The sequence below is a fragment of the Leptosomus discolor genome, chromosome 17 (genome assembly GCF_034619465.1).
Source record: "Leptosomus discolor isolate bLepDis1 chromosome 17, bLepDis1.hap2, whole genome shotgun sequence".
Taxonomy (NCBI): domain Eukaryota; kingdom Metazoa; phylum Chordata; class Aves; order Leptosomiformes; family Leptosomidae; genus Leptosomus; species Leptosomus discolor.
Window position 1 is genome coordinate 6,876,561 of NC_141407.1, and position 140,127 is coordinate 7,016,687.

The 140,127-nt window shown below is 49.1% G+C and overlaps 3 protein-coding genes across 4 annotated transcripts; 2 read left to right on the forward strand and 1 right to left on the reverse strand.

Moving 5' to 3' along the window:
- Window positions 1–712: 712 nt before the first annotated feature.
- TOP1 (DNA topoisomerase I) lies at window positions 713–67,986 on the forward strand. The gene is made up of 21 exons (XM_009961147.2): window positions 713–816; window positions 1,467–1,491; window positions 29,671–29,773; window positions 40,975–41,101; window positions 41,684–41,742; window positions 44,495–44,590; window positions 45,840–45,915; window positions 46,901–46,998; window positions 51,435–51,550; window positions 54,880–55,001; window positions 55,670–55,792; window positions 57,266–57,453; window positions 58,107–58,251; window positions 59,299–59,442; window positions 60,604–60,789; window positions 62,366–62,434; window positions 63,070–63,184; window positions 63,919–64,046; window positions 65,154–65,248; window positions 66,035–66,184; window positions 66,582–67,986. The coding sequence occupies exons 1-21, from the start codon at window positions 784–786 to the stop codon at window positions 66,682–66,684; spliced, it is 2,301 nt and encodes a 766-aa protein (XP_009959449.1). The 5' UTR covers window positions 713–783; the 3' UTR covers window positions 66,685–67,986.
- Window positions 67,987–74,756: 6,770 nt separating this feature from the next.
- PLCG1 (phospholipase C gamma 1) lies at window positions 74,757–121,578 on the forward strand. Of its 2 annotated transcripts, none has more exons than XM_086474985.1 (32): window positions 74,757–74,958; window positions 96,718–96,870; window positions 97,998–98,091; window positions 98,657–98,704; window positions 102,662–102,746; window positions 103,582–103,665; window positions 103,982–104,004; window positions 105,128–105,200; window positions 106,261–106,362; window positions 107,128–107,249; window positions 108,051–108,136; window positions 108,464–108,584; window positions 109,011–109,179; window positions 109,633–109,755; window positions 110,680–110,781; window positions 111,015–111,202; window positions 111,501–111,701; window positions 112,165–112,284; window positions 112,571–112,751; window positions 113,082–113,159; window positions 113,621–113,724; window positions 113,963–114,059; window positions 114,211–114,280; window positions 115,093–115,250; window positions 115,807–115,903; window positions 116,351–116,575; window positions 117,431–117,579; window positions 119,433–119,547; window positions 119,741–119,902; window positions 120,199–120,287; window positions 120,949–121,133; window positions 121,505–121,578. In XM_086474985.1, the coding sequence occupies exons 1-32, from the start codon at window positions 74,757–74,759 to the stop codon at window positions 121,545–121,547; spliced, it is 3,849 nt and encodes a 1,282-aa protein (XP_086331111.1). In that variant the 3' UTR covers window positions 121,548–121,578. The 2 variants fall into 2 exon arrangements, with proteins under 2 accessions (XP_086331111.1, XP_086331110.1); XM_086474984.1 differs by having other exon boundaries at window positions 107,131–107,249; window positions 120,946–121,133.
- Window positions 121,579–128,623: 7,045 nt separating this feature from the next.
- ZHX3 (zinc fingers and homeoboxes 3) lies at window positions 128,624–132,734 on the reverse strand. Its single transcript, XM_009956550.2, has 3 exons — window positions 129,962–132,734; window positions 129,298–129,439; window positions 128,624–128,750 (listed from the first exon to the last, which is right to left on the reverse strand). Exons 1-3 carry the CDS (start codon window positions 132,732–132,734, stop codon window positions 128,624–128,626), a joined length of 3,042 nt encoding a protein of 1,013 aa, XP_009954852.2.
- Window positions 132,735–140,127: the final 7,393 nt, after the last annotated feature.

The window sequence follows — 140,127 nt, forward strand, 5'->3', positions numbered from 1 at the left end:
CCCAGGGAAACCCAGCGGCCTGTTCCTTTGGCAGGGGCCGTGGGGCCCCTCAGGGTGCTCACTGGCGGGTTATCACGAGGGTCCGGGAGGACACGCACCCCCCCCACGGCTGCTCGTCCCGCCGCCAGGGCGCCGCCATGCTCCCCCGACAGGGCGGGGGTGGGGCCTGCGGGGCGAGAGGCGGGGCTTGGTATGCAAAGACAGCCAGAGGCCTGCAGGGTGGGATGGGGCGCATGCGCACTGCGCGCACAGTGGGGCACGGCTTTTTACACAATGCACCACCGGGTTCCTACAGCGACGGGGAGGGGAGCGGTGAGGCGGGGTCAAGTATGTAAATGAGGCGGGCTTTTGCTGCGCGATTGGAGAAGACGGAGGAAGAGGCGGGACCGGATATTTAAAAAGCGAGCCGGTGCCGGGCGCACGGGAGGGGGCGGGTGGGTCGATTGCGTTAGGAGGGAGCGCAGGGGCGTGGGCGTGGCCGGTATGCAAATTTCGCCGGCTCGCGCGTGGGAGGGGTGTGGCTCGGATGCAAAGACACCAACTGCCGTTTCCCAAGCCCCGCCCCGACGTTCTGCTCAGCATCTCCCTGGCACCGCCCCGCCGGTAAAAGGCGTCGCGCCTGCGCAGTGCGCCGAAATGAGGACTTAGTCTGTTACACAACAGCGGTGGAGCCAGGGCTGCGCTCTCCGTCGCGTCCAGGCTCCGCGCGTCCCCGGCGGCGCGGCTCGGCTCTCCTCAGCTCTCCACTCCTCCTGCTCCGTTAGGCCTCCCGCACCCTCCGGCATGAGCGGGGACCAGCTGCACAACGATTCCCAGGTGAGCGCCCTTTCACCGCCCGCGCGGGCCCGCTCCCGGGGGACCCCGGCCCCTCGCCACCGAGGCCGCAGGGTCCTTACTTCCCCTTAGGGTCGGCCCTGGGGGCCCGGCTGACACCCCCCTTTAACCTCAGTGAAGTGAGACGTGCCCTGCTGCTGCCCCCTGCCTGCCCCTGCTGGGGGTAGCCCACGCGTCTCAGGAGAGCCCTGTCAACCCGGCCTGTCCCCCCACCCTTGTCGTGCTGGGGCGCCCCCATCCACCGAGACCTCTCGCCCCGGGACCCGTTTCTGCCCAGATTGGGGGGTGGTGGGAGAGAAGGGACTCGTGTGTGACCCCCTGCCTGGGAGAAGGGAAGGGGGGTGGCTGACCACCTTCCCCTGGCTCGTTCCCCTCTGGGGGAGGGGGGGTGTCACCCCAGGAGCTGTGCGGGTGCCGGGGGGACGGTTCACCCTGCCCCTCACCCGTCACGGAGGGCACCTTCTGCATCGCGCTGGCCCTTTCTCATTTGATATTTAATTTCCCTAAAAATGAGAATGAAGAAGGGGGTGAAAAATCCAGCGTCCACCACCACCAAAAAAAAAAAAAAAAAATTTAAATCCCCCGGCGGGACGGCGTTTTTCACGGTGTCTCCCTGTCTCCTCTCCCCGCAGATCGAGGCGGATTTCCGAGCGAACGGTGAGTGTGGCCCCGGCGCGCCCCTCGCCTCGCCGCGCCGGCCGCGCACAGACATGGCGTCCCAGAGACTAAGTCCCGGCTCCTCGCTCACCGGCCCCATTGTTCCCATCGAGCTGCCAAAAGCGCCCCTTTCCGGGCGGCCTCGTCCCCCCCCGACCCCCGTCTCCCCTAGTGGGGGCACCGGAGGCCCCCGATCCGAGCCCATCGGCTTTCCCGGGGTCCCCTTTGGGCCCCGATTCCTCCCTGGAAAGTCGCCTTGTCGACGGTCGGGACTTAGTCTCTGCGCCATTTTCTTTTTCTCCTCTCTTCTCTGTGGCTTTCTCTCCTTCTCCTCCTCCCCGAGCTGCCGGAGAGGAGCCTTCTACAGAGGCACCGGGCGGCGATCCCCGGCCTCCAGCCCCTTCTTAACGGAGGGGAAAGCAAAGTTTTTAACTGAAATAAATCCCCAAGCTGTTTTTTATCGCAGCCTCCCTCCCCCCACTGCTCCCCGTCTCTGTTTCTTTCAGGGAATCCCTCCCTTCCCCTAAAATGAAAGGTGATTGCAACATGTTGCTGTTTAAAAGAATCTGCTGCATCCATTTTAAGATCAGTCTTATTTCTTTCCTTGCTATTTTACTGATGTAACTTTACGTTGTTGGGTGGGGCTTTTTAATTAAAATAAAAGCCCACATTAAAAAAAAAAAAAAGAAAAACCTACAAATAAAAACAACAGCATAGACAATTCCAGAAAGGTAGGACAGCATCACTTCAGAAAGTTTGCAAGCTAACTGTTCATTTTGTTCAGAAACATTATAGGAGTCCTGTAATTTTATATATATGTGTATATTTATATATAAATACATACTCTTCTATGTCTCTCTATATATTTATATTCATAGATATGCACATATAATATTATCTTTTCTAATCAGCCTGATGGCTGCTAACTTTTCCTGATTGTTTATTCATTTTTCTAGGAAGCAAGCTAATTGCAGCCCCCTACCCCCAAGTTGGTAGGTGTCAAATTGAAGGGCTTGAGCAGGGCAGAGGGGAGTTGCGGACGTACAACCTCCCTTTGTGTGTATGTGTTATTGTCACTGTTCAGGATGTGTAAGGAACTCTGAGCTGTCTTCTGACTGGTGAGGTGGTAGAGGACAAAAAAAATGGTTGAAGATATCTGCTTGACTTGTACTGATTTTTAGCATGCTTTTCTGGATGATGTCCATGTGCCTGGTTGCTTTGTAGGCTACTGCGTGTAAATATTTACAAATCTACATTTGCATGCACCTTCCTTTCTGTCAGTTCATTGGAATGTGATTGTGTGTCTGCAGTAGGAGCAGGCAGTAGCAAATATGTGGGTTTTGAACTTTTATTTCCATTCTGAATCTATAGTAGGACTTCATGAAAAATTTTTGACAGAAAAAAGGGTGCAGTGGGTTTCCCAGGAAGTGCAGGAGTAGCTTTTGAAGCAGCTTAAATTTGTGTTTGAATACTTGTAGTTGTCTTATGCTGGGACGTATTTGCTTAAGGATCATCTTTATTTAGGGACAAGTACTCCCTGGTAAGCTTTAGTTATGTACTGATTTACATAGGGGAAATGATCCATATTTAACCTTTCTGCTCCAGCTGCCAGTGGACTTCTTAGTGGGATTTTTCTTCTCTGTTGTGACCATGTGCAGTTTTATTCTTTTAAGAGTTTCAGGCATACAGCACTTAAAACTGCTCCGGTTTTTATTTCTACCATATGTTGGAAGAATTCAATACAAAAATTCAAAGAAAGACACCTTGATGGAAAAACTGAATTCCTGGTAAAGCAAGCATACCCAACAAATTCATACCAGTGTAGGTTTCAGCACCCTTTTCCTCCTGTGGTAATTATTTTATGTCAGTCGTGTAACATCATTGTGACTGATCAGAGGCCCCTAAAATCCCAAATCCTTCTCAGCACTGAAAGGTGCGTGTAACTCTGTTAGTCTTGTTAAGGGAATAATGCTGAATAGACACTGTCGTCTCTGACCTTGTGACCACAACTGATCTTCCTGAAAACCTGTCACCTTTGCTTGCTCCGAGTCTTGTTTCCTCTGCAGAGGCGTTCTTTGCTCTTCTGGGTCGGGAGTTGTCACGCGTGGATCTGAGGACAGCGGTTCTCATTTAGGCAAAGCGTTGAGTCTCTAGCTCGTACATTCTTGATTTGCTCCTATTTGGTGGCAAAGATTAGGAGTGGGTGGTAGGAATCGCAAGTACTTTTTTCCCCCCCGGTGTCTAGAGTTGGTTTGTACTTCGATTATGGTTAGGCAGCGCTTGACAGTAGAGCCAAAGTCTCCTTTTAGGGTGCCTCTCCTCTTTACATTGGGGGAGGGGGAGTTGTTCTGGGGGCTGGTACGGACTCATTTGGGATGTTGAATGTACCAGCAGTAAACATTTTTTGTTAATAAAGAATGTTTTGGGCGACTCTGGATAGTGTATCAGTAGTAGAGCAGCTTAAGCACTTTGAAGCTTCCTGTTGTTACTGCTGTTCCTATCTGGGTCAGTGGACACCCTACCTCTGGTGGTGGTGGCACAAGTTGTTGCAGCTGAATTAAGGTGGGTGGGGGTGGATCTGCTGGCCCATTGCAGGTCACCAAGGAGCACCCTGGTTGTAGCTGAGAACTTGGGTCTGATTACACACCCGTTTCATTGATAGCAGGGTAGTGTTAAGTGTGAGAGAGGATGCCAGCAGTAAATATGTCTTCCTGGCTATTTCTTGTCGTTAAATAGCCAGATCACTCTAAGCGAGAGTGTCCTGGGCAAATTCCAACTTGGGTAATTGCATTCCATCTCAATATCCAGATTCTCCCTCCTGTTTAATTTGGCCATAGTGGGCATTTTTTTTTCACCTTAATTGTATTTTTAGTATCAGTACGCACTGCAAAGTATTTCCCATCTTCGGTCCTAGCAGTGGCTGTTTGCAAACCATCCTGAGAACAATACTGTGCTGAAACAGCGAGTCTTTTTGCGAGTAACATCCTCGCAGTCTTCAGCACTGTAGAAGGGAAATGGTAGCCTAAAACTGTCATTTCCAAGTACAGCTCGGTCACTGAAAATGACCCCTTCTTCACAGATGTGGATGTTGAGTCACAACTATGTATTCGGGGAGGGAATCATCCTGATTTTTTTCCCCTCACTTGGTAAAAATGCAGATCACTTCAGATGCAAAATCTGTTTGGATTCTATTGAGTTCTGCCTTTAAGAGCTTTGTTTAAGGTTGAACGTAACAACTTACTACTGAGGACAATGTTTAGACTAAAAGCAATTTATCTTGACTTTCAGTTCTCACATTATGTTTGCAGAGTGCAGTAGATAAAAATTACTTTTGTTTGCAAACTAATCAAATTGCATTCCAAAGCTACTAAATTCCGCTAACTGCTGTTAGTGTCTTGGCTGTTCATCAGCCGGTGATCAGAATTTGTGTGAAATCCAGAACTGTTCTGCGTAGAAAGTGAAGACATCAGCGTAGGCAGTGGGTTTTTTTTTTTCCTCTTATTGACTTGACCAATAATGTTAAGATGCAATTTGAGGACAGTATCACTGTAGTAACCATTACAGTATATTAACAGGAGTCAAGTGTGAATTCGGTTGTCCAGCATCATAGAGATGGCTTCTGGAAGTCAAACACGCTTGAAGGAGGGGCTTGCTTTAACGGTGAATTTTTTGGGGGGGGAAAAAGAAGCCCTTGCTGCTGCAGCATCTTATCAGAAACTGGCAGGTTTTTTATGTTGGCCTGAGCACTCAGATGGCACTTCTGTATATATCAGGACGACGATATGAGGGGGAATGAGCAAGAGGGAAATTTAAATTAAATAGCAAGAGTGCTGAACAAATGCCTTATAAGTTAAGGAGTTAGAGCCCGTTTTGTTTCACATTAAGTTTGTGTTTCATGTGTTTCATGTGTGACAGAGCTGCACATGTAAAAGGTGGGGGTGTTCTAAATGCTAACAAACGGAAAAGCAACACAACAGAGATCCTTAAGAGTCTTCAATGGTTGTGAAGCGGTCTGTTGGAGACCAGATTTGTTCTTCTCTGCTGCTGCTTTGTTGGCGCCTTCTGGATGGGTGAGAGTGTTTTGAAGGAGAGCAGGGCCACCTCTGACACAGGGCTCTGTGTACCTTAGCGCTGCTGTGAGAGCCACTGTACTAAACAGACTTCACGGCGTTAGGAAGCTTGAAGGCAAACCCTTGTGCTCTATCTGTGTCTGGGGCGAAACTGTCTTTTAAGTTCCCTGGGAGCCTGTCGTCACCAGCGCACTTAAATGTCAAATGTTTGGCAAGGGATCCACAATACAAAAGGTAGTTAATGGTATTTAGATGCAGATTGATATCTCCACTGAAAATTTCCTTAACCTTTTTTGTGATAAGTGGGGATGTGAATCCTGAAGAATGCAATTTGTTCCTACCAACACAAGCCTTGAGTCACTCCCTGCCTTCACTTCCAGACTGCGGTGCTGGGTGATGAGCCTGCATTGTAAGAAGTGCTGCCCACAGCCTCAGAACAATACTTGGGGTAGTTTTAAGTCTGAAACCACTTAGCTTTTTTGTTTTAGAAGTATTCAACGTCAGACGCCAGTCTCTGCAAAATGTCTTAATTTTGTTTTTACATTGATTTTCGATATGTTCACAGCAATCTGTTGCAGTGCTTGTAGAATATAACAGTGTAGCTTTACTTGCAGGAGTCTTCAGATTGTTACAAGTGAGAGTACTCTGAAGTAAACTGATCATTTATGACACTTCTCAGAAATGCAGACTCAGAAATGTAAATAAATGTGTTGTTGGTAAGCTGCTCTGAAATACCATGTACTACTTAAGTTGTTGGCATCTATTTTCCCAGCAGTAGCCTCAGAAGAGCTTTTCTAAAGACCTTGAGGTCTGTTGTGTTAATTGTTCTGACACATTCAGCATTCGGGTTAGAACTTAATGGGTGTCTGGTGGGAGTGGGGAGTTGAATGCATTTCTTTTAGCTGCAGCCAACTTTTGTTTTTGTTAAAACTCAGCAGAATTACCTAAATGTGCTGGAAGATGTGTTTCGGGGGTTAATGGCCTGTGTGCTTCCTACTTCTAGCAGATTTTCTTAAGGTGTTTTTCCTTTTACTACAGTGTTAAGCGATATCTGTTACTAACATGCTATCAGGGCTACTTTGTTTACTTTTTAAAACATGAACAATTTTTAACTGGGGGACCAATGTAAAAGGGGGGGGGGCTTATGTAGCTTCACATAAATTAGGCACACAGCTCATAAACATGATCAAACACAAATTCAGATTTAATTTCATTTACAACTGTGACTTCAAATATCTTTTGGATAGTTCATTGAATTCCAACCTCCTGAGTTGCTCTGTCAGCAGAAACTGCAATAATATGTAATTATAGCAAGTACTTAACATCTCATTGACTCAAATTCCTCTGTTAATGATTTCACTGGATTCCTGTTAAAGTAATACCTGCTGAAATAGCACAAGCCACTGCCCTATTAGAGAGAGGCTCCAGGTCAGATTGTTACTGGTGTTGTAAATTGCTGTAGTTCTGCTAAAATCAGCGGAGCTCTGACAGTGTATCTGCTGTGTTGTTATTGGACTGCAGAGATGGGCTTTAATGATACAGTGACTATTTAAGAAAAGGACAATTTAACATAAGAAATCGGTGCAGATTTTTTTTTTTCTGTGGCTTTTCAAGATGAGATAGTTTGTCTTTCAAGTCTGCTTGAGCTGGTTGTGCTAATATAATTTCTTATATCCTTATAAGACATGCAGTCATTCAGAAATATTTATTGGCTTATTAAATTGAATTGCCTTTGCGGCTGCTAGTTTTATAGGAACTGCCTCAAGTTTTACAGAAAACCTCACACTCCAAAACACGGGAGCAAAATGGTATTTAGCATTATGTATTCCATTCCTGCCTGTGGTTTTGAAGGACTATGTCTTAAGTTTCCAATTCTGAGGGAGAATATTCATTGTAGAAATCGTTGTTTATCACCTTGCTTTTCTGGGGCTGCTTCATTTGAGACAGCAGCACATGACAGATATGCCCAGCGGTACCTTCTCCCTGCGTGACTGTCCGTTCTGAGCTGTGTAGCACTGTCAGCGTTTAAATATGTATCATCATTAGATTTCAAAATGCTTCCTATCATTAAGAGAACAGGAGAAGGGTATGGACTTGCTGTTGTTTCAGCAGTGAGTTTGCTGCTGATGTGCTCTTCTGGAAGAACAGCTAGAAAATCAGTTTAAAACTCAGTTCTCAGCTATAGTAGGATTTAAACTTTTAAACAGTATTCCCAGTTACTGCTGTCATTACTCTGCTATTAACCGTCAGCTCTAGGGAGCTCCCACTGCATGTGCCTCTGGTGGCTTCCACTGTCCGTCACTGGTTGAACACTGGAATTAATACAGGGTTGAAGTGCTGTTTCTGGGCAGAGCAGAGAGCGCCTTTTCTGCTGCAGGCTCCTGCTATTTAGTGGTTCAGCTGAACACGTTGTAGTAGTGGTTTCCCAATGTGTATGAGACTACAGTATTTTTAATGCAGCATTTGTTCAAAATGACCTGGCTGACATAAATACTAAAGAGTTCCAGTGGATTTAATTAGGCTTATAGTTAGAAATATTTTCATCTCGAATGCTTGCTTTTTAAACTAATGGTCATAAAGAGTGAACTGCGCTGTCTTCTGGTGTCACCATAAGAGTTAGGACGTCTGGAAGGTGACATGAAAAGAAAGGGTGAAGTTAATTTTGTACCTTTGTGATCTGCGAGGTAGAAAGTGGTAGAAAGTTGCTGCTAGCTTTAGAAACATGAGCATACATGCGTGTTTTCAAGCTGAAATTTGGTTTCTAAATTTGACTTCTGTAGGTACTCAGCTGATGAACAAGTGAGAGCTCCAGAGTTGAGAAAGAAAGTGGAGAGTGTGGGGCTGCAGTCACTGTTCCTGAAACTTGTTCTTTTGCAGCACCTACTTAACGTCAATGATTCTTGGACGACTTTGAGATAAAAGTGGGCTTTTCTTAAACCTCAGTCTATGTCAGCAGGAGTGATGATATGAAATACACAGTTTTGTGCCAGTCCTTGCAACAGACAATGTCTTGGGAGATCTGCCAGCACAGCTGGTGGAGATCAGACTTGATGCTTTTGGGGAAGTGGGCACCTTGGCAATTAGTTCCCTATTAATAGCTAATGATAGAGATGGAGTCCTGTAAGGAGGAAGGATGAGTAGAAGAGGCACAGTGGTTCAAATAAGAATTGCCTCACAAATTTGCTGGAGTGTTATCACAAAGTTCTAGTGATGTTTTCCATCATCTCAAGGCCTGTTTGTGCGCTATAATATACTCTGCGTGAAAAAGAAGACATGGCCAGGCAGCTCTTGTGAATACTGCAGTTGTTACTGTTGCTTCACCCTGGGGAAGTTTCCTTTGTTCATAGCTGTTACTTCAATCTCAATAGCTTCACTTGAAGATGGTCGCAGTAGTAGTTCAGTTTAGACAATTAACTTGTGGTGACAGCTGCTGTGTGTTTTGAAACTGCCAGTTCCCAACATGAAGGAGTCACAGGGATGGACAGCATTGAGTGTGCTTTACTCGTGTCTTGGAAAGCTTTGGAGACGGGGGCTGGAAAATATCTGAAATGCGTATCTTGATGGGATGGGGGCAGTGCAGGCTCAAGTATGGGAAGCATAGCAGGAAAGTTAGTGTAGGTGCTTGTCATTCAGCCACAGCAGACAATACCTCATCAAGAAAAACAACCTGTGTCTCCACCTAAAGTACTTAAATCCCTTTTTAGGTTTGAAGAGGGTAACTCCTGAAATTGGGATGATTGCAGAGTAAAGGAGGACAGCATCAGGCCATTGGGAAATTGGTTTATTAGAAGGGTCCTGTCAGTGTTAGACAAAAGTTGCTTTCCACAAAGCCTCTGATGGGTGCATCTTTTTGGATTCCTTATTGGTATTTTTGACATGAATGTATTTGTTCATGTCACAAGCTTACCATATGCTTTGTGCAGTTGTGAGCTGTGTGGGTGTGCATGTATGTATTTTTATCTTACACCTTCGTCAGAGAAGGGGTTTTTTAGGGAGTGTTATAAAGACAATGGCTTCCTTCTCTAGCAGTATTGCAGAGTGCTGAGGCCCACCAAAAGATGAAGATTTGCTCCTTCATAATTCTGCCTGGCATAGATGGTTGCATGTTAAAGACAGATGGACATTCATGGAATTCAGTGCTGCAGCAGAGTGATTCTACAGCTGGCTGTATCTTTCCATGACTGAAGAGAGATTGATTTCTGCCTCAGGAAAGCTTGGAGTGTACTTGTAGCTTTGCTAAAATATTTTGATCAGTCTATGTAACTCATCTTTGGCTAGGTCCTATCTGTGTCCATTAAAGACATGCTCCATGGTGAGGATGTACTAGCTAAGTCCCTGTTACATCTCATCAGCTGCAGTATTCAGCTGAGATAGTCTCTTACAGACACACAGTGCTTGGCAGATAGTATGGCTTTATTGGGGGAATGAACACTGTTATGTTCTCAATGTAGGCATAGTTCTGATTCTCAGCATTGTCCCTTTTTCTCCTGTAACGCTATTTTTCCGTGATTTTCTAAAAATGAGACCCTGGTGACTTACTGCTTTCTGCTCACTTTGAAATCCAAATCATCAGTTTGCACAGTCTTACTAATTCTTGCAGCAAGCATCTGGGACCTCAGTAGTGGAGCATTTTGCTGTGTTAGGGAATAAATGATAGGAACAAGTGAAATATGAGGTCTCATGTTCAACCTGGATAAGACTGAATGCAGCTTGTCCTGACTGAAACCCACTGAGCTGATACATGAGCACCGTTTGTCTGACCTCTTTGGAATAAGTTTTACTGAATGTATTGTAATTTCTGAAGTGTTGAGCTCACTCCACTACTTACTGTATACTGCATGGGATTGGAACTTGTCTTGTTTCCATCCAAATGTCTTGTCAGTTTGGTACAGCTGGCAGATGTCTGGCAGTGTCTAAATGGAATAATTTTAAGAATTATTAAGAAGGTTGGTTTTTAGACATTGACCAGAGATGTGGCTTCATGGTAAAAAGCCAAGAAAATAATTAATAGGAATGGAGCAATACCCAAGTACAGATAGCTTTTTAATTTTTCCTGGCATTTGTCACTTACTCTGATCTATTGTCTAACACTGCTTCTGACACATGAAAATATGAACTTGTAGAGTGTTATCCAGAACCTTTTTTCTTCTTTTATTTGTCACTTTTCTTCTGTACACCTTTTCAGTTTGAACAACAATGTGGTAGTTTTTCTTTTGTTTGTAACATGGAATAGATGACCTGTGTTTCAGGGCCAGGGCAGCGTACTTTAAGTGAACTTTTTATTGATGGCAATGTGTTACTGCTCAAGGCTTTGTATTTGAACAAGGGCCAGACTTGGCAAAACAGCTGCTCATCTTTCTCTGAGGCTGCAATTTCTTGTTTTGGAGAGGTGGCCTAAAAAGACCTTCTAGGGGAGAGGCTGAGGAAGAAGTAGGCTCTTTTTCCATTTGAAATACAGTGTCTGTTGAAGATTTTTAAGTATCTGGAGGTAGAGTTGAGAAACATGTAGTGGTCTTCTGACTGAGATGCAGGGATTTCTGGAGTTAGTCTCACACAACTAAGAGGCTTCTATTTTTGTGGTCTGTAAGCAGAGTTTTAGGAGGAGAAAAGTACAGGTGGTGGCAGGGGACGCCCTGTTACATAGCTTGTGACATGGGATGGTTTGGAGACCTGATAACCAGGTAGGAGGGCTGTCTTCCTTCATCTGCTCTGCAGTGGATGGAGTTCTTTCTGTCCCTAGGGAGGTTAGTAGCTAAGTTGGCAGTTCTTATTCTGGTTTTGTGTGATGCTGTCTTGCCAGTTATCAGCATAGTCTGTGTTGTTTGGTGCTCTGGTCAGGCTACGTGAAGATGAAGAGAGACTTTTGAAGCTGAAGGCAGGAACCACTGCGGAGGAACATGCTGTTACACGAGGACGCTATGCCTGGGATTAAGGTCCTTTGTGCTATACATTGTTATCCTGTCCTAAGGCCCTATTGTTTAAATAGTGAGCGAGGAGGGAGTACTACGCTCTTCTCAGAGGTGGAGAAACAAGAACAGAGTGGGAGTGATTTCTTCCAGCACAGAAATAGATACAAAGTTGTCTGGCTAGGACTAAAAGTCAGTTCCAACTTGGACATTTGTTTTCAATTTTTAATCCTCTCTCCAGCTGAAGACTGAGGTGGTTAGCAAAGGGTAGTATGAAAAAAGGGAGCTTCTGCAGTTTTAGCGTATGTTGTGATTTTTTTCTTAAATGCAGAACTCCTCTCAGGAGCTAAAGCGTGCATATTTTTTTGGCTGGTACTAAATTATTTCATGAAAATACTAAGATGTTGTGTGCTGGGTTTTGCAGTTAGTGAAATCGCTGGATTTAGGGTCGAGAGTTCAGTGTTTTCCTGGTCTGTGTGCGGGGTTCTGGTATCAAGTACTTTAGAGGTTAGTCTCTTGCACCTTAAATGCCACCTTGGTATGAGTGTCAGTCCTAACTGTGCCTTGAGCAATAGGAAGAGCATATTATGTCTTGCCAGTTTGTGGATTAGTAAGTGTGTGAGTAAGATCAATTATTGAGAGATAAAACAGCTGGGATGGGCAGGTACCAGTTTTAACTTGCCTAAGAAAGTACACTTACAAGTTAGACGAGCACTCTTCATTTTAATCTAGCCTTTTGGGAAACTGGAAGCAGGAGCTCTCTGGAGATCCATGTGAGGCTATGATTCATTGAAACACAAGCAGTCTGCACAAAATGGAGGGATGGAGTAGTACTAGTGACGTACTTTGGGGTTTGTACTCTAGAGTTAATGACCACCAGATGGGGAATAAAAGGCTGCCTGCTCCTCTTTTGAGGACCAAGAATGTCATTGAGGCTGTTAAAATGTGCTCTATCTGTTCTTATGCGTCTTGTGCACAGGAAACCCCTTTATGTGTTGATCAGATTAAGCTTTCCTTACTGGTGTTTCCCCTCAACACTTAGTTTTTAGCATTGGTTTTGACTGCAGATTAGGTTCCTTCAGTTGGTAACGGTGCCCCTCAGGGATAAAAAGCCAAAAGTCTTGAGTGCTTTCTGGCAGTAGAAAAAGTAAGGTGCAAGTTGTGTTCCAGTATGCAAGTGTAAGTTGCCAGATCCAGAGGCGGTAGGTTCATGTGAACACTGATACAATCCAAGAGATGAACTCTTAACAGTGACCTCAGTTAACTTCTGCAGTGTTGCCCAGTCCTGTTGTAGGTGTCCTCTTGATGCATCTTTTTAGTAAACAAACACTGGCACAAACCAGAGTCAGGATATCAGTGCTGTTAACTCTGATATTTGCGAGTTGTTGTACTGGAGCTGTGCAGTGTTTGGGTTACTTTGTCTTGCTCCACCAGATTGGAACATCTCTCCAGCTGTCCAGGATACCTTTGGACGTGAATGTGGATAACAAGCATTTTTCAAGAGCCTTTTTCACTTTTGCTTTCTTATATCCTCCTGTGTTCTTCCTATTCCAAAACCAGGAGGCCTCTCAGAGGAGCTAGCATCTTGTCTGAGCCATAATACCATAGCGGCGTATGTCACCTGCACTTCATTAGAGAAGCTTAAGCAAGCTGTCCTTGAAATACCTGTTCTTATGAGTAGATAGTCTTCTAATTTAAAATACGCTGCTCTCTGGAGTTTAGTAGCTGTCATAAACAATGTTTTTCTTTTATCATCAGGTAGGCTTATTCAGCATCCCTTGTATGTAAAGGAAGCTTCTTTCTAGGTTTTAGACTGTTCTAGTCGTCTAGATAGAGAGGAAAGTACAGCTTGGCTCTTGATGCTCTACACTTGGCTTCTTTAGTTGTCAGCATGTGGTCCTGGGAGAGCCCAGCACAGTGTAGTTTTGTTTGCCCCAGTCCATAGCTTGTCTTGCAGTGGATGGAGACTGCAGCTAGCAATAAACTGGCTATCCCAGTAATTTAATTCTTAAACTGGATCTTGGGCAAAAGGCAGAAGCACTTGAATTGAGGAGTCCATCAGTTTCTTGTCTCATAAACGAAGGTGTAAAGCTATCATTCTTCAAGCACTGCTGTCTGTGTCTAACATGTTTGCCCCTTCCCTCATGCCCAGCCCTGTTGTCGAGACTCTTGCCCAGTGATGCGTAATCTTCAGTTTATGGTTTTGCTATCCATCACTGTCAAAGTGTGAGCTTGTCTGTGTAGAGAGGAAAGTGAATTTGTTGTTGAACCATAGCCTGAGTTAAAATATTCTGTCTTTCTCTGTGTTCATGAGCAGGCCTCTCTCTCAGCAGTCATCCAGTGCGATATTTGCCTCTTTCAGGAACCTGATAGATTTTTCTTCGAAGATGTTGGTGTTGTCTTTTGGACGCCAGCTGAATCTGTTCTGCGGGCAGTTTAGCAAACAGGTTACATTTGGTGTTGACAGCAGGGATAGCTAGTTTAGAAGGGGGATTGGATCTCCTAGGAACTAATCTGTGCTTGGGCTTTGCCCGTCGCTTGTCGTTGTACTTGGTTAGAATGACAAAAGATACTAATGCTGTGGCTGTGTTTCCGAAGGATCAGGAGGTTTACTAAGGCTTTGTGTACTGAAGTTAAAGTGTGTATTTTTAAATGGCTTCCTTTGTAGAGAATGAAGCTGTGGAGCATTGTTTTGTGAAATAAGTCCCCTGTAGCTGTATTTCACAAGAACATGAAACAGTGTTCAGAACAGATGTGAGCCTCATTTATTAATGGCAGAATTAATTTGGTTTTAATTTAAGTTCTTGTGTTTTTTCTCCCTTTTTGTAAATACCCCACCCATCCACCCAGGCACAGGAGCCTCATGCTCAGACTGTAATGCAGACTAAGAAACCTTAAATCCCAAAGGGAACTAGTTAGTGTGTAGTTCAAGGAGTCCTCTTGGCATAACATCAGTGTGTTTGTGTTTTGGGAGGGCCATTGAGCTAGGGAAAGGAACACTTCTTAGTTTCATTTTTATAGAGAAGTCCTAGGGAAGACGTCTACTGACTTGCAGATGGCAAATATTTACTTTTTGAATGGAGCTGAAATAAATAGGCTATTTGATCCCCCCCCCCCCCCCCGAAGATGAGGTTTTCAGAGTGTCTTTTTGTGTGTATTAACAGTTTAATCTCAGCAGAGCTCTGGAATTAGTCGTGTGCAATTAGCTCTAAAGAAGAACAGAGTCAAAGAAGCACTCACTTTAGTTATTTCTCCCCAGTGCTGAAAAAAGTATTTTAAAAAATTGTAGTACATGCACTACAAACAAGTATAATGGTGATTTTTATCATAGTTGCCTCAGAGACTGACTGGAAAGGTAAGTTTTCCACTAGTTTTCAGTTCAGGTTAAATGTATTCTGGGATTGCAGTTTCAGAAACCACTTGTGCTGCTGTGTTCTTTTGGGTAAAGCAGCACTCACTCTGAAGAGTGTCAGCATTGCTTTCTGCTGCTGGGTACCTGGATGGCACTTTTACTCCCAGACATGGTTTAGCCTAGCACAGGCTTGAAATCCTTGGAAGAGGAGGGCAGGAGGGAACAGTACAGCTGCTGCTCTGGGCTGTTTGCGTAGGAGCAAGCTACTAAATCATCTGGAGTGGCTACAGCTTTCAAGGTGGTATTAGTCCTTCATGTAAAATTCACAATAAACTTTTAACAGGTGTATTGAATTAGTTTTGACTCCAGTAAGTATCATAATAACCTTTTAAAATTTGTCTCAACATATATAAAACTGTCAGCCAAGAAACTTTTAAAACATTTTTTCCTAGCCTTACAGTTGAATCATTCAGACATTATCAGATTGTAAATAGTCTTAAATGTTCCTCTTGTGTCCTTTGTCTATTTCTGCTGTCAAATAATCAAGTGGCATGAAATATTTCTTAATTTTTCCTTTGGGATACTCCTGAAAATAAGCTAACTTGTTTTTCTCACTTTGGCTTATATTAAAGAACAAGTGTCTCTAATCCCTGTGGTTGCTTCTGTAGTGCTCAAAGTTTTGTTCTAAACCTCTCACCCAGCAACCTCTTAAAATATTTAAATAATATTAGTTTTCATGTTCAGAAAACTTAAAAAGTAGAGAATGTGATCATGTTGTAAAGCAGAACCTGTGGTATGGTGAAAGTCATTAGTTAAGCACTTGGAGATTGAAGTGCAGTGATGAACAAACTTTTGATGACTCTGCACCTGCAGCATATTTCCTTCAGTTTAAACAGGTCATTTAGCGACTGTGAAGATGGAAGCCATTTGAAAGCTGAAAAAAGCAAGCAAACTTTCCACACCTAGTTACTTCTGCATAGGTGAAGAAAGGACTACTCTTTAAATTGAGGAAGAAGGTAACCAGAAGCAATTGTTTCAGTTCAATTTCCAAGGATTATGCTTGCTTTCTTTTCATAGATTTTTAGATGTGAAACAAATTAAATAAATGTTTTTCTCCCCTTCGTGAGTCTCATTCAAGGCAGGTGTTGATTTTGCAGAAAGTGGAATCTGAAAATGTTGGCTGTGCATTTAATAAAATTATGGTTTCCATCCGAAGATGCAAGCCATGAGTTAAAAAAACCAAACCAAAACAAAAACCCCACAACAACAAAAAACCCACCAAACCCAAACCAACAAAACCCAAGAAAAGACCTCACCAAACTGGCAGTATATTGTGTGGAGTTTTTTAATTGAAAAAGTTATGAGTTTATTATGCATAATAAAGTAACCACAGCATGTTATCCTGCATCAAGAGGTTACACTTTATATTCAAGTATCTGTATCAGTGTGATTTAGCAGTTGCCAGCTAGTGAGACTTGACGTGGATTTAACAAAATAAAGAGATTACAGGTGCATAATGAGATTAAAATCGGTGATTTAAAGTAAGATTTCGTGTCCACTGGTGTAAATTGAAGACTTCCAGTGGAGTTTGGTGCACTATATCTAGCAGCTGTACTTACGGGTCGTTTAAGTGTCACAATCATAGCCTTATTTTAAAACGCACTTTTAAAGCCACTGTGACCTATGCTGCTGTGGTGATGCTTCTTTCTATGTCCGCTATCCCTTCCCTTCAGAAGACTCGGGAGTACAGCTGGAAATCTCAACTGTCATTAAACATTTACCTTTTGTTTACTTTCTTGTGTGTTTTAGCTGGAATCAGGTTTCTTCTTGTATGCTAATTGTGGTAATGTCCCCTTAAGGCAGGGGAATTGCATTCCCTCCCTTGCCTTCAGAGTGGGACTTGTGGTAAAGCAGACTCTGGTGATAAGATGCTTGCTGACAACCCTTGGAATTAGCCTGGTGTGAAGGAGTGATCACCTAACTCATCCACAATGGGAAGGGAGGTGAAATTGGGCTGTATCCATCCAGTCAGCCCTATACTGGAAAGAAATTATTGTAGATAGAAAAAAGAAAACAAAATCCACCAGCTGGAATCAGTGTGGGAGTTCCTCCTACAGTGAGGAACCAGCTTGAGTGTGATAAAATAAGTGTCTGGTCTTCTGAAACAAACTTTTTAGAAGACTTTGGCCATGCTTCCCCCATCAGTTTAGCTTAGTAGGCACGAGATTAATCAAGTAGTAGGAGATCATCTGACTCCAGCACGTAAAATGGTGGTACTGCTTGGCAGAGATGATAGAAAGCTTGTACCAACTGCTTTTCTGCAGACTCAATTTATAGTCTAACATTGAGGATTGCAGAGGCCTTTAGTTGTTCCCAAGGGTGCTGCCTCTTCAAGTCTTTCCTCCCTTCAGCAAGCAGGGGACCAGCACTGGCCAAAGCCACATCATGTTGTCAAGGGATCATTAATAAAAGGCTTTGAACAAATGCCATTAGAGCCTTGCCTCTGAGGACACTGAGCACAGCTTGTACCACTCCCATGTGTATAAACTGTGTGTGATCCTGACTGCTGACAGGAGGCTAGTCATTGACTGCCGCAAGAGAAGCGTTTCAATGCAACTGCTTTTTTTTTTTTTGATCTTCTGTAAAATTTTTGCTTGGGGGTAGCCCTTGTTCTGGGTCAGACCCAGGATAGTCAAACATGCCAGCCTTGTCCTGGTGTGTCATTGGTGCGAGTACCAGCTCTGTGAGAGCTACTGTTGAGACATCACTCTCTTACTGAGGAAGTGTCAGGATTTCAGGGAGTCTTTACAAACTACTTCTTTTTAGTGAATCCAAAAATGCTAGTGATTTACACAGCCAGCAAGTGAAAATATTTTTCTAGTTGACATCACTGCAGTGTAATTATTCCTGACAGCACAGCAGTTTTCCTGTTGGCTAGTGCAGTTTTTAGAACTGAAACTTTTCTTCTTATGCCTCAAAATAATATCAATGTCTTTTATTTTTTAATATAGATGAAGTTTATCCTCTTTAAGGACTAGGAATTATAGTTGTTTGTCCCTATTTTCTCCTGGTTCACCTGTCTTGAAAGTTTGCATGCAGTAAGCAGCTGTTGACTTTGCATCACAAATTGTGTTGTTTGCACCTTTCTAATGATGATATAAAGAGCAGTTGGAGGCGGAAAAACCTTCTGCTAGGGGCACTGACTCAGTCTACGGATGGAGTACAGTACATGAAGTTCTCTGTCTGCAGTGTGAATTTGTCACAGATTGCACCAAAAGATTTTCTTTGCTTTTGACCCAGTCTACTGAAGTAACTCTCAAAGCTGTTCCCTGCGCAGTTCTTTGTCAAAAATCTCTAGAAAAGGATTCAGCCCACCTACCTGACAGCAATGCAGGCACGAGCCCAGTCACTGCACTCCTTGCTTAAGGTCTAGGCTTGATTCTTACGCTACAGTTGAGCATAAGCTGGGGTTCTCCGAGCTATGAAGCAACCAAAGAGCAGAAGCATCTGTGGTGTTAAGTGCACTTGGTGGCTGAGCAGAAGTGAGTGTTTCAGTCCGTGCTGGCTTTGCACATCCTTCATGAGAGGGGATTGATGAAAACCAATGTGTTGTCCCAAAAATTCTGCAGCCCAGTTTGCTAGGCAAGAACTCCTTAAGGAAAAGGATTGCTGCAAAGCAGAGAAGTAAGGGTTAAGTGGACCATTTTGCTTTAGATGGTGTTGAAGTAAGGGATAGGTTATCTTCTGCGGTTCCTAATAGCTCCGAAGTCTAAACATGACTGTGAATGTTGCAATTGCTCCACAGTAGCAAGCACTTTGGAGAACCAGGGCAGAAGGCAAGCAGAGGCATGAGTGCCTCTGGTTCTTGCTCCTGAGTGACTCGCCAGTGGCCCTGGGCAGTTCTTTTTGTCTCCGGTGCGGCACCTAGGTCCCTCGGTGCGGTGTGTGCATCCCTCGGTGTGGCGGGCGCGTACATCCCTCCCTTTGTCTCTTCCTCAGAGAAGACTGTGTGCGACAGCACCGCGTGACAGTATCTGTGCTAAGCCTTGGATCTGTGCTAAAGGTTGGTTCCTTTCTAACTCTGAAAATAGGATTAGTCCCCCTTGCATTATCTATTTGAATGCCCTTAAGTTTTACTTTCTTTCATAACTTTACACTAGTTTTACACTCCTGGCTGCTAGACTGGTTTGTGAACGCTTGTCCAAGCTTTTGTGGTGACTCTGTCCTTCCTGCTGTGCCGGTTATGTTAACTGCATTTCACACAATGGGGAGGAAACAGGTGCGAATTTGGCAAAGCCGGAGATGAGACGCTGTCATAAAAATCGTTCAGTATTAGTGGATTTAAAAGAAATCCACAGGGAACCTACCTGTAACTACTTTTTAATGCAAAAATTTTTTTCCCTGAGCCAGTTGGTAGCAGCTGTTTCCCCTCAGCCACATTTACTTCAGGTACCTCTAAGTCCTCCAAGGTCTCAGTCCTGTAAATATGTGTGTTAGCAAACTGGAGTACAGATTGAGTTGCAATGAGTGTAAGGCTTTTGAAACCGGAGAGGTAACAAAGCTCAAGCTTGTTGCGGCTGCCCGTTGTTTGCTCTTGCCTTTTGCATTTTGAATCTGGTTGTGATACTCGGATACAGGCAGAGTTGGGTTTGGAAAGGGTCCTTGGCTGCTAGAGTTGCCTAGCCTTCCACTTTTCTATCTGTTTGGACCCTTTCACTGGCTGTGGAAAGTGATTCTGGGCTAGTTTGAGGTGGGAGGAGGAAAATAAGTGCTTACTGAAAGCAAGGCAGTTGTCGCACGTGACAGCAGCTATGAGTGAAGTGGGCATATACCATATAAACTTGCAAATGCTTCCAACACGGCTTTATTTCTAGAGAGTCTTGAAGCTTTCCTGAGTCCCACAGTCCTCACTGTGTGGATTTTTCCATAGATCCTGCTCTCGGCCTCATCCTGGCCTCCTGATGTGCAGAGATGTGATGGGCCATGCCTTTTGGAACTCAAGGCAAGAGTGTATCTTCAGTTTTACTGCTTCTTTAAAGATGTACATGCAGTGTAGAGCTTTGTTTAGTCATGTGAGTGTAGACTCAAAAAGCAACAAGAAAAAATTACTGAAACTGTTTCTACCCCAGTCAGGGAAGGGAAGAGTATTAGTATGCAAGGTATTCAAATTCTGAATGGAGGAGGCTATGGAAAGTAAGTACTTCTACTCATGAAAGTGTGGCCTTATAAGAGAACAGGGTTGCTCTTATCTTGTTTCCTTAAGAGACTGCTCTGGTCTTTCCTCTCTTCCATGCCAGCACAGCAGCATTTTAAGCTGTACGCTGGTGCTGGTCATTTCCCTGAAGTTTTAACTTGCTGTTCTGTTTTATTCTGCTTTGTTAGTGGAAACATACTAATGAGTTTCAGTCTCTGACTCTTATTTATACAATTACAGGAGAATGTTTTACATCTTGGGAATCCTGAAAACACATGTTTCTGTTCACATTGAAACTTTTTTGTTTTTGAATGCAAATAATGGATTGGAACTTCATTGTTGCCTCTCGGTTGGGAGCCCTTTGGCATGTGTAAGAAGCAGCTATTAATTTAGCCTTTCCGTACTGTGCAAACATGTATTTTCATGCTTTATAAGGCTTCCTCAGTCTTGTCCTTTGTGTAATATTGTCTACTGCAATTCTACTTGTGGTGATTTTATGCATTTGTGGTGATTTTATGCATTTGTTACACAGCATCTGAGATCTGCTGCAGAATAGGCGTATGTGAACATGCCATCCCTTTCAGAAGAGACCATGTAACAGGCACTGACAGGTCATTAAACTCGCTGCTGCTGTGTACACCATTAGTTGTTTTGCTGCAAAGTGCTTGCACTGTAGCAGTTTCTTAAGGTCAGCATCCCTTTATACCACATAGCTATCTCACTCACTTAAGCATTAATTACCCCACAGAGTATTAGGTACTTCCCCAGCAGGTGAAAAAATGTGGTGCACAGAAAATAAGCAATCGGTCCAGTGTGGCTGAAAAAAATTTGAAGAAGGGCTCAAAACATGCACTAAAGAGTATCTGTCCTCTTTCTGAACAGGCTCTCGCAGCACGTCTTGCTTACCTACCCAGCTTCTGCAGCTGGCTTAGATTGATGAGATGCCAGCAATGACATTGCTTCAGGTTGTCTTCATGTCCCAGAGACTTCGGTCACACAAGATAAAAGTGATCAGTCTGTGTTGTGGGTTGGTTTGTTGGTTTTTTTTTCTGGTCTCCTTAACCTATCCATAAGCTTTTAAAGTTTGGGATGGATAAATGAGTGTACAGCTTGGCTTGCAGACTTGGTCCTGTGCCTACCATGCTCTCTCACTGTTAGCAGTTCTGTCACATTGTTTACCTCTCTTCCTTAGATTGAAGTTGCCCCGGGGTTTTAGTGAAGCAGAAGGTGCATTGATCTTGTTTTGCAAACTTTGTGTTTTTAAAAAGCTGTGTAAGATCCTTGCTTGCATAATAAAACTTTGCTGGAGAGTAAGTGGAACTTCTCAAGAAGTTGGAAGGAGCTATTGTGAAGGGCAGAGAATGGCTGGAGACAATTCTTTTTCTCTATTTATCTACCTATTCCCCTGTCAAGATTTGTCACCGTGTCATTCCACAGGTTTCTTCCTTTCCCTCTGTTCAACGGAAAGGAATACAGAGCTTTCAAATTACCAGATTAATGAAGAATGCTGTAACTAAGGGGTCTATCTTGTTCTGAAGCCAAGTTTCCCAGCACAGTCCTTTTAAGGAAAAAGACATAATATCTGCCTGTCCCTGTAGTATCTTTTGCCTCAAGTAACTGCTGAAGTGTGGAGAGGGGTTGTAAGATCATCGGTTTTACTCCCTTTCTATCAAAAGTACTAAGTTTTCCACTTTGGCAGAATTTGATACTATGTGGCATGGTCAGTTCTGGCTCAGCCCAGGAGTTTTGTCTTGGGAGTAACTATAGCCTGGAAAATAGGTTGAGTTAAATCTATTCACCAATGATAAATTTCTTCATTTGAACACTTAGAAAAAGGAAGAATGCGCTCTGGAGTTTTGCTGTTAGTAATAAAATTCCTACCTTAGAAGCGATAGGCTGTTTGGTTATTTTGCTGTACTTTTACAGGCTCCTTTTTCATGAAGCTTTCAAGCTTTTTTTTTTTTTTCCTCCTATTTCTTCCCCTACATGATTGGAAAATGAATGACTGAGGATCTAAGCTTCATAACTAAGAGCTGCCTTATGTGTTCCCTTTGTGCTTAGTCAAAATAATTTAGTTGTTTTGCAGCAAACTATAAAACTCAGATTTTATTCTGATTTATGAAGGGAAATGGTGAGCATTGTTGAAGTGTCAGCCTCCCTGGACTGGTACACCTGACCCAGTCAGTGATGCACCTGAAGTGAAATAAGTTTGTGATAGCCCAGTAATTGTATTTCATTTGAATTTGACTTTGAGAAGGATTTTAAGGATTTATAAATAGCTTTTTGTAGCAATGTTGATTGTGGAGATGTCTTTCAGCATTGGTAAAGGGTTGCATGTGAAGTTGCTTATGAAGGGTGTATCTGTGCCTTTAACTATGGCACTCTGAATGAGGAAGCAGAAGCCCAGCAGCCTTTTTTCAGTATCATTGTAGCTTCTTTCCTTTCTTGACACCTGCTGAAAACCCAGCTCCCGCTTCTTGTATTGAATTTCATGCTTAGGTTATGGGGGACACAAATTATGGTCTCAGTGTTTCAGTCACTGTCATTTCAGGATTCCAAATGTTTTACAGTCAGCTATTGGTGAAATAAAACAGCACAGCACACAGACCTGCAATACCTTTCCAGGGTAAATGTTTTATGTGTATTCTGTAGTTGTGTAAATAGGGCCATTATGCCAGTAAGTGGTATATCCACTTTCACATGGGAAGTTTATTTTAGATTATGGTTTTCTGCTCCAGTGTATCATCCACAATACCGTTATGTCTCTCTGAACAGTGCCTTCTGGGTATGTCTTTCTGGTTTTGACACTTCTAGCTGCCTATAGATGTCTCCCAGTTTCTGTGTCTTTCATACCTACAGTTCTGTTTTTTGCTTGCCTTGCTTTATTGGGAAAGGTGCTACCTCAGATACCTGGATGTAGTTCTGTTTTCTGTCCAGTAGCCCCTTTTTTGGGCTACAGCATTGGCAATCCGTTTAAACAAACTCTAGAAACACTGTGTAATCAATTACTGGAACACTATGATCACACTGTGGCTTCCTTCAAATGGAGTACAAATATTTTAGGAAAGTTTAAACCTCTTCCAGACTGGTTAGGTGGGATTATTTTACATGCCTTTAAAATTCTTAAATCAAAACATGTAAAATCAGATGAATAGGCAAACTCATAACCTGCCTAACAGTGAGAATCCCAATCCCCTATGCCTCAGACCGTACTACTTGCTCTGTTTAGTTGCTCTTCTGAGCCATATGGGCTCTGCAGATGGGCTTTTGCATCTCTGCAAAGTAGTAGCTTTCTGAGGTGAACAGTTTATAAATTGTCCAGAACCTCACAGAGCAACCTTTACACGTGGGATTATCATTGCCTGTTTAGGTAATCTGCTAACCCCGTCACTATTCGTGTTAAAGACCTTGGATAATGACTAAATGTTACAGTCTTTCTACTCAGTGATATAATCTCTAGATTGTGAAAGTTAGTGCAACACTAAACCATTTTGATCAGATGCCTAAGGCAAAAGTACATGTTCTTTTTCAGGAATATGGAGAGTACTTTAGACACCTTGAACTACATTCACGTGTTTGAACATTCATAGCCCTTCTTGGCATCGTTTCAGCAACTGAACCTTGATCATTTTAATAGTATTCTTTTTATACCCAACATGTAAGTTAAAGCTCTAAAAGTAATATGATTTGGCAAAATAAATAGTAACAAATGATAATACTTGAGTAACTTAAAAGTAAGAGGCCTTTTTCTGATAATCTGCAGTTTTAAGATTACTACTTTTGAGGAGAGCCTGTGGGGGAGGAGAAAAAAATGGTAAAATTGTTTCATTTCGGTCATACAGAGTCTTTTTGCTTTGCTTACTTTTACATCACAACATGTGAAAGGAAATCAGCCTAAATAGTAAAAAGGCTGCAATGGTCTTACATGGAAGTGGTGTTTCAGCTAAGAAGGGAATAACCATTTCTCAAGTCACAGAAAGGCTCATGAGAAGTTTTTGAACTTGACCAGCTTTTTGAACCTAATCCAGTGTTACTGAGTTACCTCCCTTTTAGCTGCATAATTTAGCAGTGGAACTGGAGAAGTCTTTTTTTTTTAAGACTTTCTTCTACTTTCCAGAGGAGAGGCTGAAAACACCCTGCTAGTTTCATCATACATGTCCTCTGTGCTGGTAGGGAAGGGCTGCTTGCTCATGCTTCAGGTTCAGGATGGCTGAATGTACCAGTAATAGAGCGCCATGCTTGTACAGAGCAATGATCCTGAAAGTCTTGAGAGCTTGTGTGCTTCTCTTGTAACACATAACTAATATTGAGGCACTGGACTTAAAGTGGGACAGAAATTTCAGCCACTCATCTGAAGCAGAAGTGTTACTGGAGTAACAAGAAGTTAAACCCATTTTTCTTAGTTGGTGATGTGATCAATTTTTCATGCGGCGTATTCAGATTTGGGCACAGATTTCAGTCCCAAGAATCAAGTAAGCTTAAATCACCTTTCTGGACATCAGTGTAGAGAAGCTTTGAGGTGAGGCTTTGAACAGATAAAATACCAGCATACGTACCAGTTGAGGTATTTCTAGGCTGTCTAACCAGCACAGAGAGGAAAAGCAATTGCGATATTGCTGGAACCAGAAGGAAAATACAAAAAGTCCTTATCCCCGGAACCTAGTGAAACTTCTAAAAAGAACAAAGGCTGCTGGCAGAAACCTTTCTGTAAGATGGTTAATGAGGTATTCAAATTGTGCCCACAAAAACTTAGAAGGTGAACTAAAAGACAGCAAATATGGAAGGCTAATAGATTTATCTGGAAAAGATTTCTGTTGAACAGAAATTTGGGTTACCAGGTGTTAATTTGCCAGCTATCTCAATTTAGGAGAAATGAGGAGGTCCAGATTGTTGCTCACATCTTTTTTTTTTCCTCCGTTCTTAAGGGGAAAAAAAAAAAAAAAAGAGAGATTCTAATGCCAAGTGTTAAAAATGGAAGTGGAATAAAAGTAGGCAATGGGAGTAGGATAAAATGGTACCCATAGTGTCCTGTGTTGTGTGGCAGCGATACTCTCCCAGGTCATATTGATAGCTGTTCTGATTGGGCATACAAGAACTTGTGCCCCTCTCTGTGATTTCAGTATTTTCCTAGAAAAGTTGCTGTCAAAGCTGAAATATTAATGTAGGAAGTAGGCCTGCTTCCCTTAATTGTGGCACGTAAGTAAACTTTTGGAGGGGTGAGGTTGTGGAGAAGGGTGTTCAAAAGTGTTTTAAAAGCAAATGAAATAGTCTCATGAATGAAAGTAGTGTAGTCCCACATAATTGTTTTGTCACCGGACTAATCTGTTCAGCCAGGGTCGTTCTTGTGAAAGGAGTCTGCTCGCCTTCGCTGTCCCTTGGTGCTCTTCCTCCCCAGGTGGCATCTGCCTGCTGGAGGAGGGCTTGCTTCTCCTTCATCTCTGTTCTTGTCATGCTGTAGTTAGAGATGCCTGACCTTTTACAGCTCTGTTCGTGGATAAAGAGTAAAACTCCAGTGTTCCAGTAATACGTATATACAAGTATTGCAAATAGGGTTATGACTCAGGCTTTCCCCAGAGACTCAGCGGTGGAGTGAAGGCGGGGGGGGGGAGCAACAGAGACACAGACCAAAAGTGCTTAGAATTTCCCATCCTTAAATCAGGCATCCTGGTAATTAAACAGAGTTGAAAGATGAATCAGTGTGCAAAAATGCAAAGCTGCTCGTGATTATTGGAGGTGATTATTGGAGGTACAGGGGGAATGGCAGGAATAGTACGGGGACTGCGGTAATCTTTTGGAGACATACCAGGCTCAGCGTTAACAGACAGAGATCCAGTGCCAGAGACATCAAGCTTTCTAGAACAGAAGAAATACCAAAAGCTCTGTTTGGGTTAGAGGATACTGAAGGGAGAGCTTGAGGGGTAATGGATCTTTGCCCAGTGAGCATAACCCCTGTCCCCACTGTAACCTTGATGCTGAAGACTCTTCAATTTCTGAAATGTTTAAATATCACACGAGCTTTTGGGGCTTTGAACTTTGCTCACAGTCAACACAGTGGATTTTGCTAATGCTCTCAGAGAAGGAATAGTATTTATCTTCTTGTTTAGTGTTAGAAGGAGCAGACATACTTAGTGGAAGACATAAAAGGCAGGAAACATCTGAATGTGTGATGATGCCTGACCTCATTCTGTAGCTCATGTGGGGCAGGACCGAGTCAACTGCTAATCAGCTGCAAGCTGGGAGAGTTACTGGAGGCTGAAAGATTCTTCTAGGAATCATATACTAAATATATCAAAGAAGATATATTAGACAGGAGCACTTCTGTTGATTGCTTCTGTGTTGACGAGGTTTGGTGGGAGGTCGCCCACTGCGTCTTAAAGTTTTGCTCCCAATTCGGTCGTCTGTTGTCTGTGTAATTCAGTTGGAGGCGATGCTGTATTGGTTTCTGTGAAGTGTGTACACAAACTGGAGTGAAATGGCTAAACTTGTTTCACGTTAGCCACTGAATAGCCATCAACTTGGACTCCTGGATAAAGCCAGTCTGGAACAAAGCATGTTTGTGCAATATGCCAAAAAAAGAATTCTGTCCTTTTTAACGACCCAGTCTCCTGAACTTCACCCAGCTCAACTCTCACAAAAAAAAAAAAAAAACCACAATGAACTTTAATGCCTTCTGAAGACATATATATGTCAGCTCAAGACTCTTTAATAAACTGGTTCAAAGTCTTCATTCTTAACCTACCTCATGGCATCGTGTCAGAAAGCAACACCATTGAGTCTGAATACTAGGCAAATATTCCAGAACAATTAATTCTTGGGAGATGTCTGGGAGGTAGTACCCTTACCTCCATGGAAGTACCAAATTTAAAGTGTTGTCCAGTGTGAAAGGCCAAATACCTACCCAGCTTTGCCTACACTTGGGTGAAAGCTTTCCTGCCAGTTTTTCCCTTCACCTCCTGTTCCCCAGCTGCTTTGGTCTGTCCTTTAGCCAGAATACTTCTATGAAAGACCTTCCTGATAGAAATCCTTCGGTAGGCAGCAAAGGAAAACTGAGCAGTGACAAATACTAGCAAGCACAGCTAGTTTAACTGGTCAGGCACTTTTTTTGCTGCTGTACCAGGCTTTAATTGTCTGAAAATACCAAATCATTGTAAGCAGTGCAGAGGACTGAGGAAATAGATGTCTGACTCCAGTGTTTCCAGGGTATAGCCCTGGAACTACTTTTCAGGAGCAAAAATTAATTGCAGCTGGAAAGCACGAGTCAGCTGGAAGGGAATCTGGTGATGAAGGTAAAAGACTGTTCTGTTTTCTGCTTTTTGTGTGTGTGTGAAAAATAATCTTGTGGTTCTAAGCTCTAAAGAGAATAGCATTGAGCTCAGTTGCACATGTTTTCCATCAATTAGTTGGTAGAAAAAAATTGACTCTATCTTGGTGTATGCCTCCTTAAAAAGCAAGTATGTTATAAAATGAGTGTATGTAGTTCTATGTATAGCATCATGATGGTTTTTCTAGCAATTTACCTATTCATCAAGTGTAAGTAGATGGCTGTTCACTTCAACCGGTGCTTTAGGAATCAGTGAGTAAGCTCTCTGTGGAATAAAACCCAGGCAGTTTGCAAACAGCCTGAGCTTCCAGCTACTGGCTAAACTGAAGAATCTTAAGTGTGAAATGCACTGTGAAAACATTTTTGCCAGTGAAATGTGTGTTGTCCTGGTGGGAAGAAGGGTACTGAGAAATTGCTTCTTGGCAGTTCAGAGAGTGTAGGTGTCCGGTCCCCACACAGTTTGCCAGAGATGCCTGCAAAGCTCTGCGTGCTGTGAAATAGATTTTGCTGTTTAGGTACTTGAAAACTCTTAGGTGTTTTATGCTGTAACACCGAATGTTCCACATAACGTGCCACGTGCCTGTATATCAAAATACAGAAAATGACATCTTGTGCTTTAAATGTATGTACTGTATACACCAGAGCACTAGGAAGTGTTGCCAAGTTCAGAAGGATCAAGGAAAGATGCAGAAGGCAAGCTGGAAGCTTGAATGTCAGCATTCACCGTTGTCTTACTGCAGGTATCTGAGGACAATGCCTGAAGTTGTAGAAGGCAATAGATTGAAATCATATTCTGTGGAAATGTGACTCTGGGTATGTTTCCACCAAGACCAGTTGAATGTTTTGAGGTTATAAGAGCTGGTGTCAGTTAAGGAGAAAAATGAATTTGTGGTGAAAGACTTGGAGTCAGGGTGATGAGGCTTGTTCTTGGCTCTGCGATGCATTTCCCCATGTGACTGTGAAAGTCACAAAATCCTTGTGTTGCAGTTTCCTATTCTTAGTGTGGGGATAGTAGCCTTTTCAGAGGCATAGTAGCGTTGAGCATTAATACCTTACATCCAAGATCTCTGGTGGAAATTCTGGTGCTATGATCTGCTGTTGCCAAAGTCAGCAGAGCCTTTTAGGTGTCCTGAGGAGCTTGCTTAATTTTAGTTTTGGTTGCTTTGAGAAGCACGTTTAAAAAACAAACAAAACAAACCCAAACCAACAACCCAAAGCAACAAAACCAAACCAAAAAAACCCGCCCAAAACAGCGGGGGCAGTCTTTGGGCACGCAGACATTCTTCCCAACACTGCAGTGACCTTGACTGTAAATGATAGTGGCTTTTGAGGTGGGTTTGGGGTGCTAGTTCAGTCTTGGCTCCCTTTTGATCTACTTATAAAGAACATGTAAGGACCTAAAGATGCTTGTAAATGAGTTTGTTTACAATTCAACTGTGGTGTTCTTTTTCTGTCCTGGATCTATTCCCTTGGTGCTTTCAAGGACTTTATTGTACAGTGCAGTTGTCAGGGAGGATAGGAAATGTCACTTGGAGTAGAAATTGATACCAATAAAATTACTGTGTTCATCTAGATTTACTTAAGCGCCATCTCCCATTTCTGACCTGTCACTTAATTTGGACCAGTCCTAAGCTGTGTAGGTGGGTCACCGCCAGCACATACTCATTACAGCTGTCAGGTGGGTTTTCTTGGTGGGGCTGTTAGTGGAGGGAGGTAAGTGTCTCCTACAGAGGAAAAGCATGAGGAGAGAATTCCTAGTCCTCTTCTGGTTTCACCCTTTCTTTTCCTTTTCCCTCATTACTCCCCCTCTCCCTTGCTGTGTGCCTGTCATGTGTTGCAGTGTTGGGGATAAGAAGAATTGGGGGGGTGGCTGCTTTGTCTGGACGAGATACTTGTGGAAGTAGCAGTCTAAATTCTAGGATTCTGCAGGCCTAACATTTCAGCTTTATGCTCTGTTGCTGTATCCTTGTAATCTGTTTGACATGAAGTACTTACAGGCATAGGAAGCCAGGTTTCCCACCTGCCGAGTAAGATTGAACTTGCTATAGCCATACTTACCTATTTAGTAAAGGGTTGTACTTCTTCAGGGTCTGTAAAGCATTTAAAGGTCATTGAACTAAAGACCATGTAAATGCAGCTGTTGCCAAGATGAATTAACTTGTGCTGCAGGAACAATGGATCCATTTAGGACTTCTGAAACTAAGATTTTTGTTACAGATTTTGAATCACAGAAAATACTGGGACGGGGTGGGGGGGAAAATGCAGAGGTTCATGAGGGAGGCATGGAGTTTTCTCCCAACTTCATTTCTTAATATTTTTTGCCTCTCTGCTTGCAGATTCTCACAAACACAAAGATAAACACAAAGACCGAGAACACCGCCACAAAGAGCACAAGAAGGACAAGGAAAAAGACCGGGAAAAGTCCAAGCACAGTAATAGGTGAGGAAAAAGTCGATGAAGTCCTCATAGACTAAAACACCATTGCATGTGCAGTCTTACAAGAATTACTCTGATAATATATGAGGATGGAATCGCTACATTTTGAGTGTGGTTTATGTGAGTGTAGGTGCTTTAAGCCTAACTTCTGTCATTGCATGTGTTTCCATATAGGTAGCTGAAGTGGTGTATCTTGGAAACGTGAGCCAATACTAATGTATAAAAGATTATTGTAGCTTAGTGTTATTACAGGCGTTGAAAACTACTTTAACCCCACCTTTGTGAAGATTGATCAGTTTTGATCATAATCTTTTTTGCGTGCGGTTCCAACTGTTTGTTAGAAATGCAGAGCTGTCTTGAGTGTTGGTGTAAACGCCACGGTTTCAGCAAAGGTGAACCTGATGTGACTGCTAAGCCTCCTAATAATTAGAAGTGTCTGGAAAGATGGTCCCCCAGAATGATGGTGATTTGCTTGGCCTGCTATTACAATGGCTGAATATCACGACGCTGTGAGGCAGTGTTAAGAGTTTCTGCTGGGTTGGATGATGAATCGAAAGGATGCATGCTGTTTTGTCTGATGTGATTGACAGACTGCACTGCTGGGGAAGGTGTTTCATGCCGGTCACCTGCCATTATCATCCACACTGAACATAAACACTACCTTACGCTGTGATGACCTGTAGCTCTTGAGGTGGTGGTGAATTCCACGGTCCAGTTGATACCCTAGCCTAGGCTGTGAACTGCAGGATCTAGGATGTGCAGCTCTGTCCGTGGTGATTTGGTGCGATGGAGCACAGGGCAAGTATGTTGCACACATGATGTTACTCAGAGAAGCTTTCCTAGTTGTGACTCCCAAGTGGTGCCCAGAGCTGACATTGACAATTAAACTTGCAAAAACTGTCCCTGGAGGGTAACTTTCTGTTGCAATCCTTGGTGAATGGCAGATAGTGTTTATGCTCTGGCCAAGCAAGTGTTACTAATTGCTGTGTGACTGTGATAACACAATCTAAAAATGAATAAAATAAAAAAAACCCCTCATGTGAACAATGATTTCTATTAAAAAGAAGTGTGGAAAAAAGGAGGGAGTCTGTGCTGAGCAATGGGTTTGTTTTATTGGGGTCGCATTTTATTTGAGTTTTCTGTGACCTTTTGAGAAGTGACACGACCTTACTGTTCCATAATACTTTTTTTTTTTTTTTTTTTTTTTTTAAATAAATAAATGGTTGACAGGGGAAAGAAAATCTAGGCCAAATAACTTGCAGCAAAGATGAAATGCTTTGGACACATTGTTTGCACTCTTTTTTTGCTCACACATCTGTATTGCCTTGATTTCTGATTTTAATTTTTCTGCTCTTCAAGCACCAAATTCACTGTCTCGCGTTTCCAAAGGTTCATTGCTTCACTTGAAAAAACATTTTCCTGCAATCTTAGCAAAGTACGTCCTTTTGTAGGGAGTAATGTAAGCTACATTTCCAGAATTCATTAATGCTTTGACATTATTTGCGTAGGAGTTGGAAATGGTCAGTGTGTTTTTAACAGGAAGAACTAATTACGGCTTATAACTTGAAGCTGCACACTGCTGATTGTGTAAACAATAAATACCAAAACAGTGGAAAGGAGATAAGAATGGCTAATATGTTTTGTGAGGTGTATAGCTCATGAGATGATACGTAATCATGCTTTATCTTGAAGTAATTCCTTTCTCCTTACAGTGTTGCCTTGAAATTGCTGTGAGAAAGGCGTCATGCTTTCTAGGCACTGTGCCTAAAGCTTCCAGTCACTTTCATTTATCTATTCAGTATTCATTTGTCCTGTGAGCACAATATACTGCATTGTTGAGTCCCATAATAGGGTACACCTATGTGGATGGCGTGGGTTTTGTTTGAGGTGTGTTTTGGGGTGAGATTACGCTTTGTCCCTTGGGCCCCCGTGCAAGGTGGGACTGGACTTCCCCAGGCTGAGTGCCCAGCTTCTGAAGGTTTTCTGTAGTGTGTTTTCTGCCTTTCAAAACTGCCACCTTAAAAATGAATGTATTATAGTGCTGAGTCATGAGATCTGGTCTTGAAGGAGGTACTTAGGAAAGATAATGTACCACGGACACGTGTGTGGTGCTCCGGTTGGATTCCTCCTTCGGGGTGCTCTAAATCTTCACTGCCGATTCATGCTCAGTCATGCACAGGGTACATGGCTGCTTGCTGTGTAAAGCCGGCTGACTTCTAAGACAAACTTTTTAGAAATAACTGACCTTATAATTGAAATTTAAGCATTTCTTCCCCAAATCCTTTGATTCACCTGTCATCCACAAAATGTAAGTTGTGTCTGAGGGTTAGGTTTAGGTAACTTGTCTTGTGAAGGAGATAACCCAGCAGCTCACGATGTAGTGGGGGAGGTGGAGGAAGGTCTGTGGTGAGCAGGGAGTTGCTTAGAGGGGAGCCGCTGGAAGGACCGGAATGGAGGACGTGCTTGTGGCCAGGCGACTACCAAGTGTTCACATGAGTGTGAATCTCAGGGTGGCAGAGTTCAGGCTCCGTTACTACAGTCTCTGTACCAAAATACTTTCCTGGACAGAGCCAAGATGGACAGTGAAGTCTGAATTTTAGGATGGCCTTCATGATTGTCCAGTTGTCCATCACTACTGTACTGCTAAGCAGATGGGTTGCACTGGGGAGGGGGCATTTGATTACTTTGCCATTTTTAATAGCTTTTTTCATTTTTTTGATATATTTTTTTCCAGCAGTGTGAGGGGGAGAGGAACTTGCTTTTGGGGAAAATACGGGAGAATTGTGCTCTTTCAGAAGGGCTCTTAATTGTTATGTAAGAAGACCAAAAGCAAAATTGTTCTCGGGAGAAGAGTGAAGGCTCTGCAAATGCTTGTGCTTCATTAGTTTTTAAAATCTTGGCCTAGCCCTGTGTAATAGAGCCCGTTCAAAGGGCTGGTTCTAGGTCCAATTTACTTTGATACTTGGTTTTCATGGCTGTCACTACTGAAAAAGATTCCTCAAACAGAAGTGTAGATGCAGGTGGAAGAAGTGCATCATCAGTTGTGCTGACTAAACTGGGATACTCATTTTTCAACCCATCCACTGCTTAGGCAAAGGGTTTTCTTGGCACGGAGTTGGTAAATGTCCATCTTCCCCAGTGTCAGTCAGTTGTGCTTGCAAGCTAGCTGAAAGGTGTTGCATTTTTAGCAAATGGGTTCAAAACCCGTGGAAACTCTTTGCCTGAAAGGTTTTCTGACAGGTTAGAAAATTCTGTTTCCAAGTTTTTGAAGCGTACAGCTAGGAGAGTTTCTCTTGGTGGCACACTTGCATTGATTGTGGCAACAAAATCAGTTACTGGTGGATCTCTTTTATTGATGCTGTCTCCGTAGCACAAGTTTATTTCGGAAAGCAGTTACTTTCTCACCTGTTGTTCAAATGACACCTTCATCTTGAAGGGGCACCTTTAATGTGTTTATTTTTTGGCTAGTATCTGCTAGGTAACATACTACAGGCAGCAACTGTTCATCGGCAAGTTTGCAACACTTGTTTTTTTTGTAAAAGAAAACTCCTCTTTAGGTTTGACAGCTCTTTAAGCCCTTTGCTGCAAGATAAGCAGTGAGTCTGTGTGGTACTAGAGATTTTCACGGTTATTGCCCATCTCTTTACAACTTGCAAAGACTCTACTTTGTCAAAAGTCTTGTTTTTATAAGCAAAAGTGCCTTTTCCAAAACCCAGCCCCACAGCAGTGTCACCGTGTTACTGTCCCTCCACTGTGACCATCTAGCACCTCCTGTCTGCAAGCAAAAACATCAGCTGTACTGCAGGGGCCTGCAGCAGACCTCTGAGAGCCTCTGCCCTGCTGGGGATTGTGACAGGCATTTTGATAGGGGATAGTTCTTCACAGAAGAATTTTGAAGGGGAAAAAACCTGCTTGTTTGTACTAGTTCATCCTTTGACAATGAAAAGCAAGTGAAAAATAGCCATTACTTCATTAAAAATAAAACAAAAAATATCCAAGGTAACAAGAATGTGGGATTTTCTAATGGTTTTTACATGTATGGGGAATTTTTAAATTGATAAATTGATAAAAGCCTGTCACCTGTTGCTAAAATTGAAAATTAATCTTTTAGAAAAGTTTATCTTAGATTAATAGAATTGTGTGTAAATCTTCAGAAAATCCATTCTGTACTTCAGAAAAGCTGCTGTGTTATTGCAAAAGGTGTGTTGTATTTTGGCTGTTTCTCAAAGAGGTTGAACAGTGCTTTAGCAGAAATCCAAGCCATTGTTGTCGGTGAAACACTGGGTTTGTACCTCCATGGCATTTTGTACAGCGTGTGTGAAGAGTCCCCTAATTGCACTCTGAGAGGTACAGTACTGTATCGGACATTGTACACAGTTAAGAGCATTGTCTGGTGTGTTTGAAGCAGATAGTTTTTATGTCTGTCTGTAATGGTTTTGACAGTTTCATTTCCTGCACTGTACTTTAAAAAAAAAAAAAAAAAAAAAGGCTTTTAAAATAAAACCTGCATCAAGAAGGCAGAACTCCAATACAGGAGAATAAATGTTTCCTGTATCTAGACTTTGAAGGATCTAAACTGCCAAGACAAGTCTCAGAAATACCTAAAATAGATAATTTTGATTTCATATGGCAGAAGTGTGTGGAGTGGTATGTAGAACTTCTTAATTTTGCTTCTTGCTTTCCTCCCCTCCCACTCACAAGATGACACTTCTGTATCTTAACCACTCACTTACAGCTGTAGTAAACTGGGAGAGAACATTTGTATGCCTCAGATCTTCAGTCACCCCTCAAGGAAAGAAAATGCAAAGCCCACTTAAGAAAAATCTGTATCAAAGAATAGATATCAAGCAATCTCTATCAAGCAAAGTGTTTTCTTTTGCTCCTTTTCTCAGCCCTGTACTTCCTGATCCCCAAAAGAAAATATAATACACAGCCATTAAATATAAATGTCAGTGGTTAAAAAAATAAAATGAAGCAAATCTGATGTGGCAATAGGTTTCTGATCTGTGGGAGACAAGCATTTCAAACAAGTAGACCATGTAAAATAATGGGTCCTTTGAAAGCAAGACTTGTTAGAGATTGGTTTAGAAGTGTTTGCAGTAACAAGTGTCTTTCTGCCAGGTGTCTTGGGCTTTGTGGATGGAGTGTGGGCTGCCAGTAGACTGAGGAGTGCAGAAATGACTGTGACAGGGAATGGGAGTAAAGAGGCTGCTCTTGTAGCACTGATCCACATTGTCAATGTGACAAGCATCTGAGCTGCAGGAAGAAAAATCTTCTGTCAGATTGCATATTTCCTCCGTTTACTAGATCTCTTGTGATCACAGCTTGAGAGGAACAGAAGCATGGAACACATAAGGGATTTATAGACCTGATCTTCACTGGCATCTTCTGAGTTCTGCTAGCAAAAACACAGATTCCAGGCATTTGCTAGTCATGAATGAAGATAAATTTCAGTTCAGACTTCTTGCATACATCCTCTTTATTTATTCCGTGATTCTGAACTGCTAAGGGTTGTGTGCATTGGGGGCAGGAAGAGGCAAGGATGTCTGACGTAGGGGAAAAGGCAATTTAAAAAAAAAGGTTTCAGCACCGCCTGTTCCTTAGCATGGGTAGTTGTTTTTTTTTTTTCCCCATTTGAGTGCACAGTTCACCTTGATCAGCTTTCTAATGTGACATTGCATTCCAGTAGTAAAAAATTTTTGCTTTTCGTTTAGTAGTACACCTGGCTCACACATCCATAGAAAGTGCATGCTAAGCCTGGTCCTCGTCTCAATGTGCGAATATTGTTCTACTTTCTAATATTTTTGTCAGCTGTTGATTAGTCCAGCTTTTTATCTTGTTCCTCTTGCTGAAGGCTTCATCTATTATCTGTGAAAGCTGGTGAAAAGACTCCTTTCAACTCTGGCAAAAGCGGTTTCAGGTTTTGGGTGGGTTTTTTTTTTTTTTTTATTGTATTGCTGAAATCCCAGCAGAACCATGGGGGCTCACGTGTTCATTCCCTGCAATACCATATGATAACCGTCTAACAGCATAAAATACTGCAGGCCAGCTGAAAACTTGTCCTTTGCTGGTGTGTGTTCTGTTTCCGAAATGCTCCCCGCAGTCAGCCGTTCCTTGGTATGCGTTGGTCTGAACAGGATCACAGTTTTCCATTAATGCTGCGTTACGTCAAACGAGACACGAGCTGCGTAACCTATGCTCTGTCCCTATTGTGTTTTTAGATTTCACTAAAATCACAGCTCCCTGTTATTTTACGCTTCAGTTGCATTGTAGCAGCTCCCAAGTCGGCAACCAAAGCTCCGCTTGCAGCAGGCTCTGGTGCTTGCTAGTAGCAGATTCCCAGTCACGACCTAATTACAGATGAGGCTATGAGAGAGAGGAAATACAAGACACTTTAGATAAAGCATCCTTCCCAGCTTGTGATTTTGAAGCTGGAATGGAAAGGGCCTGGGAAGGGATTATTGACGTACATAAATGGCACCTGAAGAATGCGGTGTTAAATTACCGCAAAGCTGTTGTAGTTTGAAGAAGGAAGCTGTGATCTACACATCTGCTGTTCTTTGGAAACACTTTCCACTTGTGACTTTCCCATGTGATCGTAGCCTGAGCAGCTGCTGCCAGGTGCCTGTTCTCCCTTCCTCTCCCTCTCCTCCCTCCTGTCCTCCAGGCATCCTCACTGGGAAGTACAGCCCTGCTTTCAAGGGAAATGGCTTCTGTTGCGTTTACTGCTTCATGCGCTTCAGCCTGAGCTCTCCAGGGCCCTCAGATGTCCTTGTTCACACTGATACTCTAAATGAAAGACAGTAAGCAGGCTAGCAAAAAGGTTGTAGTGCTTTAGGAGATGCATTTCTACTCATCTGGCCTGTGTCTGAGCTAAGCCAGTACTACGACACGTTTCTAGATGATATAATGCCTGGTTCTGCCTGTGTTAATGTGGGGTCCTACTGTACTTTGTTAGCTTCAGAAAAAACAGCAGTGCGGGTTGTCAGCATTAAGCACCCTCAGAGGTATAAAACTCCCAAGTGCTGTTGCAGCAGTTCGACTGTAATGGTCTGGGTGAAAAGGAAGCTCTTATTTTGTCAGCATGGCTGGGTATTTCTAAACCAGATCGCTAGCAACCGTTTTATGATCCAGTTGTCCTCTTTTCAGGCTAACTTGCACTGAAGTTTCCCCTCTGTCTTATGGGGGTTTTGCTGTCCTACTTAAGTGGCTTCAAGCTGGCTTGTTGGCAGAGGGGTATGTGCAGGAAATGTAATGAGGGATCCGCAGTGCTCTGAGAAATGAATTCAGGATAAAATCATCTGGATGCATGTGATCTTGAGACCTTTTTGTTTGGTTGTGTGTGGTTTCTTTAAAGAAAAGTGATTTTTTTTTTTTTTTTCTTCAGTTTTGAATTGTCCAGGAAGACAGACTTCTGATCTTTAAATTGTTCCCAGTCCCTCCTAATAATAGCTTTGGGTTTGTCTGGAAATAGCTTTCTGATAGAAGGCTGAAACTCCTTCTTCAGGGTAAGGATGGCATCCTGTTGCCTTCTCTTTTCTTTCGAGATTAGTGTGGTGGTTAAATTGTGTTCCCCTGGAGGCTCGCATAAGTGTCTTAGCCAAATGAAAGACCAAAGCAGCTCAGCTTGCTGCCTGAAGTTAGTATCTGAGCAACTTGCTTTGCTTTTGGAGAAAAAAAAGTTACTTTTCTCAGGATTGTTGCTTGAGGCCTTTGTTACCGGCATGTTTCCAAATGACCTTTTCTGAGAGATGCAGATTTCAGGCCCTCTTAGGGAAGAGGGGCACATGCCTTCATCGTTACACATGTCAGAAAATTTTGGACTGAGTTATTCAAGTTAGAGCCGTGGTCCAGTGTCTAGAAACACATAGGGCTGATGTGCAGTCTACTTACAAATGAAGGAAAGAAATTTATGGTATTTTTTTAAATGGGAGCGACTAGCACATGAAATCAACATTTTTATCTGCAGAATTTCTTCCAGTCATGTACCAGGAGCAGCAGCAAGCAGGACCTCAGGGCCCAGCCACCAATACTGTTGTTTTGAAAATGAAGCCACAGGGTGAAACTGGAAACAGTTTCTTTGGGTTATCTGCTTTGGTGAGAAATTTACTGCTCGCTGTAGAGCAAAGGGGAAGGATAGTCTTGTGACTTTAAAAAAAAAAAAAAAACCCACACAAGTAAAACAACCTACTAAGACTGAGTCAGGAATCCAGACTTCTTGATTCTGACTCCGGTGCTGAAAAATCTTAGCTTTAGATTAGGTTGCATAACAGCTTTTCAGCGGTGACCACTTACTGTCTTTCAAGAGGGATGTCATTTGAGCTTCTACTTAAGCAAGTCTAAGGTTTTTAGCACGTTTTTATTCCAGCTGTAGTCTGTAAGCATTCAACACACACAAAAATTGTCACTGCTTCTCTAGGCCAATGGGATTTTCTGCTTTTTCTGGTATTAGCTTTACAGGTGTAGATTGTCATGTATTAATTTTCTTTTTGTCACCTTTTGTGTGCATCCCAGGGCTCTGCCAGTTACATACTGAAAGCTGGTGGTTTGGGCTGCTAGCGAGAATGAGCATGGTGCTTTTGAAAACTTAAAACGTAAAAACTTTTTTTTTTTCTGTGATTCCAAACTCCCTAGCAAGAGACACTGCAGTGAACTTTACCTTAGAAGAATTAACTCCATCAACTGCAGAGTGTATTATGCTTTGAAGATGCAAATTGTTGTCTGAGTAAAACATGTTATTTCAGGTGTGATTTAAATCAGTCAGAACACAGAAAGCAGCAGACTGGCAGAGAACAAAATGGGTCTAAGCCTTGTGTGTGTGTTCGTTACGGTTTTTCCTGTATGGTGATATACTTCTGTAATTGTAAAACTTAAATCTGTAGCAAATGAGGTACCTAGCATACAGATAACAGTACAAGATATCAAGTCCGAATTTCCAGACCTTCCTGTGGTTATTAATAATTTCTAAAATGTGTGCAGTTTGTGGTTTCAGACAGTCAATGAATCTAATTGGAGCACAGGAAAATGAAATAGGTGTCTTGAATCTGAGACAGTGATGAATAATCAGGCTACAGAAACTGGGATGTCAAATCTGAGCAAGAGTAGCACGCATCTCGTGGATTTCCGAGATCCAGCGTCACGATGTTCTGTGTATGTGCTTGCATGTCCTGATCACACAGTGTACATAACACGATCTGCTGGGTAAGAATAGTCTGCAGTTGTTGCATCTTCACTCATGGGCAACATGTGGTGCTGTGTGTCCGTCTACAAGAATTTCTGGAGTGCCAGTTGCCTTTTAATGTTTAGATACTCCTTTACAGTTTTATATGTAACATAAAGAGGCTGCTAGAGAGTTAAAATGAAACTGGTTTCTCTTCCTACTGATCTCAATGTGACACAGAACGTGAATATACTGATTTTCTTCAGAGGTGGATTTTCATGCTTTAGCTGCTTGGGTTTGGAAGACCGGTGTGTATTTATTGGGGTGCGTGCTACTCTGAGCTTGAATTATTTAGACCGCTGCAGGTTCAGGTCCGTTCGTGCTGGTGTTATGTGCGGCTCTGAAACTCTACACATTGGACTTTACTCTGCAGTTCTACAGCTGGGTGTGGGTTGGCATACTTGTGACTGTGGTTGCCTTCTTCTTAATCACATGCAAGCTTTATGGGAGCTGGTTAATCTGCTGCATGTTTTTCTGTAGCCATCAAACATCCACCCTTTTGCTATCTGTTTGTTAGGATAGAAAGAAGACTTGAAGTGTATATTGGTTTTGAAACTCGCGCTTTTACCTGGTGTTCCAGGCTTTTTGTTTTTCAGGGCTGTATTCCCCAAACTGGTTTAGGCTTGCACTTGAGTGTTCAAATAACTGAAATAAGGAAGTTGTCTGTTTCTAATACAGCTTTGCAGTGTGTTGTGTAGTCCTAAGGAGAGGCAGAGTATATCCCAGAGAGCAGTAGCGATGGGAGTCAAGTGCTGAGGAAGGAGGAGCATGAGCTGCCAGCATGAAGAAGGCAGCTTGCTTGGTGCTTATCTGTGCCCAGTAGAAGAAAGCTGGATTTCCACCATGCCTTTGGCTTGCTTAAGCCCAGGGTGACATCAGGGAGTCCATACAACTTAGAAGTGTGTATTGAAGGGCTGTCGAATTGACAGGCTTGCCGCTGCCTTTCCACAGCAGTGCTGCTGATCCTCGTACCCAGTTATTGCAGCTTCTGTCATGAGTCTCCTGAGAGCCTTTCCTCACTTTCTGGCTCCAAGGGTCAAGTCATTCCATGCGAAAACCCATTTTCATTTGAAAACAGCCATGTGTCTTTCTGGTTGGTTGATAAGAAAAACTTGAAAATGTGATCCAAATTTACCCAAATGTCTCAGAAATCAGAAGGGGGTAGAAATTGAATAGAAAAAGGTTGATTTTCTTCTCTTTGAGGGCATTTTTTCCCCTGTTGTGACTAAAGAATTTTGGGTATTTAAACTCTCAGTACTGTTACCTGTAGCACCAGACTCCAGTAGCAGACCAAGTCCTCACTTGGAAACACCTTTGGTGAGTTCTCTCCTGCGTGGCACAGTCGTCTCATTTGAGCAGAGCTGGGCTGGGCACGGTGGTGAGGCACAGTTGATGAAACAGCTCCAACTGAGGACTGCAGTATTATTCCTGCCTTTTCTGTTTGACTTTGCATAAACACAAGGACATTGCATGTCCTGTTTGCTCTGGTTTCCCCATCTGTTTGGGAATAATCGAGATCAGCGGTTTTCTCTTTAAGTTCCAGGGATGAGAACTGCTACAATGACAAACTGTTGTCTGAGCAAAAGCTGACATGGGCATAGACGGGACTGGCAGCTCTATTTCAGTGGCCTTTTATGTGGACTAGGAAAAAGAGGAAAAGCAGAGACAGTGGGAATTCAACTTAAAGTGTTGAGCCCTAAGTGTAGCAGCTGTGGATTTCCTCAGCAATCCAGGCTGACGTGGGTTTTCCTGAAGTGGAGCACTTGGCGGCTGTGGGTTTGTGGTATGTTCCCCTCCTGTTCCGCTTCCTCACGAGGAGAACGGATAAAATGAGACAGGAGACTGGCAGATCTTCCTGTTAAGGTGATGCCTTATTTCGTAGGGTTTGTAATCATCAAAACCTGTGACTTTACTGCTGGAAGTTGTCTGTATTAGTCAAATCTCCTTGTGTTCCCCTCTGCAAACATACTCTTTTGTCTTGCAGTGAGCACAAAGATTCCTCGGAAAAGAAACACAAAGACAAGGAGAAAACCAAACACAAAGATGGCAGCTCAGAGAAACACAAAGACAAACACAAAGATAAAGACAAGGAGAAGAGAAAGGAAGAGAAGGTAGGTGCCTCTTGAGGGAGAGACGAGGATGGTTCTGGTTTATACTACTGAATGGTACAAACTGAGTGGTTTAGCTGTAGCTGATACTACCAAGCTTTTATCAACCTGGAGAGAATTATCCCAGTGCTAATTCAGAGACTTGGTTTGTGGAATGCTAGGTGTGGACTTGTAAGGGCTTTATCTGCAGGTATTGTGAACGGAAGCAGTTCCACAGTGGAGCTGTGTCCACTGGTTTTGCATTTTTTCCACCGTTACTTTTCGCTTTGCTAAGCTTAGATTCAGAGACAAGGGAGAAAAATCTGTTAGATCACATTCATTTTGGGCAAGGGCTAACGATACACTTAACTCCAATCCAATGAAGAAATAGGAGGGCCAGAAAATACTGTATTTACTAAGACTTACAGAAAATGTTGCCTTTTTGATGTGTCCTGTTAGGTCACTAAGGGCTACAGGGGATGAAGATACAGTCACAATGCCCTTTGCTTCCTTCCGCAGGTTACATTTCCTGCCTGTGTTGCATGTTGGAAGAACATAAGGTGCTCTGGGCAGTGCTAAATCAGCTCTTCCTTTTTATGTTTTCAGATGAAATTGTCTTCTGGTGATATGAAAATAAAGAAGGAAAAGGAAAATGGTTTCTCCAGGTAAGAAATCAGGTCTATGATCTGAAAAAGTAGCAGTTTGGCTTTTCTTAGCTGCTCTGTGTTTGACTTCTCTCACTTGGTCCTGGGAAAAAATTGGAACACTGTTGACCCCTTCAGACGATATATTCTTCTCAATTACGGAAATTGGTAATTGATCTACTTACCCAGTAACTGGAGATGGGAGCTGTTGAATACCTGTTATCTGCCTGGACGTGCTGGGTTTGCCCGAGTATTAAATAGTCGAATTCTGCCAAGGACAGATTGAACTATGGAAACATTGGTCGCTGGAGTGGAAAGAACCTCTGTTGTACAGTTGGTACTTGAACCCTGCAGGCAATCTTCTAGAGACAGTCCAGATTGCCTCCAGGTGTCTCTTCTGTAAGTGACTACAGCTTAAAGCCTTTGCAGAGAAGTGATGAGTAAGGAGGGTGCTTGTGTAAAATCAGAAGTTCCTTCAGAAAATGCCTAGATGTCCTACACAACCAAATTCCTGCTAATAATAGAGCCTGCTGGACTTAGGTGTTTTATCAGTCATCACTAAGTCTTATTAAAAACCTGAAGTGAGCAATTGCAACTAAGATCTCTTGAGACTTGTTTAAATCCAGCCATTGGTTATTTTTAATGTAAATCCAGTCCGCTGCATGTCTGTGGTGTGGTGGATGCATGTGTTGATACCTGTTAGTCAGGAAAGGCTTTCATGTGTCCAGTTTTATGAATCCGCTTAAAAAAAAAAAATCACTACCAAAAAAACCTGGCTACAAACAAAATCCTTCTGGTCTCACCGTGTTCTGTGGATGCAGAGAGGCTGGGAGAAGACACCTGTCTACTCCATGCCTGTTAGTTATTCTTTGCATATTTTGAATGTGCCCTCTTGACATGAGTTCCTCCATCTGTTTCATTTTCTTACTCCTATTTAAAAATGCAAACTAAGTAGTTACGCTTGGCACAGGGAAGAGGCGCCCTCTCCAGGCCCTTTTGGGGATACTCTGGAAATAGAAAGCAGTGACATTTAGGTGTTTCATGGTGTAGGAGACGGTTAATAAGAACTCTTTCTAGCCTCTGCTATTCATCGGAATTGCATGCATGTGCTAACATCACCAGGGATGTGGGTGTTCTCATATCAAGGTAACTGGGTCCTCTTTAGGTCCAAGAGCACTTTTTTGTGTGTGTGAGGAAAGCCTGGAGGAGCCATCATAATTGTGCCACCTTCAGGAGCAAAAGCCAGCTAAGAGTAAAAGAATTATTTTCTTCTTTTCCTGCTGAAATGTTCTTTTGCAAGTTCACCAGAGAAGAATGTCCTCGCTCAGATGGTTTTAATTTTCTTCCTTAAGACTTGGTATGATGAGCAATGTTAGTGTCTTGGAAACAATGCAAGTCAAGGTTCAGCTTGGTCATACAGCTCCTTTCTTTTAATATAATTGTACTTTATTTCCCACTATTACAAAATGTTGCAAAATATTTCAGTGTTAAAATAGACTAAATAAAATTCCTGGCAACTTAATAAACAGTAGTTCTAGATTTCTGCCTGGAAGGTAGAATACATTAGATGGGACAAATACCTCTTTTTCTATAGATTTTTTTGCAGCTATCTACGTGCTGAAGACTTGTGTTTTAGTTAATCATAGGTGGTGCCACAGAAATGGCTTCTTACAGCAGCACATACCTGTTTCCCTGAGTTGCATCTGCCAGCACTGCAGCAGCTTCACAGCAGTGAAAGAGCAAACTGCCTTGTTCTGCTTCATGGACACATTACCGGCTAAAATAAGACTCCAGAATGCCTCTTGCTGACTGTGTTCTACAAAGCAGAATGCCACTTTTTTTTCTTCCATTCCATCCAATTACAATATCCGCACGTTGACTTGGAAACTGAGTCAATTTGATACAGGAATTGCTGACTGAATATGAATAGGAAAGCCCAAGACGGCACTATTACTTTTTCTACCTGAGTGGAGCAGCATTAGGTCCTTCAAAATGTAATTTTGGACGCTTTGAGACATCTTTTTCTTCATGAAGTGAAATTCTTCTGTGAGATCTAGAAATAATGAGTTTGTTTAAAGGGATAGTCTCTCTTGCACTCATACTCTTATTTTTTTTTCTTATTACTGATGTCTTGGGACATTACGGCTGAAAACATTGAGCCTAACAATATTTGCGGTCTGTTGATAGGGACAGGATTGTTTGCTTCCTGCAGTTTGGACAGTGAAAAGAGACTGATCAGTTTAACTTTGCCAAATCTTTGTTTCCTTTTCTGGTTTTCACATGCCTCAATGTTTAGTTGGCAAAAGACTCAAGGGAATAGCTTTGAAATCTTTGTTTAGTTTGTAATCTTTTTCTCTCTTATCAGGCTCAATAAGGATATTGAGCTGATACTAAATAAATGTCCTCTCTTTGACTGCGCACATGCATGCATTTCAGTTCTGGTTTAAGTATATTTGAAGGTACTGGAAGCTACAGTTGTTTTTACTCAAAACGTCAGAGAAACACAGTGAAATCTAAGTAGTTGAAGTTGATCTTGATGTTGCTTGGGAAATGGCAAATACTCAGACACTGAAGGACTCTCTCCTTACCCTGTCTGTCAGTATTCAGAGAATGACACACCTCAGGTCTTTGGGTTCTGAAGATGACGGCGTATTCCAGGACTGGAAAACATTCCCATTTTGCAGATGATCATTTCTTAAAACTGAGTTGTTGCTGGTTTCCAAGAAAATTCATCTTTGAAGTTAGAACCACCTTTCTTTGCTTCTTTTTGTAGTCCGCCACGTATTAAAGATGAACCCGATGATGATGGGTTTTATGCATCTCCTAAAGAGGACTCCAAACCCCTGAAGAGACCTCGAGAGGATGATGAGTAAGTGGTGTGGGTGCTGATGACTTGGATGTTTGCCTTTAGTTTTAAAAAGAGAACACTGAGGGAGCAGGTGGGATTCCAGGTCGTCCGCACAAACTTGTTCAGATGGGTGACAAGAGGTCTGAGACCGGACTCGTTATTCTGTTACAAGTTCTCCAAGCAGGGCAAGGAGAGTTTTGTGGTGTCCAAGGCAAAATACCGTTACCTGCTTCTGCAGATGGTGCTGTGAAATGTTGCAGAGCTAGTAAATAAAAAAGAAAAAAAACCAGAAGGTAGGCAAAGACGCCGATGAAGATTGTAAAACATAGAGCTGAGCAGGCGAGGTATTTGTGCTAGCGAAGTGGCTGCAGTGGTTTCTGTTGGGTGAGGAAATGACTGCACAAGAGGGAGAAAATGCATTGTCAGCCTGTTTGGGAGTTGGAGGGAGGTTTCCCTGCACTGCTTGGCATGATTTGCCTGGAGTCTAAATATGTCGTGGGTTATGCTGAGGATTTTTGTCTCTAAATCAAAAGAAAAACACACATCGTGTTTGTCTGATACAGTAACCTACCCAGTAAAATAAAAGCCCAGTTACATCACGCTGTGATCTGTCACCATCTGTGTGCATCCAGCTCTTTAGATAGTGTGACCTTGTTAGCAGTCCAGAATTAAAGGGTTTAACCATAGTGGCATTTGGTTCTTATGTGGTATTTCTCAGTTTCCAAGAGAGATGGGTGTGACATCTTTTCTTTTGTGTAATCATTTGCTGCCTTCAGATTTTTGTGACCTCCCGTGTCATGTCTGCAATGGAAAGATTAAGAATTTGCCAGTAGTCAATTTTGCTATTGTTTGAACTGATGGGGGATGCAAAAAGTGAGCCTTGTGGGCAGATCCCAGACAGATGACTGGAAAAGGAGTTGAGGGTAGAATATGCCACTAAGCTTTTGCCCGTTTATCCCATCCCGTGTAATCACTGGGTGGCTGCTAATGCTTTTGACTTAGTTCTTCCTCAAGGAAGATTTTTGCTTCAGCAAACTTGTGGAGAGGTATTCACAGTAACAGCTTAAGGGTTTTAGGGTTTTGTAGACTGAATCAGGGATCATTCAGTCTTCTGTGAGAGTAGAGCATAAAATTATATTCTTTAGAAATTAAACATGCCAGAAATACTGTGAACTTGTGCATACAAGCTTTGTATGTATATGACTTCTCTTTATTTTTTTTATACTGGAAAATTGATTGTTTTAATCAGTTAGTCTTTTTGTTCTTACAGTGCTGAGTACAAACCCAAGAAAATCAAAACAGAAGACATCAAGAAAGCAAAGAAAAGGAAACAAGAGGAAGAAGAGGTAATTTGAAAGATTGGTTTATTTCTATGATCAAGAAAAACAAGGCTGGCAATTTGGTGTTGAATTTTGCAGAGCAGGGGGGAATCTGATTCAAGAGTAGGGAGGCAAGGACCTGAATGTGGTAGATCCCCACCTATGTTGCAGGTTAACTTACCTGAGCCACAATTCATAAACGTTAGGAAAACTTTCTCTCCTACTTTTAAAACAACGGATGGAGAAGATGCCTCCAGGATGTGAATTTCCAGCCGGTTCCAGGCAATTCACAGTCCTTCTGTTAAGTAGCTCGCCGAGGGCGGAGGAACCTCACTAACAACATCTGGCAGTTGCACAGATGATGTAGCACAGCTCAGAAGCAGAAATGAAACGAAGGTTAGCTGCTAGAAAGACGCTTAAAGCTTTTAGCTGGAGCCTAGGGTGGAAATTTCTTTGGAGAGGGACTTGGCAAAGAGAGGTTAACCGTAATTCGAGACTAATGAACTACACTCCACATCTAACAAAGATACCCTTGTGAGGCCCATGTTGCAAGCACCCCCTGGCAACATGGTTGATTCTTCACTGCGATGGAAGTGTCTGTGTAGCGAGCATATACCAGTATGTTCCCAGAAGCCACCTCACAGTGGTGTAAGTGTGCTCTGTGGCATTTTCCAGACTAGATACACTAGTGCAGATCAAGGAGGGTGTTTCTGTAACTAAGCAATCATCTTAACTATGGCCCAGCCTTGCCACTTACCAGGTGAGGCAGGATAACGGGCTGTGTGCGCGCTTAGCGTGCCCCAAGCGTAAAGTAAAATAATTTGATGTAAAACATCAGCAGACTTTGACTTAACAGAGTGATCTAAGAGCACATTTATGTGGTGAGGCCACAGGAATTCAGTTGTTTGTGGTCACTTATATACCCCAAGAGGCAGTCTTTCAGTTTTAAAACATTTTTCTGGGAGTGGGGAAATAGAGTAGCTGTTCTGACAGATTCTTACTCATTTTGCAGGACAGCAAAGCAAAGAAAGCTAAGAGCAAAGATAAGAAAGTCCCCGAAGCAGACAAGAGAAAGAAGCCTAAAAAAGAGGAGGAGCAAAAATGGAAATGGTAACTATATATCAATGGTGTAGGCTACCCTCTGCACCTGGACTTTCCCCGCTACCACGCATGCTGACTGAATAAGCACGTCTGGCTTTCTCTTCCATTGATTCATGAGGATTTGTTCTGAATAATTGGCTTACTTTTTGGTAAGCTCTAAATAAATATCTCATTTGCTATGTTCATCCTGTGAAGTAGAAGTGAAATACCTTTTTGGTATACCTAAAACAAGAAATAAGTTTTTCGTGGGGTTGTTTTTTGTTGTGGGTTTTTTTTTTTTTTTGGGGGGGGGGGGGGGCGGGTCCTATCTATAGAATGTAGAGGCTACCTGTAATGGTCAGATATCGGTGTTCTTGTGCCCAGAACCTGCTCCTTGCTGACACTTTTCAAAGCAATATGAAAACTTGTAGGCTTGGTGGTATCAGCAGGAATACATAAATATGTGCAGATGTATTACCTAGTATTCCAGTAGATCTTATCTGTGTTATTTAGAGGGTACAACATGAGTGAATGTCCACCTTTTTATTCTGGCTAGATGTCAACTGTGTGCCTCTCAAAACTGCTCCTGCCTCTGGCACAACAATGAAAGCTGATCAAGTGACCAGTTAAGCTTTGGCTGTTTGGAAAATTAATTTTGTAAAGAAGTTTTGAATGGAAAGCACTTTCTGTCTTGCCCAGTATCCTAAAGTAAGATTGCTGAGCAACTGAAGTTGTGCTTTCTCTCGCTTTTAAATTTTTTTTTTAGAAAAATCCGAACTTTTTGGTTCATTTGGAAGACAGGCCTGTGCTGCATCAGTAGTGCTCTGTGTAAGAAACCTGCTGGATATTTTTTTAACTGTCAACAGTAACTTAAGCTATTGTTATTGCTAGATTTGAGGAGATATTACTTGTGTGTTTTGAAGTTTGGGCTTTAGTACTTCCCTCAGTTTAATGCATGTGTAGTTTTCAAAAGCATGTGCGTTTTCTGCCCTCCTGTAATGTATTTTTATGATGTTTTGGGGATGATGTTTCCATGAGCATTTTTTCTCAGATAGTTTGGCTATAGATCTGTAGTGCTGGGAATGCCTTTGCAGTCTTCTTCAATCCGTTCAGATTCAGTCTTTTAGCCCTTTATGGTTGCTCTTATTGATTCACCTTTAAAAAGAAAAATTCTTCTGCAGTGTTTATAGTCTTTGCACATTTTCTTTTTGGTTGTCACAGCTTCCTCAGAACATCAGCATTGACTTTTTTTTTTTTTTTTTTAAATACTTGTATACTGTCTTAGAAGTTTGGTTTTTCAGGCCCCTCCTCAAAACTGTCCTGGTGGGGTTTTTTTTTTCTGAGCCATACATTTTTTTTCTCAATCCCTTTGACAGCATCTTTTAATGTGCTTTGACCTTAACAAATTACAGGGACGTGAAGCAATAGGAAGCTACAGAAGGTCTTGTTAAGTCTGAATGATCTGTTGTCTTTTTGGCTTTGTCTCAGCTGCCCTTGCTGGTTCTGTTTAACTTAATATTCTGTTATCACAGCTCACTTTTATTGTAGTCTGTATCTTCAACAGCAAACCTTCACTGGGAAGCTGTACTGTTCTCCCCTCACCTGCCTTGGCAGCACAGTCCCAGGTAGCTGTCTTAAGCTCTGCGACTTGTGCTTACTGCTGAGGAAAACTGCCTTTGAAAGCATGGTTGGCAAAATTTGGCAGTAGGTAACTGCATCCTTCTGCTGATGTTCCTGTTGTCCATCTGCAGCGTTGTATAGCGTGTCTTTGCTGGACAGGGTTTCACCTGCACTTCAGTGGTGTCTCTTAAAGGCATTTTGTGTTCCATCTGAGTCAATTTTCTGGATGTCTGATATCTTTTTTTGACTACTTCTTCAAGTGCTTGCTGCCTTGAGCATTTTCCTCCTCACTTATGTGAATACTTGATGCTAGACATTTCCAAGGCATTGGCCTCGTTCATCACCGTGTGGAGCTCTTTTAGAGGTCATTTTCACACCCTGTCAGCGTGTGCAGAATATGTGATCCAGAAGTATACATTATGAGCACTTCTCCCACCTTGTGTTACAGCAAGTTCATTCCCTTGAAATAACATATCCCTGAGGTATATTCTATTTTGTGGTTTGTTTTTGTTTTTCCTAAAAATCTTGTCTATTTTCATTCTACTTGAAAACCCTCCCCCAACCGAGCCACCCTGGCATTCTTAGACGTGTTTGATATGGGATTTAATTGAGGAACCTGTATGACTGGTTAGCACAGTTTCTGCTGAAATCAGTAAAGCAGCTTTCCTAATAGGCAGCGTTCTCCTTGCTCCCACATAATCATGTGTAGAACGTTGCTTTAGGACCAGGAGCTACCTTGGGCAATGTTGCTCTAGTGCCCTTTTTGTTTAAAACCAGAGGAGGATGAAAAACTGGCTAACCTCAGGAGGCTCACTTTTACCTTTTGTCCTAATGCTTACGTACGAGGTTTAGGAAGGTGGAGGTGGGATTTGGAATGGTTTGTGAGCTTCTTGTGGCAAACTTTCTGGTAGCTTTGGGCTTAGAAACTACTCCATGGACCCCATGCTTCCTTGTAGCCCTCCCGAACAGCACAATGTGCTTCATCTATTTAGACTCCTACCTTTCTAGTACTCCTTTTGCATGCGTCCTTTATAAAAGAACAGGAATGGGTGGAGAATTTCTCATCAAGTAAATACCAGAGTGATAAATCTTAAAAGCCATGGCTGAAAAGCAAGAATGACAACGCTATCCTGTAAAGTAGTAGCTACTGTGAATGATCCCCTCATTTTTTCTTACCGGAATAAAATTACTCATTGGCAGAGAGGATAACCTTTTTCTGGCTGGGAGGAGAGGTGAATGGTGTAGATTGATTTTGCTGGCAAGAGCTTCTGGGTGGAAGATCCTAGATCTATGTTTGATAAAATATTTAGACTTCTAGCTTCTAATTAATTTAAAAAACAATCATTAGGAATGTAAATATTTGGGCCCTAGACTTCAAATGTCAATATTAGTTTTTTATATCAACATAGTTTACTCAGGTCTTCTTCCCAGCCAGGGACTGAAATCTGACATGCAAGTTCAGTACTGATAGCTGGGATTATGTGCTTCACTGTTAAAGGTGTTACTGTGCTTCTCAAGAAAAAGTCAGATTTAGTGCTGTAGTCAAAGGTGGTGCCTTTCTAGCTGTAGCAAAGCAGTGTGTCGTTGTTCCTAAATGGTTGTACAGGCACCAGTGAAGCATTTTGAGTGTCTTCTAGCAGAAGCTCTTTTTTTTTTTCCTCCACCCTGTTTTGCACAGTGACCCTGTTATCTCATTAGGGATGAAGTGATCGGTATTTGTGCATCACCATTCCTGAGATGCATGCAGTACATGAATGTCTTTTTTTCAGCTGCTGTTACATCCAGGATGGGACTGCTCCGTAGGGCTGACACTAAAGGGAAGCTTAAACTTTTTTTTTTTTCATCATGGCTGCTCAACAAAGTTGTCTTGGCAATTCAAAGACTGGGTGCTGTGACAGGTTAATGGTCTTTCAGTTGATTAATCGCTAAGGTAAAATAGCCTTTCTCAGCAGGGAATCCTATGCCAGCAGCATGTAGCGGTAGTGTTCTGGTAATCATGAAAGAAGTGTAGAGGGGAGGGGAGGAGTGTGGAATCAGTGGCTTGGGCACGGGATACTGGGAACTGGGGGGGAGGATACTGGCCTGGCGGGACCGCTTTTCTCTGTAGATGAATTGCTGACCCTGTGAGTTTGACCAGTTGGAATGTGGGATTGGTGGCGCCTACCTTGCTGTGTTGTGATCCCCAATGCATCATTTGCAAAACATTTTTAGAGAGGTGCTTTATTTAAGGCAAGCTTGCAATTTTTCTGTGCAACTCTGTTTTTCTTCAAGTATGCTTTTCTTACCCAAAGAATCGGAATGAATTTAAAATGACACAGCAGGTTTCAGTCTTTCTCATCTGAGCAGGTTAGTTCTCATTTAGGTCGTAAATGAACATCTGTTTCTTTATCTCTGCCCTTAATGGCATACTTGTCCATATCTGAAAGCAGCTGCATAATATGCTGCAATTGTTTGGCTTTGCTGAGCAGGCATCCTGGACCTGCTGTTAGATCGCAGCTGGCTCTAATTTGGCATGATCCTAGCTGCTTTACAAGGCTGCATTCTTTCTGAAGTTCTAAGCTTTTTCAGCTGTGTGATTTTGTGAAAAGAGCAGTAAGTGGGAGGTGAGGACTGCGGTGTCATCAGATAACCTGGGACCCGCGGTGTTCTGTTCATGGATGTGGCTGTGCTTTTTAAATAAATAAATAAAATAAATGGTGATAGTGCATTGAATATTTATACTTGGTCAGTGCCTGACAAAGCAATGATTGCTTGCTGATTTTCTTTAGCATACTCTTATACCCACATAGTAATAAAATGAAGATTAGGAGCTTAAAATTGTATTGGTTCATATTTCTGTCTTGAAGGTGGGAAGAAGAGCGCTACCCTGAAGGCATTAAATGGAAGTTCCTAGAGCATAAAGGTCCTGTATTTGCTCCACCATATGAACCTCTGCCTGAAAATGTCAAGTTTTATTATGATGGTGAGTTAACCTGTATTTTCACTTGCTGGGAAGAGAAATAAACATTGTCAGGGTATAGTGGCATTCTTCCGGGGACTGAAGAGATAAGGAGGTGGTTTGGTTTTAGTAGTTAGCTTAAAAGAAGTTCCTCAACAACTAAGTGAAGGAAAGATCTGTGGAAGTAGAGGAACAGCCTACTGAATTCTGCGAAGCAAGCTGACAGAGGTGAACTTGTTCTCGCTCTGTTACGGTGGTAGATCTCTTGGGTTACTTAACAGTGTGAGAGTGTCTTATGCCTGAGAGTAGCGAAGTATAACTGGTAGAGTACATAATTGTAGCTCCTTCATCACTGGTCACCTTTAGGCTTCCTCTGTTTTCTTTAACCTTATGAGTTGCAACTTCCATGATCTGTGATAAAATTCATGATCATTTGGTGGCATGAGCGGAGTAAAAGACAATTGAATTTTGATGTAGATGATTAGAATCTTGCAAGAATGCATGGGATGACCCTGACCTCAAGGACACAGACCTCTGGTGTAAGTCATGGTCCCACTCACCAGCCGTTGTGTGTAGTAGAAGTAATTGATGTGGGATTCTAATATACTGGGCTGACTAGTTGTTAGTGGCTCATGTGGAAGGGATTATATGATGTGATGTCTGCTGGAGACTGGACTTGATGACCCGTGTGTTTCCTTTTAGTCCTGTGATCATGTTAAATGAAGGATCAAATTAACTCAGGATTGAATTAAGTGGGAGGCATTTGAATGGATGAAAACACAATTTTTGGTGAAGGGGACATCTGTGCATGGAACTCCTCCAGGAGCAACATGCTGTTTTCATGTGACATGACAGTGTTTTTAAATACTGAGAAATAGGTGGCACTCATCTTCAGCAGCAACACAGTGAAATAAACCTATTGTGTCCCGTTAAAGGCAATCTCCAAGCAAGTAGCACAGTGATCAGGGTGATGTCTACAGACTTCTTTCTTATGGTTTGAGAAGAACTTAATACAAAGTTGGAAATTTTTTTCCTCTACTGAAGAATGTATGATATCTCTCCTGCTGTCTAGAGAGGGGGAGGGGCAAATTACACTGTAGCTATCCCTGTGGTGCAGGCAGCAATAAGCTGCTCTTCTATCTAGCCATCTATTTCATGAAACCTCTACGAATTGCGGGGATTTTTGCAATCTCTGTCATGGCAGAGATTCATCAATAGGCCCATCAGTTACGGGGTGGGCAGGGGACTCTGGCAAATAAAGCAATCACCTAAGCCTTCCTTGAGAAACCAGGCAAAAATTCAGATGTCTGATTTACACAGCAGCTGCTGAGAGCCACTGTCTGTGCTCACAAGGCATTGTCTAATTTCAAGATTATCCTGGGATGATTTGTAGAGTCCAATAATCATGCTATGGCTGGCCAGCCAGCTGCCAGGCCGCAGGCTCTCACCGGAGGAATCTGTCCCTTGCCTAGTGATTGCATTGCGGTGCGAGACTGCCTGTTTTCATCTAACACAATGACTGCTGGAGCTATTGTTAGTGCCTACAGTGGCAGATTCGGTAAAGGAGCTTGAAATGCCAAAGCCATCTTTTAGGGCTTGACTATGTGTTTGCATGACTGTGGGTTACAAGCTACTGCTCGTACCCCTGAGATGGCTCGAACTCACGTGCTTTCCGGTAGATGGGGCAAGGTAAGAGTGTAGGTGGTGGCAGCTGCTTTTCACTTGTGGCCACTCTTTTCCTTGTTATGTGCCCCGGTCACTCTCTCGTTTTCAGTTTTTAAGTCAGGTCACTGATATTCATGCCCCTGAAATAAATCTCTTTCTCTTAAATGTCCAGCCCTGTCACTGAGAGCCTTTTCAAACCTTTGTAAAAAAGAGGAAATTGAGTCCAATGAAATATATTCTAAAGTGTTAGATAAAGGTGACTGAGCCTTCAGCTATTTGGGAAAAATATCAGTCATTTTAGTCCTGTAAAATGTTACTGACTTGATAGCCTCTTTCAAGCTAGACTTGCAGCCTGGAAAAGCAGTTTCCCTTGATGTCTCTCCCTTCCCCCATTTCCTGTTATAAGCAAACAAATACTGTATTTTAGGTTGCAGCTTAAAAATTGGCAGTTACTGTTGGTTTAATTTAATTGTGGAGTATTCTCAGATCGTTGGGAGGACGTTTTGCTAAGTCCTGTTTTACGAGGGTTTATAGATCTTAAGGCTTTATAGCTGACTCCCATGCTTTAATTTTGGAGATGATGCAACTTTTTAAAACATGCAGTAAATCAAAAGGGTTTGTTTTGGTTTGTTTTTTTTCCCAAGAGCATGGAATCAACAGTAGTGTTTCTTGTATGCACTTTTGTGCCGTAAAATGGTCTTTAAAAAATCCACAGGTGTTGACTGTCTGCCAGACCATTGGGACTTTAAATATTTCTTGCAACTAGCTGGAGATGTGAGCTGCATGCAAAATCCTTCACAGGGATCACTGGTGCCTCATGTGTCACCAGGAATGCGATCTGGACCAAAAAGCCGCTCGATAGGAATGTTAGATGTTGAATCCACAGCTTCGATGTTGAAGCAGCCTCTTTTCCTTTGTGTTTTAAAGTCTTCCTTTGCAGCAATTTCCCTTTGTACCGCAGTCTTGCAGATAAGCTGAAGTGTGACTTCTCTATTCACTGAAAGCTCAGTCTTTCTTAAAAATGACTGGCTTTTGAGCCTGATTTGGAGGCACAGGAGTGTGTTCCCACAGCAAAGGGAACGATTAGCAGAATCCTGACACGTTTCCCTGCAACGGAGGGGAGTTAAATATTTGGCATCACTTTCCAGCCTGTTTGTGGTGTGTCCATAGGAAGGGCTCTTCCTGGCTAGAAATAGCTAAAGGCTAGGAGGGGTGTTCGAAAGCGGAGTCCCTCTGTGGGTAGAAGAGGAATACAGAGACTGTATTTTCCATATGTCTGAGTGCCGGAATATGAAATTAAATAAAATCCCTTGCCTCTTGCACTTCAAACAGCAGTATCTGCCCAGGAGCGTACACACCACTGGGGTGTCTCAGCATAGGGTTTCCTGCAGGAGGCCTTTTCCCCTTCCTGCCCTGTGTGTCTCAGACCTGTCTCACATCAGATTGCTATTGCTTTTTTTTAATGTTTAGATTGCAGAGGAAACTTTTTTCAAAATGTTTGCGATGAAAGTCAAGCAATTGTGCTCTTCTGTTTCCTTCGACAATCCAATTTGCTGTACTATGTAATATTTTTAAGACAAACTTCTTTGTGGTAAAAACACGGTGTCCTTTAAGGTAGCTACTACAGCCTCTTTCTGGCTTCAGTTCCTGTTTACTATTTTCTTTAACAAGAAAACCTTTCTTTGTAGGTAAAGTCATGAAGCTGAGTACCAAAGCAGAAGAAGTTGCCACATTCTTTGCAAAAATGCTTGATCATGAGTACACTACAAAGGAGATCTTCAGGAAAAACTTTTTCAAAGACTGGAGAAAGGTATGCATGTAGTCCTGGGCCTGCTGTCCCATCTACAGGAAAGTTAGCTTGAGGCAACTGGAAGCTGCCTCATTGTAGCTGTGAAGTTCTCAGATTATGCTGTACCTTCACCAGGAAGGACCCCGTCATAAATACCTTTGTAAACCGATGAAGTCAGACTCCTCCCAGCCAAAATTGCCTGTTACAGCAGGATGGGGTATAGCTGATCTGACTGTTACATGCCTTGTTGAAGAGCCAGCTTTATATTAGAAGGAAGCCCCTTCCAAAGACCTAAAACTCAGAACTTCACCTCAGTCCTCAGCCATAAGATCGAACAGTTCGATCAGTTGATGCAGTTTTCGTCGATGGGTTACTAGATTTTTCTCCCTACCCCTCAACAGTCCCAGCCACTGTTGAGTGTGAGCGTGCCTTGGGAGGCGGTACAGCCTTGCCCAGCGCTCACGGAGATCGGACCACTGGAAGGCTGGCATTCCATCTGCTCTGCTGCTTGTCCTTTTCTCTTTGGCCTTAGCTGGACTGAGCATGTGCAGGATTTGGGGCATTCTTGGGGGTTTATTGTGACAACCTCTCTGTTGTTCCTCTTTAAATTGCCTGGGGTAGGGTAAGCTCTACTATGCATGAAAACTTACTTTGTATGAAAACTTAAAGCGCTACTTTCCTTCTGCAAGGAAATGACCTCTGAAGAGAAGAGCACTATCACCAACCTCAGCAAGTGTGACTTCACCCACATGAGCCAGTATTTCAAAGCTCAGTCGGAAGCTAGGAAACAGATGTCCAAGGAGGAGAAACAGGTACCAGAGGGAATTCTTGATTCTTAGCTGGCTTGTAAACATCTTTGTGTAATCATTTCTCTGCCTGCCTTGCTGTTTATAAGTCAGTGTTTACTAGCCTTCAAATTACTACTTTCATGTTAACTGTAGGAATCTTTACTGTGCAGCTCAGGTCAGGCAAAGCACTGTGTTTACAGCTGAATCTTCATCCTGACTTAAAATGATACTGATAGGGCTAAAGCTCCTGATCCTGCTTAAGTAAATAAAGAGAATCAGAGGTGCTACATCCATAAGAGCCTTGGTCCCTGGCCAGTAATCAGCAGTGGATACTCAGTTAAGGATAGTTTTTCATTTTAGAAGCTCCTTGGGTTTGGAGGGCAAAACTGGGGGTGGTGGAAGGGATGCAGTGATGACATTAAATGAATAAAATGAGAGAACAAATCTTAAATATCAGGTAACGCAGTTTTCTGAATAAAAATTTTCTTTCTGCAAGGAAGAACATTTTCTAGTAGCATGGCTACAGCAGCTTGTGGGGAGGAAATTCAATAGTTTTTAGATGACTGAGACTTACTGCAATGGAAGTTGGAAACTTGCCCCAAGTTCTCTGTTGATCTTTTGCAACACTACAGTAATTGTCCTTTGAGCGAGGGGCCTGGTAGCTTGGAAGTAATGGCCTTTGGGGTCAGAGGGGTCCTACCAAAATAGCGAGCCCACATCTTACTGGTGTTTCTGTTTGATAAACATGGGTGAGCCCTTCTCAGTTCCCATCCGTGGTGGCTATTACAATGGAGCAGAAGTGGCTTTTTCTGTTAGCTTCTTAGCTAGCACACCAGTGGTGTCTGTGGGTCAGATGTTTTATTTCGAGCTGCAATGTTTTTGTTTTCCCTTCTGTGTAATTAAGAGTTCAAGCACAGAAGTATGCAGTGAAATCTCAGCACATTTTTACTTAGGAGACTGTGTTCTGCTTATGTGAGACCATTTGCTGACACAGGCTTGACATGCGGCAGACTGGAGACATTCCTCTGCCTGCTTTCCTCTGCGAGTTCAAACACAGAAGTCTGAGTTCTTATACATAAATGGCAAGATGTAAAGTCCAGTGGATGTCAGATGCTGAATATGGACTATAAAGCAGCAGTACTGTGCTGGGGCTGCCCTTGGAGTTGTGATACATGGATAGAGGTAAATGCCTCTCTTGTGGCAAAATTGTAGCTGTCTTCACCAGCCCTAATCTGTTACCCTCAAATACAAGTTTTAAGAGAGTTTTCATACATTCTTTCCCTTTTTCCAGTTTGTGCTGCTCACATTTTATGAATGCTTTTCTAGACAGACTGCTGCTCCGTGTGTTGATACAGCACTTGGCATGATGGGGATCTGGTTTTGAGTTGGGTCTTCAGCATTACTGCGGTGCAAATATAAACGTGTTTTTAAGTCTTTGCATTTGGAGATGTGTGGTGCTGTGTATACCATACCATCATTGCTTTTGGTTTGTTCCAGAAAATCAAAGAGGAGAATGAGCGGCTATTGAAGGAATATGGTTACTGTGTGATGGACAACCACAAGGAGAGGATCGCCAACTTTAAGATTGAACCCCCGGGTCTCTTCCGAGGTCGTGGGAACCATCCCAAAATGGGCATGCTGAAGAGACGCATCATGCCAGAAGATATCATCATTAACTGCAGCAAGTGAGCACTGGATGCTTCCTTCACACCTTGGCTTTGCTTTCGAGACAGGATAGCTTCTTTTCTAAATTCCTATATAGGCTGATATTCAAGCATATAGAAATACACATGTTGTTTAGCTTAGTCTTAAATGAGTAAGAAACATGAGTCATACGAGCAAAGACAGAACAAGGCTATCATGGGTTTCGTGTAGAACTTTGTCAACATATTTCCTCCCTCGTGCCTATGGCCTACATCTGCTTAAACAGTCTTCCCTGCTAGCATTTCCAGAAGTTAATTTCCTTCCGGGTGGGTTGTCCTACTTTGTCTTTCTTGATGTCATAGGCAAAAGTTTGGTGGGCTTCGTTCGCTTCAGTCTTGTCCTGCTAAAGTGTCCACACTATTGCAGTGTCCGCAAATCAAAGCTGATCCTAGCAATGTGTGTTCCCAGCTATAGTATAATTCTCAGCAGATGCATATCGATAGTAGTTACATTTCTGATCTTTGACTCTTCGCAGCAATTGATCTCCTGCTTGTGGAAATACGTAGTTATGTTGCCTCAGTTTCTTTCCCTTTACATTCTTTGTGTAATGGTATTAATTGCTTTCTCTATTTTGGTGCTGTGGAAGTCTCTTTAAATAGGTTTTGTTTGCTGTAATTTTTGTAATTCTCTGCAGGGATTCCAAGATCCCTCCCCCCCCACCAGGACATAAATGGAAGGAGGTCCGGCATGATAACAAGGTTACCTGGCTGGTGTCGTGGACTGAGAACATCCAAGGCTCTATCAAATACATCATGTTGAACCCTAGCTCAAGAATTAAGGTGAAGATCTAGTTTTAAAAAAAAAAAACCCTAATCTTACTGGTCATATCTCCAAGCAGCAAATGCAGCTGTTGGCTAGGAGAGAGATAGGAAGTAAAGCTATGTCATCCTACACCGATTGAAAAACAGCAGGAAGTTTCTGTGCTTCTCTTCCCCCTTGAAAAGAAAGAACACAATTACTGCACAGGAGAGCAGATGAAATCTGGAAGATATGTATTGACAAGCATCATTGTGTCATTCCTAGTGGGAATCTTTCACCCTGTGTAAACCTAAAAGGAAGCAATTCATACAAGAACAGACTTGCTCTGGTGGATAGTTTGCCTGCTTTAGGCCCTAACCTGCCCTGCCTGGTTATGTAGTGAAGGTCTAACCATGGATTGCTAGTTAGTCAATTGTAAAATTAAAAACATGGCCAGGCTGCTAGCTGAGAAGGCTGATAAGGAGCTCATGACTGAAGGAAAACAAACCCTGCTGTGGGAGCAAATAACCAGTCAACGGATCAATTCCATAAAAGCAACAGTAAACCTGTTGAAAGATAAGTAGCCTTCGGTCTCGGGCATAGGATTTAAATGCTTCTTGTGAATCCTTTTCTTAAGATATTTTTTCTTGGATTGGAAATAAGGGATTTGTCCTACAAATATAGGGAAAAGTCTGTTCCTTGTGAATTCATGCTCTCTTTTTGCCATGGCTTGATGGTGATGAACTGTTGGTGTTGCTTTTACGTTTTATGGGTGTTTAATTACTGAGAGAACATAAGTGTCATCTGAATAAAGCAGAGGAAATCGTTTATGTGTTGAGAAGCGTGGAAGACCTAATGTCTCTTGTGTCTTTTTAGTTGCTTTTGTGGAAGCATTTGATATCATGGAAATCTGAATTACCTGCAGCTGCATGGCAGCATAGTTTGAAGCTGAGCTGTTCAGCAGCAAAATCTCAGTGCTTTTGTACAGTGAAACTGCCCCACACAGACTTGCAATGCCTTATAATGCAGATTGGAAGTGGTCCTTTGCCTGCTTTCTAATGCTGACTTTATTCCAACTTTCTCTGCAGGGTGAGAAGGACTGGCAGAAGTACGAGACAGCTCGAAGGTTGAAGAAGTGTGTAGATAAAATCCGAAATCAGTATCGAGAAGACTGGAAATCCAAAGAGATGAAAGTACGGCAGAGGGCTGTGGCGCTGTACTTCATTGATAAAGTAAGGCTCGTTCCCCAGCACACTACTCTTACCTTTCCTGTCCTGCTAGGAATATTCGGGAAGGCTGTGTGTCTGTTCCTGAGGCAGAGTTGAGCCCAGTTACTAAGGTATCCTGAGACTTCCTGGTGGGCAGGCTCCCGTCTCCTTTTCCTTCCCATTACCTGGAATCCAGAGCAATAAACTATTGTACTGAACATGGCTATTTCAGGCAGCATTGTTTTAGTCGAGGCAAAATTCACAGCCTTGTTCCAGAATCGCCCAGTTGGATTACTGGGAAGTTTGTATGGGCCTTTTGTCTCCAGCTGTTTCAGTTTTCCTGCTGGGAATTTCTGCTGGTTTGTCACCTCTTTAGTTTGAGGTCACAGTCGTGAGGTTTCATAATTAAGCTATTTTTTTCACCACAGTGTAAAGAAAACTGCAGTTGTATTGATGCATTTAAAGCTACTTAAAACCAGTTCCCAGAGAGCTGTTGCCCTGGTAGTGTATGGTGTCTTGACCCACTAAATTAACAGGCTTTGTTTAAAATGGGTCATTGTAAACCAGGGGACTTTGATTTGAATAATTGTGGTTTCATATGAACACTCAAGGGTTTTCTTCAAAAATTAGAAATTGGTTTAGCCAGTACTGGTAAAACACTTTTTTTTTTTTTTCTTTTTTTTTTTTAATGCAGCCAAATTGTAGCCTTTAGATATAATTTATATAACCCTAAGTGTTGTATATGCTATTTATCTAGCATGCAGTGAAGAGGTAGGATCAACCTGGTTTTGTGTCAGGTTGGGTTCACCTGGAAGTCAGTTTGATTTTTAAAAAAAATAACGAACATTTTGAAATGGAGTTCGATTAGTCAGAACTGTCTTACAGTTTGAGTGAGTTAATGAGTGAAAGTTGGTAAAACATCTTGCTTTAAACTTCTCTTTAAAAAAAAATAGGTAATCTGGAAGACTGATAGATTTGTGACTTTAGTGTAGGGTTATTTAAAAGGAATTTAAAGTTGATTTTATTAGAATTTTCTGTCAATTTTATCCACTCAAATGCATTTTCTCCCTTTCTCTTCTCCTATGGGCACGGCTGATTCTACACCAGAATCTGAAAGTTTCCAGCATCTGTACATTACTGGGATGGTTTGCAATGCTTAACTTTCTTGTCTTGATATAAATGTAGCTTGCCCTGAGAGCTGGTAATGAAAAAGAAGAAGGAGAGACAGCGGACACAGTGGGCTGCTGCTCTCTGAGAGTAGAACATATCAAGCTGCACCCTGAACTGGATGGCCAGGAATACGTGGTTGAGTTCGACTTCCTTGGAAAAGACTCCATCCGATACTACAACAAAGTCCCTGTTGAGAAGAGGGTAAGGTATCTCCACAAACGCATACACAGGCTGAATTGCAGAAAAATTTGACGGCCATAACAGAGTCCTTCGTCACTGGTCGCACACTGAGCCAGAAAGTCAGTCAGTTGATGTTCTTCCCTTTTTATTGGCAGTGCCACAGCAGATAAGCCTGCTGATGGTGTGACGTAACCCAGCAGATGAGGTATTTCAACATCTTACTGCTCTTGCCTCTGGTGTCAGTGTCAGGAGTTGGCGTAACAGCTATGTTAGATGAGTTTCTTGGGTCTCATTCTGGTCAGCAGAGTTGGGTTTGTCACCTGTAGATGGTGGAGTTCTAGGCCCCTGTGGCAAGTAATAGCATAAAAGGTTCTGAAATACAGTGCTCGACGGCACTGTTAGAGTAGCCGTTCAGCTTGGGCTTTCACGATGCTGCCTTCTCTGTCACAGTGGGTTTGCTCATGTGGGAGCTGCGCCGCCCTGTGGGGTAGGTCTCGATCTTGGGTGCTCCAGAGCATACAGAGTAGGTGCACTGATACTTCCGGCCTGTGAACCTGGGTATCTACCAGCCAAGAGTTCTTCCTTAGGCAATGTTAATTCCTTTGTTTCTTTGTAATCCACCAATTTCAAATCTGCTGTGATCTTGTCCTCATTGCAGAATAAATCCCCATCCAGCAATGTGAACCTGGAGGGCACTATCTGAAAAGACTTTTGTTTTTATGGGTGTAGCAGCTTTGCATCTGGCCCACAGCTCTGCAGTCAGCACGGCACGTTAGATACTGCCTGTATAATACTGTGGTAATTATAACGACAATTGGCAGTAAATGTTGGCCTCTTGGGGAGCAAAGCAACTGAAAAAAAAAACCAAACTACAGCTGCTATAGAAATGAGTATGTGCTGGAATTCTTACTGCCTTGTTTAAAGAAGAAAACATTTTTTCCTATTTAAATTTATTGGTGGTGTTATCTCTTAGTGTCTCTTCTTCAGTGCTTTCAATGGGGAATTGATTATGGTGGAATTAGAAATCTTTGTATATTAGGTGTCTGTAGAAGAAAAACATATGTTGTTGAGAAGATGGGAACTAGGGATTTGGAGCACACAGAGCTGGGATTTGTGGCCTCTCAGTAATCAAAGATGCTTTGGTTATTCTCCGTACTCCAGTGAGGCTTGTTTGGGATGGGACTGTATGAAACACTTAATGCAGCAATGAGAAGCGTTGTTCACTCCATGGGAAATGGCTCAGGGGTCTGTTTGGCTGGTGTAATGATGGAAAGTAAGGGAAGGGTGGTAGCTTTGGGGTCTCTTTCTCTGTTAGGCAGCTAAGCCAGAGTAGAATCAGGTCTCCTGCAATCTTGATCTAAAGGATGAGGATAAAGGGCATTGAATGCTCAGGGGCCCTGTTGCTGGGAAGGAACCTTCAACACAAGTGTTGTATTGAGAGATGGGTCTTTACCTGCTGGGAAGTAGCATCCAGCATCATCACTGTTGTCTGAAAACAGTTTAAGTGACTCTCTGGCAGTGTGGCTTCCTTAGTATTACTGCTACCCAGCACTGTCTGGTCTGTGTGCCTGAAGTTACCCATTTTCTTGTCCTGCAGGTGTTTAAGAATCTTCAGCTGTTCATGGAGAACAAGCAGCCTGAAGATGACCTCTTTGACCGCCTCAATGTAAGCACATAGTTAATGGTGAGGAATGGTGGTAGAGCACCACAAACAGGCTCACTGCAGCGAGCGATAACAGCTGCTCTGTTCCAGAAATTATTTCAGTGCCAATTTTCTTCCAAAGCTGGCCTGAGCAGCCTAAAAGCAATGAGAGTGTGTCTCAGTCTGGTGTCTGTATTGTCCGCTGTGCCCACAGGTACCTGAAGCGATGGGCTTTGGTCCTGGTGAGCCTGGCTGGCTCTGACTTGGGGAGGTTCGTTCAGAGATGATGATGGTGTGAGGTGACAGATTCTCAGATGCCGTCTGCATCTGCACATTTGGCTCTATGGGAGCACTGTGGTGGTTCAGGCACCTTCCCTGGGATGGGACAGGCTCATTTCTACCTGTTGGGAACCAAAACCACTACACTGAAGAAAACTTTTGGCCACTTGTAGTATTTGGTCCCAATCTAATACTTGTTGGTTCTTTGTTCACTTCTGCTGTGGTTTTGGTAATGTTGTGGCCATTCTGTTGTGGCCAGGTCTGAGTACACTAGGCTTCGGCTGTGAGCTGCATGTCTTTGTCAGCCGTGTGTCCAGAGATTTCACAAATGCTGTGGTGTGGTTAGCACTAGCTAACTCACCTCCTTTCTGCTTCTTTAGACCAGTATCTTAAATAAACACCTTCAAGACCTTATGGAGGGACTGACAGCCAAGGTATTCCGTACTTACAATGCCTCCATCACGCTACAGCAGCAGCTCAAGGAGCTCACTAATCGTAAGTCTTGTCCTTGAAATTGTGAGGGGAACAGATCTTATCCTGCAATACAGACCTGGCTTCCTTGGCTTAGCCACAAGTCTTCCATCTGTACACCACTTCCTCATTGCAGTTCTCCCAGTGCAAATGTCAGGCAGCTGAGGTTGACCAAAAATCTGTTGCCAGGCAGTCTTTTGAGGTAGTTGAGCTGCCCAGTACTGGGGCAGGGCAGAGCTGACTTGTGAGCACACCGAGTGTGCCTGCTGGTTTATGCCTGTCCTTTACCAAATCTTTTATTTGCTTTCTGTTAATTGCAAAGCGCTATAGGTGGCGGGCAAGGCAGGTGCATCTCTAACAGCCCCGTGTTTCTTGGCTGCTCATTCGCAACCTCTGTTGAGCACTGCTGGCTTGCACCTTAACAGCTTTACAAGGTGGGCACATTGGATCTGTGAAGCCCAACAGTTGAGCAGTATGGTCCTGTTGTCCTCTGCTCTGAGCATGGATGCGATTTCCCCTCTCTTGAGTGGCAAATGGTGTCTTTGTTGCTATCGAAGAAACTGTCCCAGAAAGAGTTGGGGCCCAGGATGGATGTGGTCAGGTTCTTACGGCTGTAAGGAGAGTGCAGTGTTGAGTTGCCCATCAGGGAGGAAGGTCAGTTCTGCAGTGACTGTGAGCTTGGAGAGTCAGCGGGACACTGGCTGGGGCTGCACAGCCCTGGAGTGCCTGCTTGTTCACCGCTTTCTTGTATTTTGCAGCTGACGACAACATCCCAGCGAAGATCCTTTCGTATAACCGTGCCAACAGAGCGGTTGCCATTTTGTGTAACCACCAGAGGGCTCCACCGAAGACCTTCGAGAAGTCCATGATGAACCTGCAGAGCAAGGTACCGCACAGCTCTCGGGTTGGGGCAGTGCCCCAGGGGCTGCAGCTCGGGAGTCGCGTTTCCTTTCACTTGCGGTGAAACTGAAGCAGAGCCTGCTTTTCCCTGTCGGGAGTTGGTTAATGCTGCATCAGAGATGGGCCTGCTCGGAGAGGAGTTGTGAGCTGAAAGGGACAGCTGTCAGTCTGAGTTGTCTTTTATTTGTGAAGACCAAGACCAGACCATTTTTATCTGCCCTTCATCCCATAGCTATCTGTTCCTGCTGCTGTTGAAGCTCCAGAGCAGCAGCCTTTAGCTCTGATTTGGGTCCCCTAAAGAACTCAGAGTGGGCATTCGCTCCTGTTGCGTGAATCCCAGGCCGCTGTCAGTGCAGGCTGTGTACATGGTACATTGTGCCCCTCTGACTTGACCTCTTCCTTTGCAGATTGTTTCTGGTGAAGGCCATGAGGTCCAAAGGGGTTAGGTCTGTTCCCAGTCTGGCTTTAGAGTAACCTTCACAATAAGGACTTCTGGTTTGGCACTGCAGTGTCCCCTGCTTCTGTAACACCTAACATTGGCTGCCTTCACCCTAGGTCTTAGAGCTTGGGGGCTGTTTAAGGGGAACAGTTGAACAGAGGCTGCAAAATGCTAAATCTCCCTGAATCCTAAACTTACTGGAGAAGAACTGCCTGAAGCCTTAACAGCTTTCAGCCTGTAGGATTTGGGGCAGGAACTGATTTCTGCTGAGGGAACAAGGATCATCCGCCATCAGTTTGTTGGTACTGGTGGGATATGGTGGAGGCAGACAAGTTGCCTGGAGGGGCTGTTGGCCAGTCTCAGGCCAAGCCAATTCCTTCGCCTGCTTGGTTGGAGCTGTGTGAGAAAGCTCCCAGCGCCACCTTGGCTATGGAAACGAGTGGGGCCCCGTTTTCTGAAGGGAATATTTCACCACGCTGGCTTTGCAGCAAATGAAAGGCCAGTGGCCTAATTGCTCTGCGGAAGTGGGTCTGACCACTGGTAGATCCTGAATGTGGTCAGAAACTCGCTCCCTGGGTCATGCTGCCCAGGGATGACTACCACAGCTGTCAGCAGCTTGTTCACAGTGCTGCCGTCTGGTTTTGCCTCTCCTAGATCGATGCCAAGAAGGAGCAGTTAGCTGATGCCAGGAGAGAACTGAAAAGCGCCAAAGCTGATGCCAAGGTCCGGAGGGATGAAAAGTCTAAAAAGTAAGGCTGGTGTTACTAGGCTGTGCCATGCTCCTAGTACCCTCAGCTCCAAATGGGTCCTTCACCCTGTATTCTGTTTCCCCAGCCTGTGATCTGGGAAGACTTCCTCGGGCTTTCTTGGCCCTTCTTTATTCTGTGCATGAAGAAACTGCCTTCAAGTTGAGGACCATAGGGGGGTCTAATGCTGCAGTTCCTGGTGTGGTCCCTAGCATTAGCCTCTACTGTGTCTCTTCGCCCTCTGAGCCGAGCACCAGCCAGTGCTCGGCCACCCCGCTGCGCAGGACCGAGCAGAGCCATGGCTCTGGTGTGCAGCACCGCTGTCTTGGGGAGCCAGGAGTCACACCATTGCACCTGCCCTTTCCTGGGTCCTGCTCTGCGCTGTTGGAAGCTCACAGGGCAGGTGATGGACTCTGTGTGGGCTCTGCAGAATAGCCACAGGGGTGCTGAGTTAAGGGAGCTCTGAAGGCACAATCACAGCATGACTGTTACAGAGGGATAGCTGGGCCGCTTGTAAAGCGGGTGTAGCATCAGTACAGTTCAGGCTGTTGCTTCCAACCCTTTAAAACAAAATTGCTGCTTAAGATTTCCGCTCTGACTCTTTGAAAATGTCAGTTCTTAGTTGCATGTGCTGAGTGTTTTGTGTCACCATCTGTGCTGACACAGCTGCCTTTTGTGGCTGGTGGCATTGCTTACCTTGAGCAGAGTCCCTTTGGGTTCCCACAGTGCCGCCATCTCCAGCCTAGCAGGGCATTAGGAATTAAACGCTTTGATCCTTTCCCACCCCAGGACAGTGGAGAGCAAGAAGAAAGCAGTGCAGAGGATTGAGGAGCAACTGATGAAGCTGGAGGTTCAGGCTACAGATAGGGAGGAGAACAAGCAGATTGCTTTGGGCACCTCCAAACTCAACTATCTGGATCCCAGGATCTCTGTTGCTTGGTAAGCATCTGCCTGGGGTGTGCTAGAAGGAGCCACCTCTTTGCTTCTGTCTTGTCCCCCTAGTTAGCAGACAAGGGCTGTGGCTGAGAGCGGTGTCCCTGTGCTGCCAGGGGCCATCTGTCTCCGAGGCCTTCCCATGTATCTTGAGATGGTGTCAGAAGTTATGAAAGAGTCTCTCGAGGCAAGGGTAACAGCCAGCTCCGTGCTGGGAGGTGTGGTGGGTGGGAGAACCTGCAGGGTCTGACGCTGGCAGGCTGGCCGTGCTCGGCTGGGTGGCGTGGCGTGGAGTGGAGCAGAGCTCAGGGAGGTGCTGGGGGAGCGCAGGGCAGTTCTGCCGCGCAGCGAGGGCTCCAGTGCCTGTGCTGGGCTGGCTCTAACAGCGTCTCCTTTTCTGCAGGTGTAAGAAGTGGGGAATTCCTATAGAGAAGATTTATAACAAAACCCAACGAGAGAAATTTGCCTGGGCTATCGACATGGCAGAGGAAGACTATGAGTTTTAACCTGTTTTTAATGAGCTGAGTTTTATGGGAAAAAAAAAGGGGGAGTAGCCTGGTTTTTAGGGAGATTGATAAACTGTGAGCCTTACTTGTCCTTGGATGCTGGGGAAGGGGGAGGAAAGGGGCAAGTGAGCATCGGATAAACAGCCAACATCTTGCAGAAAGCATAACCTGGAAATATCCTAAAGGAGCTGAGCCAGTTGTCCTATGGACAACTTATTTAAAAATGTTTCAGAGATCCAAATTCTAGCTGTCTGGTTTGTGTGGTTTTTCTCTTGAGGCAGGGCAAGTGGATGGGGGATTTGTCAACCTTCCGCCAGGCAAATTCACCATCACACTGAGAGCGTGGGAATCTTTAGCTACTGTATACAAAATCCAATTATATTGGTGCGTTTTTACAGTTAGGGTTTTGCAATAACTTCTATATTTTAATAGAAAATGGACTCCTTATCCCCTGCCCTTCCCCTCCCCCTCCTGCCCCATTTCAGAATTTAACAAATAAACAAAATTTAAGAAACCCAACGCACCTGTTACAGCTGTCACTATAGTCATGGAAATACCCAAATCTTTTTCAATTAGTCACTTGAAACAGTCATGGCATTGGAACATGAATTACAAATATCCACCACATTTGTTCAGAGCAAAGCGTGATGGGAAATCGGCCTCCTGACTTGAGTGTTCCTTTTTTAAATGTGAATTTTTATTTCTTTTAATTATTTTAAAATATTTAAACCGTTTTTTTTCTTCTTGATCTTAAAGATCGTGTAGATTTGAGGAGCGGGTGGGGGGAGGGGGTCGTGTGATGGGGAGACGCGTGTGGAATTGGAGGACAAGTGAAATTGGCAACAAATGACGTTCCCATCACCTTTTGTTCTGAACATGCTCTCTACACTTCAAGAATATCTACTTTTTAGGTTTGTCAGACTGTTTTACCTTTTTCCCCCCTTTTTTTCTAAGCCCCACTCCCCTCTTTTACTTGAAAGATTTTATTGTGTAAAAAGAAGTTTCACAGGTCAATAAATTTCGAGGGAAATGAGCATTGGTCCAAAAAGGAAAATAATCAAGATTTTAGGGCTTTTATTTTTTCTTTTGTAATTGTGTAAAAAAATTTTAAAAAAATTAAAAAGCAGAATTTTAATGTGAAACCTTTTTTTGCTATAATCATTAGTCTTAGAGGCATTGTTAGCGTAGTGTGTGTGCGAAGACCATTTCCTGCAGCCTTTCCTCAACAAGTATCTTCTATTTTTATCATGAATTCCCTTTTAATCAACTGTAGGTTATTTAAAATAAATTCCTACAACTTAACTGAGTGTTGGTGTCTGTGTGTTCTTTCACCTCGGGCCCTGGGCCATGAGGTCCCCTCGGTTAGGTTGGGGTGGGGGTGGTGGGCCTGGCACCACGTTTTTTCTGCAACCCCTGGCACCGCCTCTGTAGCGAGGTGCTTGAGCCTTTCTCATTTGACCAGGGCTGCACAGAGGACATCGAGGCCGTGGCAAGGGCCGGGTGGGTTGGGATTGACCTGGAAGTTGTTCTTCATCGGGGGTGAGTGGAGAGCATGCGGGTTCCTGATGGTGCCAGGGGTCTGAAATGAAGCAGCTGGCCATGGCTGGCTTTTGGAAGGGATAACGCTTTCCACAGCTGCTAGTGTTGTCCTGATGTTTTGAATAGCTCGTCATTGCTGCTTGCTTGTCTTGAGTCATGGTGGCTCTGTGGTCTGTGGTAGGTCTGTACGGTCATCTAGCCAAACCCTCAGTGGGTGGAGAAGTTGGTCCTACAGCATCACAGCGTGGGGTGTTTTGGAGCCCTGGTGGAGCCACAGAGAGCTGACCAGACTCTCCTGCCAGCCTGCGATCCTCCTGCTTGCTCATGAGCTCACGTTCGTGCTGGGGCTTGAGGTGGTCCATCAGCTTGCCTAGTTTGGAGATCCCTCATCTGTGCTCCCCACACGGCAGTGTGCTGGTCTGGGTTGGTGTGTGCACCCCCAGGGGAAACGGCCTTGAATGATTCTCTTAAATACGAGTAGCCTGACCCTCCAAGCTCTCTGGGCACAGAGCTGCCCGGTTCTGTTCCCAACCCCAGCAGGAATTGCCTGAAGGGTTTTATCCCTGTTTAATAAGAAGCTGCTTGGTCCCTGCTGGAGCCAAGTCCATGTGCAGCCTGCACAGCAAGCCCAGGAGCCTGCCCTCACCTGGAGGTGTGGCTGCAGGTGCTGGCTGAAGACCCTTTCTGGGACTCATGGGGTGCATTTGTGAGTTAGTAGGAACATCAGGAACGTGTCTTAGCATCTGTATTTGGGTTCTTTCAAGCATCCCTGGAAGTGGAGGCCATTGCTTTGGTGAAACAGGAAGTGACCTGAGGCAGCAGGCGTGACGGGCACAGCCAGGCTGGCCTCTGGCGGGGAGAAGGGGTAGGATGGTGCTTGTTTGGGGCCAGGTGGCCCCTGTGGCAAGATGGTTTTCACTTCACGTTCCTTGAAAGAGTCTGCCTTCGTGGAGAGCCAGGACACTCTGCAGCCGGGTGCACCAGAGGGCACAGAGAAGGGCAGCATGGTGGGTTTTTCCTTTACTTCGTGTAGCCGGTGGGAATGCTCTCTGCCTTGGTCTTTGTCCCCAGGCTGTAGTGCCTGTTCCTTTTCCCGCATCCCCACTCGGGCCAAAAGCAGGTGAATCACAGCCCAGTGCCCGAGCTAGTGCAGCGGGGGTGGCTGTGGAGGAGGAGAGAGGAGCTGGGCTGGGGCAGGGCTGCTGGGGCTGGTGCTTTGTGCAGAGGGTGCTGCGGGGAAGCGGGGCTGCTCTGGGGTGCCCAGGCACTGCTCAGCACAAGGGGCTGGAAGGTGGGGTGTTGAGGGCAGGGGCTGGTCTCCCCCATGCTGTAGAAGCTTGGGATCCTCTGCTCCTGCTGGAGAGAAGACGGACCCCGGGAGCCGGCAGTGCCCGCTGCTGGCAGAAGGGAGTCCCATGTTCCAGCTGGGAAGGACGTGGCCTGTCACTGCCTCACTCTGATCCTGCTTCACCCCTACCTGGCCAGTGGTCACTGCGTTTCCACGCAAGTGTCCCTGGGCATCGGTTTGCTTTGCTTCTCACGGGCCGGCTTCTCGCCTGGTCCCGGGAAGGCCCCTGCCCGGTGCAGCGGGACATGGTGAGACGTGAGCTGCTGCTCCTGGCATCGTTCCTCTGCTGCCTCTTATTAGCCCGCAGCCCTCCGCAGGGAGGAGGGTGGTGGGAGAGCAGCACCCCCTCCTTCCCCCCGTGGCTGGGAAGAGCAGGAGACTGGGCAGGGACCTGGGGAGTGAGGCTGATGGATGCCTCCATCTCCCTGGCACTGGAGAGCAGCCCAGGGCCCAGTGGAGCAGACTCCCTTGGGGACCCTCAAGCAGGCACGGGCCCTGGCTCCTCCGCAAGCACCTCCCAGTCACCCCAGTGCTGGGGCAGCACTTACTGGGCTCCCAAACCACACAAGGGTGGCCGCGGGGGCAGGCTCAGCCAGCCGCAGGAGTCTCTGGGCAGCCAGCCCTGAGCAGGGCTTCCTGCTGCCCGCTGCGATATTTTCAGGTGCTTTGTTGTGGCTGCAAAAACTCGCAGTTTGGCAGGAGTTACTGTTCGCTCTCTGGGGCCTTCTCAAGGTGCAGCGGAGAAAAAGCCAACGGAGAGGGAAAGGGGCTCATTGTGCTCCTGACCTGCCTGTGGCTGGGCCAGTGCAGCCCGTAAAAATACCCTTTCTATTTCTACAGCCCGCCTTCCCTGCGTTCAGACCTGGCCAAATTAGATTTCCATACCCTACGCTGCTGAGCAGGGAAAGGTGCTTTTCCTCCTGCCCTGCTGAACGCAGCAGGGAAGGGTGTGCTCCTGCAGAGGGGGATCCCCCACCCCAGCATCACTGCCGGCAGATCCGCCTTCTCCCTGGGCACGATGGGGTGCCCCTGGCCAGGCCGGGGGTTGTGGCTCTCGGCCCACACTCTGCCTGGGGGTGCGAGGCCGGGCTGATGTCCCAGGCTGGGTGTGCTGTGCTTCTCCCTGGCAGCGGAAGGGAGAAGTCTCGGGGTGCAAAACCAGACCCTGAAAAGGCACTTTGCTCCCTCCGAATGCTGGGGAGCACGGACACTCCCCTACTAGCTCTGTCCTGGGCAGGGAGCTGAGGAGGATTTAATCAGTATTTTTGCCTGTGGCACAGCAGGGTCAGGACCACACATCCCACGCTTTAAATGGAGAATTCCCAGATCCCGTTGACTCACTGTGCAAACAGAGAAATAACCACGAAATGGGCCGCGTCCCATTTCGCATCCCACCACGGCAGCGCCTGGTTCTCTCCTGCCCTGCAACAGGGCTTGTGTTTGGCAGCGAGGGAAACTGAGGCAGTGGTGACGTGACCAGTGGAGGGGGCAAAATTTAGGTTGAAACAGGATCTTGTATATCGCAAGCCCGTGTACAGGGCCTGACAGCCAAGGGGAGGCTGCAAACTCTGCTGGGTTTGGATGCAGCCCCATCCCCCTCGAAGTCTTACACGGTTCAGGGGTTGGAAATTGAAACCAGGTGAATTCAGGATATTTAAAAATGTGTGTGCTCCCCACGGAACAGCAGGGACAGGGAATCTGGAGCTGCAGCAGATTTCCCATCAGGTGCCGGTTTGTAATCCAGAGGGATCTAGCAATGCCTGGAAGGGGCAGGAGGATGCCGGGGGCTGGGGGAGGCAGCCCTGCCTGCGGGCACAGCTTCACCCCAGCTCCTCAGCGAGCACACAGCAGGCACCGCGCCAGCATCCGCAGAGGCTCTGCGGCCCCAGGCGGGTCTGCTTTCCATCCCCGGCAAAGAGCCGCCTGGCGCTGCTCTGTGTCTGCTAACACCACCCCGGGTTTTCCAGATCCTGCTCGCTGCACGGCCGGGGGGAAGCTCTTCCCCGATGGTGATTTCTTCAGCCCATGGGCTGGTTTCTCGTTTACCCCCCCCAGGCAGCGCAGAACAGACGGGAATGAATAGATAACCTGGAGTGATGCATCTCTCCTGGGGATTGCAAGAGGCCAGGTACCACTCGCTCGGGTGAGGATCGGGCACCTCCTCACAACGTGCAGTCCTCGGGGTGGGAGCAGGACATGTCCATTCCCAGGCACCAGCATCAGAGAGATGCTGGGCTGCGGGGACCCTTCAGGGCTTTGTTTCCCTGGATTTTGCTCCCCAGCCCTTGAGCAAGGCCGGGGGCTGTCCTTGAAGCCGGAGCTCACCCAGCCGTGAGCCTGTTGCCTGTTCCTGGGCAGAGGCTGCAGCTGCTCCATGAATCCTGCAGGATAAGGGTGGGTTGGTGCCCCACACTTTGGGGCTGTGAAGGGGAGAGGTGCTGGGGCTGGAGGGGAAAAACCCCTTTTCCCAGAGGTGTTTGCAAGGAGAGACTTGCAGAGCCCTCCACCCTCCATAGCCATATGATGAACAGAATCCAGGGAATTTCTTCAAAAGCAAAACATGTCTGACCCGCTGTGGACCAAAGCCCAGGCAGGGCAGAGCGGGACAGGAGAGGAGGAATACTGTGGAAGTTTCCTCAGCCCAGTGGGTACAGGAGCTGGGACCACTGGACGAGGCCGGCAGGCAGACAAAAGCGGTTTCGCATGCTGTCAAATTAAACTGTGAAATTCCTCGGCGTGCAGCATCATGGACATGGAGAGTTAATGCAAGGCTAAAAAGTGATTAGTCAAACTCAGAGAAGAAAAAGCATCCACCGCAGACACCTCATCGCAAACCACCGCCTCCATGCTGGGGAGACGCCGTGACGAGTGCTCTGCATCAGCACGAACAGGCGGCGTTTGGGAGTGAGGGAGTTACCTTTTTTGCTTTTTCGATGGCCACAGTCCCTTCTCAGGTTTTGCCCTCAAAAACAAGGGTGTGCCCATAATGCTCAGCTATTTTAAGACCACTGGGAGCCGGCTGCTTCCTGCCGCTCCTGAGCGAGGCCGTTACACAATCAAGGAGCGACTTCCCCGGAGGCGGCAGCTCACCCCGGGGGGAGCGGGGCAGAGGGTCCTGTGCCGCTGCTGCCCCGGGGCTCCCACCGCGGGCTCCCGGCAGCTCTGCCTTCGCTGGGCACGTCCCCAGCGTCCTGTCATCCCTTATGGAGCTGTCATACTCTGGTCATTTTTACAAGGGCAGGTTTGTCCTCGCCCTTTTGATGCCCAGACACTGGGTAGGATCCTAAACAACCCGGGAGCCTTGCAGGGCTCCCAGTGTGTGGGCACGTGCATGTGCTCATGCGTGTCCCTTTGAAGGCGGGTGAAGCAGCAGGGCAGAGGGAGCTGCTTGCATTTGGGGTGCACTCAGTGATGGGTGCCTCACTGGGTAAACAGTGCTTCTTCCAGACCCACCCGGGAGCTGGAGGATGGGATAAGGGCTGCTCGTCCACTCCATGCTGTCTTGCCATGGGCCTGCACACACACGTGTATAGGTATGCGTGTGTATATATATAGTACACATATATACACAGATTTAGGGGTACATCCCCTCCAACCTCTCCCTTGACCGCTCTCCTGCAGCGAGGCCGTGCTCACCCTCGGGCAGACCAGCTCAAGGCCAGTGTCACCTGCCGGGGTGAGCAATGCACCCGCCACCGCCCCTCGGTGTTTGCAGCGTCCCCAGCCAAGGCAGCCGGAGCGCCCAGCCCGCCCTGGGGTGCCCTGATGGGGAGGAGGGCACGGGGAGGAAGGCCAGCAGCACGGAAAGGGAAATTGCCGGCTTTACCCACATGAATGGAGCAAACCGCCCTGAAACGCTTCCCAATTCAGCCGCTTATCCCCTCGCTAACCCCGCTTTTGTGTGGCCTCCTGCCGCCGGGGCTGGAGAGCCTCCCGCACCCCCCGGCTCCCTACACGTCCCCAGGGACGGGGTGCCACTGGCCACCCTGCAAACCCCGTCCCGCTCGCCGCGCTGTCACGGGTCCGGCTGGGATTTACGGGGAGGAGGCTGCGGCAGCCGCAGGCCTGGCTCCGGCGAGGAGCCGTGCCGTGGTGCCAGTGGCAGCCGGGCGGAGAGGACTGTCCCCAGGAAAAGCCACCCTGCTCGGCCTGTGCCAGCGCGGCGGGGCTGGCGATGGCCCCGGGAGGCAGCTGCCAGCCTGGCCTGTGTCCTGCTCACGTCTGTGTCCCTGTGTGTGCCCACTCGCCCCTGCACACGAGGAGGGGGGGGGGGCAGTGATGGGAGGCTCGGGGGGCTGAGCCCCTCGGCCGTATGGGTATGCCCTGGGGTGGTGGTCCATGGGAGACAGTGATGGGTGTTGCAGCCCAGAGGATGCAGCACCCCTGGGACCCGAGATGTGCCGCGCCAGAGGGTGCTTCGTGCATCCATGACCCCCCCAAAATGTGCTGTGTGGTGCCAGGGCCCCAATGTATCCTGTGCTGCGGCATGTGAAGCACACTGGGGACCTATGTGTGCCACTTGTGTGGGGTGCGGGTACGTCTGGTGCCCCAACCATGCTGCAGGGTACCCCAGGAGTGCTATGGGGTGCAGGTACCCCTGGTGCCCCAGGAGTGCTATGGGGTACAGGTACCCTGGGTGCCCCAGCTGTGCTACAGAGTGCAGGGTACCCCAGCCGTTCTGCAGGGTGCAGGTACCCCTGGTGCCCCAGCTGTGCTACGGGGTGCAGGTACCCCGCTGCCTCAACTATGCTGCAGGGTGCAGGGTACCCCAGCCGTTCTGTGGGGTGCAGGTACCCCCGGTACCCCAGCCGCGCTATGGGATGCAGGTGCCCCCGGTGCCCCAGCCGTGCTGTGGGTGCAGGTACCCCCGGTACCCCAGCCGCTCCGGGCCGGTGGGTGCGCGCCCCCCCCCCCCCCCCCCCCCCCCCCGGAGACCCCACGCGGGCCCCAGGCGCACGGCGGCGCGCCCCGTGCCCGCCCCAGCGCCAGGGCCCTCGCCCCGCCCCTTTCCCTTCCCTCCCTCCTCCTTCCTCGCCCCTCCTCCTCCTCCTCCTCCTCCTCCCACCCCCCCCCCGCCCCTCCCCTCCGCCCCCCGCAGCCGGCGGGCATGGGGCGCGGCGGGCGGCGCTGAGCGCGGCGGCGGCGGCGCTCCGGGCGCTCCCGCTCCCCTTTGTTCGCGGCGCTGATGGCGGCCGGGCCGGGCAGCGGCCCCGGGGCGCCCAGCGAGGCGGAGGCAGCGCACCTCTGCCGCAGCCTGGAGGTGGGCACCGTCATGACCCTCTTTTACTCTAAAAAGTCGCAGCGACCCGAACGGAAAACTTTCCAGGTGAAGCTGGAGACGCGGCAGGTCACCTGGAGCCGCGGCTCGGAGAAGATCGAGGGAGCCGGTGAGTGCCGAGGCGGGGGCGGGGGAGGCACGGCCGGGAAACGCGGGCAGGAAGGGGAGGAAAAGGGCTCCGGAGCCCTCGGGGCGATGGGTGCGGGGCGGCCGCGGCCGCAGCCGTCCCGGCGAGCCTCGGAAAGCGGCGGGGGGCTCGGTGGGGAGGAGGAAGGAGGGGGGAAGAAAAAAACCTACCCGCAAAGCCAGACCCCAGGGTCTCTGTGCCCGGCATCTCCCCGCGCAGCAGCTGGGGGCGGCGGCGGAGGGGTCCGGTTCCCCCGGCCAGGGCCGGCTCCGGCCTCACGGTAACCGAGTGCCCGGGGGATGCGCGGGCCGGGTACCGCCATGGCCGCCCCCAGCCCCGCGCCGCCTCCCGGCTTTCTGCATCCCTCTTGGGCATCCAGCTTCCCCCGGGAGAAGCCAGGTGCCTTTTCCCGAGCGGTACCGGGGCTAACAGCACCTGAAAGCCGTCAGGAGCCTCCAAAGGAGGCAGGATGAGTTTGAGCCCTTTTTTTTTTTTTTTTTTGGCGTTGCATCTCGGAGCGACAGCTGAGCTGAAAAGGAAAAAAAAAGGCAAAAAGCAGAGGGGAAAAAAACAACCTCCAACCCAAAATATTGTAATGTAATTCCTTGCTCTTCCCTTCTCCCCTTGGTGCATCTGCCTGAGGATGGTGGCAGGGGGTTGGGTGGAGCAGGGCGGTGGGTGCCCTCATGGGCACCAGCTGCTGCTTCGGTTTCCCGCGCGGGATGTGGACCCGCAGCACGAGGAGGGCAGAGGGAAAGGTGCGTAAGAAATGCGAGGGGAAAACCACAGAGGTGGGTGGGAAGGGGGAGAGAGTCAGGAGGCCCTGCACTGGGAAACTTTTAACCTCGGTATTGGTTTCCTACGTTACGGCTGTTTCTCTTAAATTACCTTTCCTGCCCCCACGCGCCCCAGTGTGAAGATGGTGGCTCTGTTTGATGCTGGAGGTGAGGAAGAGGGGACGTGGATGAAGGCAATGTGACGAAGCCCTGGCACTGGCCTTGGCACAGTGGCCGTCCCTGCGTTGAGGGATGCGACTGGGGCGCAGCTGTGGAGGGGTTGTCGTCTCTCCTGGCAAGTGCTGGTGGCCCAGGGTGGAAAGGTTGGATGCTTTTAGTATTGTGAAAGGGCTCAGATCAAGAAAGGAGGTGGAGATAATGGTCATGTCCCTGTGGCAGGACCACAGAATGCTGGTGCTTCCAGTTTGGGGCTTTGGTTTGCCTTAAGACCCTTGGAGTCCTCTAGCTTCTGCCCAGCAGCGTCTCCAGGCAGATCTGGAAGGAGCCTTGAGCTCTGTTAACATCACCGGGATGTGAAGCTCCCCCATACCTTTCCTAGAGTGGCCTCTAGGAGCTTTGAGGCAGTGGGAGAGGGAGGGAGCATGGGGTGCTCCGTTGGCCTTGGGTTTAAGCTGTTCTTAAGCTAAGGCAAAGCACCCATCTGTTTCTCTGGCAAGGCACTGGTTTCTGGCAGTATCTACTGACCATGTGGGTCCATGGCCCATGGTGGGACAGAGGTCCCCGCCGATATCTACGTGGGCGATTGTTCCTGTGGGCAGACCTAAGCATGTGCTGCAGTCCTTGTAAGGCTGGGACCTTAATTTCAGGGGAATTTAGAGAACTTTAATTTCTGCACCAAAACTGTGGTGGCAACGATGATAATGTGGTGGCTGAGAGGACTTCTTGTGCTGTGCAGACAGCCAGAGGCAGATCAGTAAAAGCAGAGAGTGTGGCTCACGGACCAAGGTGATCAAATTAAAAAAAAAAAAAAAAAAATTTAAAAAAATCCGCAGGTTTCTAGCAAAAGAAAAGCAAGAGTTGGGGAACATGGACAGCCAGTTCCTTCGTGTTCCCTTAAATGTCACAGTGGAAAATTACGTGGGGCTCCTCTGCTGTGCTGCAGGCGAGTTGGCCGGCCGGTGGGGTTCCCCAGCATGTGCCTCCCAACGCGCGTGATGTTCCTGCAGTGCGTGCAACCCTCCTGAGAGGTGAGATGGGCCGTGCTCGACAGAGAGGACATCAGTCCGAAGAGCTGCCATATCTTCAGCCCTGTCTCTCTGATGCTAGATGCTTTCCCCATGCCCTCCTCTCTGCACCCAAGCATCTCACTCTGTCCTCAGTCCCCTCCTCTGGTGTCACCCAGCACCCTGAGCAGCACCCATCCTCTCGCCTCTCTTCCTTCGCAGGGCTGAGAAGTCAGTGCTTTAACGCATCCTGGACAGCAGCGTGGGAGCTCCAGGTGGAAGCATCGGCTTGTGTACACAAGTAGTGACTGTGTATCTAGGCAGGCGAGGCAAAGCCACGCGATCAATGGCCAGCGATACTAGCTCCTTGGCCAACTTCCCTGTTTTTATCTGGATGTGCTTGCTGGGTGGAAAAAGGATGCCTGGGAAAACCCAGGCGTGTGACAGCTCCACTTCGTGTGGCAAACACGCTGATGTAGTCCCCTCCTGGCTCAGCGCCCCCCAAAGACCAGCCTTTACTGGTGTGGCGTTCACATGGACGTGGTGGGAACCAGAGGGGGAAGTGATCTGGAGGCAGGCTAATCCCTTTCAGTGCAAGGTAGCTCTCACTGTGAGCAGTGACTGACCCAGTTCTCCCTGTGAAGACAGCCGTGCTGGCGTGGGGAACAGGAGGTTGGGGCTGGCAGGAAGTTTGGGGTTTGCTTTTCGTGGCATTACTGGTTTGGCCGTAACTTGCAATATGAGTGAGGCCATGAGCAGAGGAGGGCAGCTGGCTGTCAGGAGGTGGAATGTTCCTTCGCGGGGAGCAGCATCTCCACCAGACAATGTCTGGGGTTCGGCAGGTCAAAGACTGCTGTGTTCGTGGGTCAGTAATGAGCGTTCTTGTGTTCCTTGAGAGACCAGTAAGGAGCTTCAGAACCCCCTGGACACAAGTTAGTTGTCTAAATAGGAATGATACTGGGTTTTTATCCATTTCGGAGCAGGTGAGTATCCATGGCATATCACATATGGAGGTCTTGGACTCAAGGCACGTCTGTAGTAGATGGCCATGACTTGAATGAATATCTGCCTCCATAAACACCCAAGCATGGAGCATCTGTGCTCCTTTCTCTGCACCGGGTGGGTTTCGCAGAAATGAGATGTGTGTTTATCCCAAGGAGAGGTGGGTGGTGCTGGGGAACCTGGCTCCGTTACTGACCCTGTTGGGCAGAGCACAGCCCCCATGGCTGCAGCTCGGGAAGCCTCTTGCTGCATGGTAGGCGGTGCACAGGGGAACAGAGGGTCAGTTGACTCATCTCCAGGTGGTCTCAGGCATGTGGGCTAAAGCTGGGGTGTGCCAGGAAGAGAGGTCTTCAGTCACAGTCATCGTTCTTTGGTGTGGTGCTGCTTGTTTCAGAGCTTTGACATTGCTGTGGGCGGTGTCGTGGAGCTGCTGCCTCCCCAGGATCTGTGGGTGCTTGTCTGTCAGTACTTCTGATCTCTTCTGAGCTCCAGGTGGTTGCAACAGTCAACTGGTTGTTTGCCTTCACCTTCGTGAACGGCTACGTTTTGGTGGTGCTTGGCTTTCTGGTGCTTGCTGCCCTGGAGCTGACAGGGGAGCAGAGCCTGAGCAGGCTTCAGGTCGCCCCACCGCTGGAGAGGAGCACGCCTGGAGGAAGGTCCAGGGAAACCCCCATCCTCCGTGCCTTCGGTGCCTCAGCAGCAGCGTGCCATCGGTCTGACAGCATCTCCCTGACCCGATGGGGGTGTGGCTGCCAGCTCTGCTGGCTGCGCTGCTTGTGTTCGAGGTGGTGGGACATCTTTCATTTCAAGTTCCTTACTGAAGCGAGCGGGATCCAGACAGGCCTCTGGAAGGAGCTTTTGTCGCCTAAGGATGAAGCCCTTAGTGTTGAGCAGCGTCTCTGAACAGCAATGAGATTGGACTGGAGGGGTGCTGACCAGGAGTAGCTCGTGTTTGACGGGTTGGGTGGCATCACCACACGTGCTGTAGATGTACAGGCAACCAGCTGGCCTTGTTGGCCAACATCAAACTGCTCAGCCTCGCCTTCTGCTGCCCGTGAGCTGGGAGGTTTTGGAGTCGTGGTATATTGGTGCCAAGAGGAGGGGGGAGCCCTTGCTGATGTGACAGCCCTCTTCGTCCTATTGCTTTGTGACCCTCCTGTAGCACTTTGTGAGTGCTGCATGAAGAGTGACCTTGTGTGTTCGCTGTCAGTGTGTGTGTCCCCCGCTCCTCCCCTCCGTGAGCAGCTCTGACTCAGCAGCAGGCAGAGCAGGGGCTCCGGCCAGCTGGGCTCCCAGATGAAGAACCTCTTCTGTTGGAAAGGACCCATCTCCTGCTCTTTGTTAAGCTCTTCAGCTCGCTCCAGCGCACTCTGAGCAGAATCAGCTGAGGAACGGGGAGGAGGTGGCAAACTCGTCTGTGCGGGAAGCATTTGCTTTGAAAAGCAGTCGCCTCCTTCTCCTGTACTTTTTCAAAACTGAAACTGTGCAAAACGCAATCCTGATTTGTGCAAAAAAAGTCACTTTTTTTCAGTTAATATTTGTTTTTACCCAAAAGGGTTTCAGCCAGCTCTAATTACCAATGCATTGCTTTCTTGCTAATCAGCTCTGCAGAGGGCCTGGCTGTTGCGATGGGAAGAGCTCTAATAATTTTCTATTCTTTTTGTTAATCACCCAAAGCGAAGTAGAGCTAATCCCTCGAGTCAGTTGTCTTTTATGCATTTTTTTTAAACTTCCTGTGTTACGTAATTCTTTTTTTTTTTTTTTTAATATGAAAGGGTCTTGCATTCTGAACTTCACATGCTGGGGGGTTATAGGCCAGCTTCTAATTGATCTGTTTGCCTTGAAACATGTCAGAAAATTCAGAGAGTTTGCTCACAGAGCGAGCTGGAAATTTGTAGCAGATGTTTTTTTATAGGGGAAAGGGGAGGGGGGAACACCTCAAAAAAACCCCTGGTTGCATTCTTTGTTTCAGTGAAATGAGCTCAGTCCCGTGGAGGTGGAGAAAAGCCATTGCCTGTGTAAAAGAAAAGGCAGGAACTGTTAAGATGTTAATACAAAGTGACTCTGAAGGGTGGCTCGTACTCACCTCATCCTTTCCAACTACCTGCCTCTTGTTAGTCCACCGAGGCACAGCTTTTTTTTTTTTTTAATTTCACTTTTTTTGAGGCCATCTGAGTAAGCTGAGGGGCTTGGAGCTCTTGAGAAGCGAGCAAGCCAGAAATGGCTTTCAAGGATAAACAAACCTCAGGGTCGGATCCTTTTGGGGTGCAGGACGGCTCCTGCACCGGCGGGTCCCCCTCTGCTCCACCACCCCACGGCCGCAGGACGCAGCCCCTCGCAGCGGGCAGGGGCTGGGAGGAGGGGAGCTCACTCCCGAGGTGCCTCGAGGAGGGGGTTGCAGAAGTTGCTGGTGTGGGAAGGTGAGAGCGAGGCTTGTGATCCTCGTAATGTTTTATTTTGTGGTGTTACCAGTAGTACCCTTCCTGCTTACTAGGGTGTTCGTGTTACGCTGGAGAAAGCGAACGAGCTCTACTCTGCCTTCCCCTCCAAACTGAAACAGCCTCTTCCCTTTGCTTTATATCCCTTTGTCATCTTTCTCTTCTCGGTAGCGTCTTCCAGAAGGAACAGGTTAGAAGACGCCTTACTCATGTAGTAAGACACGTCACAAATTACACAAATTACCGCCTCCGTTGGCATCTCTCACCTAGAGAGCAGCGAGAGGTTGGCCGGCTGGGAGACCAGCGCTCCACTGTGATACCTGCACCCATGTTGTCCATCCATCTGGTTCCTTGATTTACCAGTCAGCCACATGGAAGATATTGGCATGTGGGTTTTAAGCCCACTAATTAAAACGTGCTGAAGAGGTTTTGTGGAGTGTTGGACTGATTACTTCTCACCTACACCGAGGGCCTGAGTGCTCCAGGTTTTTCAGGGCAGAAGCGATATGGCTCGGCTTTTTCCCTGCCTGCAGGCAGCCGTGTTGGCACAACACCATGTGTGGTGAGCGCAGCATCTGAGTGAGCTGGATCTGAACATCTGGCTTTGCAGAGGAGCACCTCGCCTGCTCGGTGCCGACGCCTCCCATCTCCCGGGGCAGTTTTGTCCTGGGATTTTGTACAGGACTTCAGGAGCCAGCGGTCACCCAACCCAATCTCTGATCGTTTTACTGCTCTTTGTTCCATCTCCCTTGCCTGCACAGTGGGGGTGGTTGTTCTTATCGGCGAAGCATTTGCTCCGCTCTGTTATCTAATCTCAGTGCGCTGTGAACATCCCGAAAACCTGCCGGCTGTTAGCGATGCCCATCGCCTGTCCCTGTGCGAGCAGGCGTGTGACCTTCTGCATATCTTACCGATTGCAGATGGAGGAGAAGAGGCTTGCCTGCAGCCTCAGCAGGAGTCTGGGGGGGACTGGATGCTAAAGTCCCCGTCCCTGAGCGGTGCTAAGGTCCCCATCCCCAAGCGTTGTGTGTGGTAGAGCAGGCTTGACCACCGAGTTGCCTCAGGGGTGCGACCTTCATTTAATTTTTGTGGTCCTGGGAGCTCGGGTGCTGCTCTTTGGCTGCGACCTTCCCCTCCAGGGAGCACTGGGACTGTTGTGTCCCTTGGGAAGTGACCCAAGTGACGCCACTGCACCGTGGTGGTTCGCAGGTGTGTGACAGTGCTTCTTGGAGCCGGGTGGCCTGGCTGGGGCTGCAGCGAGCCCCTTGTGCTGTATCCCTTTCCTAAACCGTTGTGGGTTTGGTAGGACCTGGTGTAAAGCACACAGTGGAGGAGGGGTGCGAGGAGTCCAGGAAGAGCTTGCAGCGCGTGGTCAGGAGGTGTGGGGCTTCGATCACAAAAACCCCGCGCAGCTCTCAGTTTAAACTATCGTCTGAACCTCATTATACAATAAAAGGAAATGTCTGAAATCGGTGGAGAAGGCTTCTCTTCTAGTGTGCTCTGAGGTTTAAGGGCAGTGGAAGTCAGGCTTAAATTTTGAAGTCCTTGCAATGCTTTTGAAAAGTTACCCCCCCACATCCTCCCTTCTTCCCCTTGGCCAAACAAGCTTGGAGAGTGTATGGTGGAAGATGATGCTGAAATACAGCCACTGGAGGGATTCCTATGTAGAGAAGGAAAGAAGATGAAAGGTTTGTGTGTTCAGCAGGTACCTGCAGCTGTATGGAGAAAATGAGTTGGTATGTGACAGCCAGGGATGCTCACAGAAGCCTGCGACTGTCCCAGCAAAGTACCCGTGAGGCTTGGCTCACTTGGTCGCAGTGTTTGCTACAGCCGGCTCTCTCCTGCCAGTATCACGTACGAGATCGGTTTGATACCTAGCACATCCTCTGCGCAGTGAGTGTATCCTGCCGTGCACGGGGGCGGGTGGGTGATCTCATGGCTTTTCCTCTGCTCCGATGTCCCTGCTCATCTGTTCCGCCGAGCGTGGTTTCGCTACCGAAGGCGTTGCATCAGGCAGCGGTGGGAGGGTGTCTCCCGGACCGGGGCGAGCCCTCAGGAGGGGGACACGGTGACAATGGCCATTCCCGAAGGGACTCTGCAGTGCTGGTGGAAGCTTTCCTTCGACACGGTTTTAATCTTTAACTTTTGAGGATTTTTATGTGCACAAAGAGCTGTTTTACATGGAAAAAGCTTTTTGACATTGATTCAAATGACAAACTTCCTCTTTTCTGAGACTTTTCTGCCTTTCTGAAGGTCCCCCAGCACTTGGAGCTGCCGGCAGGGCTGTCTGCTTCTGCCCCGCGGCTGTGCCAGGCTCATCCCTCCTGTCCCAGCTCTCCTTGTCTCTGGGCACCTTGCTGCCTCTTGAGATATCCCCATCACATGTCAAACACCTTGATATATTGGATGACAGGGGACACATGAGTGTGGAGCACCTTGAGCACCCAGAAGGCCAAGGGCTGGCATCTCTAGCAGGAGCTAGCAACTCTAAATGTGTAGAAGTTGGCAGAGCTTTATGATGCTGACAGCCCATACCCTGAAAGTCTCTGTGATTTTCAGACTGATTTTCAGCTCCATCTCTGCTGCCTGTGTGATCTGGTGGCTCTTCAGCTGGATTTGGAGCTGGGACTTCTGAATTGGTCTGGCTGGAGAGCTGTGGAAAGCCTTCCAGAGTCTGGAACGGACCCCTTCCTTGCTTTCCTCTGCAGCTCCTACCTTCTGTTTGCAAACGCTTGTGGTTCTGAGGTTTTGGTCAATCGTGTCGTCTCGTGCTGTTAATACGGTGCCCCAGGGCATGCCTGGCCGCTCACAGGCAGGCAAACCCACGTCGTTGTTTTAAAGCTGTCCTGGCAAAGGTCGTGGTCCAGCACGTGAGCCTCCGTGAATGAGTTGCTTTGCTGAGCTGACTTTGCTGCCCTTGAGGATGAAACAGCTAAGGGCCATGGCCGAAGGGGCAGGAGCGTGCCTTATGGGTTGTTTTATCTCCCCAGCCCACTACAAATGCATTTGTTTTCTTTTTCTTGCAATGTGACTTTTTATTTTTCTGCCTTGACACGTGAAATCATCACACCCAGAGCTGTGCTGCCTCGTGTTTGCAGCTCAGCCTCTCTGCTCACCCCCAGCCTTCACCGTACGGGGGGGTGTGCAGCACTGCTGCCTCCCCGCAGATGTGCTCGCTGTTGCCGTCCCACCCGTGCCCATGGGGGAGTGACCCGCAGCGTGAATTGTCCTCAGGGAGAGGTTGCCTTTTCCGTCTAACTTCAAAACCCTTCACCCAGGAGCTGGATGTGCGGTCAGCGTGCCGTGGTCCACCCCGCTGCGCTGCCGGGATCGTGGTGCCTGGAGGGATGGGCACGGGACGGCCGCTGCGCTCCCGGCAGCACGCAGCGATGCTGTGGCTGCTCTGCTGCCTCCTGACACCGTGAGCTGCTCCATCTCTGCTGGAGCGTCCCCGACTTGCACCTTGCTTCTCTCCTCCGGGGCTTGCGCTGGGCAGGGCCCCATCCTGCTCCACATGAGCATCTATCCGCACAAGGGCCGGACTGGGGAACTCGCCGTCACCAAGGCTGTCGTGGCAGGCTGTGCCCGCAGGGCTGCTGGGTAGAGCAGCTGCTTGAGAGACTTTTTCCTGTTTACTTACTCCCAGAAGTGCTGGGTGATGTGATTAAAGGACATCCCTCCTGCGTGTGCTGGTGCATCCTTCATCCCTCCTCCTTGCCCTCTCTAGGGTCTGTCTCCGTGCATGCGGTCCCCAGCTGTAAGCCAGGTCAGATAACAGGGGTGGCTGTGGGCAGGGGCTCAGTCATGTTCGGAGGATGGGATGTCCAAGAGGACTTTAACCCCCTTGGCATCTTGCCCTGTAAAGCTGCGCCCCATAGATCTGCTTTCCAGCTGGTGGAGGGGTGGGGTGGGGGCTGTCTCTGTTTACTGAGTGTTCAGGCGCTGCCTGACATGGTCCTTCTCGGCACGAGACAGGTGTGCAGACCATCACCAAGAGCTCCTGCTTCTCCCACATAAACTGAAGATAATGTCTCCTGCTAGGGTGGCGTGTGGCTTAGGTGGTATCTGCCCAGTGCCTGGAGATCTTCAGTTGGATAATGCTGTAAGAAGATGCCGCTGACTGGTTTATCAACCATACTCTTGCCTTGCCGATGGAAGGTGAAGCCAGCACCATCAGTGGTCCCATCATGTTTAGTGCAGGTAGAGCAAAACTGGTGAAAAGGGGAGAGATTTCATCGTTCCCATTTTTAACCACTTTGGGACAGAGCAGGTTTGGTTTCACCAGCAGCTGCTCCAGTAACTCTGCCTCTTTCTCTGCTTCAGGGTGTGGTGGGTGGAAGGGATTTGCATGGAGAGTCCGAGGAGGAGGAGGTGACACGAGGAGGTGCCTCAGCTACTCCCTGCATTATTGGTGGAGATGGTACAGCCCTCTCGGGCCTCTCCTGCAGATACTGGCACGCAGGGAGATCTAGGGGAGGGCACACATCTGGAAATCACATCTGTGCTTTAGGGAATACTCAGTCCTTGCTGTCTCAAAACAGCTTTTGAGTTGAGCACTGCGGGGGGGGAGGTCAGGCTGTTGTGGCAACCTCAGATCGCTCAGCAGCAGGTGGGATCTTTATCCTATTCTCTTCCTAACTTTACCCTGACACTGAAGAGCTGTGGGGTGGGGACAGGAACAAGCCATCTCCCTGCTGCCCATTGAATCTCCCAGCCAGCAGGTATCTTTGCTGTTAAATTGCCATCACGGAAACTTGATTGCATCGTCTGATGGGATGGATGAAAACTGAGTCATGGCATCTGAACATCGCTGGCATTTGCTGCCAGTGTGACAAATCTTTTCTGTCCTTCCGTTTTCACTCCTTGTCTTTGTGCCCTGTCCTGGGGACAGTGTGTGGTCACCCTTGTCTCCGTTTGCTTTGTGGTGGGGCATGACTCCCTGAGCATGAAAGACTCAAGAAGGCATCTATGTTGAGTGCAAAAATCCCCAAAGAGCTCCAAGGAGAGCTTGCAGCTGTGGGACACCCAAGTCCCCACATCCACCTCTGCCAGAGCTTCCTCCTCGGCCCTGCCGGCTGTCATGCTGTGAGCTGTGCCTTTGTCTTGTGCGCTCAGGAACCGCTGGACTGCCATGTCTGCCCTTCTGTCCTGCTTAATTTTTGCCAGTCTGCTTGGTCCCATCCCCTTCCCCTCCCAGGCAGTGCTGGCAGTGGGTAGGAGTCTTCCAGGTGGCTGAGAGTCTGGGGACATCAGCAACCCTGTAAGCTTGAGGAGAGGGATGCAGAGACATTGCACAGAATTGCTCTCTGTTGGGCCCTTTGGTGGGAGACATCTGCGCGTGGAGCAGCTTTCCTGAGCATCTCACCCCCTTCTGTGCTGTGTCAGGTGCCCCACTGATCCACCCCTGCCTTCTGTGGTACTTCTCAGATCTCCTTACGGCTGTGTGTCTGCCTGGAGGGAGGGCAAGAGGCAGGCTGGAGGAGCTGTGCTCGCCCATCTGCAGCTTCCCCCATCCTCCCTCCATTTCATTGTGCTCCTGTAAGGTCACTACATTTCCTGCCCGGGCAGGGCTGAGGGGGATGGAGCCCTCAATGCCACGCAGGAAAAAGGTCACCTTGAGGGTGGCTTGTGGAGCCATCCCTAGACACACTGTCTGTCCAGAAGCACCAGTGCCGGGCTTCCCCTTTCCACTTGAGTCAGTGGAAGCTTGTGTCTCTCAGACCAGGCTGATGGCTGAAGGGTAGCTCTGCTGGCTGCCACCAGCCTTATTTCATCTGAGGAAGGGACTCTGACTTTTTCAGAGCAGCATCTACACAAGCAAAAACCAGGGTTTTACCCTAGGTGGAGTAGCTCTGCATGTGTTTGGGGTGGAAATGTGCTCCCATGTCCTGTGTGGTGAAGCCAGCAAGTCCAGGGCTCCCTTGGGTGCAGGGCTTGCACGTGGGACTAGATACAATCAGCAGCCCTGGATGCACAGCTTAGGATTCGGTAGAATCCAGAAAACCTGGTACAAACCCCCAGAACTTCACGCAGATTAAATTTCCATGGAGGACAAGAGGGCCTGCCGAAGGGGGACTGCTGGGGCTCTCGCGTGGTGTTTGCTATCTAGCTGCCTGTCTCTGTGAGCTCCCCACTGCTGCCTTCACAGGGCTATGCTGTAGGGACAGGGTGGCATGTCGTTCCATCCCCCGGCATCACTGGTGTCCAGCAAGGGGGATGTTCGTACTTCCCAGACCCAGTGCTTCACTGAGTGAATTCTGCACCATGAGCTGCAACTTTGCTTTCGTGCTTCGCAGACTATTCATGCTGCTTGGGGTTTGCCCCTACTCACAGCAGCTGTCCTGAAGTTGGATGCCGGCACCCTGCTGTAGGCAGATAAGATAACCTCTAAGAGAGACCCAAATTGCGAAGTGTTGGATGGTGGGAGGGTATCTGGGGAAGATATCAAATGGGCTCGCCCTGTTCTTCACTCTTCCCACAGTGATCCTGCTGGCCACCCCAGAGATGAGCTATGGGCCAGATGGGCTCTCTCCAGTAGTCGTGGAAGAGATGTGTCTCCTAAGAAGTGTCTTCGCACCTACTTTATATGCTTGTGTAGGGTTGGACTGAAGTGCCCGTAGCTCCTTGGACTGTGAAGGGAGCCCTGATGACCAGCTTGTCTGGGATGCTCTGTTTCCACTGACATGGGAGAAAGCTTGGGGGAGACCAGGAGAGCCAGTAGGGACGTAGCATCCCGTACAAGAGGTTCATCTGCTTGGGGAGAAAAGCCTGGCTGTGGGACTGGGCCAAGGCTTGCTTTTTGCATCCAGCAAGCTCCCCTGTGTGCCCTGCAAACACCCCTGCCAAAGGCCGTGCCAGCAGCAAAACAGCCTGAGGGGAGAGAGCAGCCGGGAGAGCGAAGAGCGGGTCCCTCTGCGGGGTGTGGAGGTGTTCCCTGTAATAACCCTGCTAATTAACTGCCATTGGGTAGGAGGTGTCCCGCAGCACATCCTGCCCTGTTTCTCCCAAGCCTCTCGTCCTCTCTCTCCCTGTTGGAGAAGTGTTGGCTGCAGGTGCCTGGAGCCAGGGCTGCTCATGAGACGTGGAAGGATTTTGGGACTGGGGAGCTTCCTGGTCCTTCTTCAGGGGCTTGGGCTGTGACTGCAACAAGTGACCATGTCTCAGGATCAGTGTCCCACCTCTGCTCCTTTCCTGTATTTGCTGTTGTGGTTTCTTGTCTGGCTTTGGATGGACATGCTGGCGTGGCATTTGTAGCAGGTGCTCTGGGCTGATGCGCTCCACCAGTGACACGCTCTCCCCGGCTGCAGGGGTGCAGCTGAGGGGGCTGTGCAGCGGAGGCTGGGGAAGGAGCTGGGGTGCTTTGCCCAAAGTCGTGCAGCTCGTCAGAGGTAGAGATGGATCTAATGCCACCTTCTCAGCTGTGCTGAGGCCACGTGGTGGCAATGGACACGGTGGCAGCGCTGGCAGGGAGGTGGCTCAGGCCAGATGGGTCTGAGCATGAAGTTGTCCCTGGGAGGTTGAGAGCAGCAGAGTGTAAACTGCCAGCCTTTACGTCCCCTGTCTGTGCTGGGCTGTGGGCAGAGGCTGTGAGATAGCAGCATCCTCCTTCACTCACTTGGGGGGGGGGGTCAGCTTTGGGTTTTTAACTTGTATTTTCTGGCAGCTGAGAGTGAGAGAGATGTGCTGATGATACAGGATAGGCAGCTGCCAGCCCACAGCTACCTCTGTGTCTAGCATTGGGAGGATGTTCGTGAGCTCTTGAAGGCCACCTGCGTGAGGCTAAAGCTGGAGAAGCAGCAAGGTTTGAGTCAGCCTGGGGAGAGGTCCACGGTGCCCTGCAGGAGCAGGGTGATGCCTGGGCAGGACCTTTGCCTCCCTGCTCCAGCCTGTAACATGGGTGTGTGGGATGGAGGAGGGAAGGGCGGTTCCTTGCATCCTCTCCTCCGACCTGCAGAGCAATGCAGCTGCGTAGCATCTCCTAATCGCCCTGCGCATCTCCTCTAGTTTCCTCTGCAGTTGATAAGGATTTTGGGGGGAGGCAGGGGGCAGGGGAGGGAGGAACTGGAGCTCAGAAGCCACAGGACACGTGGCCCAGGGGCGCAGCGGAGGCAGCAGCAGCCGGAGGCGCAGGCAGGAAGCTCCGGTGCCCGCAGAGCAGTCGGCGTGTCCCTGCGTGCCCCGCGTGGGCTGCCCGGTGCGCGATGCCGGCGCCTGGGCAGAGGTGCCAGCTCCCGGGGCAGCGTTCAAGCTCTCTGCCAAATCCTCCCGCTCCACGCTGATTGACGGAGACCGTTGAGAGGTGAGCCAGGATCTGAGTCTTGCAGTTGTCCTGGCTAACTGGGAGCTCCCTGTTATCCCATCTCCAGCCCATTGAGCTTTTTTTTTTTCTCCGCAGTATCTTTGGTCCCAAAGTGGTCTCTGCATGGATGTCACCCTTCTGGGGCAGAGCTAATGCAACAGTCACTTCATAGCAAAACACGGTGGCTCGAAGCAAAAATTGCTGTTTGCTGATGCAGGTAGCAGGTGAGATGAAACAACTTGCTGGAGCAACCTGAGACACAACTGGGCCTAGTCTGGGAGGGGAAAATAGATTTACCTGCATCTTCCCCAGGAGAAGTACTGGCACGTTGCAGCAACAAGAGCAGTGGGACCCGATGGGCCCCTGAGTCCCAGGGTGGCTGTGTCTCTCCCTGGGACAGTAGTGGGGGTGAGAGAGCTTTTTTACAGGGGTTTTGATGCCTTGCTAAAAGCGCAGCATGGCCGGTTTTAGATCTCAGAGGATGAGGGATTCACTGGGGCACAGTGCGCTGCTGGTTTGGTGTTTGTGTTGGCCTCCACAGATGCCTCAGCCATGCCTCCTGCCCTCTGAAAAAGTAGTAAGGTCAAATTAGAGGCCTCAGCTGGTTTCTTGTTGTCTGGATAAGCTATCTGTTAATGGCATGGGATTGTCCTCTGGAAACCTGATAGCTGATGCACAGCAACGCTGATGGCAGGCGCGGCAGTGAGTACAGCCAGGAGGAGGATGCAGTAACCTCATCTCTGTGCAGAGATGCTTAATTCACCATTACACTGTCTGCTTTAGGCTTGTCGATTAAGGGAAGCTTGTGGGGTTGAGAGGTTGAGCTACCATCACTCTGAAAACCTATACTAATGAGACACAGGCAGCTCTTCCCTCTGAAACACGTTTCTAATCGCTCGGGGTTACTGCTTTGCCTCTTGTGGAGGGGATATGAAGGGCAGGACCCCACTTTTTGCATTCATTATGGGTGCAACATGCGATTCGTAAGAGACACCTTTATTTTTGCAGTCCAGCCAAATTCAGGCTCAGACAGTTACGGTCAGCCTGATTCCTCCAGCATCCCCTGTGGACCCGGAGATGGGTCCACGCAGGGACAAAAGTGGGGCTTGCCCAGAGCTTTGCAGGTGGAAGGGGCTCGATAAACAGTGAAGGGCAAGCGACAGGGCTTCAGACTGCAAGGTGCTGATGGCTCTGGCCCCTGTCCAGCAAAGCACTTAGCGCACACTCAGACCATTCCCCTGAAATCGTGGGGGAATTTTGGTTGGGTGGGTTTTTTGCTTTTTCTTTTTTTTTTTTCCTGAGTGGTGTTGGGTTGCAGTCAGCAAATATGAAGCATTGAGGGGGTGTAGAGCAGCCCCTGGCTGGACAGGTTTGCTCAGGGGGTGATAAACCAGCTGGTGAACACTGGCACGAGAAGGTGGGCTGCAATCCTTCTCCAGACTCCTGCAGCTCCTAATATCTAGTGCTGGCCTGAAGTTCAGGGGGCTTCCACTGAAATGTTAAGAGGGAGATGGCACTACTTTATTCTCCATGCTGTTGCATAGTAGATTTATCTTATTTTTACCTGCATGCACATATGAGTCATGTTTTTATTTTTTCCTCTTTCTCCCTTGGCAGCCTTTCCCTGAGGGCCTGACCACCCAGTGCGCCTTCCAGTGATGGGATGCCTAGGGATGACCACAGGGTTGTGTTCAGGGGGATACACCATGTTAAACAGCAGGAAGATTTTTTTTTTTTTTTTTTAAATTATTTTTCTTTGACAGAGTGAGTAGCCTGGATGATTTTCTGCTGCCCCGGGGCAGGATCAGTCCATGTCAGCCAGCTGAGGTCAAGCTGGGCTGGGAGTGACCATGTGGCTGTCACTGTACCGTTTGTCCCCAGGGAGACACACTGCACCGAGCGATGCTTGTTGAGGGGGTGGGTGTTTTCTTGGAGGTCGTCCCTGGTAAATCCATCCTAGAAGGTAATCTGGGCTAAACCCTCAACCCTCTTTTTGTCAGCTCTTTTTTTTCTTTAATTTAATCAGTTTTACATCTTTCCAGAAATCCTCTGGAGGTGGAGATTTTGCAAGCCTCGGAGCCTATTCCAGGGTGTCCTTAGCCTTACACGTTACAACACCCTATCCATCAGCAGTTAAACAAGGCTTGGACGAAGTGTTGGTTTTAAATGACTTTAAGGGTGGATCTGGTTTCCATGTAACCCGAGGGTAATTTGGTTTTTGATTTTTTCTTAAATGGTGCGGGGGCTGGATCTGGGGTCAGCATTTTCTTCCTGATGCAGCCCTCTCCTGCTGAAAGGAAGGCTCTTTGCCCAAAAATGTGACTGTGTCCCTTTTTTTTTTTTTTTTTTTTTTTTAAGTGCTGGAGGGCTGGCCCTTTCTGGTGGTAGGCTGGGGAGAAGTTTTGGAGGGGTTGAAGGGCACAACCTGTTTGCACAGCCGTGGCACAGCTCAGTGTGCAGCATGGAACCATGTGAGGAGCTTAGAGCATCTCCAGGCTGGATGAGCTTTGCCGCTGCTTTCCCAGAGCCTCTCCTGGCTGCGTCCCGCACGCCCGCCTGGGAGGGCTGGAGGACGGCCAGCGTGCTTCAGGCCTCCCGTCTCGTCCACTGCTCATCTGTCCCTGCTTGCTGCTGGGCCCTGCTCTGAGACACCTCCGCCCTGCCAGACTGCAGGGGGGGTTATATTCCAGCAGAGAGCTTCCCTCTACCTCTGGCATCGCTGTGGTACCAAGTTCTTCCTCCTCTTGCTGCTGTCCTCACGGGGTGACGACCAGTTTCTACCGTCTGCGGTGACCGCTGCCTTCCACAGCATGCTCTGGGACAGGGCAGCCTGGGGAGGAGAGGTGGCTCACCTTGGTGGCAGAGTTCTTACCTTGGAAGGGTTCATCCTGGATTACTGCCACTTCTTCCTCCGCCCCGGCACGCATGTGACCCGCGGTGCTGGGGCCCCACCAGACGCTCATCCCTATTCTTTGGCCACATCCCTCATAGGTCTTTCCCAGCAAAGACCCAAGGTGCAGACCCATGGTGGGACACGTGGGCTGCAGTCTCCCCACCACTCACCTGGGGAGCTTGCTGGCGCTGAGGGTGCTGGAGCGTTAGATGTTAGATGTCCTTCCCAGCGTGCGCCCTGCAGTTCTCCGTTCACTGAACATGTGGAGAACCTCTGCTGTGCTTCCAGCTCGCCTCTGCTCATCTGCCCTCTCCTTTTTAATTTCCCCTCCCTGCTCAAGGCTGGCTGCCAGGTTCCCCTGCCTGCCCTGGGGGGGTCTGGGCTCCCCCACAACCCTCCCTGCAGGTTTGCAAAGCTGCAGGGCTCTGCCCGAGTAAACACAGGTGCTGGTGAGCAGATCCAGCTGGAGGAGATCAGCAGCCAAGGGCACTTGCTGGAGCAACCAGGCTGGGGGGGGGGATTAAAAGGCAAAGGTGGCCCCAGCCTGGGAGGGCAGGGAGGCTGCCGTGGGCACTGGGCTTCCTGTTTACCGGAGGAGGGCTGCTGGGGGCATGCGGAGATGGCTGCGTTCGACTTGGGGCTTGTGCACGCTGCGGTGGAAATAGTTACAATTTGGAGTTTGGTTTATTGTCTGGCACAATGTGCCTGGCTGTGGCGGTGGTGGGGACAGGCGGGAGGATGGGGAGAGTGGCACCCGGGTGAGGGAACGGGGAGTTAGTGCAAGCCATGGGAGGGCAAGGGGAGATGGGGCTTGTAGGATCTGCCTTCATTGCCTGCAGGCCTGCCAGCTGGTCGCAAGCTTGCCTGCAGCCTTTCTGCCAGAAGCAAAGCTGAGGTTGAGCAGTGCTCAGCCCAGGCTGCAGAACCCACCCGGCGCAGGTTTTGCACCACTCGGCTGTGCGCTCCTGCGGCGGCGGGCCCCGGCGGGCGCTGTACAGAGCTGGGGTTACCCCCAGGAGCTGCAGCAGCTCACAGAGCCAACACGAGCAAAATCAGCGAGAGAAAACCCCAGCGAGACCTGGTGTATAGCAAGATGTCTTCATCTCCCCTTCCTCCATGCACAGTGGCTCCCGGTCCTGTGCTGGCAGAGGGGTGCTGGAGGGAGGACCTGGGGTGGGAGGGAGGCAGGGGCTGGTGCCGGGAAGAAGCGTTTGGGTGCTTGCTTGGTTGGGAGGGTGGCATTTGTGCTGCTGTGCTTCCTGCCAAGAGTCATTTCCTTCCATGCTGCGAGGGGGCCGGGAAGGTATTTGAGGCAGTAGAGACAGCGGGGTTCGAAAGGCTGCTCTGCGGCAAGAAGAGGGCTGCACAAAGCAAACCCTAAACTGCCTTCTCCCCGGCACACGCAGGCATGTTTGGGAGGATGAGAGAGATGAGCAAGCAGCTGCAAGCATGCGTGGGCTGGAGGTTTTTACCCCGCTCCCTCTGGGTGCGTGGTCCTTGCAGAGGCTGCCCTTCGCCCTAGGAATTCCCTGCGTGCTTCTGTCTTTGATGAGTGCCTCGCTTGCTGCAGGGCTCGCTCCAATGCGTGGATTTTAGGTATGCAGTTTGTAACAATAGCTCTGTTTTACTGCTTACTAACCCGGAGGTGCTCAGTGCAGCAAGAGGTGAGGGCAGGGCATAGTTAGCACGCTGCGGCATCCCAAAGCAGAGATGAGACACTTGCAGCGTGATGCAAAGGAAGGCCATTAATATTTTGGCACCTTCCTTCAGTAGCTGTTGCCTGGTAAACTACCATGAAAACCCAGCTGCTAGTTCTTTCCCACTGTGTTGGTCAAGCCCTGCATCCTTCAAAGACAGGATTAGCCTTCAGCCCTGCTGTGTGTGTCCTGGATGCACAGACCTTAACTGTGATGCGGTTTTTAAGGGCTAAAATAACATGCTGTGTCACTAAGGATGTGAGCACATGGGCAGGTTACGGCAGGGCACGCTAGCATTTGAAATTCCAGCCAGCACATTTCCAAAGGGTAGGTGATGCCTAAAAAGTCACACCCTTGCTTATTTTAGGGAGCTTGTCTTTACTCCCTATGCAGCCCCAAGGAACTGGATCTTTCTGTGCTCTTGTCCTGAGTTGATGAGCTTTGGAGGGTTATTGCAGTGGTCGATCTGGATACGTCCTGTGTCAGGCAATGAGCGGGCTGCCATCATCTCCGGATGCACGCCCACGGTGCTGCATGGTGTGTCCTGCCAAGAGAGGATCCCACGTTCCTCATGTAGGGTTTACGAGGCTCCCCAAAGTCAAGCCCTGTGTCTGGCTTGCTGTGGTGTTCTTTTGGAGCGAGCATCGCCTCTCCCGATGCAGTTCAGTGCTGTTGGCTGCTGCTGCTGCTTCGGGTGATGAGCAGGTCACATTTCTGTCTAGTTTTAAACTGCAGTAAATTGAAGTGAAAGGCGAGTCGATCCACAGTGAGTGCAGTAAGTGGAGTTTAATTGGGATAAATTACACGCCAGGTTTGCAGTAATCTCCGTCCCACATTGCTCAGAAGCATCATCTGCTTTGGAAACGTGACTCAGAAATGTTGTTATTTGATTCCCCTGAGCATTTAAGAGACTATTTTTCCAGGAAGCAAAGATTCTTGGGTTTGGGGTTTTTTTTTGGTTTGTGGGGTTTTTTTTTGTTTTCCTTGTTGCTGTTGTTTTCTCTTTGTTTTATGGCAATGAGAGTCCTTTCCCAGAATTTCCTCCAGGGAGGGAGGCTGTGAGGTGCTTCTTTACCAGCATCTCTTCAGCTCCTTCTCCTCTCTTGGCGTTTAATGCTCCGCATGCTCACAGCTACTCTTTGCAGAGGAGCACAGCTCTGAGGTAGCTGGTTGGAGTTATCTGCTCCTCTTCTCCACAAGCCACAGCTGAAGCTGCCAACACGATGTTGTAGCTGCACCATCGGATTCACCACCCACATGTGTGGCCAAGCCGGTCTGCCACCCCGTGCCTGGATTTGCCCTGCCGTTTGCTGCCAGGACCTGCCTGGGTCAGCTCTTGCCGCTCCCTTACGGTCACGCTGCTGCCTTACACTTCATCACCTTTGGGTTGGCCCCCCAGGGACAGCTGCTGAGGAGTGACGCCAGCCCTATAACCTAAGGAATGGCCTCAGAACGGTGCTGTCCCCGTGTCCCAGAAGCCTGGTGTGATGGTGGTGCTGCCTGCCCTGCCCTGGCCGTCATCCTGTGGGCACTGTCTGGGGGTTTCATACGACTATGGCCTGGTTGCTTGCAGTTCATCTTGCCCTCTCCAGCCATTCCCTGGAGGAAGCCTGTTGACGTTATGGATATGCATGAGGCTAATAAAGACAAGCACAGCTCGCTGGAGTCACCAGCCCCAGCCCTGGCCAGGGCAACATGCTGTCCACCTGAATTACCAGCTGCATGACCTGGGACCCTGCTGTCTCCCATCTGGCAAGAGATGCAACTTTCTGAGTTTTCCTCTGCAATCTGGGCTCACCCCCAACAATAACCCCTGCTGCCACTCCCACAGGTTCAAAAAGAAGCCAAGGTTTTTTTCTAAATAAAGTCCATGGGACTCGTTTTACATGTACGGTACAAAACTGTGAGAGGTGGGAGCCCTGAGCTGTTACCCCACCTCCCTCAGCTCTAGTTCTGACCAGCACCTCGCATATGTTTAGGTTGTTGATACCAGACCTCACTGGTGGTGTTTGTAATTCCAATGATTTCTGGAGATGTGGCTGTTTCCATGCTTTTTCTAATGCTTTCTCTCTGGAAGGTGTTTGGCAGTGAGGTGGGGAGGAGGATTCTGCCTGGAAGCACGGGGGGGTCGCTGCAGTCAGATCTGCTCGAGAGCTGTGGCGGATCCGCCACAACTAGATCTCCAGAGATTGGACTTGGTTGATCCTTGCACTGTACTTTCTTCTGTGGCTTTCTGAACACCATTTGGAGGTGATAAACATTTCATCGCTCTTTGGCTAGGGAAGGACAGAGGTTTTTTGGTGAAGATGACATGTGTGCCCTGGGCGTCCTGGGAGGAGGATGCTAACAGGGCAGGGAGGGAGATGCCAGAAAATGCAGACATAATTTAGGGTGAAAGTGGGGAGCAGGGAAGCAGGGGCACCATCAAGCTGTTTAAACCGAGAATCAACTCAAGTTTCAGTAACTAACTTGAATTTGGAGTGGCGCAGATCTTAAATCTATGGTGTTTATAAGATGCTGTAGCTGCCAACAGGATTTCATCCAGCTGGGCAGGAGGCTGCACCCTCAGAGGGTTCACCTCTACAGAAAAGCTTTCTTTAAAAAAAGAATAAGTCACTGTCTTGGAAGACAAAAAAAAAGTGCAGTTTGCAGATGTATGTTGGGTGGAGGAAGAGGAAGGCGTGAGGTGTGAAGCTAAAGGGCAAAGGAGCTTGCGGTAGCAGAGCGCTGCCCTCTGCTCATCGTGCCTGGGGATCGCCATGGGTGAGACGTCCAGCCGTTCCTGGGGGACACAGAGGTAAATGGGGGGGTGGCTGGGGAGGCTTCCTAGGGAACCAGTAAGAAGGGGCTGTACTTACAGGCTTGTGTGGGTGCACAACCACGTGCGTGCGGCAAGAGAGATGTGCAAGATAAGCGGTAAGATCGCTGCGCTGCTTTGAAAGGTCAGGGAGCGAGCTGGGGCTCCTGAAGGGCTTGTCAAAGGTGAGAAGAGCAAGCAACTTCGCTGGAAGGACCTGGGCACCTGTGGCTCTGCTGAGGACCAGACTGGCGATGCTGTGCTAGAGCTGTGGGTGCCTCTGCAGCCCGTGCCGTCAGCGGTGGCAGGACAGGACCGGGAGGCTGCGGTGATGGTCACTTGTTGCTTGAACGCAGTGAGTGCCTCTGCAAGGCACCATCCCCAGCACCTGCCCACTGACCTCAGATGTCTGGCCGCTCTCTCTGGGCAGACATTCCATGCTTGCTTTCCAGCATAGCCAGGGAAACACAGTTTGCTGTTCAGAGCTTGGTGCCCCAGTGCCGTAGGCATGCCTGTGTCTGCCATCATGTAATGGGTGGTAACCCAGCTCTTCAGATGACTAAAACCGCTTTATCTGTGCCCTTCCTTCTCTTCCATCTTCATGGGAATCTCAAGCTATTTGCTGAACTGCCCTTTTGTTTTCCCTTTCTTTTAGTGGATATTCGTGAAATCAAAGAGATTCGTCCAGGAAAAAACTCACGTGACTTTGACCGATACCAGGAGGATCCATGCTTCCGACCAGACCAGTCTCACTGCTTCGTTGTCCTCTATGGCACAGAATTCCGGCTGAAGACCCTCAGCTTGCAAGGTAAAGCACTCGTGGTCCTGGGCTGTGCTAGGGCAGGGTTAGGCAGGCAGCTCATCACCACAGGACTCAAACTGCTGGTGCAGCCTTCCACGAGTGAGCTGGAACATACTCCTGGGCAGATGCTCTTTTCACCACACCGAGGAGGTTTCTTTGGAAGAAGGTGCCACCAGTTCCCTGAAGGGTACACATTCAACCCCTAGTGAAATCAGTTAATTCGCCTGGTAAACCCCAAAGTTGGGTGAACTGGAGCCCGTAGTTCAAATGTGTGCTTGAAATCAAGTGTTTTGTCTCAGCTTGGCATGTTGGTGTTCATCAGCTGCGTTGTGGTAACTGGCTCCACGCATGAAGTGGTAAAGTCTCATTTGCTTCTGCTTTGCAATTCTGAGCAACAAAACTCTGCCAGTGGCAAACGGTAACTCACAAAGCCTCAGTACCTCTGAGGTGTTGGTCTCAGCTTTCCTCAACGCTTTGTCTGTTGACTGAAGCTAGACTCAGAGCACCCAGCCTTATGTTTTGCTATTGAAAGAGGGGAGGTTTATGCTTCTGAGTCTCCTCCTGTTCAGATGGAGGACAGGCTCATAATCACTGGATGCAGTTCAGCTGATGGACAATATATTTTCCTGTTAACAGTACACAGTCTTGTGCCTTGTTTCAACCCATGTAGACGAGCACTGATGGAGGCAGTCGTGCTGACTCCTTAGCATCCGTGGCAAATCTCCCTTCTGGCTAGTGCTGTGAGGCAGAGGGACAGAGACAGCACTTCTGCCCTCAGAAGGGATGTGCTGGCAGGGAGGTTGTGGAGGAGCTGGCACGCATTCCCAAGCAGGTGCTGGCCTGTCACCCAGGCCAGCCGGAGCATGACTGCTTGAGGACAAAGATGACCTCCCAGCTCTTGGGAACTGAAGGGAGGAGAGAGCGTGACATGCAGGGACAAGGGGTCCAGCCAGCCATGGATGTCCCATGGGAGGGGAGCCGGCCAGTACGTCTGCACAGGAGGGAGCTGTTACCAGAAAGGGGATGAAGGAAGGAATAGGGGATGTAAGATGCTGGGGATAGTCCCAAGAGGTTTGGGTGAGTGAACAGCTTCTACATTCCTTCCTCCCATTTGTCCTTTGCAATTTCCACAGCCACTTCAGAGGACGAGGTCAATATGTGGATCAAGGGGCTGAACTGGCTGGTGGCAGACACTCTAAGAGCTGCCACTCCCCTGCAGATTGAAAGGTGAGGAACTCATCTTTGTCTTGCACTTGTTTTCTTTTTTTCCCTTTTCTGTCCTTCTTTGACAGAAAAAGGTGAGCGCAGTGACAACATCTCATTCCCTCTCTGAGCCGCGCTGACCTGGTGCTCCTGCCTCTGCACTCAAGAGGCTTCATCCCGTTGACCCACTGTGCTACACCGCCTGTGGCCAGAGTTTGATCTCACATGCAGGGAGAAGGAGCTTTACCACAAAACAGGTGTTTTTATGTGTGCACAGCCTGTATTATCTGTAGCAATTCAGTGTAGAGGCACGTAGAAGAGAATAGCTTTGATTTTTTTTTTTTTTTTTTGTCTTATCTGTGGACTCACTTTCAGGCAAAGATAGTTTTAAAGCAGGGCAGGTTGCCTGCATGAAAATAGGGTAGGCTGCCTCTGGAAGGGGAGCAGAGCCAAGTTCTCTGGTGGGAAGGAGGGCTGTGGGAGTGGACAGCATGGCATTGAGCATCTTCCAGAGACAGGAGCAAACCAAATGCGCTTCTTGTTGAGTAGCTGGGGCTAAGTGTGTGCGTGTTTGTGCCTTTCTGTTTAGGTGGCTCCGGAAGCAGTTCTACTCGCTGGATCGCAACCGGGAAGACAGGTGAGCATTGAGAAAAGCCTCGCTTGCACAGATGTGCACATTCATAGAAGGGTTTGAGCTGGAAAAGTTCACCTTTGACTTGAAACCCCAGCCTTTGCTTTGGATTTTTTGTTGGGTTTTTTATGTTTTTAATTTTTATTTCCAAGGAACCTTAATTCAAGTCCCAATACTTCCCTGGCTGATTTTCACTGAATTAAAAAAGCATCAAAAAATCTCACCCCACAAACCCGGGGGTGTGCTGCTGGGTTGCCGTGGGTGACTGCGGTCAGACAGGTCGGTCCTGTGGATCGGCAGGTGACAATCACCGCTCTACTCCTCAGGAGAAGTGAGGGGGTCCTCTCATCCCGCTTTGGTCCCCACTGCTGTGTCCTTCCCTCCCAGCCACAGCGTGCTGCCCTGTGACAGCCAGGACAGGCCGATGGCCCTGCTGTCAGGCAGCCGGGGGTTAAATTCAACCTGTTCGCATCTCTGAGCGGTGTGGGAGTGTGGTGCACGGGGGAGGTCCTGCTGGATTCGACATTTTTACCTTGGCAGTGATTTATATCATGGCATGGCGAGAGCACCGTTGGGTGCACGGGGATTTTGCAGAGGAGGCATAAAACCTTGCAGAGGCAGAAGGGAAAGGAGAGGCGCCTTTAATCTCTTGCAGCTGCTCTGCGTATGCCATGCACCTTTCAAATCCAGGCTTGGGTTTTGTACACGGTGTACTGGTTTTCAGTGGTGACTGGGAGTAATATTTCCTAGTTCAGCAGTGGAGAGCACTGAGGCAGGTGCAGGGATGGCTGGGGGCGGGGGGGTGTTTGGAGCATGAATGCAGGAGAAATGGAAAAAATTGGTCCTTTTTCTTGTCTGGTTATACAGTAAAACTGATGAAATGGCGTCCCAACAGGACAAAAGAGATTGAATATATAGGTTCATCTGCCCCAGGCGTGTTCACCAGAGCTGAAAGCCAGCCTGTTGCATCTCTCCTGTTGCTTTTCTTTTCATCGTCTTTCTATTAGCATTTAGAATTAAGCCAGCAAAATGCAGTATATTCCTTCCCTGTCAATCAAGGGAAGGGTGTTCAAGGCAAACTGCTTAATCGGAAGAGCTGCTGCTCCAGCGCAGGCAGCAAAAGGAGCAAAATGGAAATAGAGGGGGAATATGGGAAGATTTTGCATCTCCCCATTTTAGAAGCATCAGTGTGTTTTCTGCACAGACAGCAGTTACGGGGCATATACATCCCTTGGATGAAATCTTTGCCCTCGTGAGGCATTTCAGCATTAACTTTGGTGTCGCCGGGTTCTTCGCTTTTGCTTCTCAGCCTGGAAATGGGTTTGAAAAGGGAACAGTGAGTTGTGTTCTTTTTTAAAAACACCTCTTTTGCAAGCCATCCTTGGTCCTTTCCAGAACGGGCAGGTTTTTGACAGCTGAAGAAATCATTCCTGGCGTTCGTGTACCCCGCGCCCCAGCCCCCTGCGCCGGAGCCCTTTCCTTTCCGTCTTCTCCCGGCTGGGTGCCTGTGCATACCTTCCAGCACGCCGGCAGATGTTAGCTGTTTTCACTGGCTGCTGGGCCTTTGGGTATTTGTTTTTCCAGGGGAGGTTAGGTGGAAAGAGGAGGATAACAGGATGCTGGGGTTTTTTTCCTAACTGCTGTGGAGGAGACTGTTTCACCTCTGGCTAGGAGAGCTGCCTGTGGCTGGGAGCAGAGTTACAGCACTGGGGGATGTTTTCATCCCCTGTGAGAGGGCTGAATCTGTCCTTTGGCCTGTTTGTCATAAGACCTTTAAAAAAATTCCATAGAAGGAATTAGTTTATTTATTTGGTTTTTTACTTTCTAGTCTCAAAATAGTACCAAGCTGTTTATTCAAGGTCTGCAACACTTCAACATTATTAATAACACACAGTAAATAAAATCCTTCCATACCCCATCCTCCTACCAAAGCAGAGAGGGAAATGCTGGTCACAGCTTTTACAGGATTTGCTCTCACCTCTCCCGGTGCTGTCACATCGACAAGCCGTGCTGTGGTCCAACACCTCCCTGCAAAACAGCCCAGCGTCACCAGAGCCAGGCGCTGGCTCCAGCGGGTCTCCAGCCCGATGCCTACTGCCAGTCCTGCTGCTCAGCCCCTCACGCTCTTTTTCCAAGAGCTTTTTTGCAGCCTCAGCCTCACACCAAGGGGGAGGTGGCTGCTGGGTGGCCCTTGGGACTCTGGGTGTCCCGTCAGGGGTCCCATGAGAGCTGCATCGCTCCCCCCCCGCCCCACATCGCCCCATCTCCCTGTCACCCAAGACCCTGTAGCTGGGACCCCCCCGCCTTGGGGGCTGCACAGCACCCTGCACATGGCCATGGATGCTGGGTGCATTGGAGAAGGGAAAGGGCAGGCTCCCCTCCCCAAAACGCTCACCCTGAGCCCCGGGGGTAACACCTACTGGCGGAGGTGGAGGTGCAGGGGGGAGACACCGAAGCTGCTGCTCTTGCTGAGAGCGTGTTGCCGGCTCTGTAGCTCATACAGCCGGGAGGGAAGCGGGGGCTGGTGCCATTCGCCAGGTTTTTTTTTTCCCTGTCCTGCCAGCGAGAGGCAGGACCTGCCTGCACAGTCCTCAGGCGGCGGGATGCTGGCCTTGGGCACGGCACGGGAGCCTGGCCAGGTCCTGCTCTGGCCGTGTGTGCGTCCTGGTCCCCCGCGGCTCTGAGCCCAGAAACAAGGGCTCTCTGTGTCCCACCAGCTGCGGAGGCCTCGTCTCTGCAGCGCCTGACACCAGCCGGTTTCTCCCTCTCCTTGGGGCTCCCTCCATCCCTCCTTCTTTCTGAGTCGTTTGAGATCACCCTGTTTCCAGGGGAGAGCGTAAAAGAGACGTGGTTCTCACTGCCGCTCTGCATCGCTGCAGATGACAGCATGACCCCTGCACAGGACATCTTCCCCAGCATATTTATATTTGCACCCCAAAGCCATGAGCATTCCCAGGGTCAGACCTGTCCTATGCTTTGCGGGATGGGGGATCACTCTACAGCATCTTGAGCTCCCAGTTGCTCAGTTAGGGGCAAAAGCAGCATCTGTGAGTGCAGAGGACTTGCTTTTAGGGCAGGAGCTGCCAGAAAATGATTGCACGCAGACCTCTTGGCTTCTTAAATCCTGCAGATGGGAGACATACACATTTTTCCTCACTGCAGGGCTGTTACCCCATGGGGAACAATGCCAGAGCAGGCCGGGGCAGCCCAGGGCTCTTTGCTGCCTGTCTCTGCCTGCCTGGGTGCGGGATCCCGCTTGGGGTTGGCACCAGAGCCCTCCCTGATCTGGGAACCGGCACGTTTGGTGTGGAGGGCTCCGGGGGAGGACAGCCACGCTGGCTGCCCCGTGCCAGTGGGGTGTGTGGCAGTGGCTGGGGGAGTGCAACTGGGCACGACGTGGCAGCGCTGTGGCTAGACACTGAAAACAGCTTTTTTCCTCCCTTTAGGATAAAATTAGCTGGATCCAAACCACTCGCAAAGCCTCCCCTCCTCCAGCTCCTTCTGCAGGCCAGGGAGTGGGTTTTGGAAGGGATTTGGTCACCCAGCATTCATGTTGGGGCACAGATACTTGAAACGTGCTCTCCCCAGTTGTTCCTGTAAAGCAGTAGGCGCTGTGTGCCCATTGTGGCATCGGCTCGAGGGGACTGAGGGTGCTGGGACTCGCCCTGCAGCGCTGGGAGCTTGCAGGAGCAGGGTTTGCAGTTCCCGTTGGGATGCCAGCACCTCTCTCTGCTCCTCATGTGCAGGGTACACGCAGAGTTCGTTGAGGTGGAAAACGTTCTTCTGTTCTGCCTTTGGTCCCAGCCCCGGCATCCTTCTGGGGTTGCACATCGGTCCTTGTGGTCACGGCTGATGCCCCTTTGGGCACAGCCGCTCTGTGCATGTGGTGTCCCGGTCCCAGGGTGAGACCCCTCCATCCCAGAGCTGCTGAACGTGTTTTCCCTCTTTCCCCTGCTGAGCCAGGATTTCTGCCAAGGATCTCAAGAACATGCTGTCTCAGGTCAACTACCGGGTCCCTAACATGAGGTTCCTGCGGGAGAGACTCACGGTGAGTGTGTGACCCCTCCGCTCTCCTCGTTATCGCTGAGGACCCTCGGCAGCCTTTTGCCTGCCTCTGAGCAAAACTCCCACAGTGTGTTTGCGTATTGCAGAGCCTCCCAGCCTCTCCTGGGAGGGCCCCCACCCACGGAGGCGACTGAAGAGGTGCCAGCTCCCACTGGGTGCCGCACCCTGGCCCGTTTGTGGCCAGCACCCTCTTTTTGCCCCACCCTGCCTTCCCTGCTCCCCACATTGCTCCTGGCTCTGGGTCGTGGGCTTTGTGCTGGTGGGGTAGAGTGCAGGAGGACAGGCAGCGAGGCCAGCTGCCGAGTCCTGCATCCCACTGCCACCAGGGGACGGGCAGCTGGCTCTGCCAGCCTCGCTGCAGAGCCAGGAGTGAAGGGACATCTCCTGATGTCCAGCCGTTTCCACCAGCACGGAACTCCGAGGCCAGAGAGCAGTGTATCCAGAGGAGAGCACGCGCTTCGGGTCTGTGCAATTTCCAGACACTTCAGATACTCTCTGCAAAGAAAAAAATAAAATGATCCTTTTGTAACTATTCAAGTAAGCAGTAAGGCTTGTATCAGCACTGTGATGCCTTTACGTGGGTGGGTAAGCTTGGGGAAATCACGGCATTTCGTTTAGGATGTGCCTGTGTCTTGGGCACTACAGGGTCCTGCTGGCCCCAGCAGAGATGCGCAGAGGTAGGAGGCAATGTCTGGCCAGGTTTGGGCCTTTTCCTCCTCCTTTTTCCCCTGGGAATCCTGGTGGGAGGAGATACTCCTTAGGCCATGCAGAGTTGCCTGTGGCCCCTGTAAAACCTCCGGGGATTTTTTTTGCCACAGGACGTGGAGCAGAGGAATGGGGATATCACGTACGGGCAGTTTGCACAGCTCTACCGCAGCCTCATGTTCAGCGCCCAGAAAATGGTAAGAGCTGAATTCTCCAGGGCCGGGAAGGGGAGAGAGAGACCGTATTTGCTACTGGGCATTCCCTCTTAATGGCCTTTTTAACCCTGCTGCCCCCAGCTAACAGCTCGTCTGCCTCTGGGCCAGGGATGACGGGGAGCACGGGGCTGCTTGGGCTGCTGGGGTCGGGGGAGGCGGTGTGTGAGCAATGGCTGTAAGAAAGCAGAGCTGCACAGCGCTGGTGTGCGATCCCCATTGCCTCCTTGATCAATTTGTGCTTTCACATCCGTTGGTGAGACTGAGTGCAAACCTAATGCTTGTGCTTCTTCTTTTGCAGATGGATGTCCCATTCCTAGAAAGGTGGATAATTCTCTGTATTTGCTGGGGAAGGGGCTGTTTTCTTTTGCTCCTCAGTGTTCTTTGGTGTCTGCAGCAGTGTGTCGGGGATGAGGCATGCTGCACAGCTCTTGCTTGCCATCGCACTGCTTGCGTTTTTGCACTCTGAATAAGCATCTTTGTTGTAGACACTTCAGCTTGGGTCAGTAAGGGCTCTCTTCCTCCCAGACATCCCACTGAGATCCAGTTCAGGTCAGCCTCCTCCCAAAAACAGTCAGCTGATTTATGTGAAATGATCAGACCTTGAGCCATCTCCCAGAGATTATCCTTGTGGTTCGTGCTGGTTGGCCACAAAGCCAGGGACTGTGCAGGTAGTGCCTGTGGTACCCTCCCTGCCCTGTGCACACCTCGGCCATGAAAAAAGCTGGAATTTAGACAGGGAAGCTAAAGAGTTGTTAATTTGTCCAGGCCATTCTCCATGGTTTCCTCTCTTTTTTTTCCTATAACCATTGAAAAGAGAGTTGGCAGGGACCTTAGCAGACCATCTGGTTCATCCCTCTGCCCAGGGCAGCCAGCACTGCCCAGTCCGTTTCTGGGTTTTTTGGTGTTAGTCCCCAGCATGGCCCTTGGCTGTCCATTGCGTCTCGGTACGTTCACGGACAAGTCTTTTGAGATAATCAGCTACAAACGATTCCCTCCTTCATTGCTTGCCCTGCCTCCTTGAGTCCCTGTCCTCTGGATACCTGTAGGTCTGTCCTGTCTACAATCACCCCTTGACTGCCCTGCACCTATTTAGTTCTTTTCACTCCCATACAAGCCAGACCCTCTGTTTATTTATTGTGTAAATCAATCCTGATATTTTTTGCTGCCCTCCACCAGAGTTTCATGTTGCTGTACCCTTGGCAGTGTGAATCCTGGACTGCTCCTGGAGCAGTCCCTGCCTCTGAGATGTGGACATATAATCTCAGCTGCTGTGTGGTTGCTGTCATGCCCTCCTCGGCTCTCTCTGCTCTTGCAGCACCGCTTGCTCGGGGCACATCTTGCTTGCACGCGCCGTGGTGGTTGCAGATGGCATCTCACATGATGCCAGTAACAGTTGGTCGTGATGTGCTTGCATGAGTGACTGAAGCTTCTCTCTGCTTTTCAGGGGTGGAGAAAGGTCTGAGCACTTCAGGGTGTCGCTGCTGGAGTTGCAGAAGTTCTTGCTGGAGTACCAGAGGGTGAGCTTGACACAGGCCCAGGGGAGGGATGAGGGATAAGCACCGGCGTCGGCAGAGATCCAGAACTCCAAGGGTAGCCTTGCTGTGGAGCTGGGATGATTTGGTTGTGGGTGGCTCTGCCTGGCAGGTCCACAACCTGAGTGCATCCTTCTTGGAGCAGGAGGTGATGCAGGGGAGCGGTGGTGAGGGTAAACCTGGCCTCAGCCAGGCACCCTGGTCAGAAAAGGGACCAAGAGCAAAAGATCTGAGAGGAGTGGAGGTCCCAGGAGGGAGGAACTGGTCAGTAGAGATTTACCCAGTCCCTGTGACCTTGGCTGGTACTGAGGGTTTGCAGCTGCCAAAGCGTCGTGGTCCATCCTGTCTGCTCGGGAGATCTCGGCAGCTCCTGGGGATCGGTTGATCGATTTGCTTGCTGACCTTTCCATTTAAAAGCGACCTTAGGTGGTTCAGCAAGGACACCATGCACACTCAAACACACGTGTGCGGGTGCAAGCAGCGCTGTTGTGGGCTGCACAGACCCTTTATTTTGACTCTTGCTGGGCTCCCATCTCGTTGCCGGTCTCCTCCAAGAGGCCGGGGGTGGCTTACGAAAGCACTGCCGTGCCTCTCACAGGAGCGTGGGGTCTCTTGCTTTGTACTATCCTTCCCCTCTCCCCCTGCCGCCTCCCTGGCCACGCTCTGCAGCAAGTAGAGAGTTAACCAGCAAAGAGATGCAGCCGTTTTGAGAGCCTAATGAAAGACACCCAGGGAGAGAGAAGCAAAAGGAAGCCGAGTTGGCTTCTGCTGCCGAAGGAGGAGGGATGGCAGATGTGTGCAAAGGAGATATCAGAGAGAAAAATGCATGGCACTGAGAAAATGAGGACCACTTAGAAACAGGGCAGATCTCTGCAGTTGTGTGCTATCCGGCATTTGTGCTGACGGTTGAATTCCTGGCAGAGACGGTCTTGCATTAAAAACTGCCTCCTTAGTGGTTAAAGCTTCTAGCTGGATGAGCTGCGCGTGGGTTTGAACAATACTTTCTGAAGTGGTTTCTGTTTTCTGTCTCTCTTGGGGTTTGCAGGAGCTCTGGGCTGCAGATACCCTTCAGGTACAGGAATTCATGTTCAACTTTCTGAGAGACCCTTTGAGGGAGATTGACGAGCCTTATTTCTCCCTGGACGAAGTAAGACACCTTGAACGCCAGCGTGTATGGAGGGGGGTGGAGAAGGGTGTGACGTCCCCAGCGCGGTGTGTGCTGCAGTGTGACAGCTCTGCTGTCTGTGTCTTCGCTGCGGGGTGGCGGTGCTTAAAGGATCACAGCTCCTGTAAGCTGCGTTGCTATGTGAGACGAACGTGGTGGGTCACCATGTTGCACAAGAGCTGGTTGGCGAAGGGAATGACTTCTGAGCTCTCTTTTTGTGCTGAATGTGTGCAGCTGGGAGTGCTCCTCAGGCAGTTCATTTGGGGGAGGAAAGGGGCTGCGTTTGGCTTAATGCCTCTTTGGGGCACGTAAAGATCTTTTCAAAGCAAGATGAGCTGAAAACAAAAGAATACAAACAACTGGAGATGATTGCGTCACTGGCCCTCTGGACTGACTCCCATGCAAAGGTCCCTTGACCCACATGGCCTTAGTGAGCTATTGCCTGCCATGTGAGCTGCAAAATGAAATGCAGAGCCATTTATTTGTCTCCAGCTGGGTCAAAGGATTTGTACACAGATACCTGGCACAGTTCAGAGGGTAGGTGGCAATGCCTGAAGCTGTGGTTACTCAAGCACGCTGGGTCAGGTAGCTTGTGTGCTGTCTTGCTTGCCTCTGGTGTGTCTGTGCTGAGCTTAGAAAAAAGCTGCCTGCTCAGTAGCTGCTGACACAGAGGGTTAGATGTGTGTGAAGCTAAACCACAGCACCCGGCTCCTCCACATGATTAACACGCTTCTGTTTCTTCCTGAGCAGTTTCTCACCTTCCTGTTTTCCAAAGAGAACAGCATCTGGAACTCTCAACTGGACATGGTGTGTCTGGAGAACATGAACAACCCCCTCTCCCATTACTGGATCTCCTCCTCACACAACACGTAAGGACTGGGTGATGGCTCTCCCCCCGTCTGCTCCCAGCGTCCTCTTCCCCTGTGCCAGGGTGCAATTCTCCTGATTTTTCCCAGTCTCAGTGGTGGGTCAAGTAGAATTTTCCCATCCTCTTGGCGCCCCAGTCCTCCCTCCATTGTTTTACCCATCGATGTTTCACTCAGACCTTCTCAGCAACACACATCTGCACAGACTGTTTTCGGGTCCCGGGCTGTCACTCTGGTGTTTTCTTACCATTAGCGATGTCATCTTCCACAGCCTCTAAGGACAGATGTGATGAAAACCTGGCAGGCTGAAATCGGCCGTTTTCCCTCTCTGCTGTTAGAGGAATCTTGCAGGAGCTGCATTCTTTGCCGACGGGCTCTGTCTGTGCTCCCTGTTTCCATTCATGGGGTGCAGTGGCAGCACCTTAGCCCAAATTTAAAGGACTGAGAGCCTAAGCCAGCTGAGCAGGCTGGAGGGCAGTCAGCGAGCCCCTGTCTGCCTGTAAGAGCTGATCTAACCTTGCTTTTGGGCTGCCTCTGCCTGGTACACGGAGCTCTTTGTGGCACCAGTGCTGATACCACTCAGGCTTATCTCTAGAGCCGGCAGCAAGGCTGGACCTCAGAGTAGTGCTTGCAGCCCCTTGCAGGAGGGGCAGCGTTGACCCCCTCACCTGGGGAAGATGGCACAGCTCAGGGGAAGTTGCTCTCACCATTCTTACATCGCAGAGGCGGGTCCACGATGTCCCAGCAGACATCCGTGCCCACGGTAAGCCTGTTGCTTTGCTGATGCATCCTCTCCTGTGAAAGGTACCTGACGGGGGATCAGTTCTCAAGCGAGTCCTCGCTGGAGGCGTACGCCCGCTGCTTGCGCATGGGATGCCGCTGTATCGAGCGTGAGTACCCAGAGCCAGCACTTCTGCCTCTCGTCACGATAGCTTGTGGTGGTCAGGGAAGGCTTTGCCTGGAAGGCAGGGCTGAAGGCTGACGTGCCAGTGACAGCATTGTCACCATGATGTGCTGAAAGGGCTGAGGTTGGTTGCTTTGTATGAGTGGGTGCTACATGCCCAAGCTTTTGGTCCCCCAGAAAGGGGGACTTTCACCTTGCTCCTTTATTGCCATCCAACCCGGTTCCCAGTAGTGCTTAGGTCACTCCATCTCATGTCCACATCCTGCCTGTATTCCAGCCTTTGGGCTAAGTTTACCCCATGGGTCTCTTTCAGTGGATTGCTGGGATGGTCCTGATGGCATGCCGGTCATCTACCATGGACACACCTTAACCACCAAGATCAAGTTCTCTGATGTCTTGGTCACTATCAAGGAGCATGCCTTTGTCACCTCCGAGTGAGTACAGCAGGGACCTGGACTTCGGCTAGCAGAGCTGCCAGGAAGGCAAAGACAGGGTAGAGCCAAGGCTGCAGCGAAGTGAAGCCCACCTTTATCCAGAGATCAGGCACAAGACTGCGTGCCTGGGGTTCAGTGGGAAGAAAGCATGTCGTCATGTCTTCCAGACAAAGAGAGATTTCTCCCAGAAAAAAAGTTGTGGGAGGGAAGGCTTTGGGTAAACCCCAGTAGTTTGCCAGTCCTCCACTCCACGCTTTACTAGCAGTGGTGGAGGGTGGTTACGTTGAATGCTCGAGGCAGCACAGATCACTGTTGGTGCAAACTGCTCTTTGAGGGCACAGAGGTCAGGTTTTGAAACGGAGCTCAGGAGGTGTTGGTTCCATCCAGACACCGTGCTGGTTCTGACGGCTCTTTTCCTTCTCCCAGTTTCCCCGTCATTCTGTCCATTGAGGACCACTGCAGCATTGCTCAGCAGAGGAACATGGCTCAGAATTTCAAGAAGGTTTTTGGGGACATGCTCTTGACCAAACCTGTAGATATTTCTGCTGATGGCCTTCCCTCTCCAAACCAGCTCAAAAGGAAGATTCTCATCAAGGTGGACTCTCTTGCCCAGCAAGGCTCCTAAGTGGAGAGAATGGGGGCAGACGGGGTGAGGGGGTGGGACCAAGGGCAGCTGCTTACCTCTGGCAGGGCTTTGTTGGCAGTGCAGGGTTGGAAGTGGAGACCTGATGCTAAAAACAATTGGAGACAAAGAGCTCTCTTGCTTCAGAGGAGCTGCTGGGAAATGAGCTCAGGAGCTGGGCGCTGCCTTTCTGGAGAGTTTGGGGGATGTTGGTACTTCTGCTGCAGGACTCACCTCTGGGAAGAAAGGGTGGGACTTTAGTGCCATTTGATGATCTCTGTGGTGTGGGTCTTACCTTGGTCCTTTTAGTCTGGAGGATCTCACTGCAGCAGACTTGGAGTTTTGGGGTTGTTCAGCAGGAAATCCATGCTGCTTTTTGGGTGCCTACTCCCCTCAAGGTGCCTGACCCGCGCTCTCATCCCACAGCACAAGAAGCTGGCAGAGGGCAGTGCTTATGAGGAGTTACCCACGTCCGTCATGTATTCAGAGAATGACATCAGCAACTCCATCAAGAATGGCATCCTCTACCTCGAAGACCCCATCAATCACGTACGTCTCTCTCTGCCACTGGTCCCGCTCTGTGGGCTCCATAAATGACACGGTAACTCCGTAAGGCACTGGGTGGTGTTGGAAGGAAGGGCTGTGGTGCAAATGATCCAAGGGGCCATTGGCCTGTTCTGTTTCTCAGGAGGCTCTGAAGGCCGGGGGAGTTTTTATGCTGGCTCTCTCCTGTGCTTTTCCCTAGGCATCTCCTGTTGGCCCTTGTTAGAGGCAGAAGGCTGAGCTAGAGGGAGCTCTGGGCTGGTGCACTGCAGCTGCTCTTGTGTAATCCGTATAGCCTGTTGTCTGTCGCTGCAGTAAGTTCTAGCGATGGCCTGCGTTTCTAGACCTGCCTGCCTCCTACCAAGTGCCTACACACGTAACACCCCTAAATGAGCATTCTGCTTTGTAAAGCGCCCAGCGTTCATTTTACGGTGTGCGTTTACTCATACACAGTCCACTTCTTCAGCTGCTTTGCTTTGCTGAGGATCTGTCAGGCCGTCACGTGCGAACAAAATAGGTTTTTGGAAAACAGGGAAGTGCAATGGTAAAGCCGCGCAACCACCTCTGATATCCTCATCTCTGACAGCCCCCGTGCTGAATCCATGCAGAGTGTTTTCCTTTTTGCATTGATTTGCTCCTCATTTGGTCACCTCCTCCTAATACGTGCTGGGGCGTTTGCAGTGTGATCTGCAGTCACTTTGTATGTAAGACCTATCACGTGCTGGTTTTTTTGCTACTGATAAATCCATGCTTTGGATCTGAGGGATGTCTTTGAAGCTTCTGTGACTCCACCAGTGTTGCTGGTGGCTGTCCTTTGCAAACCCGATCACCCCTCCCTGCTTGTGCTGATCAGGAAGAGATGATCTCACGGATGGGCCAGCTTGGTGCTTCCTCAGGGGGTCTTTTTGCCCAGAGTTTCTTTCCTTGCAGGAGTGGAACCCGCATTATTTTGTCCTGACCAGCAGCAAGATCTATTACTCTGGTGAGACAACCAGTGACCAAGGAAATGAGGATGAGGAAGAGCAAAAGGAGGTGAGGGTTCCCTTGCGTGACTGCGAGTTGTTCCCCTAGAGAAAAGACTTGAGTGCCCAAGGGGCTGAGCATCTCCACTGCCAGCTGACTTCAGGGAGAGATCCTGCAGTGGGAAGGGTGGGAGCTGCTTCAGAAACTCCCTGGTCCTGGCTGGAAGACCCCTGAGCAGAGCAGGCTCCAGCACCACAAGCCTGCCCTCAGTAACCCAGGACGGTGGGTTTTCCCCATGCCAGGCCAGCAACAGCACCGAGCTTCACTCCACGGAGAAGTGGTTTCACGGCAAGCTGGGAGCGGGACGTGACGGGCGGCACATCGCGGAGCGGCTGCTGACGGAGTACTGCATCGAGACGGGGGCTCCCGACGGCTCCTTCCTTGTCAGAGAGAGCGAGACCTTTGTTGGAGACTACACCCTCTCCTTCTGGTGAGGGCCACAGGCACCCGCCTGCTGCTTGGTGTTGCTCCTGGGGTAGTCTTCATCTTGACACCATCTTCAGTGGTGGGGTCCCATTGCCCAGTGGTCTGCAAGCAGGTGTCTCCCCTTTTTCTGTGCCCCAGCATCATGTCCACTCACTGTCCCAGTGCAGAAGGGTCAGGTCCCTTGGGATACTTGCGAGGTGTCTCCTGTGGGGCAGAAATGCCATGTCCAGGCTGGAGCTGTGCCTGAAGCAGACACAAAATCTCCACAGATGATCCTGGTTTATCCCCTCCCTCTTCCACAGGCGCAACGGGAAGGTGCAGCACTGCCGGATCCACTCGCGGCAGGATGCCGGCAGCCCCAAGTTCTTCCTGACGGACAACCTGGTGTTTGACAGCCTCTACGACCTCATTACCCACTACCAGGAGGTGCCACTGAGGTGCAACGAGTTTGAGATGAGGCTGACGGAGCCGGTGCCGCAGACCAACGCCCATGAGAGCAAAGAGTGAGTGTGTGTTTGGGGAGGGTGGGTCATGTCTGCTGGGCAGCTGGGACCCCATGGGAAACCCTCCCAGGTCTCTCTGCAGGCATTCCTTCCTTGCTGGGGCTCTGGTCCCGGCTTGCTCCCCATGGGGCGCTCTGTGTCACAGCAGCCATGCTGGCCAGCTTCATTGATGATGAAGCTGGTTGTCTTGGAAGCTGAGTGCAAAGGAGGTACTGGGCTTGGTTGGGATGCCCTTGCCCATGCTGCATGTCACCAAACGGCTCTGTTCCTGCCTGTCCCACAGAAGGGAGAAGACAGCCCTGTTCCAGTGTCAGATACATGATGATCTCTGCTCCCTGATCTCCTTTTGAGGATTCTGGCAGCCTTTTGTGGGCTGGAGGGGAAATTGTGTGGCCTGGCAGAGGTGTGGGATGAGCTGGGTGTACAGAGACCCCTGTGCACAGTGACGTGTCTTTCCTGAAAGGTGGTACCACGCCAACCTCACCCGGGCCCAAGCCGAGCACATGCTGATGCGGGTGCCACGCGACGGAGCCTTCCTGGTGCGCAAGAGGAGCGAGCCCAGCTCCTACGCCATCTCCTTCCGGTGCGTCCCTGGGAAGCAGGGGGGTGGCTGGGATGCTGCAGCGCGTGAAAGAGCAGGAGAGGGGCTGTGAGCCTGCCGTGAGCCCTCCTCCTTGCTCCTGGATGGCCCTGGATACCTCTTATAGCCCCTTGCGAGCCTTTAGGATGCTGCTCCTCCTCCCATCTTCTGATGGGTGATGGTTGTGCTGAGCAGCCAGCCCAGGGGCACCTTTTGGGTGTCTTTATTTTGGCAGAGACCTTCTCTTGCCAGGTGCCAAGTGGCTTCTCTCTGTCTTTCCACCTGCCAGGGCGGAAGGGAAGATCAAACACTGCCGAGTGCAGCAGGAGGGCCAGACCGTGCTGCTCGGCAACTCCGAGTTCGAGAGCCTGGTGGACTTGATCAGCTACTATGAAAAGCACCCGCTGTACCGCAAGATGAAGCTGAGGTACCCCATCAATGAGGAGACACTGGAGAAGATAGGGACAGCGGTGAGTGTGGGCAGCTGTTGGAAGAGCTAAGCCAGAGGATGGTGGACAGATCCGTTTTGAGCTGGTGTCTTGAAGTGGTGTTGTGTGACCCATCTCTGTGCTTCACAGTCCTCACCTTTTGGGGCTTCACGCCCTGTTGGAAACACTTATTCACTTGAGTGAGATTTATTGCTGCCCCTCTGACCCAGGTCAGCAGGGAGTGTGGGCTTGGGCATCTGTTTGCTGTGTGCAGCATCATCTTTGATCTTGTGCATTCTCCCTACCTCCCGCACGGTAAGGGATCTGTTCTGCAGAGCCACAGTTGTCACCGCTGGCCCTTTGCTTTGACAGGAGCCGGACTACGGAGCCCTTTATGAGGGACGCCACCCTGGGTTTTATGTGGAAGCCAACCCCATGCCCACCTTCAAGGTATGCTCTCACTGCTTGGCATGAAACAACCTGCAGGGCCTGGGGGTTTAGCAAGTGTCCCTTTTTTTCTCCAAGATCTCTATTATTTTGCACACTACTTTCTAGACCATGCAGGAAGACTCACTCTAGGCTGAGCCTGCAGGTTCCCAGGCTGTGCTGCCTCTTATTCTGAACTCTCCAGACTAAACCCATCGGTGGGTCTGGCCCAAAGGAAAGTGCCTGTGCAGGGCCATACCAGACTTGTGACCTCTGGTTTGGCCTAAATGGGGGTCTTGCTTTGTTCTGCCAGGGTCACGAGGGTCTGGCAGCCTCTGGCAGCAGGGTTGGATGCTGCCTGCACATGATGTGCTTCACAGCCCCCCCCGTAAAACATATCTGCAGTGGGAGGTGACATCTCATCCCATGGGCTTGTCCGTGTGGCCATCCACTGCCTGGCCTCATGGGACCCCTCCTCATTGCAGTGTGCAGTCAAAGCCCTGTTTGACTACAAGGCACAGCGGGAGGACGAGCTCACCTTCACCAAAAACGCCATCATCCAGAATGTGGAGAAACAGGAAGGAGGCTGGTGAGTTGGTCCTGAGCCCCCTTTTTTCCTCAGGGACACAGTCAAACCTTGGTGTCACCATCCCTACAAAGGTGTGTCCCCCCTAGGTTTGGGTCCGTTTGCGGATTGCCCACAAGCTGCACAGCCCCACGAACCCTGAAAGCAGATGATGGAGGAGCTGCCTGTCCCCATTCATGCCCGGTCAGGATGCTCGGGATCCTGCAATGGGTGCTCACGCTGCCCCTTTCCTCTCTTCCAGGTGGAGAGGAGATTATGGTGGCAAGAAGCAGCTGTGGTTTCCTTCCAACTATGTAGAGGAAATTACTGGTCCCAGTAGCCTGGAGCTGGAGCGGGAGGTGAGCTGGTGCCTGAGTGGAGCAAGGAGGGGTGGTGGGGAGGAGTGGCGTGCGCAGCCCCCAGCACTCGGCCACGCTGCCCAGTGCCGTGCCCAACGCCATGCCCAACGCCATGCCCAACGCTGTCCTGCCTGTGCTTCCTTCCCGGCAGCAGCTGGATGAGAACAGCCCCCTGGGAGACCTGCTGGGAGGCGTCCTGGATGTGCCCTCCTGCCAGATCGGTGAGTGCCAGCGAGGCATGGAGGACTTGGGGGTGTTAGAGTCCTGTCGCGTGGTGTTTGCTGATCTTCTGGGCCAAAGGGCTTCGGGCTCGTGTCTGTCTCTGGGCACCCCTGTGCCTGCCGTGAGTGAAGGCGTCTCTGCGGTGCGTCCTTGCTGGGCGGTGACAGAGGCACAGAGGGTGCCTCGGGGTGTGGGGCTCAGGCGCGTCCCTGCAGCCTGAGTACAGCCGAGGAGCACCCGAGGCCGTGCCGAGGAGCCGCTCCAGCACGCCTGAACCCGCTCCCAGGGGGCAGCTGCCCCACGGCAAGGGACCTCAGACCGATTTTGTAGGCCACTTCTTTTCTGTAAGGATTTGTCCTCCCTCACATACATGTCCAGCCTCCCTGCCACGCTGCCGCAGGCTTGGGCTCCTGGGCACGGGCCAAGCTGGGCCCAGCCTGCAGCTCTCTGCCATCCCTCTGCTCCCCGGAGCCCAGAGGACGTTGTTCTGCAGGTGGCTGCTCCCACCTGGGCACTTCAGGGCAGAGCGAAGAAGATGCAGGAGTGGGAGGAAGATGGCATTACAAAGGCCCCATGAGGCTTCTCAGCCCCCTCAGCATACACTCTGCATCCTCACCTATCGCTTCCTGGGCTCCATCTGTTGCCTCCAATGACCAGAAATGGGAGCTTCTCCTCTTAGCTGAAGAGTCCCGGGGCAACCATGAGAGTCCTTCAGTGTCTGTCCTCTCCCTCCCTCCCTCCCTCTGTGGTGTGGAGGATGCTGCTCAGCCTCTGCTTGTGACCTTGCCCTCTGCTCCTTCTGCCCACACAGCCATCCGTCCCGAGGGGAAGAACAACCGCCTCTTCGTCTTCTCCATTAGCATGGCCTCGGTGTCACGCTTGTCCCTTGATGTGGCAGCCGATACGCACGAGGACTTGGTGGACTGGGTGAAGAAGATCCGGGAGGCAGCCCAGACGGCTGACGCACGGGTGAGTCTGGAGAACCCTTGGCAGGGGAGACATCTCCTTGCCAATCCTGGATTTTCCAGAAGCTGATGAGCAGGCGGAGGTGGTGGTGGGGTTGGTGAGATGGCAACCTGAGACAACTGGCAGAGTGGTTACAAAGACGATAAAGCCAGAGTAATCTCTGACAGTATAGCAAGGTGTGGTGGCCACGCATTATGTCTTGGGAGATTCAGGCTGGACATCTGGGAAGACTGGTCCATCGGGAGGGTGTTGCAGCCTCGGGAGGTGGGGGATCTCCATCCGTGGAGGGTGGCAAGGCTCAGCTACAAGGCCATAGCCGCAGCTGCCCTGCACTGGTAGCAGTGCTAGTCCTGCTCCAGGTGGGAGGTAGGACCCGCCAAGGGCCCTTCCCATCAGCGCTTTTGTGGTGTCCCTCCACGCAGACCTGCTAGTGGTTCCCACAGCGAGGGCAGGAGCAGCCCCACCAGGCCAGCGCTGCCATTCACCGCAGTTGGTGAGCTGGGTTATCCAATGCCACTGCTCCCACCTGGCCCTGATCCCTCTCTCCTTCTCTTGGCAGCTCTCTGAAGGGAAGATGATGGAGAGGAGGAAGAAGATTGCCCTGGAGCTTTCAGAGCTGGTGGTCTATTGCCGACCTGTGCCCTTTGATGAAGAGAGTGAGCATCTGCCAGTCTGGTGTCCACCACAGGCAGTCACTGTGGCATTACAGACCCCGTGGTGTGCCCTGAGGTGCTGCTTTGGCTAGATCTCAGCAAAGGGCAGGTTTTCAAAGCAAGTTGGAACCCGTTTACATTGGAACTCTGGAAATGTCCTCCTCCAGAGGTGGAAGTTCCCTTCCCCATCCCTCTGTTGCTGGGATCTGTCATCATCCAGAGCAGCTGCTGAGGGAGTGGGCCTGGGGAGCATCATGCCTGGTCACAAAGAGTGGTTTTGATGCTTTCAGCCATCGATGTCAGACATCCGCCTGGGTAGAGCAGGGTCTGCATAACCTGATAGTGGCTGAGCCAAGGGAGGAGAGGATGGTGTTAGGAAGGGGCCGAGGGTGGTTGAAGTGTCTGGAAAGGGAACGTGCTCCTGGCTTATACTGTGCTCTCTCCTCGCAGAGATTGGCACAGAGAGGGCCTGTTACCGAGACATGTCCTCCTTCCCCGAGACCAAGGCAGAAAAGTACGTCAACAAGATCAAAGGCAAGAAGTTCCTGCAGTACAACCGCCTGCAGCTCTCCCGCATTTACCCCAAGGGCCAGCGCCTGGACTCCTCCAACTACGACCCCCTGCCCATGTGGATCTGCGGCAGTCAGCTGGTAGCACTCAACTTCCAGACCCCAGGTGAGGGCAGCAGGCAGGGACAGTGGGCAGGCTCCTGGGGTACCGTCTGCCTCCTCCCAGCCGCCTGCCTGCAGCCCTGCTAAGCCAGTCCTGGCAAAGAGGGGGGTCTTGGGGGGGGTCCACAGTCACCGTGCAAGGGAGCAGGACACAATGTTCATGTCCAGGCACATGGTTACCGCAGGGAGGGCTGCGTTTGACCCAGGCTGAGCCCAGGACGTTGTGGTGCCATGAGAGCACAATGAAACTGAGGGGAACCACGGAGTTCCTCCAAGGTCCCTGGCAGCAGGCAGAGCAGGCAGAGGATGTACCAAAGGGGATGGTGCAGCCCCAGCCCTGGGACTCTGGCTGGTTGCAGGGTCTGAGTCGAGCTCGCTGCTCTGCTCACCTTTCCCCAGCTTCCACTCCTGCTTCTGCCATGCAGTCCAGCCTTCCCCTTTCCCTGGCCATTGCCAAACCCTGCTGTGAGCCTGTTCAGCTCACCAACCCGCCAGCAAACTGCCTGCCTCTCTTTTTCCTGCTGGCTTTTTCATGCCTTTTGTGAGTTCGAGCATCTCACGGGGCAGTTTGGCAAACGCTAGAACTGACACAAGGAAAGCTGAAAGGAGAGGGAGGAAGAGAAGGGGGTGACCCATGGAGCAGTGGGTAGTTGGGCGGATCGTGCATGAGAAAGTCACCCCGTGGCCCCAGCCCGTGCGCAGGCTGCGGTGAGGCCATGGCACGCGACGCATTGCCAAGAGCTGGGCAAGGTCCCCTTACAAAGGGCTTCACACGAGGTACCAATAACCCAGGTGATCTGGCTTGTGGAAAGGGCACAGGGTTCCTCTCCTCCCTCCATCTCCTGCCTCTGCTCTCCAGACAAGCCCATGCAGATGAACCAGGCCTTGTTCATGTCCAGCGGCCAGTGTGGGTACGTCTTGCAGCCAACCAACATGCGGGACGACATCTTCGACCCCTTCGACAAGAGCACGCTGCGGGGGGTTGAGCCGCTCTCCATCTCCATTGAGGTCAGTACCTCATCCCAGCGGGGGCAGATTCAGGCGGTTCTCCTGAGCTTGGGGTGCTGTAATGGTTTTTCTGGGTGCCTGGCCTTTGCAGCTGCTCCTCACCAAACCCCTCAGCCCCTGCTTAAGAGCTGTCCGGCAGCGCAGGCTTGGGGAGCCCTCGCTGAAGGGGGAGACCCGTGGGTGCTGCTGAGGGAAGGGCCACCGACCCCTGGGTGCCTGGCGAGGAGCAGCAGGAGCATCCCTGGATGCTCCCCCCGGGACCCCTCCCGCCCAGGGCCCAGTGCCGGCAGGTGGCATCCACGAGCCACAGAGGTGGCATCCCTGTCCCCGGAGCTCGGCCGGGACTGCCGGAGCGCAGGGTGGCTCCCAGCAGGGTAACACGAGAGCTGTGCCTTGTCCCCTCCTTGCCATTGCGTTGCTCCTGGCTCAACGTTACCGACCTCGCTTTGTCCCTGTCCCTCTCGGGGACATGCTCGAGGTCAGAGCAGCCTGTCCAGCCCCTCGCTGTGTTGTGCTGCTGGTGGCGATGAGGACGGGGGCTGCTGGTGCGGGGTACCGAGGGATGGACGGCGGGTGCTCGTTGAATCCTTCTTCATGGATGATGGGACTGGGGCTGGGCTGTTCCCGTGTCAGCTCACGGAGCCGCGTGGCAGAAGCTCTGCAGGGGCACGGGACAGCTCACTGGACAAAGCTCCCGCAGGGATGGGAAGGCCACGGCTGTGCCGAACCAGCTGGCTTTCCCGTCTGGCCCGGTGGCTGTCCCGCTAGCCTGTACAGGCATCCCTAGTGGTCTCGGAGCCAAGCTGATCTGAGGGTCAGCAGCGTCTTCTGCAAGTCCCTTAATCTCACGCAGACCTTGGGGAGGAGGCAGCGGAGATTCTGCCTTTAGGTGCTCATGGGTTTCTGCCAGCGTGTGCAAACTGCAGCTCCTCTGAGGCCACCTCTGTTTCGGAGTGATCCCACCGCAGAGAGCCACTGCTTAAGGAGGACACCCCATCATGTCCCATCTGCACCATCAACCCCATATCTGCTGTCTCCCTAAAAATCCCTATTTTCCAAAGTCCTCCTGCATCCTGGGATGCAGCTGCAACCAGCAGGTGTCAAGAGTCACGTGCCGTAGCCTGTCCCCATCTCCTTTAAGAGACAAGCTCGGTCTTTTGTCCGCTGGCGAAACTGCCCGATGTCCCCACCAAAGCCAGCTTTCACGGATGGAGAAGCCGTCTCGAGCCCAGCATGACTCAAAGCACATGATCCAGCGTTGGCAGCGCGTCCTTCCCCTGCAACAGCAGCGTGTCGACAGCACGCTGGAGTGACATATGGCCACTGGCAAGAGGGAGCTGGGAGTTCTTTCTCCTGCGAGGAAGCAGGTTGCATTTGAGTTGAGCACAGACTGTGCTACGAACAGGAGGCAGAGCAGCGGCAGAGAGCAGCTCCTTTTCATCCTCAAGCCAAGGCAGGAGGGCCGAGAAGTTTCGACAAACAAGGGGGTGTCCAGCGTAGCTCTCCAGGCAGAGGAAGGCACCTCGGCTTGGTAGCCCAGCTCCAGCGTGTCAGGCTGGGGGAGGGATGCTGTGGTCCCAGGCTTGGCTGTGCAGGCAGCAGACAGGAACCTGGGGCAGTTCAGCTGCCTTTTTTTATGGCTTACAAGTCAAATTGGTGATCGGTAACACCATAGCAGCTTCCAGGGGTGGGAGCTGTTCGTGTCCAAGAGGCAGGCTGTCAGCATCTTTTCTCTCTCCAATTAGCAGAGCCAGGGTGATTTATTTGGAAAGAAAATATCTTGGTATGCAAACAGATTTTTTTTTTTCCCTTTGCTCCCATCTCTTAGTGAGTCTCTCCTGCTCTCTGGTCAGGTCCTGGGCGCCCGGCACCTTCCCAAAAATGGGAGGGGAATCGTTTGTCCTTTCGTGGAGGTGGAGGTGTCCGGCGCCGAGTACGACAATGCCAAGCAGAAAACAGAGATCGTGGGTGAGTGGGTTAGTGAAGGGAGGGGAGAGGGAGGCACCACGCCTCCTGCCCGTGGTGTGAGCTGTGGGCACTGCAGCGAAGCCTGGCCCCGGGGTGGGGGCTGCCCGTGAGCTCAGCATCAGCCGTGGTGGGCAGCAGGGAGGGGCGCGGGGCTCAGTGGGGCTCCCCATTGACGGCTGTGTTTTGTGACTAGCGGACAACGGCCTGAACCCTCTCTGGACCCCGAAGCAGTTCCACTTTCAGGTCAGCAACCCTGACTTTGCCTTCCTCCGCTTCGTGGTGTATGAGGAGGACATGTTCAGTGACGAGAACTTCTTGGCTCAGGCCACCTTCCTGGTGAAAGGCTTGAAGACGGGTAAAGTGCTCGGGGAAGCGGGTGGGGGGGTGGGTATGTCATGGTGGTCCTCACCAGCTTGGTCATAGCATCATTAGCCAGGGAGACACAGTTTCACGTGAGGATGCTGTCAGTCCCCAGGCTGGCTCAGTCCCTCCTGTCCCCAGGCCAGGTTACATCCCCAACCAGGTGAAGGATGCAAGAAGCCCTTTGCTAACAGCCCTCGGGGCTGACTGCTGCTTGGGGGGGTTGGAAAGACACCCCCCCCCCCCTTCAGTTCCGTGCCCTGAGTGACACCAGGGCTGTCTCTACTGTAGGTTTCCGAGCTGTACCTCTGAAGAACAACTATAGTGAGAACCTGGAGCTGGCTTCCCTGCTCGTCAAGATAGACATTTTCCCGAGCAAGGTAAGGCAGGGTCGCACACACGAAGGTGCCGGTGCCACAGGGCTGAGGAGCAAAGGCAGCGAGCCCTGCCTGGTGCTGCCTGTGCTCCCGCTCCGCTCCGCACGGCCGGCGGGTCGGTGCGGCAGAGCTCAGCGGTGCCTGGCCTGAGGGGGGGACAGCTGAGTTTCCAGTGCTGCTCTGTAGTGGCGCATGGTGGGCTGGCGGGGTGGGAAGCACCAGGCTCGCCTCCTGCAGTGAGTCAGGGTCCTGCCTGGGCTGTGTTTGACTTGCCTGGAAATCCCTTCAGCAAAAACTGATGGAGGCGGATTTGCTCCATCCCTGTCCCTGTCTAGGCTCCAGGGAAGCTATAGCTCAGTATCACGGAGCCTGGCTGGCTCAGGGCCATCTGCATAAGCAGAGGGCAGGGTGCCTTCAGAGACAGATGTTTGTTTCTTTTATTTCTTCATTTAAAATGATGCTGGTGGGAGCCAGCAGTGGTTGTTAAAGACAGAGCAGTTGCACGTTGCAAACCCTGAGACTCCATGAGCACTGGACACCCTGCGTGGCAGCTCCAGGGTGGCCAGAGCCCCGCACCAGGACTGCCTTTACTGCAAGACATACATTTTGAAATCCCAAGCCCTTTACAACTGACTTTTTTTTTTTTTTTTTCCAATCCAAGCAGGAAAATGGCGAAATAAACCTCTTCAGTACTTCAGCCCTACGGGAACGAGCAGGGGAGGCTTCCAACCAGCTGCTGGCGAGCAGAGGCAGAGAGGGGTCCTTCGAGTCGCGGTACCAGCAGCCCTTTGAGGACTTCCGTGTGTCGCAGGAGCAGCTAGCTGACCACTTTGAGAGCCGGGAGCGAAGGTATGCCAGTGTTCCTTGAGCTCTTTCAAGCATGAGACTCCTCCACACCCGCCCCAGGATTTAGTCTCCTCAGTGGAGGCAGGCAAATGCAGCCTCCCACTAACCCAGAGTGGAGCTGCAGCCTTGTTTGCTGCATGGAAACCCTAAATTTTAGCATGAAAGTCTTGCCAAGCCTTGGGGGAGTCGCTGCTTTGGGGTCTGTGGGAATAGGTTGGGACAAGGAGCTGCCACCCCACAGCTGGTGGCACTTTCCCCTGCGTGGGGGACGTGCTGAGCCTCCGCTTTCCTCCCGCGGGGCAGCTTTTGTCACCAGAGTGTTGCCCTTGGTCAGCCTGAGCGCTGTCCCCTCTCTCTGTGCCCCCCCCCTGCAGGGTACTGCGGAGGACCCGGGTCAACGGGGACAACCGGCTGTAGCCCATCTCGGCGGGCGAAAGCACCTCCAGTGCTTGTGAATCTCACGGCACGCTGTGAACTGGTTTCTATGGAAACGGCACTGCTATGGCCTACTTTCAGGCAGCTTTTCCAGTTTCTCTGCTGAAGTGTGTTCCAGTGGAGAACTAAAAAAAAAAAAAAAACAAACTGGGAAAAAAAACCCCAAACCCTCACCAACCCCAACCACCCGCCAACCTTCACCACCAAGCCCTTAACGGCGTGCATCGGTGCGCACAGCCTGCCAGCCGCCCAGGTGAGAGACGAGGCTGTAATCGCAAGGAAAGAGACCCAAAAAAACCCCCAGCCATCACGGCTCTGCCTGGATTCCCGGAGATCCCGCTCCCGCGCAGCTGCTGGAGGCCCTTCGCAGCCATCATTTTCTGTGCCCGTCCCCAGTGCACCGGGCAAGGGGGACCTTCAGTGACCAAGGCAGCACGTGTCTCTATCCTGGTGGCACCGCATCTACCTACCTGTATAGCCACTGCCTATGGGTCCAGTAGTGAAACTCGACATTTACACGGCCACTCTAGCTTTAAGTGACAATAAAAGTGTCAGTATTACATGCGTGGTGGCTCGGGTGTCTGGCACTTTGCCCCCTTTGCAGACCCTGCTGGTGCTGTGCTGGGGAGCTGGGGTACAGCCCTGCGGGGGCTGCACTGCTCCCTCCTCCTTCCTGCCTTTAGGGAGTTTAAAAAAAAAGGAGCAGCCCCAGGGTTAATGTTGTTCACTCAAAAGGGTAAAAGAAGGGTATGTGGGTATGTGCTACAGCTGACCCTGCTCTTCTGGACGGGGCTGGGGATGAGCAGCGACTCCAGGCTGCAGCAGGAGCTGGGCTCTGGCACGCAGCGGGGCCATACCCGGCAGGTAAGTTGTTGAGCTCTTAAAATGAATAGGGGTGTGTGTGTGTGTGTGTGACTGAGCCTTCCCTGGACAAGCAAACAGCCCCCTGTGCAGGGCAGCTCTCACCCTCACCCAGCATTAGCACCGGGCACAGGGCAGCACCTGGGGGCTTCCCCAAACCCGAGTGCAATCACCAGTCGACTCATGTTCATCTTTTACGCTCTTTATTTAGGAACAACCAAAAATGTCTGGTTTCATTTCAACAAACTGTACAAGCAAGCTCTTCCCCTCGCCCACCCTCACATCCACATATACAAAAGGAAGGGAAACTTGCCGTTCACTTCTCAGAAGTGGCATTGTTGCTACAGGGAGTTCTTGCCCTCAGAATAAGAGCAGGTAAAGTCCATAGCAGGTACAAGCTACCCTAGCCCTAGTAATAGCCACAGCCCACAATCACAGGCAGCTTCACTTTTTTTTTCTCTTTAAAACCTTTACCAAAAGTAAAAACTATTTCCTGTCTCACACGATTGCCAAGGTGACCATCTAAAATTGTGGTCTTAAAAAAAACACAATAACAACCCCACTGGAACCCCCCACATCTCCCCAGTACAAAGACGGTTTACGCAGCAGAGCCCTTGCTCTGCTCCCTAGCTGCACAGCCACCCTTATGAAAGGTCCCGTTGCAGCTACAATTACATTTTCCTTTGGATAAATCCAAGCAAAAATTCCAGGTCATTCAGCACCAGCATGATTTCTAAATAACAATAATTAAAAAAAAAAAAAAAAAAAAAAAGACCCCAATTAGGCTGACTTTGTGGTCTGCTGAGAAACAAAGTGATCAACACGCTGTTCCCAAAGTCTCTCTTTTAGTGCAATGTTAGTATGTGCAAGGGGAGTCACAGCCACGTACCCATAACACCACCACGAGCCAGATGGGGCAGAGAGAAAGTGCAATTTTAGCAAGAAGTTTTCTATGCCATGGATTCCTAGCCCAACCTTCACTAGCACCAGTAAGCAAGAGTCCTCCTAATACCACCTTCCATCAGTACAGGGAAGAAGTGACTTTAAATGTGCCATCAAAATATGGACATCAGCCAACAGAGCACTCTTTACTGGAACAGGCAATACCAAGAAAACAAAACAAAAAAAATAAAATAAATCACTGCTTAGGTAACAGAGCTCCCTTGCTCTGCTTTAAAGTGTGGCGATGCCAATCCAGCATTCCTGGCAGGGACCGCTGCCAGTAAAACATACAGCAGAATTTAGTTCCAGCATCAAGAAACGTACAGCTTGCAAGTGTCTCATCCCCCCCCCTCCATTTGTAGTGTTGCCTTATCTTACCCTGCTGGTTTTGTGATCAACTGAGAAATTGCGACAGAGGTTACTGCAGTGAGCTGAATCACCTCAGGCCACCGACTGATTTGCAGAACGAAGCCAAAATTATCTGGGCAACAGGAGAGAGAAGTTTACAGCCTTTTAAATACTATCAACTTGATGGGAAGGTGCACCATCATGTTAACTTTCTAATTTGTGCCTAGTGCTGAAAAATCACCTTCCTCTTCCAATTCCCAGTGCCTCAGCTTCCGAACATCACCTTCTGATCAGGTTGCCTCTGTAATGTCTCTAAGAGAGGGGCTGCAGGGAAGACAGAATACAAAACTTCTACCTGTGACCAAACATTGTTGCTTTTCATTAAAAAGAAACCCCATAAAATATCCAAAACCCTAAATGGAAACCCAGCCTTCTACGTCCTCCTTTTCCTCCTGAACAGACAGGGGACACCTAGCAAAAATGAGCCAGGCAGGCACCTCACAGCTCCAGCTTCCCTGCGCGTGTCGCCCGGGCAGGTTACGGTTCTGCGTCCAGCTGGGGGCTGACAACGAGGCTTTCGTCACAGCTGCCCCCAGCGACTGCTTTTGCTGGTGGCTTCTCGCGGTGACCAGCACAAGCCTCTGGCAGGCAGGAGACATGCAGCTGCTCTAAATACCTGCAGCTGGAACTCTGACCGCTGCATGCCATGCATCGAAGCAAGCACCTGTGCCCATTCCTCTCGCCATGGCTGCGGGCATGATGTGCAGCAGCGCCCAGCTCCCAGGCAAGTGGAAATAGGAGCCTAAAAATCATGGTTTGTTTAGTGTTCTGCTAAAAAAATAAAAAGAAAGAAAGCATGATTTCCAGGATGCTAATTAAGGTGCTGAAAAATAACCTACCCAAATGAAACCTAGAGCCAGGGCCTGCTGCTAACGAATAAAGCTCCTGTTCCTTGCATCAGGAGAACCAGCAGCTCTTTATATGAGCCAGCCAGGTACAGCACGGATCAGGGTTTCAGGTTATTAAGCAATTGGATTGTGCCCTTAATCTAAGCAGCCTCAGAGACACAAGTAACAAGATTCACATGGATTAAAAATGATGGTTACTACTGTGCCTGTCAAGCCCAAGCTCACACACAGCAGATGGAGGTGAAGAATTTAATTTCCCTTCCTTACTGATGCTGGCTACACAACTTCTATCTTACACCCCTCCTTTCAAGTCAAGATAGTCATCTTTGATTAGATGATGATAAATATTCACACACCGTGTAGAATTGTGGTGACACTTCCTCTTAACACCAGAAGAGCTGCTGCTGGGACTGTCAAGCCACCTCTCAATTATTCCTTTCAGCTTCAGATGCAAACACATAATGTCCTGCACCAAAACCTGAGTCTATTTGGAGATGACACCTGCTTCCCCTCAGCTTCAAAAATGATGCAATAGGGAAACAGAGGACCACAGAGCTAAACCCTCAAAAATCTTCAGCTTATACTTTCATGGAGATTTCAAGTCAACTAAAAAATGCAGACAACAAGGAACACAGGAGTTAGAAAGGGAACTCGATTACTTTTTGATTTTTTTTTTCCTGTCTCTAAATCTTACCCTCCCCACGCAATGGGGCTTGCCAGCACCGTCGTCCGAGGGGAGTCTGCATGGAACCACTTTTTAAAATTCCTCCGACCGAAAAGAAAGAAAACTCCTGCTGTGCTTGTATGAATGCATGGAGACAAAGCTCAGAAACCTCAGCAGCTTCCAACCCTCAAGGCTGGTTTTTCTGTGTACACCGGGAAATTCTCCCTCTAGCTCACAAGACTTCTCTTTTCAATTTTTCTGGAAAACTGGCCAAATACAATTCAAGTGCAAAAAATTTCAACTAGTGCATGGAAAAATAGTTCAAAGGGACCAGTTCATACCATAGTCCTTAAGCACTTCTGTAGATGGAGCGGGGAATCACTCTTCCAATTAGCCGTAGGCCTTTAAGTGTACACCAAAAATCCCACAGAAAATCACCTTGAATGGGCAAACTACACTTCCAAAAATATTTATATAGCAAGTAGTTAGTAAAAGTGTACATTTTTAATGTACATCTTAATGCAATAAAGAATCAATGGCATATCTGAACTGTATATATGTGTACTTAAATAAACCTGCATGTACATAGACACTAGAGAGTAAATTGACCTACCTGTATTTGTTCTCTGAAGGTAACACCGCACGCACACTCATACTCTCGGGTTGCACGACTCCCAGATCTGCTACCTCTGGCTCTAGCACCGCCCAGATGCTCCCGTGACCTGTGCCATTTCGGGGTGCACAGGACTGCACCCCTGAGGGTGAACCCCTGGGGCTCTGGCTGTCTTTGCAAAGCAGCCGCCCCGCTCTCCCGGAGGAGAGCCGCGGGGGTGCTGCCGGCTGAGCCGACACGAGGCTAAGGTGGGAGGGCTGCTGGTTACGGCTCCAACACGGCACAACCAGCAACAGCGCTTCTGAAGAGGAGGAAATTTAGGGAGCCTGGTGCCACAGCAGGGTGCTCCGGGTCGACACCGCCCCTGCTCGCAGTGTTTCGGGGAGGGTTTGTCTGACTGCTAAGGGATGGCTGCAGGAGCACGTCACCCCGGCTCTCTTTAGGGTGCAGGTCACCTCCTTCCGAAGCAGATGCTGACGCTGGGCCGCGGGGGTGACACCGTGTGCCAGGGGAGCCCAGGCGCAGGCACCTACCACGTAGGCACGTACCGCCAGGCGAGAGGAGGCCTCTCTCTCGCAAAGCACTGAGCAGTTAAAGCCCCTCCTCGCAGCTGAGCAAGGCGGCCTCTTAAAGAAGGGATAAAGAAAGAATTGGAAAAGCAAGGGCAATTGAAGGTAGAAATCAGACACCATCTTTGGAAGAGGTTCTGAAAGAGCTGGTTTGTTTTTAAACCAGATTATTTTTTTTTTTTTAAATCTCTGGATCCGATCCTTTGGGGCTTGCTACCCACCCACCCTTCTAATAAATATCAGTTACCACCAACAATAAAGTCTCCCACATTAAAAAGCTCTCACTAAATAAAAACCTTCTACTGAAAAAGCTTGGCTGAGTTAGCTTGGCAAAAATAAGGAGCTATGACTACTCTCCATAAATACATCAGCGGATAAATACCAAAAACTATTTAAGTTAAAGGACAATGTTGGCTCCAAAACAAACCAGGAACGAACCAGCCACGAATTAATTCAAACTAGAAATTTAAATAAAGTTTCTAACCATTCAAAGGCAGTGAAGTTCTGGAATAGCCTTCCAAGAGCAAAAGTGAAGGCAAGACATGGAACCAATTTGAGCTGGGATTCAATTAGTTTGTGACAGAATGGTCTGACACAGCATTTGGCTGGACTATTCAGCTCAAGAGTTTCCCTTCCAGATCTTGTTTTCTATTAGAAAAGAATATTAAAAAAATCTTCAAGTAGTTGCATCACACAGCAACCACCCAAGACAACATGGGCACATTAAAAATGTACAGGTACCGGGAAGCAGGAAGGTTAACTGGGAAATTTATTTTGCTGTTTTGCCAGAACTATTGCAGATAGACTGGGGGTGGGAAGGAAGGAAAAAAAAAAAAAAAAAAAAAAAAAAAGGAGAAAACAAAGACTGGAGCAAACACTTGAAGTTACCAGCGCTGCTGCAGGAGGATCTGTCATGTCGTGCTGCAAGAGGGAAACTTCCTGATTGCAGAAGAGCTGCTGCCTCGCCGATCCCTTGGAGACAACAATGACTTGAACCACTCACAGCAACGCTGCGTATTCTCTGCGTTTGTCCTCTGAAGAACAGCTTGTTCTCTCTGAACAATGAAAAGGATTCCAGGTCAGGATGGAAAAATTATTATGTGCTAGTTCTCAGTGATTAAAGGGAGACTTGGAGATTTAATAGCCTGCTACAGTCAGTCTCCAGGAGCACAGGGGAAAATATTCTAGCCAGCCAGGGACCAATGACACCAAACTCCACCTTCTGGGTTGTCTGGGTCTGGGAACCTGTTACTTATTGGAGAGTATGCAACACAAATCTAACCTCATCCGCAGAGATGAAAATCTCACTCAGCTCCCACTGGACTTTAATGCAAGACTGGCAGTTTTCTTCTCATACCTTTCCTTTCTTAACACGCACATCCACACTTGTGTGCCTGCAAAGCCCTTCATTGCCAGGGCTTAAGGACCAGAAAGGGTGGAGAGGATATACGCAGCCATGCCAACCTTTAGAGAACAAACACCTTAACGGACAGATGAAAAAAAAACCAAAAACAAAAGTACTGTGCCATGATAGTCCATATCTAAGCAATGACCTTGTTTACACAATGTCTGAGATTCATTATGCTTGTATAGGCAGCTGTAGGCATCGGTATATGAATATGAAATCTGAAAGTCTGTCCACTGGAAAGCAAACAAGAGCATCCTATTTCCTGGGTGCAAGCTGAGCCCCCGCCAGCTCTCAGCCATCTCTTCGGCTGGGCCACCGAGAGCTCCGCACTAAGTGCCCAGTTTTTGCACGCCCGCTCTCTTGTGTGCTGTGCTCAAAGGTCTCATTTATGGCAGTGCTTTATCACCACGTCCTGCTCCTGAGGTTGGATCAGGCCAGCCCATGGGTTTCTTAAAGACCAAAAATTTCTTCTCAAGGGTAAGAGCAGATCCTCCGGGGTTGGCGGTTTGAGTTCAGTCTGTTTCTGAAAAAGAACAGAGGTGTCAGAGACGCTCTGGCTCACCACAGGGGCCTGCAACCCAGGTGGGGTGCTGGCTGGGGAGAAAGGGGTGCACAAGTGCCTCAGGATGGGCAAAACTGGGAGCCTTGATGGAGTCAGCTGTGGAGAGATGCCAGCCCCATTCAGAGGGGCATGGAAACCCAAAATCCTCGTGGGAGCGGAGCTGGGTTTTGGCCAGCAGCGGGGCTAAGGCGGGATGCAGCCTGCCGCGGTCCGAAGCTGTTCACCCTTGCTGAGCACCTCCCGCCTCCGTGCCACGAGGGCTGACAGGACTGCCTCGCTCTTGGTGGCATAAAGCCACCCTCCGAGGGTCCTAACAGGGGCACGGCCATCTCCCTGGCATAGGCTCAAAAGCTGGCCCACCACCCTTCCCCAAACCGCTCCTGCTGCGACGCCTCCCCAGCCCACTCCTGCGGCTGCAGCTGCTCCCCAGCAAAGCGCACGGCGCAGCATACATCCAGACCTCAGCTGCAAGAAGGGCAGGGCCCCAGTCAAACCCACGTCCCATCTCCTCTCCATTAGACAGGGAAGCAATGAATTTCAGTGGATTCTTTTATTATTTTTTTAAAATTTATTTTATTTTAAGGCCTGCAGCCATGGCAGAAGCATGGGGGAGGCTCCAAAGCAAGGCAGCAGGGCTGGAGAAGATCCCAGCTGCCCAGCACGCCAGCAAGGGTCTGCGTGCGTGGAGCAGGCGAGGGGCTGCACAGCCCACAGCAGGACAGGGCAAGCGCTCGGCCATCCCCATCTGGTGGGAACCCCGCCAGGGAGGAAATGGCCCCCAGCTGCACTTCTGAAGAGCCCAAAAGGGCTTGGAAACCACCTCTCCTCCACACGTGCATGTGCACACACACACACGCCTTTCAGAAGTGGGTCCAGGAGGAGGGGATAGGGTCAGCAGCTGTAAAGACCAGCCCTCCATGCCCTGCCCCTCCTCGCAGCCTCCATCTTCACCACCCAAGCTTTGCCCCACGCCAAAGAAGGATGCCCACATCTGGAGAGCTGTCAGCGGGAGAGGGAAGGGAGGAGGCTCTTGCCTGAGCAGGCAGGCACCGGTTACGTCTGCTGTTCGAGGCCAGGGGGATGCGTGGAAGGAGCCAGTGGCATGGGGGACAGCAGCCAGCCCCCTTCCTTCCCAAATACTCATCTCCTTCATAAATAAACCCAAGGGCCACCTTCCCCCAGGGCAGGTAAAGGGACCAGACGCTCCTGCTGGTTTCACTTAGGCTTAAAATAAAGCCAGGATTTGGCTTCAGAGCGCAGCCAGCACCCAGTGACCAAGGCAGGCAAAGGCGGGCAGGCAGCGGCACTCATGGCACCTTGCAGGACCTTCCTCATCCTCCTTCCCTGGCCCCCCTCTTTCCCAGGGGTTTCCTCACAGCTTCCTCAGTTAAATCCCAAACAGCAAGACCGGACACTAAATCCTTCCCTAACGCCTCAGTTTCCCACATGGGAAACGCTCAGTGCCCTGTGCTTGCCCAAACCCTCCTGCAGAGCCAGCCCTGCCCGAGGCGGGGGCCTTACCGAGCCGTGCAGCAGGCGTCGGGCCGGGGGCGTCGGGGGTCCCGGCGCTGCCTTCCTGGCCACCCGGCTCCCACGACTCGCTGCTCTCCGACACCTCCGAGCCGGCTTCACATGGCCCTCTCCGACTTCCCGCCGCCTCGCCGGCGCAGGCCTCCTCGGGAGCGGCACCCCTGCTCTCCTCCTCCGCCTTCACCGCAAACCACACCTTGAGCTGCTGGGCGCTGAGGTGGGAGCGCTCGCAGAGGCCGGGCAGGTCCTCCTCCCGCAGCCCCTTGTGCTTCTCGTAGTAATCCTCCAGCACCTCCCGGCCGGCGGGGCTGACCTCCACCAGCCCCGGGGGGAAAACCCCCCGCCTGTAGTTCTCGTACCACTTCAGCTGCCCATTCTTGTAGCCGTACCGGCTGTCCCCAAACCAGCGAATGACCTCGGCCCGCGGCAGACCCGTCTGGGAAACGATGGCGTCGTACTCCTGGTTCGTGGGCCGCTGGGTCTGCACGAACATTTGCTTCAGCAGATGCCGCTGCTGGGCCGTTTTTTTAAAGTTCAGTTTGGTTTTCGGAGGGGTGGGTGGCCGGCTGGAGCTGCCGTCCCCTTTCTCATTTGCGCCTGCCCCCGGTAACTCACTTTTGCCGTTGGACTCAGTCACTCGTAGGTTTTTCAGGTTGATTTTGATGGGACTCACCTTCCGCTCCACCGAGTTCAGGTTGTTGCCAGAGGCATCAACCGAGCCGTTTTCACCCGCGGCCCTCAGCTCATCGGAGGAGTCTTCCCCTTCCCCACCGCCATTTTCCGCCTCCTCCTCCTCCTGCCGAGCTGCCTCCTCCACTTTCTTATTTTCCTCCGCCACCTTCTTCTTCCTCCTCTCCGAGAACCAACTATCAATCTCCCGCCGCGTCATCTTCGTTTCCCCCCTCAGGCGGTTCACCTCTTCCTCTGCAGGAAGGGGATTTTGGGCAAAACTGCTCTCCAGGGCCTTCAGCTGCTCCGGTGCCCGCTCTTTATACTTGGTTGGCGTGAAATCAGGTGCCTGGTGCCATGACTGCCGCCGCGGTGGGTGGTGAGGGGCCGGCGCAGCCGCCGCTGCCGGGCTCAGCTCAGCTCCTCTGGGCGAGACGTCGAAGGTTATTTCGGGCAGGGAATCGAGCGTGCTGTCTCCAGGGAAGACGGCCCGGCCCCCTCTCACGTTCCTGTAGTGGTACCTCCTATCGCTGAACCATTTTCGAATCTCTTTGGTGGACAGGCCCGTGATTTTTGTCAGCCGCTCAACTTCAGCTTGGCCAGGGAACTGGTTTCTGCAGAAGCTGCCTTTCAAGGCCGAGAGCTGCTCGTGGGACTTCTTGTTTTTGTACACATTGGGATCCAGGAAGGTCTGCGAGGAGATCGCTGGGCAGGCGGTGAGCAGCGACTGGCCGCTGTTGACCACCTTCACCCCCGAGGCGTTGCTGGAGCTCACTGTGCTGTGCTGTGCCGCCGGCTGGGGCTTGGGGACAGAAGTCACCGCCAAGCTGAAGGAGGAGCTGGTGCCCTTCAACCCATTTGCCATTATGGGCTGCGTGACCAGCAGCCCCCCCGTCCCCTCCGGCTGCCCCACCATGTGGCCCGGTAAAGTTGCCTGAATAAGATGGGGGACGCTCCCAGGATTTGCAACCAGCGGCGTGTTCAAAACCGTAATGGTGGGCTGGGGCACGGACTGAATAACGGTGTTAAACATCTTCTTCCTGGCATCTTCGATCTCCTCTGGTGACCAGCTGATGCCCTGCTTCAACCTCTGGGCAGTGAACCAGATCTTCAGCTGCTCTTCTGGGTACTTCGTCACCACGGTCAAGTAGCAGAGCTCGGCTTTGGTGGGGTAGGGGAACTTGTGGAAGGAGTTTTTCAGGAAGCTGTTGGAGTCCATGGCGGCGTTGTACGTTGGAATGCTGCTGAGGGGGATCATAACCTTGGGAAGGGACTTGGATGTAGGTAGCTGCTGATGCAACGGGGGTTGCTGCTGCAGTGACACCAATTGTGCAACACCCGCCTGCAGAACAGGCACGTTTCCTATGATGGAGCCGTTCACTATATGAGATGATTTTGTTGAACTTGCAGTAGGCTGGCTGACTGGCACGGACCCATTTGGGAATGAATGCTCTCCGTCTTTCACCTCTGACTCACTGCCCAGTTGACTTGACACATTCTCCTTCAGCGTGTGGATTTTTTTGGCCTCAGGTTTACCTTTCATTATCTTCATGATGGGCGTTTTGGTAATGATAATTTCGGACTGGCCATCCACCCCTTCTTCAGGGACCTCTCCTGGAAGGTCATGGCTGCTGGCAGCCTCACAGACACTTTGCTCCACAGTTATACGATTGTCCTGCTTAGCCACCCTCCAGACGAAGCTCGTTTCACCGGCATGCGACTCTGCATTGTGGTGCGAGAGCCCTTCATGGCTATTTGCCAGAAAGTTGCACGCAACACACGCAAACGCAGGGTCTTTGCTAAAGTCTAAGTGCTCAGAGTCCAAGTGCCCAAAGAAGTGATGAACGTCTTGAGATCCAAAGTCACAAGACTTGCAGATATAAGTGTCACTATCAGCAATACCGCGGTGCCCATTAGACAAAGCTCCATTATTGCTGTTACTGGCACTAGCATCACTAGCTGCTGGCCCTTCTGCAGGAGCATCTTGTTGCGTTCTTTCACGATCATCTTCTACGGCGTCCAGTTCAGTCTCCTGAAGCACCAGTGTTTTTACTGGTATCATGCAGGGAGTTGTGGATTTTCTTTTGCTAGCCATCACGACAATTGATCCAGATGCTTATTTTTCGTTCATTTAAATTAAATCCAAATTTAAAAAGCTCTATTGCAAGTGCTTTGTGGTCTAGATTCCAGCAAATTCATGATGTCCCAAGGAGCTGTTGTCAAATGTTGACTAATGTTCATATTTGCCACTGAACCTGAGGACAAGGAGAGGGAGGAGGAGTTAGTTCCCTTGGCATTAGACAAAGCACAACTGTCCTGGTATTTAACTGTTTCACTCAATAAATCATTTTCAGCCTCTTTCGCTGGAAAAATTTAACTTGACCTTGGATTTACTCTATTTTCACACGTACAATCTGTGAATTACCTGTTTAAAAACAAACACACAAACATGCCTCTTTTACAGCCCACATCAAATTCTCATTTGAGGAGGAAAACCACCAAAATTTCCCCTCACCCTGCCAAGACCCGTCACCGGTGCTTCGGCGGCGAGAGCAGTGCCCGGGCTCCCTGCGCGCCCTGGCTCCCGGCTCAGCGGCACACAGGAGGCGATACCAGGCAGGGTCACCCTGGGAAAGCCGCCTGCTTTCCATTGGAAAAACCTGACCAAAAAACCCAACACGTCCCCCACAGAACATTTTGATTTGTTCAAAATCGGCATTTTCCGACCATCCTGTCGGGAAGTTTCTCGCCAGCTCAAAGCACGGTGCCAAGGACCTCTGCCTGCAGAGACGCCTGGAGCTCTGCTGCAGGGAGCAAGGAGGCTGCAGCCAGGGCCCTGTATTTCAGCCCTCCTCGTTCAGCAAGCCCACAAAGCATCTGTGAAATTCCCACCCCCTGCACACTTCGTAACTGTTTTAACAGCATCTGTTGAGTCTTCGGCTGGAGCTACAAGAGAAGGTGGGGCCCCAAAGCACAAGGGCAGCATCACACACATGTTCCTGGCTCTCAGCCCTCCCCTCCCACCACCTTTGCAGCTTTTGGCATTCGTACAACTCAGTGCACTGCGGGTATTTCCTCAGCAAGTACAATTTCTCTGCAACACAAGCCCATTTTTCTGGGCTTAGGGTGACCAGAGATCTGTCACGTTAAAAGAAAAAAAAGAAAAAAAAAAAAAGGGGGGGAGGATTTTTTTTTTTTTCCCTTTTCCCAAAGCTAAAGCAGTTCCTGAGCTTCTCAAGCCTGTGGAACGCCAGGGCATTAGCCACAACCTTATTCCTGGCCTGATGTAGCTTCGCCATCTGCACAGCGGATGCTCTGTGCCTGAGATCACGACCCGGGGGCAGTAAAGCTGCCTGCTGTAGCTGGCACCAGGAGTCACTTGCCTGGTGACAGTCCCGATGACAGGGAAGGCAGCACATCTGAGGGAGCAACATCTCTGCCTTAACCTCTCTGTCAACCTTTTCTACAGCAACTGTGCCTTTTTTTTTTTTTCCCTCCCTTTAAACACTAAGATAAAATGGTATTTTTCCAGATTGCAAGGTCACTTGGAAGCATACGGACACACTGATTCATAGTACAAAGACTCCGTGCCAGATTTGCCTGGGATTTACAGTAACAGTGACGAAGCTTTATAAAAACACTCACAAAAACTTGAACTTAAAAAAAAAAAAAAAAAAGGCCAACTTACCATCCTACCAGATGACTCACAGAGGTAACTCCTATCAGTTACAGCAGTTGTGCACCAGTAGCTTTCTCCTATCAGATATTCTGAGCTGATCTCATGCACTGAGAAATGCAGATCGGGCAAATGACTTCGTGGTGCTTATGCAATACCTCCTCTGCTTATTTTTGTCAGTAGCTTTTAGAACAGTGGAATGAAAGGCCCCAATGCAAAAAAATCAAATGGAGGAAGTACAATTTGACCTCCCTAACTTCATTAGAAAATTTTTAAAAAATTGTTCTGAAAGCTGACATCATTTTTTCCAAAGAGGAGAGCCTGGATGGTCGACTCTGGCCTCAGCAACTCTCAGGCACAGTTTAAAAGACTGATGGGAAAACGTAACTTCCCGTTAATGTGGGCTGATCTGAGATTACAAAACAGTCCTGTAAATAGTATTAGTCATCACTGAACTTGGCATCAGAAAAGACTGTTTGCTATGCTAAAGCTTCGTGAAAAGCTAGAAATTATAACTTTAAAAAAATATAACTATAAATAAAACAGGTATTAAAGCTGTGATCTGGATTTAGCCAGCACGAATCGCACACTCTCAATACCTGCTTTATGCCCCTCTCATCCCACCTTTTCATGGTTAGTCCTTCCCTCTGCAGAGGTCCAGAAAGTTATTCATGAGCACTAGCAAGCCGAATACTTGGATGACTATGAATGGGCTTTGCTATTCAGAGGGGACCAGCATCCATTTGACACCAATCCCAAGATCCTCATTTTTGATGCTAAGTTAAATATTACACAATCAAGCAGGGTATGATGACTTTTCCAAATCAAGTCAATTAGGAAAGAAACAGTAAGACCAGCCTGAAGGCTACGAAATATAACTTTAAAGGCTGAAAGGAGTTTTGTGTCAGGGAAGCAACGGTAAAAGGGAATTGTTATTTCATTTCATTCTGCAGCTCTAACACAGGCCAGGGAGCAACTTCTGGGCCCTCTGCAAGCTTTTTCATTTACAGCAACCTCCTGATAAGAGATCCAGTTCCAGAGTCTCCATTTCTGAGACAGCTCGAGCCCCAGACAGATCTCACCTAGTGTTTATGGAGTTGCCAGGTATCAAAAACATGATTTTTATCTGTCAACAGAGTAAATTTGATACAGATGAACAGAGATAGACAAAGACCCCCACTGTGCCACATTAACGAGGTGCCTCTCCCAGGCACGCCATCACTATTATTTTGGGTAAATGTGAATGGCCTGACCCACCTACAGAGAACCTAAAAGCTCAGCATTTCATTTACCAGCACATTTGCATCAAGCTCCGTGCTCTCTCCAACAACTTTCGTTAAAAATGCAATCAAAGCGGCCCCAGCCGCCACAGCTCTCCTGCTGGGGCTCCAATATTAATGCCACCTGAGAACACAGATTGCAAATTTAGCTAGAAGTAAATCACAGTGCCAATTTACTGGGAAAAAAATTAATCAAGTGTACTGTTTGTCCACTTCATTTCTATGGAACAGTTGCATAACCACATGTTCGGAGCATGTTTTATTCACTGCTCACCTTCTGGAATGCACTAATACTTTAATACACCATTAATATAACAGAACGGATAATTCACTGATTTCTGTGTCATTAAAGTAAGTGAGGCTGTTTTAATGGATAGGATAAATTAATGGCAGAAAAATTATTCAATTAAAAAACAGTCTTAACAACAGATCTCCACATACCACCACTGCGAATGTCTCAGACCAATTTGTACAGCCATGTGTAAAGAACTTGATTTCCTATGTATTATTTTATGATGAACTGGAGCAAAGAGACATGAGCTGAATGGAATAGCTACCTGGCAGCCAGGAAGACAAAGGGATTGTACTTAAGTTGACGGTTCCTATTTAACTTACGTCTGGTAATTACAGTGAGGTAGCAGAGTAAGCAGGTCAACTAAACCTGCCACTGCTGGTGGAAATTTGAGGGAAAACTGACTCAGAGTAGAGTCAAACCGATTCAGTCGCAGTGATGCTCCCAGACAAACTAAGGCTGGAAGGAACAGCAGCCCAAAGGCTCCTTTGGCCAGGTTGGACCCCAGCCCAGCACGTGGCTGGGGGTACATTTCTCCAATATCTAAAGCACCAAGAACTGACCCTGGGGCTAATGTGTGTTCGCTCACACGACAGCGAGACAACCGTGCACAGCCCACTCCTGTCACAGCGATGAGCAGCCCGGCTTTTGCACAAGGCAGGCACGAACTCAGGTGCATGGCTTGGGTTGGGTGGTGGCTCCCCACCCTTGATACACGGCTGGCCGTGCTCGCTTGTCTGCACAGCTCCCAACATAAAACAGTTAAGAAAAAATCACCACAGGATACATCTGCTCCACTGGTAGATGCAGTTTTATGCTGTTGTCACCATGTTCTGGCTACAGGGACAGCCAGGTTGGTGGCCACCCATCAGTTTCTCAAGGGTTGTGGCTCAGAAGAAGCAAGCCCTGTACTCCGAGCCAGCGGCGAGGGAAGGGTGAACTGCGAGCTGAGCTTGCTCCTGCACTGAGCTCGCTCCTGCGCTGCCCCAGTCTGCCCCCTTCTCCTCCACGTACAAGGCCCACAAAGGCCCCACGCCAGCGACCCACCTGCAGCTTACACACAAGTACAAGGAGCACCACGAGATGTGCTACCCCTAGCAGTTCAGAAAATAACAACAGAGGAAAATGGAAACCACGAGATGCAGGATCCCCATCTATGAAAACAACGCAGCATTTCTGCTACAGACAGCCTAAAACCTACAACGGTGCTTTGAGTGTTCCCCCCCTGCAACGCTCCCAGTACCAACCCTCCTTCCTCCCCCAGCATGGGAGCCTTTCCGTCCCCATCGGCAGGTCCAGGTACACACCGTTAACCCTCTGCAGAGCAGCTTTGCCTCCACTGAGGAAAACAATGTTGAGGCCAGTCAAAGTGAGCTTAGCAATTTCAGAAAATTTACTTCTGCAGAGATTAACAAAGGGAGGTTTCGAAATCTGCACTGCTGAGTATGAACTTTCAGCTTTTTCCAGCTTGGCTGGATATAACTGGTTTGGTTTTAAATGTTTCAGTGAATTAACGAGTTAGGTTGTTAATGCAAAACATTCATTCCACGCAGTGCCAAGGTCCCCAGTTAGAAGATTAATTTTTGTGACCTTTTGCAAACCTCGCCTAGAAACAACAACCAGAAAACCCACCAGGCAGCACCACCGGCCAGCCAGCACGCAGCCGGGCACAGCAGCTCCGGTCCCACCGCCCGGGCACAGGCACAACGGGACAGCTGCCCCTGTCTGCCCCAGTCCAGCCATCTCCTGGGTGCCCAGCGCTGGCACCGGGGACAAGGCTCCACATGGACACGTAGGATGGCTACGTGCTCTACTGTGGGCTCTGGTGTTTGATGCAGCTCTGCTGAAGGGTGAATGCTCAGTTAAAAAAAAAAAAATTCAAAAAAAAAAAATCAACACCAAAATAGAAGTAAAATAACAGTTTTCTCAACACTTTCGGTGCCTGCTAGGCAGGCAGACACACTCCCCAGGTCAGAGACAAAGTTGATGTTTCTGTCTCATACGAAGCCAAGCACAATATTGGCACTTTAAATAATAGCGGTTTGTTTTTAAGCTGAAACTCTGCAGGCCTCAGCTGATAGCATAATAAGGGGGAGGTGGGGCAGGGGTGAGAGGGGAGGGGGGGGAATCAAAGGAGGAAAAAAAAGTTGATGTTTGAGAGTTTTTGTCTTTCCCCTTTAGGCTCTACCCCCAGCCAGGTCCAGAAGATGCACACCTGTCCTTGGGAAGTCCACAGATGACTTCGCAACTCCCCACCGGTAATTAGCAAGTAAAAGCCAGTAAATAGCAGACCCCTGTGGCCAGCACCGATGAGTGGGTGCCGTCTGCAGCACCCAGGCCCGAGAGCTGATCTGCCTTCCCCGTCCCGCCATCAAGCACCCCAGAGGGAAATCCCTCCGTGTTTCACAGCAGGTGCCCCCCAGCACAGCAAACACCCAGTTTGCTCTGGGCAGTGCTGGGTGCCTGCTCAGTAGTCTTGGACTGGTGCATTTACCTGGGTGCTGGGGAGGGGAGGAAACACAGATCCACGCAGCAGCGAGCGCAGGCGTACGTGGGGCACAGTCCCATCGATGTCCCTGCCACCAGCCATGGCAGTCTGGGGACTCTGTTTCTCTTTGGTTGGGCATTAACATTTGTTCTGCATTTGGAGTCTGTTCATGAGAAGTCACGTAGGAGTTTCACCAGTTTTATTAATTTATTGCCAAAATGTGCCCAGTGTGGGCTGGCAGGAGAGAGCAAGGCTGGAGACTCCTGCACTCTCCAGACCCAAGTGAGAAGGGGCAGAGGCTGCCCCACGCCAGCTCTCACCTGGGTTGCATCGCCACGGACTGGAGTCACAGGCCTTGGTTACAACAAAAGCGTAACAAAACGTGGGGAAAGGGCACGCAGCAGCATCACCAACAGGCTTTGAAGACACAGTCCCCTGCCAGGAACAGGGCAGCTATTGCTAACCCATCCCAGGGAGACACTACGTGGAGGGACACGCTCCAGCAACTCGGCAGAGACCTCTCCAGGCTAATCCTGTGATTCAGTACAGACAGACACAGTTAGAAGGAACGGCCCACCTCTCCAGAGCAAATCCCAACTTCCCGGGTGTGGACAGGGCCTCTCTTTTAGCTGCGCCAGCACGGCTCTGTAACAGAGAAGAAAAGGCAAGATTTGGCAGGGCTGAGCTCCTCTGTTCTCCGTCTGCGGCTGTGCATCCCAGCTAGCTGGGGTCCAGCCATCCTCCCTGGGCAACTGTTTGCAAAATCTGCAGCTGGAAGGGAAGTCACGGGATGGGACCATCTCCAGCAGCCTAAAAACACCAGCACCAGAGCATTGCCCTGGCTCCCAGCAAGCAGTGCACGTCTCCATGCCATGCCCTTGCCTAGGGCTGGCACCTGTAGCTAGCACCTGCCACTCGGAGCCTGGTCCATAACCCAGACCAAGGTCGTGACACACTTAATTCTTTTGGGGTTTGAACAGGTACAGGACTGCAAGTTCCCGTGAACGAACAGTTAATGAGACTTTTCCCCTCCAGAGCAGATCGCTGCCACACTAACACTGCAGGCACTCAAAATTCAGGTGCTCTCAACAGGAACAAAGAAAACAACCAGCAATAAGACAACCGCAACCCAAAAGAAGCCACACAGGCAAGAAAAGCCTCTTTGCATCTTATTATTTTGCACTGCCCAAATGTACAAACACACGCACAAATTTCAGCAGTTCCAAGCTTCAAGCAGCATCACATAGTCAACATTTGTACTAAGGAACAATTTCTCTTTATGCCGACTGGTCAGGGTGCTTTGTAGCTTAAGCCTGGCTTTGAAAGCGCGGGTACAGTCTAAAGGCAGTGGAAGCCGGTTGACCGAACAATCGTATTCATTCTCCATTCCTTGGCAGGCCTAGAGTAGAAAAGCGTCTTTTCCATTTAGGCTAGTTAAACAGAGCTATTCATTAAAATTTCACCCTTCTACAAACTGCTGTACTGCTCCATTTAAAATTTGCCTTTAAGAGAAGACCTCTCTCCTCTGCCTCGCGACACTCCTCGTCGCCCTGTTTCAAGTCGTCCCCCGTTTACGAGCTGTGTTTTCAGACCGCTCGCACGCTTCCATAACAGCAGCGACTCGCCCTTGCCGTTGTTACCTGGGTAGAGGCTGGCTTGCTGCCTTAGCGCTGGGGACTAACTGTAATTATCTCTGCTTTTTTTTTTTTCAGATGAGCACAAAACCAAGCGAGATGGAAGGCTAGAAAGGAG

Bases quoted from the DNA above. Each gene is read 5' to 3' on its own strand.
- TOP1 (XM_009961147.2), top strand. From the start codon at position 784: ATGAGCGGGGACCAGCTGCACAACGATTCCCAG. The intron at 55,793-57,265 runs GTACCAGAGGGA...GGTTTGTTCCAG, and splicing joins TGTCCAAGGAGGAGAAACAG to AAAATCAAAGAGGAGAATGA. The intron at 58,252-59,298 runs GTGAAGATCTAG...CTTTCTCTGCAG, and splicing joins ACCCTAGCTCAAGAATTAAG to GGTGAGAAGGACTGGCAGAA.
- PLCG1 (XM_086474985.1), top strand. From the start codon at position 74,757: ATGGCGGCCGGGCCGGGCAGCGGCCCCGGGGCGCCCAGCGAGGCGGAG. The intron at 115,904-116,350 runs GTGAGCATCTGC...CTCTCCTCGCAG, and splicing joins TGTGCCCTTTGATGAAGAGA to AGATTGGCACAGAGAGGGCC. The intron at 117,580-119,432 runs GTCAGTACCTCA...CTCTCTGGTCAG, and splicing joins CGCTCTCCATCTCCATTGAG to GTCCTGGGCGCCCGGCACCT.
- ZHX3 (XM_009956550.2), bottom strand. From the start codon at position 132,734: ATGGCTAGCAAAAGAAAATCCACAACTCCCTGCATGATACCAGTAAAA. The intron at 129,440-129,961 runs GTAAGGCCCCCG...TCCCGCTGACAG, and splicing joins GACGCCTGCTGCACGGCTCG to CTCTCCAGATGTGGGCATCC. The intron at 128,751-129,297 runs GCGTGTGTGTGT...TGCCCCTGTTAG, and splicing joins CCTGGACCCACTTCTGAAAG to GACCCTCGGAGGGTGGCTTT.